Here is a 144179-nt window from a genome sequence, read left to right as displayed (position 1 = left end):
TCTACCAGAGTGCAGCGCTACCAGAGACAGCTCTGCCAGAGCCCGCCTCACCAGAGACAACCTTACCAGAGCCCGCTCTACCAGAGCCAACCCGCAGAGCCAGAGCTGGCCTTGCAAGAGCGCAGAGCTACCGCCTCTGCCAGAACCAGAGCTGGCCTTGCCAGAGCGCAGAGCTACCACCCTGCCAGAACCAGAGCTGGACTTACCAGAGCGCAGAGCTGCCGCTCTGCTAGAACCAGAGCTGGCCTGCCAGAGCGCAGAGCTACCCGCCCTGCCAGAGAGCAGAGCTACCCGCCTCGCCAGAGTGCGGCGTTGCAGAGTCAACCTGTAAATTCTAGAGCTGGCATTGCCAGAGCGCAGAGCTACCCGCCTTGCCAGAGTGGAGAGCTACCAGAGACAACATGCCAGAGCAGAGCTACCCGAGACAACATGCCAGAGCATAGCCAGAGTTCAACCAGAGACAGCTCTGCCGAGAGCCCTGCCAGAGTGAAGCGCTTCTAGAGCCAGTCTTGCCGAGAGCCAGCTTTACCAACAAGTTGGGCTTCATGGGCTTTAGGGTTAGGCCCAATTAGTTATCTATAAATAGAAGGTTTAGCATTAGCATTAGAGAGGGATCAATTCATTCGAGCAACACACTACATAACCTAAAATATGGAATATTATTGAACATAATGCAATATGAAATATAATTTAATAAATAAATTATATAGCAAATCATGTGACAAAACAATATTTTTTTCATAAAAAGAAAGTAAAATTTTACAATATAAACAACTCTAAAATATATTTTACCATATAAAAATTCTGACATGCTGTACATTTAAGATGAGGTTTTTTGGCCAATGAGGCCTAGCTCAAGTCACAAACCTAAGGTATAAGATTCTTCTTTATGAGAGGTCTTCGGTTCAATCGTCCAAGACGGTGATTTCTAATTGAAATAATTACAAAAGTACCTAAACATTTGACCCAAGAACATTTAATGCACGATTAGGGATGTCAATAAAGTTCGAAAACGACGGGTCGACCCGAATAGATTGATAAAAAATGAGGGTTAGGGATGAAATTTTTAGCACAAAATTTTTTTAGCCCGAACTCGATAGGGCTGGCCCAAAAACCGAGCGAATTGTCAGATTAACCGAACTTTTTCTTAATAAATCTATTACTCCCTCCGTCCACGAAATGAGTACCCATATTTCCTTTTTCGTCCGTCCACGAAATGAGTACCCATTTCCCTTTTTGGCAAGTGTACCCCACACATCTCTTTAATTAATACACTCAAAAAGTGGGACCCTTAAACTATTCACACTACACTCCATATATTTCTTAAAACCCGTGTCGTCCACAAATGGGTACTCATTTCGTGGACGGAGGGAGTACTTTTTAATTAGATAAATAAGATTTTGATGCTTATGGAATGTGTTTTGTTTCTCTCTAACGGTTAGGGGCATCCACAATAGAGAGCCAATGTGGGCTCTTAAATGTGGTCCCCACTATTTAAGAGTCCACACTCCACAATGGGAGAGTCACACCCCCAACTCTTAAAATTGATTTTCATTTTGTATTTAATTATAATACTCCCTCCGTCCCTGAAATGGCTTCCCCTTTGGGGACGGCACGGGTTTTAATGAAAAGTTGTAAAGTGTATTGATAGTGAAGAAAAAATGATATAATTATTATTGGAAGTTGTGAAAAGTGTTATAATTAGTATTGGGAATGGTGAAAAGTGAAAAGTAAGAATAAATAAAATATTATTAGTGGTGGGGTAGGTGTTCAAAAATGGAAAGAAAGAAAGAGGAAGTTATTTGAGGGACGTTCCAAAATGGAAAAAGAGGAAGTTATTTTAGGGACGGAGGGAGTATTTATTTTTAATTAATTTAAACACTATATTTAATAATATAAATTTCATTAAAATTAAAAATTAATCCTACATTGATTGAAATTGTAAATTGCATTACAATAAAATAAAGTCCTAAATTACTTCAATTTTAAAAAGCATAAAAAAACTACAATCTATGATAAATTGTTGCATTTCTTAATATCTTCCACCAACTTCAACTGGTGAGCCAACTCGCCGGGTTTCATGCCAGAGGTATCCTTACCCATGATGATGCCGTCAGCGAGGTCGCGTTGGGCTTGGGAGAAGATGCCCATAACATTGACCACGTTCTCCATGGCCTTCTTCTTGCCTTTGTCTTTCTTTGCTGCCTTTTGCCCTTGAGGCCTTGTGGACACACTTTGCTCGTTAGAGGTGGTTGTATATCAACCATCCGAGCTCTTGGAGCGTTTGGAGAAGAGGACATCCTTGTCAATCGTCGCGAATTTTTGACATACGCGAAGCACAAGCCATGTATGTGGGTACTTAAATATAGCACCGTGCTAGGAAGCGTACATTTTTTGAGCTTAAGTAGTAATTTGCTCATCGCTCATGTCGGAGCCCCAATTCTTCCAGCACTTATCGTAGATTGCTTCTCACAACTTGACTTCATTTTGCACGCATTGAAAGTGAGACTTTATTTGTTTCACGTCGCGTACAATTGTGCCTTGGCCCGTTGGTCATTGTACTTCTTGACGATAGAGCCCCAATAGTTGGCTCCCTTTTGCCTTGGGGCCTTGGGACCATTTTTTGCCCAAATTTTAATATATGTATATATATATATATATATATATATATATATATATATATATTTTAATTCAGCGAGTGTTTTTCACGCGCCCCCCATAAATCTTCACTGCACCGGGCTGGGGGGGATGCTGGAGCGGAAAGCTGGGGTGCGACAGGGGGGGGGGTGTGCACCACCTTCCGCACCCCCTCCCCCCCCATTGTGGCTGCCATGTCATAATAATTAAAGAAAGATAGTCATTTATGTTAAATGCATGTCCAATTCTTATCGGTAGTAAATTTTCTTTGAAATAATACTAATTTTTGTATCTAAAATGAAACGAAGTGCCTTGATTAAAAAATACAACATATTTTTTCTTACAGGAATATGTTTATCAATAAAAAAATTATATATATATATATATATATATATATATATATATATATATATATATATAGGGAGAGGTTCAAATAAGAACCACTAAATAAAATTAGAACAGAGAACCATTTTAAACCATTCGATCATCAAGATCTACGGTGGATGCATCATCTTGGTGGATGAATGCAGATCATGGGTTCGAATCCTAAAGGGAGCAAAAAATTTATTATTTTCGGATGCATTAAATTTAATAGCGAATGCATTAATTTATATAGTAGATGCATTGATTTTAATGGTTCTTATGTTCTCACGATAAGTGTGGTTCTCACTATAACCGCACCCTATATATATATATATATATATATATATATATATATATATATATATAAAAGAAATAGTAAATTTACGGGCCCGATGGGCTAGTCGAAATCGAGTTGATTACTCAAATATTTTAGCCCGAAAAATAAAAAAATCGATTAACCCGAACCAGAAATAACCAGAAATCGAATAGGCTGGCTGGAAATCGAGTGGACCAACCCGATTGACATCCCCATGCACGGTCATATACGATCAAATACAGTAAAGATCAAGTATCTATAATACATTATCTCGTATTTTTCGTAAATAAAATTTGAAAAATGCTGATATTTGTTTAATACCAAACCATGCATCTTTGACTCTTCTCTTAATCTATTTATTGGGTCTCAATTCTGATACACAACAGTGAGTTGATTTTGTTCACAAACAAGCATTTAAATGAAGTGTGGGAGAGGGGCCTCACAGTGCCCTAGTTGGTGGTGACAGAATAATATTCACGTGAATCTTTTAACATACCATTGCATAATTTATCGTACAAATCTTCCATCCTCTATTTCTCTCGTCATTCAAACAAATGCACAAGCTGCACATATTTTAGAGTGTTAATTTTGTTTTGAAGGGTTTAAGAATTCAATCGTTATAATTCATTCTGATCCATATTTCAGCATTATATTTTAAAAACATGTTCAAATAAAATCTCATAGAATTCAAGTAAAAAAAATCCCATAGAATTTTGATTTAAACTTTTCGCGAGAAAACCACATTACAGATTTTCCAAAAAACCTCAAAAAATGGTAGCCACACATTCATCGTGTCATACACATTCATACATGCTTATATTATATATATATATACCTATATATGACAAACCAAAACAAAGGCATAGAAACAAATTTGCAGAGCCTCCTCTCCCACACAAATCGTGGTGGAGACCATCTCTCTCTCTCTCTCTCTCTCTCTCTCTCAGTAAACAGAAAAAGGAATTACATCACCAACCAAGAGCAAGGCCAGCACATAATGCACTAGGCTGTCTGCACCCAAACACAGCTTCCACTATTTTTTCGATTTCAGTTTTCATTTCCTAAGAAAAAAAAGTTTGATATTAAAAAGTTAGTGGGGATTAATGCTCGCCGTGTCGCCATTGAGTAGCGTGAAGCATGAGAGGGAAAAAGAAATGCTGCAGGTTTTCTCAATGGAAGAGAGAGAATTTGAAGATGTCGTCGGCGGCGAGAATTTGCTCGGCAGCATTGATTTCGACGACATTCTCGTCGGAATCGGCGACGGAGACGTGCTGCCTGATTTGGAAATTGATCACGAATTCTTCGCCGAATTCTCAGGCTCCGAATCTGATACGAAAATAGAGTGCGACAATAATTCGCGAAACAGCGAAGAAGACGCCGCAGCAGATTCAGTTTCCAACGTCGATTTGGAATCGCCCGACACGATTCAGGAACCCGAAGCCGAAGTGAAGAATCCAGATTTGAAAGAAGCTGACGACAGAAATAAAACATCGTCGGCTGGCTGTAAAAATCCGCCGGGGAAGAAGAAGTCGAAGGTAATTAATGAATCATTTTCGTTGCAGGGATTCTGATTCTCTGTTGCAAATAATAGAATTCTGTTGCGGTAAGTGTTCATTTATTGGGAGCTCTTATCCAGTTAGAATCCTGTCTCTCTGTAGGTGGATTGGACGCCGGAATTGCACCGGCAGTTCGTGCAGGCGGTGGAGCAGCTAGGGATTGATAAGGCAGTGCCATCGAGAATTCTGGAAATTATGGGAATCGATTGCCTCACACGCCATAACGTTGCCAGCCATCTTCAAGTATCATTCATTTCTCTCTCTAATCCTTAGATGTCTGATTACATTTACAATTTTTTTACAGGATTATTACATTTAGGGCGTGTTTGATATTGGCTAATACACTGTAATAGCTAATTTAATACAGATCAGTCTAGTGTTTGGTATTATTTAGTAATAATGCGGATGACCCGATTTAATCCCACGACCCAATATTATTAATCCAGATTTCTTAGGATTAATAACACCACCTCCCCCTAGGATTAACTTAAACTAGGATATTCTGTATTTAGCCATGATAGCAAACACCAACTCAGTATTAATAATCTGTCATTATCCACGCTAAATATCCTGGTTACAAATAATTATCCTGCATAATCTTTTACTGAAAACCATTGATTACTAAAACTCACCAATTACCCGATTTTAATTTTTGATATATTTTACTCCCTTTTTCCCCGGGAATCTTGAGACACTTCCTTTTTGGACGTTCCACTTATCTTGAAATATTTTTCTATGTGATAAATTATTTTATCATTTTTTCAATTACACATAAAATACTACTTTTTAATTTTCGTATCCAAAAAAAGTCTCAAGATAGCAGAGTCGGAAGGAGTATAAATTAAGTATAAATTACTGCAGTAATAATATTATATTTCAATTTGTAAGAAAACAAATATATTGTCCATAAAAAACATTCGGTACAAAAGCTCATGGTTCCCCTTTCTTACGTAAAACAAAAAATACAATAAACATCCTTTCAAAAAAAAAAAAAACATTTTCAATACATTTCGACGATGTCATTTCAATCCTCAGTATTTATATAAAGCTTTTTTGCAAATGTATGTCGCAATTACAAATCAAATTTTCTGACAAAGTCCAGAAATACCACTCTACAGTTTTAGGCCGTTAAAGAGATTTTGAGCATATATGTCTATTTTGCTGGGTCTTATAATTACAGTAATATATAAAATGTCTTATAATTACACACAAAATATTCTCGCGTCCCAAGTGTTATGTAAATTTTTATTTTTTTTCATATTGTTTTAGCTTAAATTTGTGCAATGTTTTAGCTTAATTATTTCTCTAAATATTTTCATAGTAATGGATTTTAACTTGATATATTGATTTTGAAATGGATTTAAATTTGGAAATTTTTGTTTAATTGAATGTTTATGTATTATTGTACCAAAATTAAAAATTCATATAAAATAATTCATGAACTAATTAAAAGCTTATGTATTTATAAGCCAACGTCTCAACATTAAAGGATAGTCTCGTAAGTATGTATGTAAGTTATTAGATGAGGTGGTCATCAAACCTAGCTATTTCAATCGTTGTTTTTGACAGATTCTGTTTTTCTTTTTTGTCATTATCAAATAAAAATGTTTCCGTAACAATAGAAAGTTACAATTTTTGGTGAACTGCAAGAGTAGTCTAAAACCAGCATCAAACTGTGGGCATATACACTATGGGCGCGTCGATTTCATTTCGTATTTTACTTTATCAAGACAAGTTATCGACCAAAAAAAAAAAGACAAGTTATCGACAGAATGGTAATGTCACCTTATAGCAAATTTGATTAGAGTCTTTATTGAAATTATAGTGAAGTTGAAAACAAGGCACACATAAAGTGTCTGGTAGCCCATCGTTTCCTTTTCGTGGTTGATTTGTCTCAATGTGAAAAAGCTATTTGCTGTATGATTATACCTTTTCCAAATGCTACTAATTATTGTTGAGATGGGATAGCACTCTTTGATTCGATAAGTAGATTTCATAATGATTTTGTGAACCCATGTGGTAATTATTACTTCGTCTGTCCCGACGAAACCGAGTCGTATTACTTTTGATTCGTCCTAACGAGACTGAGTCGTTTCTTTTTATAATAATTTAAAATTCTATTATTAAAATTAATTACACTCTTATTTTTCTTAATCACTCTAATTAATACTCATTTCTTATTTTTGAAATTATTTTTGATTTTTTTAAATCTTTAATTACACATATAATTAAATATATTTAATATACTAAACAACAACTTCTTAAATTTGGTGACCAAAAGAACTGTCTAAACTTCTGGAACGGAGGGATATAAAATTTATATGGAAATAATATTTTGTTTCCTAATTTACTATTCATTTTTACAATAATAGAGTAGTAAAATATTGTTGACAAAAATTTGTGTGCACAGTATATTCGTGCTAATAGAATTTAATTAAAATAATTGCTAATCTTAACTAAAATCTATTTTTTTTTTGTGTTACAATTGGGGGAGGGGGAGTAGTGGAGTTTGATTCTTAGACCTTGCTGTTCGCAAATTTAATTAAAATAAATGCATCGGATTATATGAATTTTCTTTACATTTTCGGTGTTGCATTATATTTCACTATTGTTTCTACATGAGGAAAATATTCTCTTACCTACATTTTTTGTGTACCGTGTCGGTAATGTCGTCATTCAATTTATTGTTCACTACTTATTTATCATTAAAATGAAAACATATAAAATAATCTACTGCGATAAAATATTAACTGGGAATTGAGAGTAAAAAATAGTACTATGATTTTATTCATGAAAAAACCAATGTTAATAATTAATTATTAACTAAAAATTAATTGAAATTTTAAAGATAAAATTAATATGCATCCAATTATAGGAAGTGAAATCCCAAATCGACAATAGTAAAACTAATCGAAGCAATATTGATGACACAAATCCAAGCAAAACATTAAAATAAAAAATAAAAAAATGGTAGTAACATAAGTCGTACGCCAAAAATTACCATAGTAAGATCTCATTACATTGCAACATACACAGTCACATATGTGCTTATGAATTGTAACCCAAAAAATATTATTGACAAATTTCAAGTTCATTATTTTGTATAAATGTTACAATTGAGCACACATATATTTCTATCTAGTATGTATATATCCAAACATAAATATTTAATTGATATTGCAGAAATACAGATCTCACCGGAAACATGTGCAAGCGCGGGAAGCTGAGGCGGCGAGCTGGGGCCGGCGGCGGCAGATGTACGGAAAAGCGGCGATTCAGGCAGCGGTGAATCCTTGGATTGCACCAACTATGGGCTTTCCTCCGGCGACACCACCAGTGCCTCATTTTAGACCCTTACATGTATGGGGTCATCCATCCGTCGACCAATCATTGATGTACACGTGGCATAAACACTTGTCTCCGCCGCTGCATGCTTGGCTGCCCCCGCCGTCGGACCCATCCTTTTGGCATCCACATTACCAATATGTAAGCCTTTTGTACAACACCGCCACAATTAATATTCATCTCCCAACTAATAATTAAAACATTGATGTGTTCTGTATCCATAGGTTACGCCGCCGGGCACAATGTATTTTCCGGCGCCGCAATTCCCACCGACGGTGATAACAGAACTCTCTCTACTTCGATTCTTGATATCTAACCAAGTTATTGCTTCCCTGCACTGCTTTTCTTTCATGTTAATAGATTTTAATTTGATTTTTTTTTATGTTTCCCTGCAGAGATTTCCGCCGCCGGCCGCCGCACAGACGGTACCGAAACTGCCTTCCGATATTCATCCGGTGATCTTTCACTATCTTTAGGTTTTTACATAGCATAAGCATGCATGAGTCTAATTATTGGAATCTCCGGTTATCATAAAATCTTGTCGCTCTAGGTTACGAGTCATCTAATTAACAATAATGAAATTATAGATGACATCATCACAGTATCCATGATACAAAAAAATCAATTATCTAACAATTGACATATAAATTAGGCTTAGTTCCTTGTAAAATAATGAACTTTCATCGATTTCTAATTTTTATATTAATTTTAAAATATAGCTTGGTAATTAATTACTAAATTTTTATCAAATTCTAATTTTATATACAAATTTTGAAAAGTAGCATAAAAACTTCAAAAGATAGCGTGACAATTATTGAACTTTCATCAAATTCTAATGTTACATACAAACTTTACAAAATAGCGCGATAATTATCGAATTGTTGATTTAATCTAATTTTACTATCAATTGAGATTCCGACCAAATTTAATATTGACATGATCAGCTGAATAATCTGATTTTGCATAATTTCGAATAGTAGTTGTGATGTGACATCATATATGTCATTTTATTCCCTCCTTGATTACGCCACATCAATTATTCAGCTAGCCATGTCAACATTAAATTTGGCCGAAATCTCGATTGGTAGTGCAAAATCAAATTAAATCAATAGTTCAGTAATTATTATGCTACATTTTAAAGTGTGTATGCAAAATCAGAATATAATGAAAATTCAATAATTATCACGCTATCTTGTAAAGTTTGTATGCAAAACCAAAATTTGATAAAAGTTCAGTATTTTCCACGCTACATTTTAAAGTTTTTGTGCAAAACCAAAATTTGATGAAAGTTCAGTATTTTACAGGCAATTAACCCTATAAATTACATCATCTAGTACACTACAATATTCAACATAAAGTAACACTATATCTCAAATTTAGGTCTACAAAATCAATAATTTGCTCGAGAGAAAACCCTAACTGAAGTCTCATAACAATATCTATTAAGGAGGCGTTTATTTTGCATTATCAAGTATTTTCATCCCCAAGAGTAGGATTTCTTCAATCTCACTACTTCAATGGAATAAGATAATCAAACAAAACTAAATGATAAATAATCAAGGGTCTTGAGATATCCCAAAGTTTCAATCCATCAAAGTAACAAATGATTAGTCTTACTATTTTCATCTATCAAGACTAATCATTCAAAGTACACTCCCCTAAGTGTTCCAATTGATATTAATTTCTTCCCAACTACTCCCTCTCACTTCAAAAATCTCAAAACTATCGGACAATCCTATAATTTTGAGATATTTGAAGTGAGACGGAGAAAGTACATACCAGACAAAATACATTGTTGAAATAAGGAAGCTTATCATCTATGTTTGGAATACATTCCATTTCCAGAGAATTGAAAAAACACTAAATCTCATTGAAGGGTACTTCTAACACATATAAACGGATTCTTAAACAGTCCAAGGAGAGGATAGATGCAACCATTGGAGATGTTCTAAAGAAGCCATCGTTGCCACTGCCGCTCGGACTAAAGCCGCCGTCCATCGACAGCGTGATGGTCGAACTACGACGCCAAGGCGTATCAAAAATACCTCCAACTTAGCCCTTCATAGTCAACCTGCTTCCGGCTCCTCTTTCCAGTACCGACAATAAATTTGTTAGTTGCAAAAGATTTTATTTAAAATTGTTTGACATAATTTGGTTCTAACCAAATTTGTTGTAGTGTGTTTAATTTGATTATTATGTCGTTGGCAGGCTATTACGAGGAAGATTAGGTGTGGTGCATAAAAGGCCTTTGGATTGGAAACGGAACGCCCAGATTGTCACGAAGTTAGCTCGTGTACATTACATGGGGAGATTTATTGTGCTACTTTATTATATTAAGATTCTTCTATTGGTCACTATCACTAGAAGAACTGTGGAATTAATTAATATTAGAAATTTAGTAAACTCTCTCAATATAATGAAATACGAGGCTAACTTGGCACAACTTTATTCTTGTGGACATGATCATCTCCGGCTACTCTGTTTTCACTACATATCTTGTCGCGTGGAGGAATAGATTGTGTGTATTTTTGTATTGTTATTTTTTTTTTTTGCGAGTGTCTATTTTTGTATTGTTGATCGTTTGTTCACCAGCCCGAACATTTTTTTTAATATTGCATAATAATTTGCGAATTTGGATTTTTTTTTGTTTTTATTAATTTTGAAATGTGAATTTATTTCAATTCAAAAATTAAAACGAAATATTCAGATTATAAGATAGCAGACAATTATTTTATAGGGATATTAGCATGTGTTGGGAAATTAATGAAATATCCTAGCTCTAGTTTTGATGATACCAAACTCTTAGTTTTTCTTTGTAATAAACTAGAACTTTTCGAACTCAAGTGTTAGAGTTCATGTTATCTAGTTAGTTTGATGTTCTGATGACTAGAGACCGCTCGACTGAAGACTAGAGACTAAAGACTACTCGACTGAATACAGCATGTGGAAAGACCAAAGTAAAATACTGAAGAATTAAATGGACGAAGATCTCACTAAAGATTCATCTATGACTGAATAACTAATGCTGGCCACGTAGATTTAGCGGACTGATACTTAAGTCAGGTATCAGTTGACATTCTTCCTCGTACTGAAGAATTTAAGTCAAAACGAAGCCAAGTACAGCCGCATTAAATGCAGAGATATTGAAGATCGTCCTTTCCTGAGCAGAGCATTCCTTTTTGGTGCTAACTTTTCAGAGACACCATACTCCTGCAGCTAGAGACGTCGTTCCTCACCAAATCAGGAACCTCGAAGATTGAAGCCTCAGCCAAATTCAAATCTCTTTCACAACGGCCAAATTCTTGAAGACCATCTTACCAATGGATATATTTAAGACTTCGCCTATAAATAGAGCTCGAGGAACATCTGCAATCTTCACCGATTCAAACACTCAAGTTAAACCTCTGCCAAAATTGCAACTCAACATTCTTCACTGCCTTCAAAGTTTGAATCGAATAAGAGAATACTCAAAGCCTAAATCAGTTCACTGATTACATACATTCTCTTATATCCTTAGGCAAATCTATTGTAAAATCTCTAGCCTAAGTCCCTAATTATAGAGAGCCTGTTCTCTGTAGTCTAGTTGGTATTTTGAACCCTTTTCATCTGAGCGAAAAGAGAGTTTGAGAGAAAGAGTTCAAGACCGTGGTCTGAACTCAAGAGTTCTTAGCCTCCACAAGCAAGACAAGTGTAGTCCTTGCAACTACGAGTTAAGAAAGAGACGAGAAGTCCAATCCAGCGTATTAGCATTGAAACTTTGTTTCAGTTGAAGGTAAATTTGCTGTGCACCCGTAAGCACAAGCCCAGAGTGATTGTCAATGTGATCAACTGACCGTGGACGTAGGAACTTGTTCCGAACCACGTAAAACCCTTGTGTTGTTTATCGCTTTAAGCATTTACTTTCCAGTTAACTTTCCCATGGATGTAGGTTCTGCAAAGATCCGAACCTCGTAAACCATTGTGTCCTTGTCTCATTATTCTTGTTTCATTCACATTCATATTGTGTGTTGTTTAAGTTGCTGGAGAGTGATCAGGTGTGAGTTCTTGTGATTAGAGAATTCAACTCAAATCTACATTTTGCGCCGTCTGTGGGATGAGAATTCTTAGGAGACAGCGGTTTCGATATTGATCGGAATATGAAATTCTTAGATCTCGATCGCGATCGGTGGAATCACTTTATCAAATCTACAGTTTTCTGTGGATATGGCGACAACTAGATATGAGACCGAAAAGTTTATTGGGAAGAATAATTTTTCCCTTTGGCAAATCAAAATGCGAGCTCTGTTGGTGGAGCGGGGTCTAGCGAGTTTTCTGGTGGAACCATCTAAGATCGATACAGCAGATGTGAAGAAGGTCAAGCTACAGGAGAAGGCACATAGTGCCATAATCTTGAACCTAAGTGATAAGGTTCTACGTGAAGTCTCAAATGAGAAGAGTGTTGCAGCAGTTTGGAAGAAACTAGAGAGCCTGTACATGGAAAAGTCTCTTGCGAATAGACTATATTCAAAGCAGAGGCTATATTCTTACAGAATCTCAGATGATAAGAGCATTATTGAACAACTTGATGAGTTCAGAAAGCTACTTGATGATCTCGAGAACATTGAAGTGGTCCTTGAGGATGAGGACAAGGCGATCATGCTGCTCATTGCTCTCCCTAAATCATATGAGCACCTCAAAGATGCCATGATGTATGGCAGAGAAAAGACAATCACTTTGGAAGAAGTTGAATCTGCAATCAAATCCAAAGAGTTGCAGAAATCAACTGGAACCAGAGCAGATACTCATGCAGAGGGGTTGAATGTGAAGGCCAAATTCAAGAAAAGCAAGAAGGGCAAGAAAGAGTATGATCCAGGAAAGAAGTCTCAAAAGAAACAAAAGAAAGAAGAAGGAGATAAAAGTAAAAGAAAGTACTTCTATTGCAAGAAGTCTGGACACATACCAAAATATTGTTATTCTTGGAAAAGAAAACAAGGAGAGCAACCAAAAGAGATTGATTATGCAGATGTTGTTGAGGGTTGTGGAGATGCAGAGATACTGAATATTATTGACAACAACATTGGTGATGAATGGATCATGGATAATTGGTGCACTTTCCACATATGTCACATTAAAGCCTGGTTCACTGACATCAAATTCTCAGATCTTGGATCAGTTGTTCTTGGCAACAATGATTCATGCAAAGTGAAGGGAATTGGGAGTGTGAAGATTAAAGCGCATGATGGCAGAGTGAAAATTCTGAAAGAAGTAAGGTACATCCCAAACCTTAAGAGAAACCTTATATCTCTAGGAATGCTGAAAAACAAGGGCTTTAATTTTCTCTCTTGTGAAGGATATCTGCATATTATGAAAGGTGATACTATTGTTCTAAAAGGAATTAGAAGAAATAGCTTATATCACCTTATTGGTTCTACTGTTGTGGGTGAAGTAGAAGTAAACAGTGCTAGTGACTCAGAACTTTGGCATAGAAGACTAGCACATGTTGTTGAAAAAAGGATAAATGAGCTAGCAAAACAAAAGTTGCTCAATCTTTCAACACCTATTAAATTGCAGACTTGTGAAGACTGTATAATGGGCAAAAGCAAGAAGTCTTCTTACCCCGCTGGAAAGAAAATTTCAACAAGACCACTGGAGTATGTGCACAGTGATTTGTGGGGGCTAGCTCAAGTATATACTCTCAATAGGGGCAGATATTACTTTTCATTGGTGGATGACTATAGAAGAAAACTATGGGTGTATATCATAAAGCAGAAGTCAGATACTTCTGCAAAATTTGAAGAATGGTGTGCAGAGGTTGAGAATGAAATTGGGCAAAAGGTGAAGTACCTGATAACAGATAATGGTCTAGAATTCTTGTCAGAGGAGTTTGTTAGGTCCTGAGGGTCTCGAATAGGTGTATGGGGGGGAATACACCTATAGGCTATTTTTAACTAAATCTACTGACCTCAATCAGAGGGATCTCAGTCAGAGATCAAAACGAAACTTTGCACGCAAACAAGGACTCCTATTTTACTGAAATCAGTTTTGACCAACAAGGTTGACGACTGATACTGAAAGCTCTTCAGTAATGAGTTATCTGTTAAGTTGCTGGAACTTAACTGATGCAAGTAAGGGCTTCAGTCGTGTTTGCTAAAATAGAGATGATATCACTCTTCCTGACTATCAGAGGATAGTTCAGTCAGATCGATATCATACGCAGCGGAAATTAAACTTAGTTTCGTAATAGCCTCGGTGGAGCAGGTTGTTGGATTAAGGTTTCTCTTTGCTGTTAGTCAGTGTTCAGTTTTATCAATTGAAATAGCACAAGTAAGAATGTAAAACTAAAAGCTATAAATAACACAGAGACTTTTACGTGGTTCGGAAAAACCCTTTCCTACATCCACGGTTGGTTGATCAGACCAACAATCCACTCCACAAGTGCTTCACTGGTGCACTGCAAATCGTACCTGTGTGCTTGCCTGGTGCACACAACCGTGAACTGAAGAAAATCCTTCTTCAGCACCCACACAACCTCGCGTAGGATTTCCCTGCTAAGCACACCTCGTGCTCAAACTTTTCACTCATAGTTCAGAGTACCTTCCTGAACTCCGAACCACTTAAACACTCTTATGGGGGGGAGGTTTGAACGAGTGCCAACTATACTTACAAAGAACAAGTTCTTTGAAGCAAGTTTGACCTTTGGCTTCTGGGTAAACAGATATGTGCCTAGGGTCTAAGAGAATGTATGTAATCGGCAGTGACTGATTTTGGCTTTGGAATTCTCTTCTTCGATTCAAGCTTTGGGGAGGTTAAGCTTTAGGCTGAGTAGCAATTTTGGCAGAGCTTCAGCTTATGTCGTTGAATCGGTGAAGGTTGAAGTGATCCTCGAGCGCTATTTGTAGGAGAACTCTTGAATAGATCCGTTGGCGTAAATCATCCTCAAGATTTCTTCCGTTGGAGAGCAATTCGAATTTGGGCTGAGGCTTCAATCTCCGAGGTTCCTTGTCTGTGTGGAAACGGCTCTCTTTGATGGACAGGAGATGTGACGTCTCTGAAAAGTTACCACCAGATAGGAATGACCTCTGCAGAGATAAGATATTCTGAGATCTCTGCATTTAATGCGGCTGTATTTGTGCGTACGTGGCTTCCTCTGAACGTTGGAAGATCAGTCCTAGGAGGAATGTTCAACTAATACTTGACTTTAGTATCAGTCCATTGCGCGCATTAAATAATCAGTCTTCAACTGATTCTTCAACTGATACTTCAGTTGGTATCTGCAGTCTTCAGTCTTCAGTCTTCGTTCTTCAGTCTACAGTCTTCAGTCTTCGACACCGCAAGTTAAACTAGAAACGAACTCTAACACTTGAGTTCAAAACGATTCTAGTCTATTACATTTAAGTCCTATGAATTTTGGTATCATCAAAACAAGGGTTAGGATATTCCTCAAGGTTCCCAACAATTTCCCCCTTTTTGATGATGCCAAAACCACACAGCAGTTCTAGACAGCAAAAAGACTGAACTCACAGTACAAGTTCTAAACATGGGGTGAAAACAGTTCCCCTTTAACAATAGAACCTAAAAACTTGTACTTAGAGCAAGAACGAAAACAGTTCTAAAACAGAACATAAAGACAGAAAAATCATAATCAGAGCCTGGACAAAGAGTCATTGTCTTCAGGTTGAGATCAATAAGAAGTTCATTTCATTAATAAGGACCGATAAGCCATCAGTCGAGGTACAGAGCAAGACTTACATTGGAGTAAAAAGAAAAACAAAAACAACATGGGAAACCCATGGACTCCAGCAGTCTGCTTGGCTGCGCCTTGAACTTCTTGATCTTCATCTTCTGTCTTCGTGTCTTCATGTTCCTAAGCTTGTTCCACTCTCACTTGTGTTCCGTTGAATTGAGGTCTTTTCCTCTGGTTAATCTTCCTCATGATCATCCTGATGAAATAGGATGATCATTTTGCTTGATCGTCTTCAGTCTTTTGAGAATAAGTCTCTAAAGAATTTCCCCCTTTTTGGCAACATAAAAAAGGTGGGATTTTGACTGAAGGATGAAGCTAAGACCACTGCGTGGAAACAGAATCGCAGAATGGTCCAGAGAAAGATGCTGAGGGTCAGAGGTAAATGGAGAACGCGGAGGGTTTAGAAAAGAAAAATAAAGAGTGAGTGGAGGAGGGATGAAGGAGACGGAGAACGGGGTGGGATCAGGTTTGCATGGCTCTCGAGACTGGGAAAAAGAGAGCAGCCATCATGCAAACCAAAGGAGGTTGAGGAGAGGGTTGATGGTGAAGAGAAAGAAGCACATGAGGAGAAGTGTGTGGGAATGAAAAATTGAATCAGCGGCTATCGTGAGGATAGTCACTGTCGATATTGCACCGGTTGACAACGAGCTCCTGCTCATTGTTGTTGCTTGGCATCGAGGCTTCACAGTACGCGAGAGGCCTCTTTGAGAAGACGATGAAGTCTGTGTTATTTCAGACAGATACTTCAAGTCGATGCCCCGGGTATGAGGATGGAAGACGCTCGTTTCGCTGGATACAAGTGAGGGTAGAGCAAACTTTGACGCCGGAGAGACGTTGAGGTCCAGTGGAAGGGTCCGGTGAAGACCAGGTGTGTGAGCGTCATTCTTCCACTCCATGACTTTGCAGTCATAGATTTCTCCTTTAGTCGGAACAAATTTTCTCTGCAACTTTAGAAAAGATTGAAAATTTTTCTCACAGTGAAGGCTGTGGAGATTTGTTAGTTGATGCAGAAAAATCGTGAAGACAACATGGTATAAATAGACAAGATTTGAACCATGTAAGAAGATGAAAAGGTTTTTCGAAAACTGTGCCTAAAATGCAATTGAAGAGAAAATTCGCGTCCGCCGTCACTGCGAGGGACTACGTCTTCAAAAAGTTGAAAGGCATCATTGCATTCTGTCATGTCAATGAGCTTTTCAAGAAATTTTATTGCAGAGGCAAAAGGGTTGGAAAGATTTTGGGCAAAAAGATCAGGACAAGTTCAATCAAAACAGATTTTCCCTTTATAAAAATCTTATCCTTCTCGGATATTCCATTTACCAACAATTCCAACAATCAGTTAAAGTTTTTGAAAGAAACTGATCAGTTAGAGAAAAGATTTTGAACTAAAAACTTAAAGCTCTTAACTGAAATAACTGATTTTGAAAGGTAAGCACTTAAAATACTTACTGATCAACTGAACATCGTAGTCAGTTGATACCACTTGATCCTGGTTGTTTCATCAGGATGACTACTTCTTCAGATGAGCATTCGGACTTCATTGCTTTCCACGTCGGCGATCGTAGAATCAGCAGTTGGTTGACCACCAGTCAGCATGACTGTTTGAGAAGATCTTCAAACACAGCATCACTCTTCAGGGTTGATGAGGCCGATCTTTGCACATAGATCATTGAACCTCTCTTCTGGAAGAGCCTTGGTCAGTAGGTCCGCTCTCTGAATAGCAGTGGGAATCCATTCCACAGAGATATCCTTCTTTTCGACATGATCACGAATGAAGTGATGTCGAATAGCAATATGCTTCACTCTGGTGTGATGAACTGGATTCTGGGATATTGCAAAAGTGCTGGAGCTGTCGCAATAGATAGGAACTTCCTTTTCGTCGATCCCATAGTCCTTTAGTTGATGGACTAACCACAGGATTTGTGAGCAGCAGCTTCCGGCAGCAACATATTCAGCTTCAGTTGTAGAGGTGGCGACTGAAGTCTGCTTCTTTGAAAACTAAGAAATGAGCTTGTTGCCTAGGAATTGACATGTTTCGAAGGTTGATTTGTGATCAAGCTTGCATCCACCGAAGTCTGAATCTGAATATCCGGTGAGCTTGATGTCGTCGTCTGCTGGATACCACAATCCTAAATTGGGCGTGCCTTTGAGATATCTCAGAATCCGCTTTGCTGCATCCAAATGAGCTTCCTTAGGATCTGATTGATATCTTGCACATACCCCGACTGCAAATGCGATATCTGGTCTGCTCGCAGTCAAATACAGCAAAGATCCAATGATTTCTCTGTACTTCTTCGAAGAGACAGAGTTTCCTTCTGAACCTGGATCAACTTTCCAGTTTGTGTTCATTGGGATCTTGACTGACTTCATGTGCTGAACACCGAACTTAGCTATCAGTTCCTTGGCATATTTGGACTGACTGATCAGTATTCCTTCGTTGGTCTGCTTGACTTGCAATCCGAGAAAGAAATTCATTTCTCCCATCATGGACATTTGAAACTTGTTGGTCATGATGTCAGCAAACTTCTTGCACATGCGTTCGGATTTGGATCCGAAGATTATGTCATCGACATAAATTTGAACAAGCAAGAGATCTTCTCCTTCTTTGAGAGTGAACAGAGTTCTGTCCATAGATCCCTTTTTGAAGCCTTGTTCAACAAGATACTCCGAGAGAGTATCATACCACGCTCTTGGTGCTTGCTTCAATCCATAGAGCGCTTTCTTCAGCTTGTACACCTTTTCTGGTCTAGCAACCTCAAACGCTGGAGGTTGTTCTACACAGACTTCACCTGTGAGCACTCCATTGAGAAATACACACTTGACATCGATTTGGTGTACCTTGAAACCTTTGTGAGCTGCGAAGGCTAAGAAGAGTCTGACTGCTTCCAATCTGGCAACTGGGGCGAACGTCTCGTCGTAGTCGATTCCTTCTTCTTGACTGTATCCTTTAGCCACTAGCCTTGCTTCGTTTCTCACAACGTTTCCTTCTTTGTCTTCCTTGTTCTTGAAAATCCATTTCAAGCCAATCACCTTTGCATCGTCTGGTCGATCCACAAGCTCCCAAACTGAATTTCGGTTGAATTCATTGAGTTCCTCTAGCATTGCGATGACCCACTGAGTAGACCTCAGAGCTTCTTCAATATCCTTGGGCTCTGTAGATGATAAGAAAGAGGTGAAATTCTTATCTTCGTTGATGCAGTTCTGATTGATGTCGAAGACGAGGTTGCACATAGATCTCCGAGTCTTGACGCCATCTGATGGTTCTCCAATGATGTTCTCCTTCGAGTGGAGTTCAAACAATCTTCGATACTTCCTGATCTTTTCTGGAGATGGTGGGGCTTCTTCGGTCAGAATGGTTCTGAGGTGTTGAGCACCTTCTGGAGCAGGGGAGTGTTGAGCTAGAGCGACTTCTGCGCGTTCAACTCGAACTTCAGCAACCGGAGTTCCCCCTTGACTGATGCCATCTGCATTGGCTCCAGTCTGAACTTCAGACCTTTGGTTGATCTTCTGATACTGAAGCATCTCAGCATCTTCATCTTTGCCAGGTCCCCACACCAAGACAGTAGAGGGCTCAGTGTTGTGGATTTCAGCTTTGGAACCTTCAGCATTCTGAACACACTTTTCAGCTTCATGTTCCCTAAAACCATCTGTAGACTCATCAAAGATCACATGAGGTGTTTCTTCAACACAAAGAGTTTGAGTATTAAACACTCGATAGGCTTTGCTTGAACGATTTGTTCCAGAGTATCCAAGGAAAACTTCTGGATCAGCCTTGCTATCGAAAGTGTTCAACCTCTTCTTATTTGTGTATGAAACACTTAGAACCGAAAGCATGAAAGTAGGCAATCGATGGCTTTCTGTTCTTCCATAACTCGTATGGAGTTCTTCCATGTCTCTGAGTGAGGAAGGAGCGATTCTGCGTGTAGCATGCGTTGTTGACTGCTTCGGCCCAAAACTTCAAGGGAATTTTTGACTCGGCTAGCATCGTCCTTGCTGCTTCCTTTATTGACCGGTTTCTTCTTTCTGCAACTCCGTTCTGCTGAGGAGTTCTTGCTGCAGAAGTTTGATGACTGATTCCTTGTTCATCACAATACTTACGAATGACAGTATTGAGGAACTCAGTCCCACGATCTGATCTGATGCTGATGATGTTGACTTCCTTTTCAACGCTCAGTCTTCTCAGCAGCTTTGGCAGTTCCTCCAGTGTTTCTTTCTTCTTGAAGAGAAAGATAACCCAAGTATATCGTGAATAATCATCCACAACTACTAAGGTGTACTTCCTACCGTTGTAGCTTCTTGGAGTGATCGGGCCAAACAGATCCATGTGAAGTAGATGCAGAATCCTTTCAGAGGAGTGTCCTGACTTTGACTTGAATGACATCCGCGTCTGCTTTCCTCTGAGGCATGCTTCACATTCTTGCTTCTTCTGGAATACAATAGAAGGAAGGCCTTCTACCAGTTGATGTTTAGCAAGTTTGTTGATCGTCTTGAAGTTGAGATGGTTGAGTCTCTTGTGCCATAACCAATTGAGCTCCGAGCTGCTCTTGCTGATGAGGCACGTTTCTGGTGGGCTGTCTTCCCAAGAAACGACGTAGAGACTCCCTTGTCTGAATCCTTTCAGAACCACCTTCTTTTGATTGTTTCTAACAGTGAATTCATCGTTCTTGATCTTCACTGTGAAACCACTGTCACAAAATTAACTCACAGACAACAGATTATGTTTAAGACCAGAAACAAAGCTAACATTACTGATACTGGCGTTACCCATGTTGAGCACACCGTAGCCTTTTGTTTCTCCGATTGAGTTGTCTCCGAATGCAACTTTGGATCCAGCTTTCTCAACATACTGAGATAGATATTCCTTGTAGCCCGTCATGTGCTTTGAACAGCCACTGTCCAGATACCACGTTCTGATTGAAGCTTTGGTCTCTTCCTTCTTTTTGAGTTTCCTGACATTGACCTGCAAGGAAGAGTTGCTTCAGGCACCCAATCAAGCTTTGGGTCCTTCGATGTTAGCTTGAGTTCCTTCAGAATTGGTCTGGCTGATCTCTTGCGCTTTGTTGAATGTCTGATTGACGTCGTTGGCGCTTCCGGTGGCACATGAGCATTCTTCTGTTGAGAAATCCTTTTGAAGGCCTCACTCTTGTAGCAGTTCTGTCTGATGAGTAGTTGAGGTCTTCTTTGCTCAGCAAAGTATCTTCCCTGAGATACTCGAGTCTTTGCAGACTTTTGGAGACTTGGCTGATGTCCAGTAGCTTGTTGTCGTGGATGGCTCTTGGTTCGTCTGGACTCAGCATTTCTTGGTCTCCATGGATGTTGTTCCTTCTGAAACTGAACTGAAGATGTCAGTTTCTGACTGATGTGGCCTTTCTTCCCCCTGGATTGATGAGGAAGATTCTTCTTGACTTCTGATGTTCCTTCCCTGATCTTTGACTGAAATCTGCTTTCCAGCCTTCTCAATAGAATGATCTGGTTGGGGGCCTCCTTAGCTCGTCTGTAGCTTCGTGGAGGTGGAACATTTGATCTAGCCATCAGTCTGCGCTTGCGAACTTCATCCATATCATGATCTCTTGATTCTTCTAAGGTTGTGATTTCAGAAGGATCGTCCTTTGAGATGATCATGATTTACTTTCCTTTGTCAGCTGCAACCTTTCCTCCGATGCTGTTGACCAGACCTTTCGATGGAAAGTTGCTCATCATGGGAGACTGCATCATGCAGTTCTTGACTGTGTCTTCCAGCTTGTGATTGAGCCTCTTGATTTCATGAGATGCTCTTTCACATTCTGAGTTGGAGATTCTGAGCTCTTCTTCCAGTCGGCTGTTCTCCATGATTAGCTGATCAAGACAAGTTTCATCCGGAAAGTAGATGATTGTCTGATTCTTTGCTCGTTCATCATTGATCTTGATGAGCCCATGTTTGTGCTCGTTTTTCTTGTGTATTTTAGGTCTAGATAGAGTCCTTTTTCTTTGCTTTGCTAGAGTTTGTCGCCTGGGAGGGCGTTGTTCCAGGGCAGACCTGTTCTTTGGGCAGAAGGTGCTTTCAAGGCATAATGCTGCTGCATTCCGCGAAAGAGGCATAAGTTTGAAGCAGAGGAATCAAGGTGCCAGGGCAGAGGAGTCGGCCAGGGCAGAGGAGTCTGCCAGGGCAGAGGAGTCAGCTTCGACCAGAGGGATCCTCCGAACAGAGGAGTCATCCGAGCAGCGGAATCAGCTGGGCAGAAGGTACAGACGGGGCAGAGAAGAAGAGTGCAGAGGATGTAGATAAGGAAAGATATCCAAAACCTTATCTCTTGAGGTTTGGATAAGAACAAATCAACCTCCAGATCATGATGCAATCTCGGGCAGAAGGAGCCCTAATTCCAGCCCACTCATTTTGGGCCCAGCCTGTGTAGCCCTAACTCTTGCCTATAAATACCTCATAGTTGTGAATCATTGAAGAACGGATTTTGGAGGCACCAATTCAGAGACCACTGCTGCAGATTTACTTTCCATAGTTAGGTAGGAGTAGTCGCCCCTTATGGGCATAGTAGTTTAATTTTCTGTTCATGTTTTCTGCGGCACTTTTGTCGTAAGTACCCTTCTGCCTTAAGTAAGTTTCTATTTCAGTTTTTATTTTATGTTTTCCTTTATGACTTTTGCCTTTGTTATTTATTTTATGTTTGGCTAAGTTTTATATTCTGATTTGGGCAAGATGATCTAAGCATGAACACTAAACTCGAGAGGTCTAATTTGGGCATAAAAACTGTATAAGCATATTCCCGATACACTAGGTTTGATTCCCATAAGGTTGTAACAACTTGGTTAATTAATTGATCACTAGTTAACTAGGGAGTTCTGGCCACAAGTAATAATTTGGGCATAAGGCGAGTTGCCATCGACCTCCAAAATAGTACAACTGGTGTTGGAGCCGTGACTGCTGTGAAATATCGGCGTAAGAGTCAAGTGGGTCTATCTAGTTCTTAAAGCATTCTGGGCAAAGCACAACTAGCGATAGGCCATCGCAGAGAGCGTGGATGTTGCCCGGGGTAGTTGATTTCCATTAGCTGACCCTTCTAAGGAATCATAAACTGAAAGGATAGATTGGGCGAGGGGTTTTTGCGTGCGTGACTAGTGACAATAGGGGCGCAACAATTCTTATGCCTATAACCACTGGTATGCGAGTATAGTAATTTATCTTTGCACCAATGATCGAGTGTCTAGTTCATGTTTGGTGATTCAAGCCCAAGTCAGGATTGTTTTGTTATTTGATTTATTTACCTTCATTATTTCAGTTTAAGTTGGATACCCATTCTGCCCATAAGCTCGTTGTGGGCAGAACACTGCAGAATACAAACCCTTTTTAGTGACACCCTTGCCGGAGGAGTTACTGCTCAGTTCCCTGTGGATTCGACTCTGGACTTACCACTAGCTAGTCTAGTTGTGGGCACAGGATAAATTTATTTGCGTGAAGCTCAAACGACAGCTCCGTCAAATTGGCGCCGTTGCCGGGGAACTGAGAGCGCTAGTAATTTCTTTTGCCTTTTGAGTTTGTTTAGCTTTTAGTTTGTTTTTGTTGCTTAGTTCAGGCAAGGGGTTTTTCTTGAGCCCTCACCCACGTTTGCCCAAAGCAAATTGTGTGGTGGGGGCTCCCAAAACTTCATCCAGGTCTGTTCAGTTTTTTTTTATCTGTTTTGGTTGACCCCCTCTAAACACCCACTTTGCCCAAAGCAAAGTGTGTGTGTGGGCAGAGTCTCCCTTTTTGTTTTCGTTTGTTGTTGGTATTCCTCCTTCTAACACCCTTTGCCTAAGGCAAAGTGTGTGAGTGGGGAGGAGTACCTGTTTTTTATGTGTTTTGTTTGTGTTTCAGCATGGTTCTCCCGAAGGACGTGCGCATCAAGGGCAAGAGAGTTAGATTCACCACCCCTGAAGAGGTTACGCCCACAAGAAAGCTTTCAGCCATCTGCCCCAGCAAGTAAGAACAAGGAAAAGTCAGAGAGCCCTGCCCCTTTGAGAGCAAGTAATGATGCCCGTATGGGCATGACAGAAGCCATGATGATGGAGATCAGAAAAGTACTCTTTGCCTACTTAGCGAGCACTGGATTCAGGTGCCCACTTAAACTCTGTTCTGGGCATAACCCTCCCTTGGTCTTTGCTTCTTTTTGTTTTCGTTTTGAGTCTGTTTTTTGACCCCCTCTACACACCTACTTTGCTCAAGGCAAAGTGTGTGTGTGGGGTGAGCCGAACGTCGTTTCTTGGTCCTGTGGTTAGCCTTTCGATTTGCAATCAAATATGCATGATTATATTCTGAGTTTGTTGTGCAAGTAGTTTGAGATTTGAATTTCAATGCATGCCGTATGTAGTTGAGGACGATGGATAGGGCTGTGGGCATACCGTGTGAGGTTTTGAGCTTTGATATATGCTGTCTTATGCCCATAACAGCTTTTTCTTTTTTGTGTGAAAATTGACATCTTGACTAGGGTAATGCTAGAACTTGCCTTGATTCTTAGTCGAACCCTGTGTACATAGTGTAGGTGTGTTAAATGATTTAGGCAATTATTTCTTTAGCCCACAAAGCCAAACTGACCAACCCTACATCTATCACTTGTGAACCCTTTTGAGCTTAATAATTCATTTGAATTCACTGATAAAATTTGCCCAAATTTGATCCGTCCTGGTCAAACTGAACTTAAGGGCAAAAGAAGGGAAGATAGTGTAGTGGATGCTATGGGCAGGACTAGTGCAAAAATTGCAAAATGGGACATCTAATCCCAAAGTAAAGAAAAGTCCAGAACAAAAAAAAAAAAGTTAATGTATTGGTCAATATGTGCTTATGCCCGCAAGAATAGGCAAGAATCTTAAAAATCTGGGAAGTCTGTTGCCCATAATGAAGTTCAGAATGACCTTAGCCTCGTACCAAAATTTCCTACCTTATGCCTTAAGCCACATTACAACCCATGAAAGACCTAATGAGATACACCTAGAACTTTGACTAAAGGGGGAGACAATAGAAGATAGGCAAGCCTATGGCAAAACCTAGCATAATGTCACGAGCGTAAACGCGTCCCAAAAACACTTGAGAGAATGAGCGATGGGGAGGAACATCCTTACGCCCACAGACCCCTTCTTGACTCAATTGATGGCATTGCACGATATTTTTTTTTGTCTCTCATTGCTAGCATGTTTTTGCTTAGATATTCTCTTGCATTTTTGTATTGCATTGTGACGAGTCTTGTCCGTTTTGTTTGTGTCTGTCTTTTGGGCATAATTGCATGTGCACGCTTGAGGACAATCGTGTTTAAAGTGTGTGCGTGTGATGAGCCCATGTTTGTGCTCATTTTTCTTGTGTGTTTTAGGTCTAGATAGAGTCCTTTTTCTTAGCTTTGCTAGAGTTTGTCGCCTGGGAGGGCGTTGTTCCAGGGCAGGCCTGTTCTTTGGGCAGAAGGTGCTTTCAAGGCATAATGCTGCTGCATTCCGCGAAAGAGGCATAAGTTTGAAGCAGAGGAATCAAGGTGCCAGGGCAGAGGAGTCGGCCAGGGCAGAGGAGTCGGACAGGGCAGAGGAGTCTGCCAGGGCAGAGGAGTCAGCTTCGACCAGAGGGATCCTCCGAACAGAGGAGTCATCCGAGCAGCGGAATCAGCTGGGCAGAAGGTACAGACGGGGCAGAGAAGAAGAGTGCAGAGGATGTAGATAAGGAAAGATATCCAAAACCTTATCTCTTGAGGTTTGGATAACAACAAATCAACCTCCAGATCAGGATGCAATCTCGGGCAGAAGGAGCCCTAATTCCAGCCCACTCATTTTGGGCCCAGCCTGTGTAGCCCTAACTCTTGCCTATAAATACCACATAGTTGTGAATCATTGAAGAACGAATTTTGGAGGCACCAATTCAGAGACCACTGCTGCAGATTTACTTTCCATAGTTAGGTAGGAGTAGTCGCCCCTTATGGGCATAGCAGTTTAATTTTCTGTTCATGTTTTCTGCGGCACTTTTGGCCGTAAGTACCCTTCTGCCTTAAGTAAGTTTCTATTTCAGTTTTTACTTTATGTTTTCCTTTATGACTTTTGCCTTTGTTATTTATTTTATGTTTTGCTAAGTTTTATATTCTGATTTGGGCAAGATGATCTAAGCATGAACACTAAACTCGAGAGGTCTAATTTGGGCATAAAAACTGTATAAGCATATTCCCGATACACTAGGTTTGATTCCCATAAGGTTGTAACAACTTGGTTAATTAATTGATCACTAGTTAACTAGGGAGTTCTGGCCACAAGTAATAATTTGGGCATAAGGCGAGTTGCCATCAACCTCCAAAGTAGTACAACTGGTGTTGGAGTCGTGACTGCTGTGACATATCGGCGTAAGAGTCAAGTGGGTCTATCTAGTTCTTAAAGCATTCTGGGCAAAGCACAACTAGCGATAGGTCATCGCAGAGAGCGTGGATGTTGCCCGGGGTAGTTGATTTCCATTAGCTGACCCTTCTAAGGAATCATAAACTGAAAGGATAGATTGGGCGAGGGGTTTTTGCGTGCGTGACGAGTGACAATAGGGGCGCAACAATTCTTATGCCTATAACCACTGGTATGCGAGTATAGTAATTTATCTTTGCACCAATGATCGAGTGTCTAGTTCATGTTTGGTGATTCAAGCCCAAGTCCGGATTATTTTGTTATTTGATTTATTTACCTTTATTATTTCAGTTTAAGTTGGATACCCGTTCTGCCCATAAGCTCGTTGTGGGCAGAACACTGCAGAATACAAACCCTTTTTAGTGACACCCTTGCAGGAGGAGTTATTGCTCAGTTCCTTGTGGATTCGACTCTGGACTTACCACTAGCTAGTCTAGTTGTGGGCACAGGATAAATTTATTTGCGCGAAGCTCAAACGACAGCTCCGTCAGATCTCCTTGTCCATTTTTTTATTCTGCTTGAGGAGATCTTCGAACATTTTCCTCAGCTGACAGTGATCAGTCATGAGCTGATCAAACTCGTCAGTTTCATCGGATGAGCTACCTCCAGATTCTGAGTGGTCTCCTGAAAGCATCAGGAAGTTATCATTGTAAGGAGTTTTTGAGTGAGAGTTTACCTCTGAGCCATTCATTCCATTGTCGTAGCTGTTGTCAGCCACGCTTTCTGATTCATTGGCCATCAGGGCTCGGCTCTCATCATCTGAGCTGGAACTGTCAAAGTCGGATGATTCTGATGTATCTTTGGAAGAGTCAGCATCGTCAGCAACCATCGCTTTCTTCTTCGAAAAGCTACGATCTTTCTTAGCTCTCAGTTCTCTGCGCTCAGCTGGAGTCAGATCAGGGCACTCATGTCGAAAGTGCCCTTTCTTTCTACATCCAAAGCATTCCATATCTTTGATGTCGTAAGCGGCTGACTTCCTTTCTCCGCTTCGATCTGTGGAATGTCTGGAGTTGCCTTCTATTTCTTTTCCTTTGTAGTGCTGCTTGTGGAACCTTCTGTACTTCCGGAACTTGGACTCCATCTTCTTGAATCTTTCAGTCAACAAAGCATATTGACTGAAGAAGTCCTCTGGGTTGAGTTCCGTTGGCTCCTTGATCTGCTTCTTGCCTTCTCTGGTTGAGGCCTTCAGTGCAACTCCTCTTGAGGTTGATGGACCATCTTCGTCAAATCCTCCAGCCTTCTTGTTACCAAGATTTCTCAGAAGGTCGAACTCATTTGCTATGAGATCGGAGAAAAGCTTGTTTGTCGGGAGCTGACTGAATCCTGGCTTATGCTGATGAGCGACTGAGTAGATCTGTCATTCTCCACGTGGCAGTGCTCGAAGAATCTTCAGGTTGATTTCTCGTTGAGTGTATTTGTCTTTGGAACTGGATTGAACTTCATTCAAGATAAGATTGAATCTTTGTTCCATTTCCTCGATAGATTCATTCTTGAGCATGAGGAAGAAGTCGAACTTCTGGCAAGCTATTGATAGCTTATTCTCCTTGATTTCCTCGGAACCTACACACATTCTTTCCAGAATGTCCCACATCTCCTTTGCAGTTCCGCACTTGATGATCTTCATGACATGTTTGTCGGGAACGGTACCGGAGATGATGCTTTTGGCGAGGTTGTCTAACTCATCTTGCTTCCTTTCTTCTGTGGTGAAGTCTGCCTTTGACTTGAGTTGGACCTCATCGTAAGGATCCTGATGGAGATCAGCAGGAACCCTTTTGATAACTTCGGTGATGGTTATAGGTCCGCTGGTGATGACTTCCCACATTCGGCAATGTTGGGCGGTGAGGAAGCTTTCAAGCCGAAACTTCCATATGTCGTATTTTTCAATACTAAACATAGGTAGAGAAGATAATCTGCTGTGGTTAGTCTCCATCAAAAAAGAGAGAACAGATAATAGCAGATAGAGTAAATAGCAAGCACAAAAAGAAAGAGTAAAACTTTTTCGAGACCTTTAAGAAAAAGGATCTAGTTCAAATAGAACCTAGTCAGATACAGATAGTTCTTGCGAACAACCTACTCTGATACCAATTGTTAGGTCCTGAGGGTCTCGAATAGGTGTATGGGGGGGAATACACCTATAGGCTATTTTTAACTAAATCTACTGACCTCAGTCAGAGGGATCTCAGTCAGAGATCAAAACGAAACTTTGCACGCAAACAAGGACTCCTGTTTTACTGAAATCAGTTTTGACCAACAGGGTTGACGACTGATACTGAAAGCTCTTCAGTAATGAGTTATCTGTTAAGTTGCTGGAACTTAACTGATGCAAGTAAGGGCTTCAGTCGTGTTTGCTAAAATAGAGATGATATCACTCTTCCTGACTATCAGAGGATAGTTCAGTCAGATCGATATCATACGCAGTGGAAATTAAACTTAGTTTCGTAATAGCCTCGGTGGAGTAGGTTGTTGGATTAAGGTTTCTCTTTGCTGTTAGTCAGTGTTCAGTTTTATCAATTGAAATAGCACAAGTAAGAATGTAAAACTGAAAGCTGTAAATAACACAGAGACTTTTACGTGGTTCGGAAAAACCCTTTCCTACATCCACGGTTGGTTGATCAGACCAACAATCCACTCCGCAAGTGCTTCACTGGTGCACTGCAAACCGTACCCGTGTGCTTGCCTGGTGCACACAACCGTGAACTGAAGAAAACCCTTCTTCAGCACCACACAACCTCGCATAGGATTTCCCTGCTAAGCACACCTCGTGCTCAGACTTTTCACTCAGAGTTCAGAGTACCTTCCTGAACTCCGAACCACTCAAACACTCTTATGGGGGGAGGTTTGAACGAGTGCCAACTATACTTACAAAGAACAAGTTCTTTGAAGCAAGTTTGACCTTTGGCTTCTGGGTAAACAGATATGTGCCTAGGGTCTAAGAGAATGTATGTAATCAGCAGTGACTGATTTTGGCTTTGGAATTCTCTTCTTCGATTCAAGCTTTGGGGAGGTTAAGCTTTAGGCTGAGTAGCAATTTTGGTAGAGCTTCAGCTTATGTCGTTGAATCGGTGAAGGTTGAAGTGATCCTCGAGCGCTATTTGTAGGAGAACTCTTGAATAGATCCGTTGGCGTAAATCGTCCTCAAGATTTCTTCCGTTGGAGAGCAATTCGAATTTGGGCTGAGGCTTCAATCTTCGAGGTTTCTTGTCTGTGTGGAAACGGCTCTCTTTGATGGACAGGAGATGTGACATCTCTGAAAAGTTACCATCAGATAGGAATGACCTCTGCAGAGATAAGATATTCTAAGATCTCTGCATTTAATGCGGCTGTACTTGTGCGTACGTGGCTTCCTCTGAACGTTGGAAGATCAGTCCTTGGAGGAATGTTCAACTGATACTTGACTTTAGTATCAGTCCATTGCGCGCATTAAATAATCAGTCTTCAACTGATTCTTCAACTGATACTTTAGTTGGTATCTGCAGTCTTCAGTCTTCAGTCTTCGTTCTTCAGTCTTCAGTCTTCGACACCGCAAGCTAAACTAGAAACGAACTCTAACACTTGAGTTCAAAATGATTCTAGTCTATTACATTTAAGTCCTATGAATTTTGGTATCATCAAAACAAGGGTTAGGATATTCCTCAAGGTTCTCAACAGAGTTTGACATATTCTGCAAGAAGAAAGGAATTCAGAGATATATATAAGACAGTACCAACTAACTCTCAACAAAATGGGATAGTTGAGAGGATGAACAGAATCATCCTTGAGAGGGCCGATGTATGTTGAATAACTCTGGATTGCCAGCCAAATTCTGGGGTGAAGCCGTCTCAACAGCTTGTCATCTCATTAACAAGTGCCCTTCATCTGCACTGGAGTTTAAGGTACCTGATGAACTATGGACTAGAAGGAGATGTAACTACTCTTATCTGAAGGTTTTCGGGTGCCAGGCCTTTGCACATATAAAGAAAGATAAACTCCAACCAAGATCTCTCAAATGTGTTTTGTTGGGTTACCTTAAAGGTGTGAAAGGGTATAAACTGTGGTGTCTTGAGCCTGGAAATCAGAAATGTATTGTGAGTAGAGATGTCACTTTCATAGAAAGAAAAATACCTTTCTTAGAAATGATAAAATCTACAACTGTTAAGAAACAAGGAGCTCAGTTTGAGGTGGAGCTTCATGAGCAAGATGCCGACACTGAGAACAACCATATAGATGGTGTAGTGGAGTCATCTGATGAAGAGGGTTTTGTGGATGATCTGAATAGCTATCAACTAGCTAGAGACAGACAAATGAGGAGTATAAATCCACCAGAGAGATATGGGCATGCATATATAATATGATATGCTCTAAATGTGGCTGAAGAGATCAATTTTGATGAGCCAAGGACATTTAAAGAAGCTATGAGCTGTAGTGACAGTGATAAATTGTTAGGTCCGGAGGGTCTCAAATAGGTGTATGGGGGGGGAATACACCTATGGGCTATTTTTCTCCTCTACAACAGAGGGATCTCAAGATAGAGATCAAAACGAAACTTTACAAGCAAACTGTGACACCTGTTAACTGAAAAGAGTTTTGACCAGACAGGGTTGACGACTGATACTGAAAACTCTTCAGTAAGGAGTTATCAGTTAAGTTACTGGAACTTAACTGATGCACGTAAGGACTTCAGTCGAGTTTGCTAAAACAGAGATGATAACACTCTTCCTGACTATCAGATGATAGATCAGTCAGACTGATATCAACGCAGCGGAAATAACTTTGTTTCGTAATAGCCTCGGTTGAGCACGTTGTTAGTCTTATGTTTCTCTTTGCAGTTATTCAGTATTCAGTTAATCAAATGAAACAACACAAGTAAGAATGTAAAACTGAAACTGTAAATAACACAGAGATTTTTACGTGGTTCGAAAAACACTTCCTTCATCCACAGTCGGTTGATCAGACCAACAATCCATTCCGCAAGTGCTTAACTGGTGCACTGCAAACCGAACCGTGTGTTTGCCGGGTGCACACAACCGTACCACTGAAGATTCCACTCTTCAGTACCCACACTTCACTCGTGTCGGATTTCTCACTCCTAGCACAACCCGTGCTAAGATCTCTCAGAGTCAGAGTACCTCCCTTAACCCCTAAACACTCAAACACTCTACTCTTTCTCTCGAAAGGAGGTTTGAAAACTTGCCAACTATACTTCAAAGAACAAGTTCTTTGGAGCAAGTTTGACCTAGGCTTCTAGGTAAACAGAGGTTTGCCTAAGGTCTAAGAGAATGTGTGTAATCAGCAGTGACTGATTTTTGGCTTTAGAATTCTCTTCTTCGATTCAATCTTTGGGGAGGTTAAGCTTTTGGCTGAGAAACTATTTTGGCAGAGTTTCAGCTTATGTCGTTGAATCGGTGAAGATTGAAGTGATCCTCGAACGCTATTTATAGGAGAGGTCTTGAATAGATCTGTTGGCAGAGAACGTCTTCAAGATTTCTTCCGTTGGAGAGCATTTCGAATTTGGGCTAAGGCTTCAATCTTCGAGGTTTCTTGTTTGGTGGGAACGGCTATCTTGAAGAGCAGGAGATGTGACATCTCTGATAAAGTAGCCACCAAATAGGAATGACCTCTGCAGAGAGGGATGATCCTGAGATCTCTGCATTTAATGCGGCTGTCCTTTTTGGATTAGGTGACTTCCTTTGAACGTTGGAAGTTCAGTCCGAGGAAGAATATTTAATTGATACTTGACTTTAGTATCAGTCCGCTGAGTCCACGCGGCACGCATTAAGTAATCAGTTCCTAACTGATTCTTCAACTGATACTTCAGTTGGTATCTTCAGTCTTCAATCATTCGTCCTTCAGTCTTCAGTCTTCAGTCTTCAGAACCGCAAGCTAAACTAGAAACGAACTCTAACACTTGAGTTCAAACAGTTCTAGTCTATTACAATTAAGACCTATGGATTTTGGTATCATCAAAACAAGGATTAAGATATTCCACAAAGTTCCCAACATAAATGGTTGCAGGCAATGTGAGAATAGTTGGATTCTTTATTAAGAAATGCAACTTGGATACTGGTGGATAATCCTAAGAAGCAAAAGTGTATTGGTTGTAAGTGGGTATAAAAGAAAAAGGTGGAGCTCATAAATGGCAAAGAGAAGCTCAGATACAAGGCAAGGTTGGTAGCAAAAGGTTATACACAAAGAGAAGGGATAGACTTTAATGAATTCTTTTCTCCAATAGTTAAGCATACTTCCATCAGAATTCTTTTGGCTATAGTTACTCAGTCGGGTCTGAAACTAGCGCAACTTGATGTGAAAACAATTTTTCTAAATGGTGATTTGGAAGAGAGTATCTACGTGGTGCAGCCAGAAGGTTTTGTGAATAAAGGTGATGAAGGAAAAGTATGTTTACTCAAGAAAACTATCTATAGATTGAAGCAAAGCTCAAGACAATGGTACTTAAAATTTGATGAAAAGATGAAAGTTCTGGGCTTCTGCAAATCACCTTATGATTGTTGTGTGTATTACAGAACATCAAATGGAGTGATAACATATTTGTGCTGTATGTGGATGATATGCTTGTTGCTAGCAACAACAAACAAGAAATCACTCAAGTAAAGAAGGATCTTCAGGTATGTTTTGAGATGAATGGCTTAGGACAAGCTAGAAGAATATTGGGCATGGATATTCTAAGGGATAGAGTAAGAGAGAAGTTGTGGTTATTCCAAAGGGATTACATAGTAAAAGTGCTCAAAAGGTTCCAGATGACAGAAGTGAAAGGTTGTACAAGTACCATTGGGACAACATTTTAAACTCTGTAAGGATCAGTGACCAAAGTCAGATTCAGAGAAGAAGTTCATGATGAACATTCCCTACTCAAGTATAGTTGGCAGTATCATGTACTGCATGATTTGTACCGGACCAGATTTGTCACATGCGTTAGTGTGACAAGTAGATATATGAGTGAACCTGGAAAGGGACATTGAGAGGCTTTAAAATGGATCTTGAGGTACATTAAAGGCACTATTGATTATGGAATCTTGTTTGAGAAACAAGAAAGGATTTCAAAATCAAGCTTAATAGGGTATGTGGATTCAGATTATGCAGTTAATATTGGTACTCGAAAATCACAGACATGGTATATTTTTACCTTATTTGGAACAACTATTAGTTGGAGATCAACATTGCAGTCTTTGGTAGCTTTGTTTACCACTAAGGCAGAATACATGGCATTGACAAAGGCCATCAAGGAAGCACTATGGCTAAAATGGATATTATCTTAATTTGGTATAACACAAGAAGACGTTGAGGTGAAATGTGATAGCCATAGTGCTATACATATGGTGAAACACCAAGTGTTTCATGAGTGTAGTAAGCACATAGATGTGAGACACCATTTCATTAGAGATGTTGTCAACAAAGGGGAAGTGAAGGTGGTAAAGGTTGGCATTGAGGATAATGCGTCTGACATGCTCACTAAGGCCTTGCCATCATCAAAGTTTCTACATTGCTTGGGTTTGGTGAGATTGTTGTGCAAGCAGCTGCTGTTTCAATAGTTATCTTTTGAATCCAGGAGGGGAGCCTTGTAGTGGGGCGAACTGGAAGGAAAGCTGGGTCAGTCTATTACACAAATAAAGTGGAGAATGTTAAGTGTGTTTGCATAATAGGATAAGCTCGCACTACTACAAAATTACACATACATAACACTTCATACATAACGGTTTTTTTAGAAAACCGTTATGTATGAGCGCATTTTTTGAAAAGATAACGGTTTTGACAAAAAACCGTTATCTATGTACTGTTGTCCATGGAAATAGATAACGGTTTTAGTGAATCCGTTATGTATGAGCGTTATCTATTAGTTGCATACATAACGGTATTATCAAACCGTTAAGACAACTGTTATCTATTAGCGTATTTTTATAACGATTGTTTTAACCGTTATATATGAGCGCCTCAATACTGTTATGTATTAGTATTTTTTATATTTATTTTTAAATTTAATATTTTATTATAAAATATCAAAACCCTAACAACCCCCATCAAATTTTCCCAAATCGAACTTGGCCTCTTTCTCTCTTCACCATCGTCGCGCCCTGCCACCGCCGTCGCGACTCGCCGCCACGACCAGCGCCGCTGCCACGCCGGCCGTCTGCTTGGCCGGATTCTACCATCATTTCCCCTAAATTGGTTTCCGACCTCAGGGCTAGGGTTCCGCCAAGCAGGATTTTGAACATAGCGTCGGACGACGCGGTCGTCTCCTGCCTGCGGATTGCCACTCCCGTCGACCAGCTGCCCAAAATCGACGCCTAGCTTGCCCAGTCGCAGCAGGTCGTCGCCAAGTATTCCGTCCTCGGCCTCGCCCACCACCCGCATGATAAAGACCTCAACAATTTCATGGTAATTTCACCTATTTTTTACAATCACTTTGGATTTTCTAAGAATGAGTTTGTTGTCTCCCACCCCGTGCAATCGATGGAGGTCTAAGCATCCACCCACGCCGCCGGAAGCCGCCGCCACCAACCCGCTGTTTTTTCCATATATTTCTCTGTATTTATCTCTGTGGTGTTAGTGTGTGTGTCATTTGGAGCATCTGAGGTGGCTGCCAATGATAAAGATTGAATCTTTCTTTAGTTAATCTTTCTTTAGTTTAGCTTTGATTGGTTCAGTTGTTGTTGTATTTCTCGAAATAGTCAGCTGGAAATCTCCATTTTTTTCAAAATTTTCAATTTCTTATTATTTATTTATTTATTTATTTTTATGCTAAGAGATTTTAGCTTGTGGGTGATTTGGATTTTTGTTTCAGACGTTTCTTGATTAGTGCAGATGCATATGTTGTCTACGGAAAAAATTAAGGATTTTAGCTGTCTGCATTTGTATATATGAAGTTGTGAATTAGGCCACTAAATGTTAGATTTTTGGGGATGTTTCTCCTGCAAATTTTTACATATTTCTTTGGTGAATTCAGACATCCGTACAATTTAGGCCACATAACAGAGATCTAGGGATGGTGGTGAGGGAAGTTGATGAAGATCTAGCTATTTTTTTGGGAATGAAGAATGGTGAGAAGGAGAGAATTGTCCTTGCTCATATTGACAATTTTGAGGAGTTTGATGGCTCAACAAGTACTCTTTCTTTCCTACCTATGTTTTATTTGAGATTTTTGCTTTTGTTTCGTATTATGCCTATGTTTGATCTTCTCAGACATTTTCTTGGCATTTTCACTCTAAAATGTGACTAGATTTGTGTGTCTTATGGTGTTTGAGTTTGCATTCATGGTCCGTGGTTTCGTCTCATTTTAGGCGCGGAGCCAATACCCGATAGCTTCTTGATGTTAAATGGATTAGGAGAAGAGGCATTTCAGAGTTTGGCTTATGACAGCTTGCTCAATTTAGAGACTGGCAAGAATGACCATGAATGGTATAGTTTCCCATGTCCACCACATATATAGATAGTGTCGTGGTTGATCTCTCTTTGTTTATTAATTTTTTCATTTATATTCTTACCTTGGTATTAGAGAGTGCCTTTTCTTCTCCAAATATGGTAAAGCTTGATGAGCTTCCTTTTGTTTTTAGATGATCGTATCCCTTGGTGCCGGTCCATGGGATGCTTTATTTGGTGGTGGTAACATACCAGCATTCGTCTTAGCATCACTGAGCGCCTTGGCAGCTGGTGTTATTGCGGTTCACAGTAAGTATTATATATGATAGGTCTGCTTCCGGGGGTGGTAAAAAGCGTAGGTGAGATATAGATTACATGTTACTGTAATTCTTATATGTAAAATCTATTAACATAATCATTGGGATACAATAATAGTGCAATTGCATAGTATTTGGTAGCACAACTTAGTGACATGTCATTTCAGAATCCTCCCCAAAATTGCAACACATAACGAACCGAAACTGTGATTGATACATACAGATGCCTAAACTATGATCTCTTGCGGGGAATAATACAGAGATATACTCATCTTGCTTATATCTGTCATCCTTATAATTGGTGCTTGAACAGGCAACTGGATAGCAGTTTCTGGTCAAATCGCCATCATATACAGGTATCCATATTAGACAGTCTACTATTTGAGGCTGCTGCATTATTGAGCATCTTTCTGTTTTTTATTGAATGTATGTTTATGGCTCTGCTTAATCTTTTATGCTGTGGTCAGAGCATCCAGAATTGAGCTTCATTATTGAGTGTGGGAGAAAATCTTTGGTTCGTCTAGTAGAGGTATACAGACTTCTAATAACTTTTGATGATAGTAAAGGCGCAAGTAAATTGATTCCTGAAAGATATAGCTCATATTTTATTCACCCAATATTTTGTTTATCACTTTGTAACACAAGGCTTGATCTTCATCTAGGATCCAATTCGGTGGAGTCCACATACAGATGTTGTTGAGGGGTGCTCTCCACCGTAGAGGTCTTCAAAATGGTGATACTGTTACTAGTGCCATAAAGCAGGTCCGAATACACCATCCGAAGCCGATGGAGATAATGTGTTCCCTATTTTTTTTATAATTGGCCTTAAAACATTATGTATGAATGTTTTAGATGATAATGTATGAATATTTTGTGATATATATAATATATGTTATTGATGGTTTTATTATTTTGTTATTTAAAGTTTATTTATTCATTTTTTTAGATAATTAACAGGAAAATAGAGAAAAGGTATTTAAAATATGCTAAAAGCTGTAGTTGACATAAATAACGGTATAACAATTCGTCATCTAAAATAGAAAAAATCGTTATCTATAACAACATTACACAACAAAGATAACGGTATAAACCGTTCTAAAAAGTAGAAAAAACCGTTAACTATAATGAAAAAAATTAAAAAAAATTCTAATACATAACGGTAAAATCGTTAATACATAACGTTACGAACTGTTATGTATCACTTGTAAAGATAACGGATATTAACCGTTATGTATGAATGCAAATACCGTTATCTATACGACAATACATAACGGTTTTTTTACCGTTATGTATGACCGTATCATAGATATCACCACTATACTTATCGGTTTTTTGGGGTCATAGATAACGGATTTTATCCGTTATCTATGAGCGTTTTTGTAGTAGTGTCGGGGTGAAATATGGGTGGCCGTCCCATGCATGCAACGACTATGATCATTTCCTTCTTGGATTGGTTATTGTGTATAGTTGGCATGGTGTGTTGTCACATGTTGATTGGTTGTAGAGATAGAGTTGGTTAAAAGTAGAAAGGAGCCACACATGTGAAGTGTGTAGTCTGTGTGTGTGAGAGATTAGATAGGGCTCATCTTCTTCGCTAAAACCCTATTCTCTGTAACTTGTATTCGATTCTCCATTCTTGTGAGTAATAAGATTTCCAGTTAACTTTCCTGTGGATGTAGGTTCTGAAAAGATCCGAACCACGTAAACCATTGTGCCCTTGTCTCATTATTCTTGTTTCATTCGCATTCATATTTTGTGATGTTTAAGTTGTTGGAGAGTGATCAGGTGTGAGTTCTTGTGATTAGAGAATTCAACTCAAATCTACAACTTTAATATTTAAACAAATTTAATTTTTACATTTTAAATCAAATATTTGTATAAAATATCATATTAAAGCTCTTATTGTGATATTTAATTTAATATGCATATTAAATATTTTATAATTAATTGAATTTCATAATTTTGAAAAAAAATGTAAGAACAAATAAAAAGTTAAAGAAAATAAAAATAAAAAGAAAATTATATAGTTTAAACATAGATCTTCAATTTTGTTATAACTACAAAATTGCTACTCAATTTTGATATTGATTTAAAATTAATTTCAAATTGAAAACTCCCTTTTTAATTGAGATTGATTTGAAATTGATTTTAAATTGAAAACTCCCTTTTTAATATAGTATAGATGGTATACTTGGATAAAATCTTCACTTATATACGATGGGTTGTATTACTTCATTCTTATACTATGTCATTCTTTTCTTCTATATATTTGTCAAATAAGGATACAAAAAAAGAGGCTTTCATGCGGATGTATGCAGAATAGGACAATTCACATATTTTAATAAAATATTTTATTAATTTTTTATTAAATATAAACGATCCGCACCATGCGGCTGATAATATAGGAGAATTTGTGTAAAACGGAATCAAAGAAACGGTAAACTAAATTTCGTGCAAACGCAATCAACGCTCGCAGTTAGCGCTGGACATCAAATTAAATTTGATGGTTAGAAATTAGAATCATAACTAACTCAACGACCGACGCTAATGGACTTTTTTTTGCTTTAATTTCATGCTGTCCCATTCCGAGAATTACTCTTTCGACAAGTGTAACTATTTGAAAGAGAATAGACATCTTTTGACTAGATCTTGTTCAACATAATTACTTTTTTTTTTCTTTTTTTTTTTTTTGATCGGGCAAAGTCATGTTAGATGTTAGTAATTAGTTTCCCATCCACTCCAAGAACAACCTTATCTCTCCATTCACCAAGATCCACCTTATATCTCCCATCTCCAATTCGCTCCCAAGAGGGATCGAACCCAGGTCACTTCACTTAAGTGAGGACCCGGTGGCCAGTGGGCTAAGCCCCCTGGTTTGTTCAACATAATTACTACTTTATCATCCTAATTCTTGTTCCTTTTATTTTAAGAGGATGTACGGTGATTGAGTAAACTCCTTACTCAATAGAGTGGGGTATCACTTCACTTATGAGTAAGGAGTTCACTGTAGAATCACTCATTTTTCTTTTTTTCTTTTTTAATTTTGTTTTTTATATTTTTTATTTAATTTTAATTGTACAAATTTAAATAGCACAATTTACTTCAAATTACAATTACATTAATTTTAAAAACCTACAAATTACATAAACCTTAAAAATTGAAAAATATAGCCTAAAATAACTATTCCGGCTCTAGAGGTCTGAACGTGCCAAATCGTGCTCGATCAAATCATATTGGAGTTGGGTATGTATCTGTCTATTTCAGAAAATTGCATCTCTTTGCACGTATTCCTCGAAGCTAGGCGGGATTGCTTGAGCACTCTCCGTCGAGTCACTACTAGACGCCTCGTATCCTGAGTCGTCATCTCTCCAGTGGGTAGCCCTTAATAGTAGTGTAAGTATTTCGTCATCTCTCCAGTGGGTTGCAAAAATAATCAGATTATAAATTTTCTAATTTTCAATTAAAAATAATTTATAATTATTAATTATATAGGTAATAGTTAATCACAAATTCACCAACATACTTGCACTACTAAACACTAATTAACTACTTAAATCTCGTGTCGAAAAGAAATGCATCATCTTCGGAGGAACGGATGGAGTACTTTCTTTATCATATTTTATTATAAACTATTCATTTCTTAACATTCATATTTAGACTTTGTGGTCTACTGAATTGGGACAGATGAAGCACTTTTCTTCTAGATAATTTTTACTCCCTATGTCTCATTATTGTTAGTTTGTTTTTGTCATTGAGTTGTCTCAATAATAATGGATTGTTTCAATTTTGGATAATGATTTTATATTACAAACAATATGATCGCACATCACTACACACTTTTACACTACAATCTTAATTTCCTAAATACCTATGCCCAAAAGAAATAAGCCAACAATAATAAGATCGGGGGAGTATTTTTCTACCCATATACAATACTCCCTCCGTCCCACGAATCTTGACACGTATTCCTTTTTGGACCGTCCCACAAATCTTGATACGTTTCTAAATACAGTACTCCTACTTTATCAATTAGCTAAACAATAAGGGTTCTTAATTACCTTTCTCTCTCCTACTTTATCACTTTATCACATTTTCTTTCCTATTTTATCACTTTTTTTTACATTCTCTCTCCTACTTTATCACATTCACTCTCCTACTTTATCACTTTTATACTTTATTATCTACACGCTTAAAACACTAATCTACAACTCCTTAATTCCCGTGCCGAAACCAAACGTATCAAGATGTATTAATTGCAGGGACCATAAAATTGCATTATTTTAAAGATGTATTAATTAATCGATAAATTAATAATTTATTACTTAAAATATATATTTTATATTCAATGAATTTTATTTTAATTACATAAAATTTGAGCAAACTTAAATTCATTAACATATGAATTCATTAAACAAGTTTAACTCTCTCTCTCTCTCTCTCTCTCTCTCTCTATATATATATATATATATATATATATATATATATATATATAAAATAAAAAATACAAAACAGCAAAAATGTATGAATTTTATGAAGAATATGTATGAATTTGTTGTATAAAGGTATAATTGCCAAAAATAATTTTTTTGCTGTATTCGAACCCGGGACCATGAATTCATCCAACAAGGTGATGAATCAATCGTAGATCTTGATGATCTAATGGCTGAAAATTGTTCCTAGTTTATATTCTAAAATGTGTTTATATATATATATATATATATATATATATATATATATATATATGGCTAATTGCCTGCAAATCCATAACGTTTTTCAGAATTTGGTTATTGTATCAGATTTGAAAAACTGACTTTTAAATCCATAACGTTTCATTTTCGTCTCAAATATATTCGGTATCGGTCAATTTCATACGTGGACATCAGAAATTGACACATAGTAACCGAAATGACATAGTGACGTCGGAAAGAGCACTTGAATTTATTTTTGACATGTGAAAAAAAAATATATATATATATATATATATATATATATATATAAAATTAAAATACCCATCTTCTTCCCCCTTCCCCTCCCCCACCCGCCCGCCGTCGGCGCTTCCATCCACCGCCGGCCCCTGCCCCAAATCCCCACGCACACAGAACACAGAACACATCAGAGGCGATGCAGTGCGGCCTCTTTCCTCAGCCAAATCAATCGCGGCCGCCCTCATCTCTCATCCCCTAATTTCCTATGTTTCTCTGAAATCTGACGACCGCGGGGCAAGGTCGCCACCTCGCTTCTCCCTCAACCCTCTCCCCTCTTTCTTTCAAATTTTAGGGGCTCAAATTCCGCGCTTCTTGAGAAGGGACTCGAATTGTACAGAATTTTTCGCGGCTATTGACGTCGAGCACAACGGCTGCATTGTACAGAATCTGTCGAGCCCACGCTGACATGAATCTGTCGAGAAGGGGCGCGAATTGTACAGAATTGTTGTGTTTGGAGAGAAATTATTCATCTATCTCTTTCTCTCTTTCCCACTGTGTGCGAATAATATGTGGTGGCACCGGTGGTGGCCGGGGCGGTGCTGGCGGGTGGAAGGAGGGGAAATTAGGGTTTTTTTATTTTCTACTTGTAAAAAAATGCCTAAGTGTCAGTTTCGGCTGCTGCCGTGTCATTTTCGGCATCGGCGTAAGAAAAAACCGGTCACGGGACTAAAATCAGATAAAAATAAAAGATTATGGATTTAAAAACCACTTTCTCAAATCCGGTGCAATAACCAAATTCTAAAAAAACGTTATAAATTTACAGGCAATTAGCCCAAAATATGTTCAACAATCTTGTATGAACTTGGATTATAATGTTCAATAAGAGAATGAACAATTGATTCAAACATTGTAATATTCGTTTAAGGGATGAATGAGTTTCGAATGATTTAAATGAAGCACATAGTAAAGACATTTGTAAACTCGACACAATGGTTAATAATCTTGGTAATAAAGATAATTAAAATGGATGTAAATCACCTATTGATTTATTTTGGGGGAAATGAAGCATGTTTAAAATCCTTAAAATAAATTGTTGGTGCAATAATTAAAAATCCAACTGAGCATGATGTTTTTTTGTTGTAGATCGAGAACGTCACACCAAAGCTTGTGAGTGCAAAAAGTTAGAAATTGGAATGAATTTTGATTTAATTTCAATTAAAGCAAATAACAACGAATTCACATTTTATCAAAGTATCTTAGTTATCATAGTAAATTTAGAAGATTACTAATTATAATATTGATGGGACTAAAAATTTATATCAGAGTCTTCTAAAAAATATGTTATCTTATTAATTTATCATAATTATTAATTTACATAATGGGTCCAAATCAAAACTGAAAAAACTATTATTAGAAGTTATTAATTTATTTGGTGAGAATTATCATCTATAGCCCTCTTTCATAAAAACATAAGTCTTATAGCCTTAGTTTATAATAGATAAGGTATATAGTTATTTTAGGCTTAAAAGACTATAACACCCTTTAACTTTTTTTTTATTTTTATTTACTTGATGGTGTACTCGATGGCACCATCGAGTACACCAACAAATAATAAAAAAGAATGAAAATGTTCTATAATACCATCGAGTAATCGAAGTACTCGATGGTGTACATGATGGCACAATCAAGTATACTGGTGTACACGATGGTGCTATCGAATAAATGAAAATACAAAAAAGTCAAAGAGTAATGGTCTTTTAAATTTAAAATGACTCTATAACTTATCTATTATAAACTAGGGCTATAAAATTTATATTTTTATGAAAGATGACTATAATAAGATTTTTTCCTCTTTTATTTGAGTATATGTTAAATTGAGAATGTTCAACTGTAAAAATCTATGTCAATAAAAGTGTATCCAAGCTACCCAAAAACCTTAAAATTTAAATGAAGTACTTGAACATAAGAGAATAAAGACCAAATCAATGTCATTCATTGAATCTCAATCAACGATCCAGATTGCATCCAAATTTAATTTTGCATGTAATTAAAAATAGGTGATTAGCATTTATTTAACAAATCCCATAAATTCCGCTCTTCCCATTCTGGGACCTGATCTATTTCGACGAATGTATCGATGAACATTAGTATGTTCATTTGTTTTTAAACGAACAAATCGACGAAAATTAGTATGTTCATTTGTTTTTATACGAACATTAGTATGATAATTTGTTTTTATACGAACATATCGACGAACATTAGTATGTTCATTTGTTCTATGAATGCGTTATTCACGTAACAAACGGATATTCCATAAATAAAAGATTTTATTAGATATGTTTACTGCAATAATTACATACCTGCCTTTATTAAATAAAATTACTAAAAGTTAATAATGTTAATCAGTTGAATAATCATCATTAGATTAAATAAAATCTGACCCACAAGATTTGGTCTTCATTCTTTATCTAAGGGAGTGATCTCCCTTGAACTCACACATATATATATATATATATATATATATATAGGGAGAGCTTCAAGAAAGAACCATAAATAAAAGAAGACCGGAGAACCATTTTCAGTCATTCGATCATCAAGATCTACGGTGGATGCATCATCTTGTTGGATGAATGCAGATCCTAGGTTCGAATCCTGAAGGGAGCATTTTTTTTTAATTTTTTTAGTGCATTAATTTTAACAGCGAATGCATTAATTTTTACAGTGGATGCATTAAATTTGATGGTTCTCCCGTTCTCACAAATAATGTAGTTCTCTCTAGAATCACATCCTATATATATATATATATATATATTGCGATAATCATGGTATAGTGTGAATTTGGTGCGCACTCCACTAGACAAATTCATTACACTCACATGCTCTCTTTGCTAAATGTCGTAATTTCATACCCCGCACATTTTTAATTTCCTCAATCTCCGCATCACATTTCACCAAACAAACCCAACATTTCAAGATTCATTCGTACTTATTTATCTGTGTATATATGTACATCAATCTTCACATCAACCCAATCAAAAACCACTTCAATTACTTGTTTTTCTCTGTTTCTTTGCACCAATGGCAACACCTGCCAAGCAAATTACTTGCTTCTTTCTCATAATTTTATCTACTTGTTGCCAAACTCAAGCTAGACAGAGCAAATTCTTCTCCAAATATACTCACCTCAGCACAAACAATTATGTCACAGTACCTAGCAGTACTAATCTCAAAATAAATGTGCCCTCATCTCCAACTCCATCCTCAGCTCCCATCACAAGCCAAATCAGTGGGGTCCCGGCATCGGCGCCCGCGGGGGATCCCTCCGGCTCCTCCCCGGCCCCAGCCCCTACAACCCTAGGGGACGAAGAGAGCCCGTCCCCGGCCCCCACAACTCTAGGCTCCGAATACAGCCCCACGCCAGCCCCTGTCACCCTAGGGGCCGGAGAGAACCCTGGCTCCGCCCCCACAACCCTAGGCACCGACCACAGCCCGGCCCCGGCCCCGGCCCCGCCCCCAGCTGAGGATGAAATACCATATTATGGCCTCTATGGCAAGAATACCAATGAGGAAGAAGAGGAGGAATTCTCCGCTGAAGATCCTGAGGAGCTGAACAACAACAGAGAAGCCAACACTTACAGCAACAACAACAACGGCTTCTTGACGTCGAACTACAAGAGCTACTACGACACCAACAATGGCTACGATTTCAACAGCAAGCCACAGGGCATGAGCGATACGAGAATAGAAGACAACAGTAAGTACTACGACACCGAGCACGAAAACTACAGCCCGAGCAGGCCTAGGTATGACAACATACCGCAGGGAATGAGTGATACGAGAATGATAGACAACGCTAAGTACAGCCCGGTCGGGATCGAGAACGACAATGAGGAGGGCTACTATTATGGTGGGAGCTACAAGAAGTCGAAATACGAGTTCGATTCGATGGAAGAGTATGAGAAACAGCAGGGATATGAAGATGTTCAGCAAGAGTTCATCAATCCTTGAACGCTTTGAGGCTGTGTTTTTTGATGATTCTAGAGAGAGAATGAAAGAAAGTAAAGAGAATGTGGTGTGAAAGCAAGCTTTACTTGCAATGGGGTTCTGTTGTAGACTAATACTTCCAACTTCTTTGCCTTTGTTTGCTCTGTTTTTGTCCTTAGCATTGGCAATTGCCAAGTTGATGAATGGAACTTCTTGCATGGATTGCATGCAATTAATCTCTGTTTGTATGTTTTTCTCAGTGTATTTCAATTTAACATATAGTATCATATATGTGAAGTTATTGTGATTAACACGGAGATAATAGAAAATTTGAAGTGCGAGTTATGTAGTTGGTTACTTTAGGAATCATGCTGCCATGCGAGCAATCAAGTAAAGATCATGACTTCGACACGAAGGAAGATAGTAATCATTTCAAAAGTAATATTCATTGGCAAATTCTCCAGTACCTCGGTCTGTATGGTTATGGCACATCAATGTTTATAAATATCAGCAGCCCATCTAGCTCAATTACTTGATCGAGTGGCTTTTAACCACGTGGTCATGGGTTCGATTCCCATACAACATTTTCACCAATTTTCCTCCATCTAATCCTATTTGCCAAGACCCTTTTTTTGTAATTTTTATTTTTATTATTTTCTTAATACCATTTTTTTTTGCCCAAACCATTTTCGGCTCATTTGAAAGTATTATTTGTCTGCATTAAAAGTATCATTTCCATGTATTAAAAGTGTCATTTGTAATATATTATTTATTTTTATACAAAATATCATTTGATTTTATAAAAAATGCCATTTGTAAAATATCATTTGCATACATTAAAACTATCGTTTTCGTACATTAAAACAATCATTTGTAATGTATAATTTACTTAATTTTGTTTTTATTATTGATTTGTTTTAATTTTTTTTTTCAGACCCTTATCAGCCCATTCGAAAGTATTATTTGCATCATTAAAAATGTCATTTGTAATCGGTGGTGGATCCAAAAATTTTAAATTGGGGTACGAAAAAATAATCTCATAAACATAAATGTAAAAGATAATTTTTAATGTTAAAAATAGTACTTCATATGTCCCACTAATATTGGTTTGTTTTTCATTTTGGGGCCTCCCACTAAAATTGGGTCATTTACATAAAAGGCAATATTTAAAACTTCAAAAGTTTTGGGCCCTACCACTTGTATCCAATTTGCACATTCTCCTTAATTTTCGTGCCCAAAAGAATTGAACCAATTTTAATGGAATGGAGGGAGTACATTGATCACTAATTTATTAGCAATAAAATACTAGTACAACTAACACGGTGCAATTATAGCATAAATAAGAATTAAGTATTGTATCCATAAGGACTGATAAGCGAAAATATTCTACGTAATAATATTAATTCTCTAGCAATATTCAAACAAAAACGTAGATAAGAGATAGGAAAATAAAATACTAGACTAAAATAAAATAAATAAATAAACCAAATAAATAAAATACTGATCCTAAATATTGATCCTAGGGATGTAATTTCATTAATCAAAAGGACATTCTAATCAGAATGAAAGCTATGAAATTTTAAATGTAAAGAGGTCTAGAGAAGTGTCTAATAGGTCATGAAAATGACCTATATATATTGGCACAGGGGAAAAATACAGTGTAGAACTCGAAAATATTGATAACTTCCCGAAATTCCAAAAAATCTCAAAAATTCAAAAATTTCCGTTGGCCATTATTCACTGATGCACGCGACTTTTTTTTTCGGCCATATTTCCCTCGTCCAAACTCCGATTTGAGATCCGTTTGCGCTCACGAACTAGTATCGAGATGATCCACAACTTTTATTCGCACCATATCTCCCAATTCAACTCCAATATTTCTGTAAAACTCAACAAAGTACGAGCAAGTATAATATTTCACAAGATAAAACAATTTAAGCACAAAACAATCATCAAACACTCAATTTCCAATAAAATTGACATCACAAGAACATTAAAAATCATGGAAAAATGAGTGTTATCATATATCTTAAATATTGTTCAAAGATACAAAATAAAATTAAATAACTATCTAGTTTATTTTCCGGCGAGTTTTCATGTCTTTAAAGTGTTTGACCCCGTCATCGATCTTTCTCAATGAAAGTGACCACGCAATCTTTTAAAATTTGAACCCCCATGCTATTGCGCAATTTTTTCTTGACATAAGTCATTATAGAAAACACTCTCTTCACATTTGCAGTGGCAACCAGAAGAATCAACACCAACTTCATGAGCAAAAACACTAGAGAATAAGTCATATGTCTCTTTGTTTCAATAACTTCATATTGACCTCATCAAATCAGTTCTCAAGTTTTTAAAGTAGTAAATCAATTACCTATAAACACATCGACCCGAAAATGATGCAGATATGAAACTTGTTGAGCAAACCGCTTTGATCTTCCTTGAGGGATATTACAAGCCCCATATCCCGAACAATAATCTCAATATTATTTCAAAATGAGATTACCTTATTCAAGTGAGTCTCACATCCATCGTCTCTAATTTTCAGTAATATAACTTTGGTCAAAGTGATAACTCTCATAGCACTAACAATGTCTCGATCTCTTCTTTGCAAAGCAAGAAATAAATCATTAGCGTACCCAAAAAAAAGTAGTCATTAAGTGTGCCAAAAATACAAAATTAAATGCTTCTAGTGAGTACAAAATGCCTTGAGTTTTTACCGTATCATCCGAATTAGAGCCATTCTTCTCAATCATTACAAAAATCTTAACAATTGTAGAAAACAAGTTCATGATATTCAAAAGACTTTTTTTAATGAGAACTTCAATGAGTTTCTCCAGGCCTCATCAAACCAAGTTCTTGATTTAATCATGATCCCGCTTCAAGTTCACCAGTTTCCAAAGCTTGAGAAACTTTTTGTGCTTCAAATTCTTGAATTATTTGTCTTCTCATACAAGAAACACCAATCACATTCAACAAGATTGCAAATGTATCAAAACCCAAGCACACTTATTGTTCTTTTTGACAATGTCTACAAGAGTTAGTTGAAGCTGAAGAGAAAAGCAATGGACATAGTAAGGCATTTTAAGTATCTTCTCTAATCAAAGTCTTGAGGCCATTTATCTCTCCCTTCATCCTTCATGTTACTAACCCCATCATATCCTTGCCCTCGAATCTTAGATGGACTCAATGAATGTTCAACAAGTAAGGTCATAATTGCACTTCTAAGAGACAAAGCTGTGGTGTCACCATCATGAACAAGTCTAAGAAATCGATCCACCACCTTTCCAATTTTTCCTTCAACATAACACAAATAAAGAGCTAGTTGTTACTTTTGAGACACATCACTAGACTTATCGACAAATATAGTAAATAAGCCATCATCTAGCTCCTCCACAATTCGTTTAGTTGTTTCTTTAACACAACAATTGATAATATCTTTTTAAATAACTGGACATATCAATTGATAATTGCCGGAAGCATTTTCAAAAGTGACATTTGAAACAACTTCATTATGTGTCTTTAACCATTTCAAAAGTTCACGAAATTTTTCCCTATTAAGGGATTCTTCATTTTCTTTATGCCCACAAAGTACCACTACTTGTCCCAATAGAAAACGTAAACAAGGAATTGAAGCTTTCAAGCGAATTTTATACTCTTTTTGAATCACATCAGTGGCATTATCACAATAAATAAAAACATTGATTTTTCTTCCCATCTCTTTTAAAAGCAATAGAATTTTTTCTTAACTCCAAAACTCTCACACAATATCACACCCTAATTTTTTAAGTTGTTGTGTGAGTGACGATTCTCTATGACTCAATGACTCTGTCTTGTAAATCCAACTATTTGTGTTTGTCATCATTGTAGGAGAAGGTGAATGAAATTGTTGCTTCGCAGAGCCAGCCTGTCGATGATGAGTCTGATCCACCAGAGGCCGATATGACCAAGTTGTATGTAGAGGCTGTAGGCGAGCTCAACAAAAAAATGATGTTTAGAGGTAGTGGACTGGCAGGTAGCTTTAGGAGCGAAGAGTCGAGTAGAACATCTTACTTTCACGGCCCTTCTATCGATCCACATCACTTTGTGGAAAGGCGATGATTACATCAGCTAGCAAATAGCTAATTGACTGACACTAAGTGAATCTGTTCAAACAAGATAATAGATGAGTAATCCTACTAACTGCCTAAGAGCTTATCAGTTGTACTATTAGCAGATGTACTAAATGTGGTGATTTGTAAACTCATTTTTAAGTAAATCTTTTTACTCATTCAGTTCAAGGAGTGAAAAGTCAATCATCAGTGACTTGAGTCATGCTGATAAAACTTTGAAGATTAGTTTTAGGGGTAATTGCCTGTAAATTCCTAACGTTTACACGGAATTGATTTTTGCACCTTTTTTTATTTTTCTTCTTTTAAATAGCTAACCTTTAGTTATTGTCTGAAATTTATCCGATCACCGGTTTTTTCTTACGCCGGTGCCGGAAATGCCACTGTGACAGCCGAAATTCACATTGTGGCAGTCGGAATTCTCCACTTGGCTCATTTGTGACATGTGGCAAAAAAATCTGAAAAAAAATTGAAATAAAAAATACATATGGAAGTCCACCACCCCAAACCCTAACTCTCCCTCCCCCCACCCGGCGCCTCCCCCTGCCACCTCCACCACCGCTGGCGCCGCCACCCACCGCTATCACCACCAAGGCTCCACCACCTGGAGCAGCTGAGGAAGTCGATCGCCGCCGTCCTCCGGAGTAGCAGACCAGCCTCCACTTCGTGGTAATGCATGAGCAAGGTGCGCGACCAAGCGGCGGAGCAGCAGACCAGCCTCCGACTTCCGGCCTCACCCTCCCCAGATCTCGCTGGCCTCTCCCTCCCCAGATCTCGTCAGTCTTCCACTCCCCAGACCACAGCGACCTTCCCCTCCCCCATCCCCAGATCCCGTCGACCTCCGCCGCCCCCTTCCCCTCTCACCTGACTTTCCCCCTCTCCCTTCACATCTCACCAGTTCCAATTTCTCCGAATTGAAGCGGCGAAGCGCGGGGAATTGGTGGTGGCGATGGTGGTGGTGGCGCAGCAGGGGGCGACGCGAATTGGTGGAGAATTGCGGATCTAGGGCACGAATTGTTGCCCTTTGTGCGCTGCCGTCTGTGCTTGCAAATGTCGTGAGAACGGTATAGGGTGGTGCCGGCAATGGTGGCGGCATGGGCGGTGGCGGGTTGGGGATTGGGGAGGGGCAGACGGGATCTGGGGATTTTGGGGAGGGGCCGATAGGTCTGGGGATGGGAGATGGCTAATGGGTCTGGGAATGGGGGAAGGGGTGGCCGGCGCTAGCGTATGGTGGCGGTGGGCGGCGCCGGCAGGTGGCGGGAAGGGGGAAGAGGTGAATTAGGTTGGGGAAGATGATGAGTTGGAAATTTTCTTCTTTTTTTTTTAATTTTTTTGTCACATGTAAAAATTATATTTAGGTGTCAATTCCGGTTGCCATCTCATCTATTCCGGCTGCCGAAGTGGCATTTCCGGCGTCGGCGTAAGAAAAATCCGGTGATCGGATAAATTTCAAACAAAAACTAAAGGTTAGGTATTTAAAAGAAGAAAAATAAAAAAAAGTGCAAAAACCAATTCCGTGTAAACGTTAGGAATTTACAGGCAATTACCCCTTAGTTTTATGCATATGCAATGTATGATGCTTAAGGTCAGCTTGCTGAAAGATTTAGCAGTTAAGGCAAAATAGAACCTAAGTGCATATTCTTAAAACACAATCAATTTTACTTGTTGACCCTTGGTCAGTTTATTAAACATTTAGAAAGCAAGTTAAAGACTTGTTAGGTCCCGGGGGGTCTCGAATAGGTGTATGGGGGAGGGGGAATACACCTATGGACTATTTTCACAAAATCCTCAATCAGAGGGATCTCAAGATAGAGATCTAAACGAAACTTTACACGCAAACAAAGACACCTGTTGACTGAAAACAGTTTTGACCAAACAGGGTTGACGACTGATACTGAACGCTCTTCAGTAAGGAGTTACCAGTAAAGTTACTGGAACTTAACTGATGCACTTATGGGCTTCAGTCGAGTTTGCTAAAACAGAGATGATAACATTCTTCCTGACTATCAAAAGATAGATCAGTCAGACTGATATCATACACAGTAGAAATTAAACTTAGTTTCGCAGTAGCCTCGATAGAGTACGTTGTTGGTCTTAGGTTTCTCTTTGCCGTTAATTTGTATTCAGTTTATCAATTGAAACAACACAAGTAGGAATGTAAAACTGAAAGCAGTAAACAACACAGAGACTTTTACGTGGTTCGGAAAAACCCTTTCCTACATCCATGGTCGGTTGATCAGACCAATAATCCACTCCGCAAGTGCTTAACAGGTGCACTGGAAACCGAACCGTGTGCTTGCCGGGTGCACACAATCGTACCACTGAAGAAAACCCTTCTTCAGTACCCACGCTTCACTCGCGTCGGATTTCTCTTGCTTAGCATAACCCACACTAAGACTCTCAGAGACAGAAAACCCTTCTGACCTCCGAATTACTCAAAACACTCAAATCTTTCTTTTGGAAAGGAGGTTTGAACGAGTGCCAACTATACTGCAAAGAACAAGTTCTTTGTAGCAAGTTTGACCTTGGCTTCTGGGTAAACAGAGGTTTGCCTAAGGTCTAAGAGAATGTATGTAATCAGCAGCGACTGATTTTGGCTTTGGAATTCTCTTCTTCGATTCAAGCTTTGGGGAGGTTAAGCTTTAGGCTGAGTAGCAATTTTGGCAGAGCTTCAGCTTATGTCGTGGAATCGGTGAAGATTGAAGTTGATCCTCGAGCGCTATTTGTAGGAGAACTCTTGAATAGATCTGTTGGCGTAGAACGTCCTCAAGATTTCTTCCATTGGAGAGCAATTCGAATTTAGGCTGAGGCTTCAATCTTCGAGGTTCCTTGTCTGGTGGAAACGGCTCTCTTGAGGGACAGGAGATGTGACGTCTCTAATAAAGTAACCACCAAATAGGAATGACCTCTGTAGAGATAAGATCCTGAGATCTCTGCATTTAATGCGGCTGTACTCTTGTGAGTACGTGGCTTCCTTTAAACGTTGGAAGATCAGTTCGAGGAAGAATGATCTACTGATACTTGACTTTAGTATCAGTCTGTGGCACGCATTAAATAATCAGTTCCAAACTGATTCTTCAACTGATACTTCAGTTGGTATCTTCAGTCTTCAGTCTTCAGTCCTTCGTCCTTCAGTCTTCAGTCTTTAGTCTTCCGAACCGCATACTAAACTAGAAACGAACTCTAACACTTGAGTTTAAAAACTGTTATACTCTATTACAATTAAGACCTATGAATTTTGGTATCATCAAAACAAGGATTAGGATATTCCACAAGATTCCCAACAATTTCCCCCTTTTTGATGATGCCAAAACCATACAGCAGTTCTAGACAACAAAAAGACTGAACTCATAGCACAAGTTCTAAAACTGGGGTGAAGACAGTTCCCCCTTAACAATAGAACCTAAAAACTTGTACTTAGAGTTAAGAACGAAACAGTTCTAAAACATAACAGAAGAAGACATAAAAACATAATCAGAGCCTGGACAAAGAGTCATTGTCTTCAGGTTGAGATCAAAATGAAGTTCTTTTCATTAAAAACAGACTGATAAGCCATCAGTCGAGGTACAGAGCGAGACTTACATAGGAGTAAAAAAAAATAAAAACAAAAACAACATGGGAAACCCATGGACTTCAGCAGTCTGCTTGGCTGCACCTTTGAACTTCTTGATCTTCATCTTCTGTCTTCGTGTCTTCATGTTCCTAAGCTTGTTCCACTCTCACTTGTTTTCCGTTGAGTTGAGGTCTTATCCTTTTGGCTAATCTTCCTCATGATCATCGGATGAATCGGATGATCATTTTGCTTGATCGTCTTCAGTCTTTAGAGAATGAGTCTCTTAAGAACTTTTTCCCCCCTTTTTGGCAACATCAAAAAGGTGGGATTGACTGAAGGATGAAGCTAAGACCACTGCGTAGAAACAGAATCGCAGGATGGTCCAGAGAAAGATGCTGAGGGTAAGAGGTAGACGGAGAATACGGAGGTTTAGAAAAAGAAGAAAGTTGGAGATGAGGAGAGAGAAATGAGGGAGACGGAGAAAGGGGCAAGGGTTGATTTGCATGGCTCTCAGAATGCGAAGAGAAGAGAGTTGCTATCATGCAAACCGAAGAGGGCTGAGGAGAGGTTTTTGGATGAGAAAGAGGCATGTGAGGGGAAGTATGTGGGTAATGAAAATCGAATCAGCGGGTATCGTAAGGATAGACACTGTCGATGTTGCGCCGGTTGACAACGAGCTCCTGCTCATTGCTGTTGCACCATATAGAAGCTTCACGAAAAGGTGAGAAGCTCGCCTGAAGAACAGGTGAAGACCGTCTTCTTGAGACAGGTACTTCAAGCCATATGGTCCGGGCATGAGGATGGAAGACACTCGCTTCGCTGGATACAAGTGAGGGTAGAGAAAACTTTGACATCGGAGAGACGTTGAGATCCAGTGGAAGGGTCCGGTGAAGACCAAGTATGTGAGCGTCATTCTCCCACTCCATGACTTTGCAGTCATAGATTTCTCCTTTAGTCGGAACAAAATTTCTCTGCAACTTTGAAGGTTTGAAAATTTTTCTCACAGTGAAGGCTGTGGAGAGTTGTTAGCTGATGCAGAAAAAGAGTGAAGACAGCATGGTATTAAATAGATAAAATTTGTACCAAGTAAGAAGATGAAAGGTTTTTCGAAGACTGTGCCTAAAAAATGTTTTTGAAGAAATTTTCACGTCCGCCGTCACTGCAGGGGACTGAAACTTCAGAAAGGTGAGAGGCATCATTGCATTCTGTCATGTCAATGAGGTTCTCAAGAAATTTTATCACAGAGGCAAAAGGGTTGGAAAGATTTTTGGCAAAAGATCAGGACAAGTTCAATCAAAACAGATTTGCCCTTTTTAAAATACTCGTCCTTCACAGATATTCCATTTTCCAACAATCAGTTAAAGTTTTTGAAAGAAACTGATCAGTTAGAGAAAGATTTTGAATTTAAAACACAGTGCTCTCAACTGAAATAACTGATTTAAAAGGTAAGCCTTTTAAAAATACTTACTGATCGACTGATCATTGTAGTCAGTCGATACCACTTGATCCTGGTTGAATCATCAGGATGACTTCTTCTTCAGATGAGCGTTCTAACTTCATTGCTTTCCACTTCATCGATCGTAGAACAGCAGTTGGTTGACCACCAGTCAGCATGACTGTTTGAGAAAATCTTCAAACACAGCATCACTCTTCAGGGTTGATGAGGCCGATCCTTCCACACAGATCGTTGAACCTCTCTTCTGGAAGAGCCTTGGTCAGCAGGTCCGCTGTCTGAACAGCAGTGGGAATCCATTCCACAGAGATATTCTTCTTTTCGACATGATCACGGATGAAGTGATGTCGAATAGCAATATGCTTGACTCTGGTGTGATGAACTGGATTCTGGGAGATTGCAATAGCACTGGAGCTGTCGCAATAGATTGGGACTTCCTTTTCGTCTATCCCATAGTCCTTCAACTGTTGGACTAACCACATGAGTTATGAGCAGCAGCTTCCGGCAGCAACATATTCAGCTTCAGTTGTGGAGGTGGCGACTGAAGTTTGCTTCTTTGAAAACCATGAGATGAGCTTGTTGCCTAGGAATTTATAGGTTCCGGAGGTTGATTTGCGATCAATTTTGCATCCAACAAAATCTGAGTCTGAGTATCCGGTGTGCTTGAAGTCGTCGTCTGCTGGGTACCACAATCCTAAGTTGGGTGTGCCTTTAAGATATCGTAGAATTCGCTTCGCTGCATCCAAATGATCTTTCTTTGGATCTGACTGATATCTTGCACATACTCCGACTGCAAAGGCGATGTCTGGTCTGCTCGCAGTCAAATACAGCAATGATCCAATGATTTCTCTGTACTTCGTCGAAGAGACAGATTTTCCTTCTGAGCCTGGATCAACTTTCCAGTTTTTGTTCATTGGGATCTTGACTGATTTCATGTGTTGAATACCGAACTTGGCTATCAGTTCCTTGGCATACTTGGATTGACTGATCAGTATTCCTTCGCTGGTCTGCTTGACTTGCAATCAGAGAAAGAAATTCATTTCTCCCATCATGGACATTTGGAACTTGTTGGTCATGATGTCAGCAAACTTTTTGCACATGCGTTCGGATTTGGATCCGAAGATTATGTCATCGACATAAATCTGAACAAGTAAGAGATCTTCTCCTTCTTTGAGAGTGAACAAAGTTTTGTCCACAGATCCTTTCTTGAAACCTTGTTCAACAAGATACTCCGAGAGAGTATCATACCACGCCCTTGGAGCTTGCTTCAAGCCATAGAGCGCTTTCTTCAGCTTGTACACCTTTTCTGGTCCAGCAACCTCAAAGCCTGGAGGTTGTTCCACATAGACTTCATCGGTGAGTACTCCATTGAGAAATGCACACTTGACATCCATTTGGTGTACCTTGAAACCTTTGTGAGCTGCGAAGGCTAAGAAGAGTCTGACTGCTTTCGATCTGGCAACTGGAGCGAACGTTTCATCGTAGTCGATTCCTTCTTCTTGACTGTATCCTTTTGCGACAAGCCTTGCTTTGTTTCTCACAACGTTTTCTTCTTCGTCTTTCTTGTTTTTGAAAATCCATTTCAAACCAATTACTTTTGCATCGTCTGGTCGATCCACAAGCTCCCAAACTGAATTCCGGTTGAATTCATTGAGTTCTTCTTGCATTGCGATAACCCATTGAGTGGAATTCAGAGCTTCTTCAATATCCTTGGGCTCTGTAGATGATAAGAAACTGCTGAAATTCTTATCTTCATTGATGCAGTTCTGATTGATGTCAAAGACGAGGTTGCACATTGATCTTCGAGTCTCGACGCCATCTGATGGTTCTCCAATGATGTTTTCCTTTGAGTGGAGTTCAAACCATCTTTGATACTTCTTGATTTCTTCTGAAGATGGTGGGGCTTCTTCTGTCAGAATGGTTCTGAAGTGTTGAGCACTGTTGGAAACCTTGTGGAATATCCTAACCCTTGTTTTGATGATACCAAAAATCACAGGACTTAGTTGTAATAGACTAGAATCGTTTTGAACTTAAGTGTTAGAGTTCGTTTCTAGTTTAGTTGCGATGTCGAAGACTGAAGACTGAAGACTGAAGAATGAAGACTGAAGACTGAAGACTGGAGTTACCAACTGAAGTATCAGTTGAAGACTGATTATTTAATGCGCGCAATGGACTGATACTAAAGTCAAGTATCAGTTGAACATTTCTCCTAGGACTGATCTTCCAACGTTCAGAGGAAGCCACGTACGCACAAGTACAGAGATATCACAATATCTTATCTCTGCAGAGGTCATTCCTATCTGGTGGTTACTTTTCAGAGATGTCACTTCTCCTGTCCATCAAAGAGAGCCGTTTCCACACAGACAAGGAACCTCGAAGATTGAAGCCTCAGCCCAAATTCGAATTGCTCTCCAACGGAAGAAATCTTGATGACGATTTACGCCAACGGATCTATTCAAGAGTTCTCCTACAAATAGCGCTCGAGGATCACTTCAATCTTCACCCATTCAACGACATAAGCTGAAGCTCTGCCGAAATTGCTACTCAGCCTAAAGCTTAACCGCCCAAAGCTTGAATCGAAGAAGAGAATTCCAAAGCCAAAATCAGTCTCTACTGATTACATACATTCTCTTAGACCCTGGGCATATATCTGTTTACCCAGAAGCCAAAGGTCAAACTTGCTTCAAAGAACTTGTTCTTTGTAAGTATAGTTGGCACTCGTTTAAACCTCTCATCCATAAGAGTGTTTGAGTGATTCGGAGTTCAGGAAGGTACTCTGAACTCTGAGTGGGAAGTCTGAGCACGAGGTGTGCTTAGCAGGGAAATCCTACGCGAGGTGTGTGGGTGCTGAAGAGAGTTTATCTTCAGTTTACGGTTGTGTGCACCAGGCAAGCACACGGGTACGGTTTGCAGTGCACCAGGCAAGCACTTGCGGAGTGGATTGTTGGTCTGATCAACCAGCCGTGGATGTAGGAAAGGGTTTTTCTGAACCACGTAAAAGTCTCTGTGTTATTTACAGCTTTCAGTTTTACATTCAATACTTGTGTGATTTCAATTGATAAAACTGAACACTGACTAACAGGAAAGAGAAACCTTAATCTAACTATCTGCTCCACCGAGGCTATTCGAAACTAAGTTTAATTTCCGCTGCGTATGATATCAATCTGACTGAACTATCCTCTGATAGTAAGGAAGAGTGATATCATCTCTATCTTTGCAAACACGACTGAAGCCCTTAAGTGGATCAGTTAAGTTCCAGTGACTTAACTGATAACTCTTTACTGAAGAACTTTCAGTATCAGTCGTCAACCCTGTTGGTCAAAACTAATTTCGGTAAAACAGGTGTCTTGTTTGCATGTAAAGTTTCGCTTTAATCTCTGACTGAGATCCCTCTGATTGAGGTCGGTAGATTGTTGTAAAAATAGCCTATAGGTGTATTCCCCCCCCATGCACCTATTCGAGACCCCCCGGACCTAACAATTGGTATCAGAGCAGGTTGTTCGCAAGAACTATCTGTATCTGACTAGGTTCTACTTGAACTAGATCCTTTTTGGGGAAAATTGTTGTTTTTGATCAAAAAAAATCTCTTCTCGAGGTTACCCTTAAGTCTGCTTGGTTTGTGTCCCTTTCCTGCTTCTGTGTGCTTCTACCTGCATTCTCTAACCATGTACAGGAACAAGAAGGATTCCTCCAGTGATTTCGCTCATACATATTTTCGAGGAATCAGCGGATTTGAGTTGGGATCATTGGACTCCGATGAAGAAGAAAGATTCATCTTTCCAGAAGAGAACATGAGTCCAACTCACTCACAACCCGAAGAATCAAGCAGATATGATCAAATGCGACTAGAGTATCAACACCTAAGATCGAGATTTGAAGATCTCCTTAGGGAGCACAAACAGATCATCAAAGAGATTGATCATGTGCAAGATGCTCGAAGGATCATCATGCGCCACTTCGTTTCAGATGAAGACGAAGCAGACAAAAGAGATGTACATGAGCGCAGACTGATCAACAGACTGAAACTATTTCAGTCTCAGAAACAAGAACTTCTACAACGTCTCAAGGAAACAGAGACAGAATTCAAATCGACGTCAGAAGTTTTTGAAAGAGTGATTCATGAGGAATCTCTACTGCACAGAAGAAAGATGGAACGAAAAAGGAGCATGCAACAACAGCCAACGGACTCAAGATCAAAGGAGAATCAGTCATAATACTCAGGGGGAACTTACACTTTATACTAACGGAACTTGTAACTATCTCTGTGTAAGCGTCTCTCAACAATGTCACTTGTATATATAACTGCTTTTCTTTAATAACTTTTGGCTGTATTGTGCTTAATTCTGATGTGTCTAAATGTTTACACTCCTTATTTTTGTTTAATTGACACGTGCACATTTATTTTTAAAACGGTTGTCACACGATCACACGAACCCGCCCTTTTTACTAACAAGCGGAGTGATCCACGTGGCACGACTCCATTTGCACGGATTTCAAACGTTTATTGAAACTGCTTTATGCACGACTTCTCACATCTTCAAAAACGTTTCATCTTCAACTAAAAGATTTACTCAATCTCAGAGAAATCTTTGTGTGCAAAATTTTTGAGTGTGCTTGTTTCTGCAAGACTAACAGTAAGAATCCACAGTTCCATCTCTGTGAGAATCAATCTTCAGACTTTTGCAGAAAACTTCTCAAAATCCAAATGGGAAAATCAGCATCACAACAAGTTGTGTGTTACGAATCTGTTGCAACACTGGAGTCACTCCAACAGTTCGCTGATTTCAATAAAATCAATGAGATCTTAGAACGACATGGATGGATGAAGTTCATCCAATGCTCACCAAGGTTCCTTCTCGACGAATTGATCATCCGAGAATTCTACGACAACATCAAATCAGATGAATCGACTGGTGAACTCAAAACAGAGATTTCTGTTTTCACAAATGAAGGTTTTTCAGAATCAATCAAGTTGTCCATCAACATATCTGAAGCAGTGAAAGATATGTTCAATCTTCCAACTGAGGGACCAGCTCCATTCTTCACCGACGAAGAAGCTACTGAGCACATGAGGAAAACACTGACAAGCAATGCACCTGCCGATCGCATCATCACCAATGTTCTGAGCATTTCAAGAATTCATCCTCATCTCAGACCCATTGCCAAGATGATCAAGAAATGCTGGTTTGGCACCCTTGGATCCCCTGGTCATCTCTCAAGACCACACAAACTTGTGCTAATCGCCCTGATGCAGAAAGGCCCATTCAACTAGGAGAAGGCCTACATTCAGATTCTCGCTGAAGAGAAGAAGGAATCTCACTCCACCAAACATCTGCGTCAAGGAACAAGAGTCTCAGCACTCATTCTTCATAGTGCTAAGGAGACACCTTGCTTCTGGAAGAACACTACTCAAGTGTCTTCCACCATTCATCTGTTTGAAAAACAGAAAAGTTCACTCAGAGGAAATATCAGTATCTCGACTGAAGTTCCTCTCCTCACTTCCGAGCCAAGATACAAGACTCGAGGCTCAACCAAGAGAAAGTTCGACAGCGTGTCGTCTCCAGTCAAGATCTCGCTGGACACCCCTCAAAAATCCCATAATGAGGAACATGAAGAAGATGCTCCAAAATCTTCTGAAGAAGTTCCAATGCCAAACACAGAAACTTCTCAACAACAGGCTCTATATGTCCCTCCAGCAGATGAAGAAAATCAACCAACAGAGGAGACACGAGCAACCTTTGACAGAGAAACGGAATCTGAAGAACTTCCTCTCAGAGGTTTCTTCCATTACTGTCTTGAAGGGTTCAACAAGAAGGCAAAGTTTGACGAAGTCTCTAAGGACAATGCCTCATCCTCAACCTTTGTCAATCAAAAGGCCCTTCTCAAAAGCTTCGTGACACAACTGTCCGAACACTGTGTCACAACCCTTTTTCCTACAGTCTTAGCCTCCCTGAATCCTGAAGAATTCCAAGCTCTTGTCAGCTATTTCTTCTATATCTTCGTCAGAACCCTACCCAAATCCCAATACAAAGAGATTGATGAAGTCCTCACTGATAGTGAGATGGAAGGCTTGGAGAATAGCATCTTTGAGAAGTTCAGAGTCACAAATGTTTGGGATGGCATCCATGACTGGGCACCCAACTTTAGACTGTACCTCACTTCCAGAGGTCTTCTCAAAGAAGATAATGCTGAGAACATGGAAGACCACCATAAAACTCCACCTCATCAGTCGGCCCCAGCCAAAGCAACTGAAGAAGGGACGCCAGCTAAAGAACAAGAGCCTCCTGAAACTTCCACGGATGAGAGAGTCCAGATGTTGGAAGAAAGGATGCTGATTCAAGAAGAAGTTTCATATGAGCTGAGAGTCAAGATTGCAATTCTTGAATCAACTGTCACTCATCTCCAACAGCAACTGGAAATCCAGAACAAATTCAGCGAGGTCCCTGAGTCTGATGACAAGAACAAACGAGAAGATGACAGAAAAGGAAAAGGGAAGCTGACTGAAAAACCCAAAGGAAGTCCTCCAAGGAAGCCAAGCAAACAACTCCACATCGACTAAGGAAGATCAAGGAATGTCATCTAAACAGAGACTCATTATTTTTTATTATGGTGTTCCTAGATTGTTTTAGTTCGTTCTTCCTTGTTATGATTCTTTCATACTTCTGTTTGTTTTCTTTTGATCTTTAGTAAGCTCAAGCAGATTCTTGTTTGTCCTATCTTTGTTCCTTTTGCCTATTTACACTTGATGATTATGAGTTATCTAATTTAGGGGGAACACTGTTTAAATTTTTTTTTTGTTCGTGACTATTGTTTGGGAACTTGTTCGTATCTTTTTCTTGGACTAAATGAAAATAGGGCCTAGGTGTGATTATGCTTAACTGGTGAAATTGTGTTCTACTTCAGTCTTTCAATTTCCGAAATCTCCTTTTTATGCATATATTTTCAAATCACTGTATGCACTACGCCGCCTATTTATGGCAAAAGATTATGACAAATATTCTATAATCAGTTCATATCTCATTTTTCTAGGCATTTATCTGATGGGCATTTATTATGGATGTCAAAATTTATTATATTTGATTTGGCGCGCAGATTTCAAACCGCCCACGTCATTTCAATTGCCCTAGGAAACTGTTCTTCTCCGACGATCACACTTCCTCCATTACTGCCATTCCCCATTCTCCATCACTTCTGCACGATCTCTCTAACATTCAAAATCCACAGCACTCTACTGTGAGATCACTCTCTGCAGAAATCTTTTCACAGGTTTTCAATTCGAGATGGCTAAAACTAACATGAAGAAGACTAACAACGAGAAGGAAGCTTCAATAAAGAAAGAAGTCAGATATGAACAGACGGTGCATGAGGAATCGTTTGAAAAGAAGCCGGAATTTTCGAAGGTCTCAGATATACTTCTCCAGAACGGATGGAAGAAGTTTGTCACAAGCGAACCAAAGTACTTACTCGACGATGCTGTCAGAGAATTTTACAAAAATCTCAGATTCAGCAACTCCGAAGATCTAATCTCAAAGGTCAGCATCATCGACGGAGCAAAATGCATCGAGGAGACTCTCAACGTCTCCAAAATTGTCAGGGAATTGTTCAATCTCCCAAACAACGGATTTCTACTCTCTTCATTGACTGATGATGAAGCAAATGAAACTCTCAAGACTGCACTGAAGGATAAATCTGAATCAACGAAAAGTCAGATCACTCTATCTCATCTTCATCCAGAGTTTGCCATGTTGGGCAAAATTATCCAGAAGTGCTGGATTGGTGCTACAGGGACTCCTGATAAAGCATCTCAACCGCAGAAGATTGTAATGGCTGCTCTTATGAAGAAGGAATGCTTCAACTGGGAAGAAGCTTACCTGAAGCTTCTTTACAACGAAGCCCACAACACACGGCCGACAACGATGGTCCGACAAGGGAACAGGGTATCCCAGATCATCATCGAGGGGACAAAGAAGCACAAGTATGTGCAATGGCCTGAGATGATCAAATTCACAGACAGCCCACGTCTCTTCAAAATTGAAAGAAGAGATCCCAAACCTTCCTCAAAAGAGAAAGTAATCGACATCTCTTCTCCTCCTTCATCTGACTCTGAAGCCCCTGATTCACCTCCTTCAAATCCTCGCACGAATGTGCCACGACGAGTACGTACAATCCGCCCCAAGAAACCATCTATACCAACTGAGATGCCTTGGAAACTCTCTCCGAGCTCCAAAGGCAAAGCAGTTGTAGAAACTGCACCAGAACCAGCCTCCACCTTCATCTTCAAAAGTACACTAGAAGCTGTTGAACTTCAGTCTGAAGCTCAACAAATTGCCACCGACCGTCTCCGACGTATAATTGGTGATGTCGATACGTCTCTAGAAATCTACCGGGATCTTCATAGACTTCTCACGTATACTCTTCTGAAGACAGCGCCATGTCCAAGAATCAACAGTCTTCACAGCCATGCAGCTGAAGACTCGTTTGAGATGGAAGAGGCTACCTTGATCAGCCTCTTTCAAATTGAACATGTTTGGGACGTAATTCATGACTTTGACAGTTTTGCCATGAATTACTTGATTTCATCCAAACAATTCAGACGCCTCCAGTCACTAAACGACGATGCTGGGACATCAAAGGTGTTGGACGAGCTTCTCATCATAGAGAAAGTTATTGCAGCTCACAGCTCGCCTGTTAATGTCGCTCATCAACCAGCGGAAGCTGCTGCTGACCCTGCCATCGATAATCAACCGGAGCTACCATCCTCTCTTCAGACGTCTCATACTGAAGTAGACCAGGCTACTAGCACTGTCGTTGATGCTCCTCTGTCAGTAGAAGAAGAGGAATCAACAAACAATGCTGATCGTTCAAATCCTGAAGAACGAGTTAATGACATCCTCAAGTCTCCTCTGACTTCATCAACACTTTTGAACACTGATGAGCCTATTCCACCTAAAGGCCAGAACATCAGCCATGAGCAAGAATTTCCGAAATCTGTTGAAGAAAGAACAGATCACCCTTCCATTCACGCCGAGGCATCCACATCCAAGACTGATGAAGAGCATCAACAAGAGCAGAAATATCCTGACGAATCAGATGTTCCAATAGAACACGTCGAGCTTCCTCGAGCAGAAGGACCTGTTCTATTTGATTCGGATGCAGAAACTGATGCGTGCCTCACCATCTGGAAACATAATCGGCCGCACAGACATCTATTACGGATCTCTGATGATGAAGAAAGACCAATGGATGTACTGCTGAACCAGCTTGCTGATCAACGGTTTGAAATCGACTCACTTAGGCACGAGCTCGAACGACAACGAATCTATGGTGAAAAGTTCGTAAAGAAGCTCAAAGAAGTCGAGCAACAGGCAACAGCAGACATGGTCCATCATGCCGGCTTGATAAATGGACTCAAACTGCGGATAAAGGCACAGAAAAATGCACTGATAAATTATAAGCTTGAAATGCTTGATACAAAGATTGGTTTCCCCAAAGTTCAGAAGGAGCACGAGGAACTCTACACTCTCTTTCTCGAATCAGAGATTGAAAGGAAGACACACTATGTCAACCTAACTACAAAGCTCGAGAAAATGGAACTTGAGTTCCTAAAAACGTTCATGCCAAGAACCGAGGTCCAGGAACTCATTGCAACGACAGTACAACCTATCATGGAACGATTGGCAAAGGTGGAAAGGGAACTCCAACAAACCAAAGAATCTCCTGACACCGCTCTCGTTCAAAAGATGCTCACTGATCTTCAAGAGCTACAAAGCCGACTTCCTCCAGCTGATGCCAAAAAGGGGGAAGAGGATATACTGAGGCGTATGCAAAGAGAAGCGGAAATGCTCCCCTCTGTCTTCAACAGGGTGGAAAATAGGGCTGAGGAGATCGCTGCAAGGGTTGCCCCCACTTTCGCCTCAGTTGAAGCCAGCAGAAAGAGAGGCAGAGAAAGCTCTTCAAGTGAATCAGAACTGAAGAAGAAGAAAACTGTCGAATTCATCTCAACTCTGAAGGAAAGTCAAAAGCTTGAACTTTATCTCAAGAGTGGACTGATTGTATCTCATCTGGAAAAGTTTGAGCGATCAGATAAATGGATACCGTCAGAGCTGAATGATTGGTGGGAACAACTCAAGGAACGCTACACCAAATGGATGGTGTTTGCAAGTATCCAAGCCGACAAAGAGCGCAGGTATGAAGCCTGGAAGTACTTCCTGATGCATCTCCAAGAACGAGAACCTGTTCGTCAAATGTTGGAAGCTTAGAAGAAAAATGGACAAGGCATACCTGACCCTCAGAAGAAAGTAGTGGCTCCACCAAGGTTTAGGAATGGTGTTGACAGAGAGAAGATCAAGAAAGAAATCAGAACCGTTTGCAGGATTTGGAACTTTCATCCAAACTCCGACAATGGCAGAAAGGTATGGGAAACAGTCTTCAAACTCTACAATCAAGAACCTTGAGTCAGATGGTAGTACTCTGTAATGTTCTTTTTATGCTTTCAAGTTGTAATTTAGACTGATGCTTTATCAGTCTCTCCTTAATGAAAAGAACAACTTCTTTTTGATCTCAACCTGAAGACAATGACTCTTTGTCCAGGCTCTGATTATGGTTTTTCTGTCTTCTTTAAGTTCTGTTTTTAGAACTGTTTTCGTTCTTGCTCTAAGTACAAGTTGTTTAGGTTCTATTGTTAAGGGGGAACTGTTTTCACCTCTTGTTTAGAACTTGTACTATGAGTTCAGTCTTTTTGTTGTCTAGAACTGGTGTGTGGTTTTGGCATCATCAAAAAGGGGGAAATTGTTGGGAACCTTGTGGAATATCCTAACCCTTGTTTAGATGATACCAAAAATCATAGGACTTAGTTGTAATAGACTAGAATCGTTTTGAACTCAAGTGTTAGAGTTCGTTTCTAGTTTAGTTGCGGTGTCGAAGACTGAAGACTGAAGAATGAAGACTGGAGTTACCAACTGAAGTATCAGTTGAAGAATCAGTTGAAGACTGATTATTTAATGCGCGCAATGGACTGATACTAAAGTCAAGTATCAGTTGAACATTCCTCCTAGGACTGATCTTCCAACGTTCAGAGGAAGCCACGTACGCACAAGTACAGCCGCATTAAATGCAGAGATATCACAATATCTTATCTCTGCAGAGGTCATTCCTATCTGGTGGTTACTTTTCAGAGATGTCACTTCTCCTGTCCATCAAAGAGAGCCGTTTCCACACAGACAAGGAACCTCGAAGATTGAAGCCTCAGCCCAAATTCGAATTGCTCTCCAACGGAAGAAATCTTGATGACGATTTACGCCAACGGATCTATTCAAGAGTTCTCCTACAAATAGCGCTCGAGGATCACTTCAATCTTCACCGATTCAACGACATAAGCTGAAGCTCTGCCGAAATTGCTACTCAGCCTAAAGCTTAACCGCCCAAAGCTTGAATCGAAGAAGAGAATTCCAAAGCCAAAATCAGTCTCTACTGATTACATACATTCTCTTAGACCCTAGGCATATATCTGTTTACCCAGAAGCCAAAGGTCAAACTTGCTTCAAAGAACTTGTTCTTTGTAAGTATAGTTGGCACTCGTTTAAACCCCTCCTCCATAAGAGTGTTTGAGTGATTCGGAGTTCAGGAAGGTACTCTGAACTCTGAGTGGGAAGTCTGAGCACGAGGTGTGCTTAGCAGGGAAATCCTACGCGAGGTGTGTGGGTGCTGAAGAGAGTTTATCTTCAGTTTACGGTTGTGTGCACCAGGCAAGTACACGGGTACGGTTTGCAGTACACCAGGCAAGCACTTGCGGAGTGGATTGTTGGTGTAAAAATAGCCTATAGGTGTATTCCCCCCCATACACCTATTCGAGACCCCCCGGACCTAACAAGCACTTTCTGGAGCATGGGTGAGTTGAGCTGGAGCTGCTTCGGCACGTTCAACTCGATCTTCAGTAACTGGAGTTCCCCCTTGACTGATGCCATCTGAATTGGCTCCAGTCTGAAATTCAGACCTTTGACTGATCTTTTGATACTGAAGCCTTTCAGTATCTTCATCTTTTCCTGGTCCCCACACCAAGACAGTAGAGGGCTCGGTGTTGTGGATTTCAGCTTTGGAACCTTCAGTGTTCTGATCACGCCTTTCAGTTTCCTGTTCCCTGAAATCATCTGTAGACTCATCAAAGACCACATGAGGTGTTTCTTCAACACAAAGAGTTTGAAAGTTTAACACTCAATAGGCTTTGCTCGAACGTTTTGTTCCAGAGTATCCAAGAAAGACTCATGGATCAGCCTTGCTATCAAATGTGTTTAACCACTTCTTTTCATTGTTGTGGATGAAACACTTAGAACCGAAAGCATGAAAATAGGCAATTGAGGGCTTTCTATTCTTCCATAACTCGTAAGGAGTTTTTCCATGTCTTTGAGTTAGGAAGGAGCGATTCTGCGTGTAGCATGCGTTGTTGACTGCTTCGGCCCAAAACTTCAAGAGGAGTTTTGATTCGGCTAGCATCGTCCTTGCTGCTTCCTTTAAAGACCGATTTCTTCTTTCTGCAACTCCATTCTGTTGAGGAGTTCTTGCTGCAGAAGTTTGATGACTGATTCCTTGTTCATCGCAATACTCACGAATGACAGTATTGAGGAACTCAGTCCCACGATCTGATCTGATGCTGATGATGTTGACTTTCTTTTCCACGCTTAGTCTCTTCAGCAGCTTTGGCAGTTCCTCCAGTGTCTCTTTCTTCTTGAAGAGAAAGATAACCCAAGTATATCGTGAATAATCATCCACAACTACTAAGGTGTACTTTCTACCGTTGTAGCTTCTTGGAGAGATTGGGCCAAACAGATCCATGTGAAGTAGTTGAAGGATTCTTCCAGAGGACTGTCCTGACTTTGACTTGAATGACATTCGCGTTTGCTTTCCTCTCTGACATGCTTCACATTCTTGCTTCTTCTGGAACACAATAGAAGGCAGACCTTCTACCAGTTGATGTTTAGCAAGCTTGTTGATCATCTTGAAGTTGAGATGGTTGAGTCTCCTGTGCCACAACCAGTTGAGCTCTGAGCTACTTTTGCTGATGAGGCATGTTTCTGGTAGGCTGTCTTCCCATGAAACGACGTAGAGACTTCCTTGTCTGAAACCTTTCAGAACCACCTTCTTTTGATTGTTTCTAACAGTGAATTCATCCTTTTTTATCTTCACTGTGAAACCGCTGTCACAAAATTGACTCACAGACAACAGATTATGTTTAAGACCAGAAACAAAGCTAACATTACTGATACTGGCGTAGTGTTGCCGCCGGTTCAGGAACCGCTGGTTCCGGGCCCGAACCGGCGGTTTAGGGTCGAGAATCCGGCGAACCGGAACCGGCCCGGATGAAATATAAAGGGCCGGTTTTCGGACCCTGAACCGGCGGTTCCGGGCCGGGCCGAAAACCGGCGGTTCAGGGCCGAAAACCGGCGGTTCCCGGTTTTCCACAATTTTTCACTTTTTTATTTAATGAAATTAAATGATTTGTGTTAATTTCAACTAAATGTAGCTTCACTATTTATAGTGTACTACACATGGTAGAGAATCCTACATTTTTCAATGTGGGATAATGTAGCTTCACTATTTATAGTGTACTACACATGGTAGAGAATCCTACATTTTTCAATGTGGGATAATTTTAACTTAATGTAGCTTCACTATATATAGTGTACTACACATTGTAAAGAATACAACATTTTTCAATGTGGGAAATGGTAGAGAATCCTACATTTTTCAATGTGGGATAATGTAGCTTCACTATTTATAGTGTACTACACATGGTAGAGAATCCTACATTTTTCAATGTGGGATAATTTTAACTTAATGTAGCTTCACTATCTATAGTGTACTACACATTGTAAAGAATACAATATTTTTCAATGTGGGATCACTCAACCTAACTTACAAATATATAATTTATATTCATGTAATATATAACTTATAACTTATAAAAATATAACTTGTAACTTATAACTTATATTCATGTAATAGTTTTTACTTTACAAATGTTGAAAAAAATATTAAAATTACTCAACTTATACTATATAGTTTTATAAATTATGATGTTAAAAACTTAAAATGTTAAAATTACTCAACTTAAAGTCTTAAATTACTTAATAACTTATATACTATTGTCATATAAATATATAATTTTTAAATATATGTTTTGTTTTTTAAAGCTTGAAATTACTCAAGTTACCAAGTAAAATAATTTTCAAATTTACTCAACTTAAAAATCTTAATAATATAATAATATTTTTTATGTCATCTTTTTTTTCAAATGACAATTGAATTGAAATAAAGTAAAGGAAAAATAATTAACACATTGAGAACCAAAAATTCAAATGAATTCATAAAAATAGATATCTTTATTGAATTTATTCTATGTACCAAAAAAATATTACAAGGATACAAATTACATAATCTTTAAAATTGAATAAGTAAACTAACCAATTGATCCCTCGACCTTATAAGTTATAAGTTACATATTTATAAGTAATATATTTAGAAGTTATAAGTTATTACATGAATATAAGTTATATATTTATAAGTTAGGTTGAGTGATCCCACATTGAAAAATGTAGGATTCTTTATAATGCGTAGTACATTATAGATAGTGAAGCTACATTATCCCACATTGAAAAATGTAGGATTCTCTACCATGTGTAGTACACTATAAATAGTGAAGCTACATTATCCCACATTGAAAATTGTAGGATTCTCTAACATGTGTAGTACACCATAAATAGTGAAGCTACATTATCCCACATTGAAAAATGTAGGATTCTCTACCATGTGTAGTACACTATAAATAGTGAAACTACATTTAGTTAAAATTATTAGGATTTGAATATAAAATTTAAAAAAAATAAAAAATTGGCCGGGCCCGGCGGTTCAGGGCCGAACCGGCGGGCCGCGGGCCGCTCTCCCCTTGAACCGTAACCGGACCGAGCTCCTTGGCGGGCTGGTCCCGAAACCGGCCCGTGGTCAACGGTCCGGGCCCGGACCGTTGACTTTCGGGCCGGTTCAGGGTTGGCCCGCCGGTCCTGGTTGAACCGTGGCAGCACTATACTGGCGTTACCCATGTTGAGCACACCATAGCCTTTTGTTTCTCCGATTGAGTTGTCTCCGAATGCAACTTTGGATCCAGCTTTCTCAACATACTGAGATAGATATTCTTTGTAGCCCGTCATGTGTGACGAAGCTGTCGTTTGAGCTTTGTGCAAATAAAATATCCTGTGCCCATAACTAGACTAGCTAGTGGTAAGTCCAGAGTCGAATCCACAGGGAACTGAGCAGTAACTCCTCCTGCAAGGGTGTCACTAAAAGGGTTTTATATTCTGCAGTGTTCTGACCACAACGTGCTTATGGGCAGAACGGGGTTTCCAACCTAAACTGAAATAACAAAGGTAGATAAATCAAATAACAAAACAATTCTGACTTGGGTTCGAATCACTAAACATGAACTGGTCACTCGATCATTGGTGCAAAGATAATTGCTATACTCGCATACCAGTGGTTATAGGCATAAGAATTGTTGCGCCCCTATTTTCACTCGTCACGCACGCAAAAACCCCTTGCCCAATCTATCCTTTCAGTTTATGATCCCTTAGAAGGGTCAGCTAATGGAAATCAACTACCCCGGGCAACATCCACCCTCTCTGCGATGGCCTATCGCTAGTTGTGCTTTGCCCAGAATGCTTTAAGATTTAGATAGACCCACTTGACTCTTACGCCGATATTTCACAGCAGTCACGGCTCCAACACTCGTTGTACTATTTTGGAGGTCGATGGTGTCTCGTCTTTTGCCCAAAGTATTACTTATGGCCAGAACTCCCTAGTTAACTAGTGATAAATTAATTAACCAAGTTGTTACAACCTTTTTGGAATCAAACCTAGTGTATCGGGAATATGCTCATACAGTTGTTATGCCCAAATAAGACCTCTCGAGTTAAGTGTTCATGCTTAGATCATCTTGCCCAAATCAGAATATAAAACTTAGCCAAACATAAAATAAATAACAAAGGCAAAAGACATAAAGGAAAACATAAAGTAAAAACTGAAATAGAAACTTACTTAAGGCAAAAGGGTACTTAAGGCCAAAACTGCCGCAGAAAACATGAACAGAAAATTAAACGACTATGCCCATAAGGGGCGACTACTCCTACCTAACTATGGAAAGTAAAACTATAGCAATGGTCTCTCAAAATTCGTGCCTCCCTCTCCTGCTCCACCTTTGAATGGTTCACAGCTATGTGGTATTTATAGGCATGAGTTAGGGCTACTCAGGCTGGGCCCAAAGGAGTGGGCTGGAATTAGGGCTCCTTCTGCCTGAGATTGCATCCAGATCTGGAAGCTGATTCTTTCCTTATCCAAACCTCAAGAGATAAGGTTTTTGGATTTCTTTCCTTATCTACATCTTCTGATCAGATTGTGCCTTTGCCCACAGCACGAATTTATGTACTCCATCTCCTGCACTTTTCTTCTCTGCCCCGTCTGTACCTTCTGCCCACGATCATCTTCTCATGCAACTGGGTCCTGCGCGGTACTTATGGGCAAAGGGTCGGTTTGCCTTGAGCAACTCCAAACTTCATCTAAGCTTTTGTAACATGCTACTTCCATCTCCAATTGGCTCTGTAGCTGTGCCCATACTTCTTCCCCGAACCGAAGTCGCATTATGCCAAGAACCTTCTTCTGATGCAACTGAATCCCGCGCGGTACTTATGGGCAAAGGGATCGGTTTGCCCAACATCCTGCTTCTCGAACTTTTGATCTTCAAAACAAGCTTTTGAGTGTCCCAAACTCCTCTGCTTCAAACTCATGCCTCTTTCGCGGAATGCAGCAGCATTATGCCTTAAAAACACCTTCTGCCCAAAGGACGGTCCTGCCCTGGAACTACGCCCTCCCAGGCGACTGACTCTAGCAAAACAAAGGAAAAAGACTCTATCTAGACCTAAAATAGACACGAAAAATGAGCACAAACACGGGCTCATCAATGTGCTTCGAGCAGCCACTATCCAGATACCATGTTCTTATTGAAGCTTTAACTTCTTCCTTCTTTTTGTGTTTCCTGACATTGACCTGCAAAGAAGAGTTACTTCAGGTACCCAATCAAGATTTGGGTCCTTCGATGTTAGCTCGAGTTCCCTTTGGAACCCATATCTGCTTCAAAATTGGTCTGGCTGATCTCTTGCGCTTTGTTGATCGTCTGACTGACGTTGTTGGCGCTTCAGTTGGCACACGAGCATTCTTCTGTTGAGAATTCCTTTTGAAGGCCTCACTCTGGTAGGAGTACTGTCTGATGAGTGGTTGAGGTCTTCTTTGCTCGGCGAAGTATCTTCCTTGAGATACTCGAGTCCTTCCAGACTGATGAAGACTTGACTGATGTCATGGAACATGAGTCGTTTGATGTCCAGTTGCTTGTCGTCGTGGATGTCGCTTGGCTCGACTGTACTCATCATTGTGTTGTCTCCATGGATGTTGTTCTTTCTGAAACTGAACGAATGTCAGTCTCTGACTGATGTGGCCTTTCTTCTCATGGACTGGTGAGGAAGATTCTTCTTGATTCCTTATGTTCCTTCCCCGATCTTTGACTGAAATCTGCTTTCCAGTCTTCTCAGTAGGGTGATCTTGTTGGGGGCCTCCTTTGCTCGTTTGTAGCTTTGTGGAGGTGGAACATTTGATCTAGCCATCAGTCTGCGTTTGCGAACTTCATCCATATCATGATCTCTTGATTCTTCTGATATTGAGATTTCAGAAGTATCGTCCTTTGTAATGATCATGATATTCTTTCCTTTGTCAGCTGCAACCCTTCCTCCAATGCTTTTAACAAGGCCTTTTGATGGAAAGTTGCTCATCATGGGTGACTGCATCATGCAGTTCTTGACTGTTTCTTCCAACTTGTGATTGAGCCTCTTGCTCTCATGAGATGCTCTATCACGTTCCAAGTTGGAGATTCTGAGCTTTTCTTCCAGTCGACTATTCTCCATGATTAGCTGATCAAGACAAGTTTCATCCGGAAAGTAGATGATTGTCTGATTCCTATCTCGTTCATCATTGATCTCCTTGTCCATTTTCTGATTCTGCTTGAGGAGATCTTCGAACATTTTCCTCAACTGACAGTGATCAGTCATGAGTTGATCAAACTCCTCAGTTTCATCGGATGAGCTTTCTCCTGATTCTGAGGGTCTCCTGAAAGCATCAGGAAGTTATCAGTATAAGGAGTTTTTGAATGAGAGATTACCTCTGAGCCATTCATTCCATTGTCGTAGCTGTTGTCAGCCACGCTTTCAGATTCATTGGCCATCAGGGCTCGGTTCTCATCGTCTGAGCTGGAGCTGTCGAAGTCGGATGATCCTGATGTATCTTTGGAAGAATCAGCATCGTCAGCAACCATCGCTTTCTTCCTTGAGAAGCTGCGATCTTTCTTGGCTTTCAGCTCTTTGCGCTCAGATTGAGTCAGTTCAGGGCATTCATTTTGAAAGTGCCCTTTCTTTCTGCATCCAAAGCATTCCATGTCTTTGATGTCGTAAGCGGCTGACTTCCTTTCTCCGCTTCGATCAGTGGAATGTCTGGAGTTGCTTTCTCTTTCATTTCCTTTGAAGTGCTGCTTGTGGAACCTTCTGTACTTCCGAAACTTGGACTCCATTTTGTTGAATCTTTCAGTCAACAAAGCATATTGACTGAAGAAGTCATCAGGGTTGAGTTCCGCTGGTTCCTTGATTTGCTTCTTGCCTTCTCTTGCTGAAGCTTTCAGTGCTGCTCCTCTTGAGGTTGATGGACCATCTTCGTCTGATCCTCCAGCCTTCTTGATTCCAAGATTTCTCTGAAGGTCGAACTCATTTTCCATGAGGTCAAAGAAAAGCTTGTTTGTCGGGAGCTGACTGAATCCTGGCTTATGTTGATGAGCGACTGAGTAGATCTGCCATTCTCCTCGTGGCAGTGCTCGAAGAATCTTCAGGTTGATTTCTCGTTGAGTGTATTTGTCTTTGGAAATTGATTGAACTTCATTCAAGATTTGATTGAATCTAAGTTCCATTTCTTCGACAGATTCATTCTTGAGCATGAGGCAGGAGTCGAACTTCTGGCAAGCTATGGATAGCTTATTCTCCTTGATTTTCTCGGAACCTACGCACATTCTTTCAAGAATGTCCCACATCTCCTTTGTAGTTCCGCACTTGATGATCTTCATGACATGCTTGTCGGGAACGGTGCCGGAGATGATACTTTTGGTGAGGTTGTCTAGCTCATCTTGCATCTTGCTTCCTTTCTTCGGTGGTGAAGTCTGCCTTTTGCTTTGGCCGGACCTCATCGTAAGGATCCTGATGTGGATCAACAGGAATCTGTTTGACGGTTTCGGTGATGATGATTGGTCCTTTGGTGATGACTTCCCACATTCGGCAATGTTGGGCGGTGAGGAAGCTTTCAAGCCGAAACTTCCATACGTCGTATTTTTCAATACTAAACATAGGTAGAGAAGATAATCTGCTGTGGTTAGTCTCCATCTAAAAAGAGAGAACAGATAACAACAGATAGAACAAACAGCAAGCACAAAAAGGAAGAGAAAACTTTTTCGAGACCCTTGAGAAAAAGGATCTAGTTCAATTAGAACCCAATCAGACACAGAGTGCTCTTGTGAACAACCTGCTCTGATACCAATTGTTAGGTCTCGGGGGGTCTCGAATAGGTGTATGGGGGGGGGGAATACACCTATGGGCTATTTTCACAAAATCCTCAATCAGAGGGATCTCAAGATAGAGATCTAAACGAAACTTTACACGCAAACAAAGACACCTGTTGACTGAAAACAGTTTTGACTAAACAGGGTTGACGACTGATACTGAACGCTCTTCAGTAAGGAGTTGTCAGTTAAGTTACTGGAACTTAACTGATGCACTTATGGGCTTCATTCGAGTTTGCTAAAACAGAGATGATAACACTCTTCCTAACTATCAAAAGATAGATCAGTCAGACTGATATCATACGCAGCGGAAATTAAACTTAGTTTTGCAATAGCCTCGATAGAGTACGTTGTTGGTCTTAGGTTTCTCTTTGCCGTTAATCAGTATTCAGTTTATCAATTGAAACAACACAAGTAGGAATGTAAAACTGAAAGTAGTAAACAACACAGAGACTTTTACGTGGTTCGGAAAAACCCTTTCCTACATCCACGGTCGGTTGATCAGACCAACAATCCACTCCGCAAGTGCTTAACAGGTGCACTACAAACCGAAATGTGTGCTTTCCGGGTGCACACAACCGTACCACTGAAGAAAACCCTTCTTCAGTACCCACGCTTCACTCGCGTTGGATTTCTCTTGCTTAGCACAACCCGCACTAAGACTCTCATAGATAGAAAACCCTTCTGACCTCCGAATCACTCAAAACACTCAAATCTTTCTTTTGGAAAGGAGGTTTGAACGAGTGCCAACTATACTGCAAAGAACAAGTTCTTTGTAGCAAGTTTGACCTTGGCTTCTGGTAAACAGAGGTTTGCCTAAGGTCTAAGAGAATGTATGTAATCAGCAGTGACTGATTTTGGCTTTGGAATTCTCTTCTTCGATTCAAGCTTTGGGGAGGTTAAGCTTCAGGATGAGTAGCAATTTCGGCAGAGCTTCAGCTTATGTCGTTGAATCGGTGAAGATTGAAGTTGATCCTTGATGAACGCGCACGCCCGTCGCCCGGCGCGCGGTATCAAAATAATTTGTGTATGCCCTAGACGGACATTACACGCTCCTATTGCTCGCAACCAAAGAACAGTCTTAGCAGCAAGTATAGGGTCGATCCCACGGAGAGTGAGGAACTACTTTACTCTTCGGGTGCACAAATTGAGTTGTCACGGTCTCAACCTGTTTATCTGCACAAGTAAACTTAAACAAAGATCAAATATAACAAGGGGTAAGGTTTTCGGTTAGGTCATAACTGTTGTCAATATTTATTTCGGTCATAGGCATACTGATGATCTGTCCATGATCCATATAACCTCAAGGCGTGGCCCAAAGACATTGGGGCGTTTCAAGAGATCATACTTCACACTTAGGATGGTTGAGTCCATTGCGATCACTTGGTCCGAAGGTCACACAATCCCCGGTCACAAGGCAGTGCTTCACTCCTCCTTAGGTAGTAGTCATACCCGTTACTCACCAAGTATGACCCTCACCAACCTTCTCTCCCGAGGTCCCCAACTCTGCACTTTGAGTGACACATGCCTCCTGGACACAACCATTTCCGGCTTGTTAGCCGACCAGTCATAGACATGCTACGGCGCAGAAGTTACCTTCCTCGTTTGATAACCATGGCTTGATGCCTCGTCACAGTTGATGGATAGTCTCTAGAGAAGCCCAAGACTGAGGAAGAACAGTGTATCCCATCAATCCTTTCCCCACCTTCCGGATCTACAACACCTTTTATTGACGCTGCTCAACTACTCGGTCTTGGGTATACCGGTTGTCACGCCCTGGTATACCATGGCCTTTGCTTGACACGGACAGCGTTTTACCGAATGGAGATCACCCGTTAGGCCCCTACTGTCCATGGTTTCGAACAGATCATTCCGGAACCACGAGACTCAACCGAAAGAACAAATACCTCACGAATGTTTATATGTTGACAACAATTATTTCCACCCCTAAAACCTCACCGAAGGAACTACTCACACATAGCAGAATTCATAAATGCAAAATAAAATGAACACATGAATGAAATAAAATTTGAAATACTTGATATAAAAATACCTAAGGCAACAATCTTGGCTTTGTTCGTCACAACGAAATTGAAATACGAAAAACAAATAAAGTGTTTGGTGTGAAATATGTAAAATAACAAAGTAAATTATTTTCTTGGTGAACTAACTAAAGTCTAAGTCTAGAAGAGTAATCCTAAACTCTAGAATGTAAATTTGCTCTCAGAAATTCGTAAGACTCCAAAAACTCTCTGTCAAACTGCCCTCTGCCAGCCACACATGCTGAAGTTTATATAGCAATTCGGTAAACCCTAGCCGGCAGACCAAATCGGCAGATTATTTTCTTCCATATTTAGCTTGATCCTTGATTTGATTTGATAGATAATGGATCTCCAGCGGATTTGGGGTTGATTCCACATTATTCCAGATCCTTCCATTGCTAGAATTCGCCAGAATCTTCCGGGCAATCTCCTCCACACGTCTTTCCATATATAGCTCCAGCTGCTGACTGCTGTTGACGGGAATGGTCATACTAGCTTCTTTCTTCGATTGGCCTCATACCAGGTGGTACACTTCGAACGTTCCCGCGCCTCAAATGGTTCTGAGGGGTACTTCGTCGAGCTCTCTTCCTGGTTCACATATAGCCCATCTGTGCTGACTGCGACTGTTGTTATGGCCTTACCAACTGCTTCCTTCGGTTAGCCTCACACTAGGTGGTACACTTCGGAGATTCCCGCGCCTCGAATGGTACACTTCGCCGAGCTCTCTTCCTGGTAAGTTTCACTTCTGGAAGTTTGGATAGTTTTGTTCTGGTAATGCCCATTCTGACCATAATTCGTGCATATGCCCTTTTCCGAGCTTCCTCCTCCTGAATACCTGTTTTCTCCCCAAGACGACTCAAACAAAACAAAATAAAGAGAAAAATAGGGCCAAATGGCCCAAAAGTCGAAGACGCATCAATCCTCGAGCGCTATTTATAGGAGAACTCTTGAATAGATCTGTTGGCGTAGAACGTCCTCAAGATTTCTTCCGTTGGAGAGCAATTCAAATTTGGGCTGAGGCTTCAATCTTCGAGGTTCCTTGTATGGTGGAAACGGCTCTCTTGAGGGACAGGAGATGTGACGTCTTTGATAAAGTAACCACCAAATAGGAATGACCTCTGCAGAGATAAGATCCTGAGATCTCTGCATTTAATGCGGCTGTACTCTTGTGAGTACGTGGCTTCCTTTGAACGTTGGAAAATCAGTCCGAGGAAGAATGATCAACTGATACTTGACTTTAGTATCAGTCTGTGGCACGCATTAGTAATCAGTTCCAAACTGATTCTTCAACTGATACTTCAGTTGGTATCTTCAGTCTTCAGTCTTCAGTCCTCCGTCCTTCAGTCTTCAGTCTTCAGTCTTCCGAACCGCATATAAACTAGAAACGAACTCTAACACTTGAGTTCAAAAACTGTTCTAGTCCATTACAATTAAGACCTATGAATTTTGGTATCATCAAAACAAGGATTAGGATATTCCACAAGATTCCCAACAGGACTGTTTCAATATATAGGTCTAAAGTAAAAACAGAAAGTACAACACACAAGCAATTTTAACGTGGTTTGGAGTAACTTCTTCTACATACATGACCTTGATTACCAGGAGAATCCCTTAACCTAAGATTCCTTGTTTAATAGCCGCAAGTCAGCTAGATCAGTCTGTTCACCTTAGACTGATCGCACGGGTTCCACGGCAAGGACCGTTACTTAGCAATTTTTGAGGTTGCAATACAGTTGCTAGCAATTTACGCGATTGCAATACCGTAGCAACAAGTTACGCAATTTCAATGCCGTAGCAACAAGTTACGCGATTGCAGGCCTATATGTTATTTTCAATAGCAGACGTTGCTTCGTTAACTTTCAGACTTCACACTTGAAGCTTTCTTATCAGGTTTTTAATTTCTTACTTCAACACCTTGCTTTTTCAGAGGGTGAGGGGTTAAGAAAGGGGGTTTCTCCATCTAAGTGAACACACTGTTACAATGAAAAATAATTGAAATGATCAGCGTATTAAATTCTACATTTTGGATGTTTACAATGAAGAACGCCTAGTCTAGGAACTATATTCATAAGTATGAACTTGAAATTCACTATGAAGAACAAGTTCCTAGTTGGATGAGGAGATGTTGTTTTCTAGATTTAACACTTTGAGAGTAAAACAACATTAATGACCATCACGAAGAGTTTTCCCACATGTATCTTAAGCTTCTGTTGTATCTATAGATAGGGCTGTAAATAAACCAAACCGTTTACGAACTATTCGACGCTTGTCTCGAAAAAAGTTCGTTCAAGTTCGTTTAGAGAAGCTCGATAAATAAACAAACCAAACTTGAGCTTGGTAGTATTCGACTCCTTAGCTCGTGAACACATTCGTTATGTGATTCAGGTTGAAAAATATAAATTATTAATAGGTACAACTTATATTTATCTATTAAAATTAATAATAATTATATTGAATGTTTAATTAACTCTGTTTGTTATAAGAAAATAATTAATGTATTTATTATTTTGAATGAAATAATTTATTTTTAAATAAAATAATCAATATTTTGAATATAAATATAAATTTAGAAAATTTGTATAGGTTCGATTAAGTTCGTGAGCCTCAAAATATTCGATAAATAAAGTTCGGGATTCGACTCAATATTAAACAAATCAAACTTGAACACACCACTATTCGGTTCGGCTCGGTTCGATTACAGCCCTATCTATAAACGTGATCTTGAATCGAACCCTTAGAAAGAGCTTTCTTCAAAATTCATTCGTTGATTTTTAAAAACTTCCCGTTGAAGCAAAGAGTATCTTATATGGCCGAATCTGCACTTCCGTACGATGATGTTGACATTCAGCAGACACCATTGTACTTTTCTTCTGAAAAGCCAAATTAACATTTAACGCTTAATTTGAAGCATTTAAATGTTCGGAATAGCTTGATATGCCATTGGTCTGGCTTTTCTTTTAGCTTGTTGACTTTAAGGCTGATGTGGCATGAAAGAGCCTGAACACGGGCCAACTTAAGTCAGGTAGCTTGAGTAAGCTGATGCTTCTAATAGCATGCGTTGTACTTTAGCAAAATCTTCGTATTAGTGGCTTGACACAAACCATGATTAGTTTTTCCATTTGTTGATCCTTCAATTTGAGATTTTCCCATCAGCCTGGATCTTCGGCGAGGATATAACAGCCTTCGACTTTTTTAACAAACTGCATTCAACTTAGACTATTCATTATTCTTAAGTTGTGTTTTGGTCATCATCAGGGTTTCATCATTGGATTTTAGAATTAATCAAAACATAGAATTTCTCCAACAACAATGTTTACCGACGGATTCTTAAGAGATACCGAATGAATATTTCGCTGATGTTGGGCCAGAATGTTGTAGTAAGAACTAATCGTTCATGGTTAAATCGTGTACATAAGAACAATTGTAGTGCTTAGAATATACAATTTGCTCATATAAACATCAAAGAAAGCATAAAAACATAGCTGTGCACAGGAAAAACAATACCGCGCACGGTTAGATTAAAACCGAATTCTAAACCCTAATTTTCAATTCATGCTTTAGTTCACGTACAAAATTAACTATACAATATTTAACAGGATTAAAATGCAACACTTAAAATTAAATATCATCGTTCTTACTGGAGGTGGCGATATTGTTCTTCCTCCTCACTCTCATAGCCTTATTTAGTTTCACTTATCATAGTTCGACCGGTGGAGTAATAATTTTTATTTTTTAGTTTCAACAGTGGGTTTGTGTGAGGTGCATGGTGGTGTGAAAGTGCACGGTGAGTCATTTTTTAATTTGAGAATAAACACGCGATGGATGAAAGTGAAAGAAAGAGATAGATTATACTCCCTCCGTCCCAAACGAAATGTCCTGATTTCCTTTTTGGGCAGTCCCAAACGAAATGTCATGTTTTCTTTTTTGGCAATACACACTCTCTCTATACTTAATATTTAAATAATTTCCACCAACCCACTTTATCTACTTTATATATATTTCTTAATCTCCGTGCCGAAAAGAAATATGACATTTCGTTTGGGACGGAGGGAGTATATGATAAAAAAGAATAATATTGATATTGATGGAAGATTCTGTTTGACCACTTTCTGAAAACTATCAAAATTAAAATATGAAAAAATCATTCTTTTTAAACTCATGCACAATTTTTATGTTATTTTTTTAAATAAATAATAATATTTTAAATAAGTTAAAAAGTGTGCGGGGGGCATTATTAATAGGCAAAAATACCATATTCCTTAAGTTATATGTTAAAAATGCTCTGCTTTATGTACTTAAGCATTTTATGCCCAAATTTAAGTGAAGAACCTATTTTACCCTTTTATGTTGACGGGTTTACTTGGTTTTTTGTGAAAGTCTTACTCATTTGACCGATTTAACAGTTATCAGTCAACGATTTGACAGCTATCAGTCAAGAGTAGATGACCGACTGGTAAAATCATGTGATCGGCCGGCGAAATGATCTGACCGTTCGAGCGGTCAGATGATCTAGCCACCCACCGATCATATGTACTCTTGGCTAATAGCTGTCAAATAGTTGACTTATAGTAGTCAAATCGGTCAAATGTTAAAGACTTTCACAAAAAAACAAGCAAACCCATTAATATCAAAGGTATTTAAAGAATATGGCATAGGAAGCTTATGTTTATAAAATAGGGAATTTTTTTATGTATAACTTAAGGAATAGGACATTTTAAATTTTCACTCCATTAAGAATATCTTGTCAAATTACAACAAAATGACTAGAAAACTTATACTCCCTCCGTCCGCCAAAATTATGTAAAATTACTTGGGCACAACAGTTAATAAAATTGGTGATGATTTTGATGTAGTGGAGAAAGGGTCCCACCACTTTATGAGATATCTGGTTGAGATTGAATTTTGGGTGGGTTTTTTGTAAATAAAGAGTGTTAGTAAGGATAAAATATTAAAGAGGATGATGGGACCATTGCCTTCAAAGAAAAGTGACATAATCTTGACGGACGCCCCGTATAATAATTTTTACATAATCTTGGCGAACGAAGGGAGTAGTTTTATGGAGTGTGATAGAAAATCTATATATTTTATTTATTTGACTATATATGAAGTTCATCTGTTAAAAAATGCCTAATGTATATATATGGAAAATTTTAACTTTTATAAAAACATGTAAAAGTCTTCTAATTAAGAGAAGAGACAAAAAATTAATATGACAAAATTTGTAAGAAAATCAACGATACTCTAACACTAATATTCGAAATGTGTTTTGTCGGTTGATAAATTCATTAATTATCGATTCATAGAATATATTTTGTTGATTGATAAATTCATTGATTATCAATTCATAGAATAATCAGTTAACTCACCACATCCAAATTATGAATTTTTTAAGTATTATAAAATACATAATTTCAGCATATATACATTATAATAAGTGGATAGGTTACCATTAGCGCTACCTTATGTGCTTTTACTATTAAAACTAGTATGTGCTCACTCGTGCCATGCACGACTATCATCAAAATTAAATAATAATTTAAATAAATAAATATAAATATAAATAATATATATATATATATATATATATATAAACATATATGATCTAAATAAAAAATAAATTATCCACAATATAATCTCAATAAAAATATCAATCTGAAATCATTCAAATTTTCAATTTTTGAAATAGGAATTAATTGATTTAATTGATAATGTGTATAAATATATAAATTATGAAATATCAAAAGCAAGTATAGATGATAATGAGTATCATTATGTATCATATAATATTCTAAGATGTACAAAACTATTTATTTACATATAGTATAACTATAGATTAATATAGTTTTCGAATACATATTTAAATCATATTTATGTTTCTCATTTTGTTTATGCTCAAATTTTAAAATAAAGTTCCTATCAACGTATACAATTTTTTATCAATTGGAAAGTGGAAAAATAAAGGGTTTAACATGAGATATATATCGTTCATTTTCAAAAATAAAATGTATACAATTTCAGTAAATTTAAATAAATGTGCTACTACAAAATTAAACTCTTAAATTTACTTTTATTTTTATTTTTAAAGAAAATCGATAATGGTTCTCCAATTAATAATTTTCCAATGAGTCATTTTGTAGCTTAAAAATTCATTGTTTAAGATATATATATATATATATATATATATATATATATATATATATATATATTCCTCGACAACCCTTTCCTCAGATGCTTCGAGAAGAACAAAGAATGAAGCATTATGTCAGCGAAGGACTCTTGGTATCCTACCTGGATAGATTTGATAGACAAGATCAGTGGATATCGACTGACATGAATGAATGGTGGGAAAAGCTGAAAGAATGCTACACCAAGTGGGTTGTCTTCGCCAATCTTAACAGGAATCGGTATTTCCAAAGAGAAGCATGGAAATACTTTCTTGTTAACTGGCATGAAAGAGGAATGGTTGAAAGGATGCAAACTGCTCAAAGAAAAGCAGGAATTCAGACCTCTGATTCCCTGAAGACGACAGTTTGCCCTCCAAGAATCAAAAACGGCGTCAACAGAGAATCCATCAAGAGAGAAGTCAGAACCATCTGCAAAATCTGGAATGTGCCCACAAACTCCAATTCAGATGATTTTGACAATATCAGGAAGACTGTATTCAATCTGTATGGTCAGAAACCATAATCTTTATAACCTGCTCTTCTTTGTTAATTGTTCTACCTTCTTCGTGTAATTTGAACTGATGTCTCATCAGTTTTCTTTTAATGAAAAGAACTTCTCTTTAATCTCAACCTGAAGACAATAACTCTTTGTCAATGCTCTGATTAATGTTTTTCAGTATTGTCTTCGTTCAGTTTCTTTAAACTGTTGTGTTCTTCCTTCAAAGTGCAAGTTCTAGGTTCTATTGTTAAGTGGGAATAGTATTCACCCTGTTTTATAACTTGTACTTTGAGTTCAGCCTTTTTCTTGCTTAGAACTGTTGTGTGGTTTTGGCATCATCAAAAAGGGAGAAATTGTTGGGAACTTAATGAAATATCCTAATCCTAGTTTTGATAATACCAAAATCAATAGGTTTCAATTGTAATAGACTAGAACTGTTCGAACTCAAGTGTTAGAGTTCTTTCTCTAGTTGAGTTGCTGTTCTGAAGACTGAAGATTGAAGAATGAAGGACTGAAGACTGAAGACTAAAGATGCCGACTGAAGTAACGAATAAGGCAAAGTCAAATATTTGTATTTGACTTATCAGTCAAATGATCAGTTTCGACCAATTACTTAATGCATGCCATGTGGATTCAGCGGACTGATACTAAAGTCAAGTATCTGTTAAATATTCTTCCTCAGACTGAACTTCCAACGTTCAAAGGAAGCCACGCACTCCAGAAGTACAGCCGCATTAAATGCAGAGATCTCAGGATCGTCCTTTCTCTGCAGAGGCCATTCCTTTTGGTGATTACCTTTTCTGAGATGTCGCATCTCCTGCTCTTCAAAGTAGCTGTTCTCACCAAACAAGGAGCCTCGAAGATTGAAGCCTCAGCCCAAGTTCAAATTACTCTCTAACGGAAGAAATCTTGAAGACCATCTCCACCAACAGATCTATTCAAGACGTCTCCAATAAATAGCGCTCGAGGATCACTTCAATCTTCACCGATTCAACAACATAAGCTGAAACGCTGACAAATTTGTTACTCAGCTAAACCAAGCATCCCCAAAGTTTGAATCGAAGAAGAGAATCACAAAGCCAAAAATCAGTCACTGCTGATTACTTACATTCTCTTAGACCTTAGGCAAATATTGTATATCCAAAGCCTAGGTAAAATTGACTGCAAAGAACTTGTTCTTTGTGGTTTAGTTGGCAAGTTTTCAAACCTCTCTTCAATCAACCGAATTGAGTGTTTGTGTCGAAAATGAGTTCAGACCGGTGTTCTGTCTCCGTGAGGTCTTAGTGCCCAGTGTGCGCTAGGAGTGAGAAATCCAACTAGGTGTGTTGGTACTGAAGATAGGATCTTCAGTCGTCTCAATTTGTGTGCACCCGCAAGCACACGTTCAGGTTTCCTGTGCACCCGTAAGCACGAGCATCGGTTTGCAATGCACCGTAAGCACTTGCCCAGTGAAGTTGTTGGTCTGATCAACCGACCGTGGATGTAGGAAGTATTTTCCGAACCACGTAAAAATCTATGTGTTATTTACAGCTTTCAGTACTTACATTTCTACTTCTGCTCTTACCTTCATAGACTGAAAAATGATTAATTGCAAAGAGAAACTTAACGACTGACAACGTGTTTAATTACACAGGCAATTTCGAAACAAAGGTTTTCCGCTGCGTGTGTTATCAGTCTAACTGATCTATCTTCTGATAGTCAGTAAGATTCATAACATATCTTTGTTTATCAAACTCGACTGAAGCCTTACGTGTATAAGTTAAAGTCTGTGACTTAACTGATAACTCCTTACTGAAGAGTATTCAGTATCAGTCGTCAACCCTGTTTTGGTCAAAACTCTTTTCAGTAAACAGGTTGAGTCAGTTTGTGTTTGAAGTTTCGTTTTAACTCGGATAAAAATAACCTATAGGTGTATTCTCCTCCCCCCATACACCTATTCGAGACCCTCCGGACCTAACAATATGTATATATATATATATATATATATTAATTATTTATCTACAAATTCATATTAATATAAATTTGACGTTTAAAAATATATTTTTAAGCTAAAGATTTCTAAAATAAACAAATATAAGTTTCATCATTGTAGTTGCATTAAACTGATATAATAAAAATATAAATAGTAAAAACATAAAAAAATAAAATGAAAGAATATGGAAAAAGGAATGAAAGAACCGTAACATTTTAAAAATGAGAAATGAGAGCGGATATGATCAAGGAGAGAACATAGAGGAGAGAGAAAAAATAATTTTATGACTTTAAATTATAATAACATATTGGTTTTAAATTTATTTTTTTTTATAATTTTTACATCAAATTAAAGATATCGTCATTATCTTTAATTTAACATCTATATTCAATATTTTTTTATAAATTAAAGTTGATGATTTTAAAAGAGAATCAAAACTACAAAAAGAAAAATAAAGAGATAAATTTTGGTGGAAAAAAAGTTTACGTTTAACTCCTCTTTTATACTCCCTCCGTCCCATTGGGCTTGTCCCATTTGATTTCGGCACGGTTATTAAAGAGGGTATTAGTAGTGTTAAGTGTGGAGATAAAATAGGAGAGAGAAAGTGATAAAGTGATGAACACTACTAGAAAAACGCTCATAGACAACGGATTTTTTCCGTTGTCTATGATCAAAAAAACCGTTGTGTATAGTGGTGTTGTCTATGATATATGTCATACACAACGGTTGAAAAACTGTTGTCTATGAAGGGAAAAGATAACAGTACAACCGCACATACATAACGGTTATGAAACCGTTATCTATACTGATTATACATAACGGTTTTCCACTGTTATGTATTATAATTTATCCGTTATGTATTCTATAATATATTTTTTTCATATTATAGTTAACAGTTTTTTATACTTTTTATAACGGTTTAAACCGTTATCTTTGTTAGAAAAAGATAACGGTTTACAACTGTTATGTATTAGAATTTATCCGTTATGTATTATATAATTTTTTTTTTCTCATATTATAGTTAACAGTTTTTTATACTTTTTATAACGGTTTAAACCGTTATCTTTGTAGGACATAGATAACGGTTTTATATTGTGATACATAACACTTACATCCGTTATCTATAACTTTCATACATAACGGTTTTTACCGTTATGAAAGACAGTGAAAACCGTTATGATTTAGCATTTCAATTGTTATACATAACGTTATTTTGAAGTTTACATAACGGTTCTTGTTCGTTATCCTTGTTATACATAACAGTTTCTAACCGTTATGTATGATTTTTATTTCGTTGTTTATTTTCCTAATACATAACGGTTTGTCTTCAAATACATAACGGATTATTTTCGTTACTGTTATCTTACATAACGGTTAGTAACCGTTATGTATGACTTTTGTTTTGTTGTCTTTTTCATTATAGATAACAGTTTTGCATGTATTAGATGACAGTTTTCCGCATATTTTTTATTTATTCTCAATTTTGCCTTTAATTTATATATAAAATCAATAGAAAAAAATTCAAATAATAAAATAACATTTAGAATATAATATTAGCATATATAAAGTAGCATCCAACAATTCGAGCTACACTGAAAAACCTGTCAATACATGTTTTACTACATGCACAACAAAACAAAAAATTGATTCCTCAAAACGAAGACTGATCATATGCACCTGCGTATAGAGATTGAAATATAAGAAAAATAAGATAATAAAAAACATTCAAGTGAAAAATTATACATTAACATGTCGCTATCATACCTAAAGTTCAATCAAACACATGCTTTATCACAAATGTTGCCCATTCCTCACGAATATCATCGATTTCAGCTCCGGTGTATGTCTTAACATTCTTAAACTGTAAAAAGAAATAGAAACATAAATATATTTTACGAATAATTACAAAAGTTCTATTAGAAAGTTAAATGATGAAGAGTATAATATATATAGTTACCATCGATGATAGAGACGTGTAGGCATTAAGTTCATAGCGTCCTACGATCTCTTTCATGAACTTCATGACATAAAATCCACATTGAGATGCATCAGGCTGGATAGGACCCTATCAATCAAAATACAAATTTCTTACTGTCATAAGAAAAGTAAACAAATTCTAGTTATCAAGATTCAAGAATCCGAAAAAGAGCAGTCAATAAGTGGCAGTTTACCCCTTGATATGTGATGAGGAGTAATATGTGCAGAGTTGGGAAAGAATACGAATCAGAGGAATCGACCCCATTGGCGGGACGAATATGGCAGAGGAGATACACTCGCTAGAGAAGTCCTTCATACCAGAGAAGTCGTTGCCATCAGAGAAAGTATATCCGTGCCAGAGAAGTCACTACCGCCAGAGGAGACGCCCTTGCCAGAGAAGACGTGTTTACCAGAAGAGTCACCTCCACCAGAGATGTCAACATCACCAGAGAAGACGCCTTCGCCAGAAAAGACATTTCCATCAGAGGAGCCAACAAACGCGCGGAAAGGTCTCTCGCATATTATCGAAATTACCAGCGTACCCTTCCGTCACCCAAGACGCATGCACCGCAGATGTTTTTACTATTTTACCCCTCCGTTTGTAAATCTATAAATAGGGCCCGAGCTCGTGTACTGTTACTTACGCTATCATATATTTTTGAATACAACAGCTAGTTTTTCTCGAGCAAGTTTTCCGATCATTTTTACTTCGCCTTCTCCAGTCAATTGCACTAGGTATAGTTCACGTTTTCTCTTTATAGTTTTAGGTGTTGGTTTCGTAAAACACCAACTGGCGCCGTCTGTGGGAAAGCTACTGAATTAAGACGTGAGATTACGGTCGCCGGCGTACGCAGATCTGTGAATCCAATCGGATTTGCGGGCGTTGGCACCGATTGGTCCGATAATCCGGACACCCAGCTGTGTTTAATCGGTTAATTGCGTTTTCTGGGTTAATATGTTGATAATCTGCTGTGATTTGCGTTGATTTATGTTTTGGGTGCATGGGGAAAGGTGGCGACGGGCACAAATCATGAATCAGGGGAAATTTACGTTTATCTACCGCTTGTTTGGGGTAGTTATCTGCGAATAAGGGGTTCTCTTGTAGAATTGAGATTTTCTTCACCGATCTAATGTTCTGCATGAGGAAATTGTAATTGGGTGCTCTGCTCTGATTGTGTTCGTCGTTTCCTTACGGATCTTCGATATTTTGGGTTTATGTTGCTTGTATGTGGGTGTTTCGCGTGTTAATGCGATAATGGTGGGCGATCTTCGTGTTTTATCTTGTTTTCGGTGAAGCGTGTGGTTATTACTGTTAATTCATAGGTTTGCATCGATAATATGCCGATTAGTACTTTGCTTCTGTTGTGCTCGGGTTCGCGTTGTTAATCCGTGGGTATTCTTTGTTTGCGATTGATAATTACCGTTACTTCCTATGTTTTGGTGACTAATCCTCGCTTTGTATCGTTGAATCGGGGGTGATAATCTGTCTCTGGTATGTTGGTTCTGTGCCGTGAGTTTACAGATGATTTTCGTTTAAGGAAGGGTATTTAGGGGTGTTTCTCATGTTTTTCGTGGCTAATCTTCGATTTCGATGGTTGAGTTGGGAAGTTATGCTCTGTTCCTGATATATTGGGGGTTTTTGCTATGGATATGTGGGTTTTTGTGGCTCATTTTCGATTTCAAGGGTATTTATTGTCGTTGATGCGAGGGCTTTACCTCAATAATATGATAATTAACACTTTGTCTTTGTTATGGTGAGATTCGTATTATTGTTTTGTGGACGATCTTCACTTATGGGAAAAGATTATTCATGTTCTCCATGTTTTCCTTGATTTATCTTCGTATTATGGCAGTATTTGTTTTCTTACATAATTCCTTTTCTTATCATGTTTAATGAATCGTGCTAACATATCTTCTGGTGGTTGCTCTGTTTGTACTAATCTCTGGGTATCTTGCGTCTGTTGGATTTTACTGAGGGCTCTGTTTTCTCAATCTATACTCTGGGTTTATTTCCCCGAGTGTAGAATTACTTGGAAGGGAATTTTTTAACGGTCTCTGTACCGATAGACGGGATTTCTTATTGGATTTCTTATATCGGGACTCCAATCGGTAATAAGGGGTTTATTCTTTCGTCGTTAGAATGGTTTCTCACTTGATTTATGTGTAGGTACCATGGGATCCTCTGATGCACACCGCAACCTAGAAAAGGAGTTCGACTCCGCTGCGCTTACCACTGAGGTGCCTACCTCATTGTTCAACAACTTGCAAGGCAACACAACCTTCACTACGCCACCGGGATTCCCCGCTGTCTCGGTTACTCCTCTGATGGGATTGAATGGTAACTTCCAGAGGACTGCTCTGGTGACGCCAGGATCAGAGGTGCCGAGCTTGGCCCCCACATCTGGTGGGGGATCGATCAACTTTGGGATAGCAGAGCAGATGATGGCCTTGCTCAGTTACGCTAATATGCGCCAAGCAATGGGAACTCCAATGTTGTCTATGGTTCCTACTGTAGCTCCCCTGGTTGGAGCAGCAAACCCGCAGGGCACTGAGGCCCCACCTCCAGCTGCTCAGGAGGTAAACACTTTGGCAATCAACAAACAAGCTGCGATGCCTCTGGAAGTACAAGGGGACCCGGCTGACAGGGAAATGGAAAGAAGACCAGAGGGGAGCCGGGTCAGACTCAACAGTGTTGTGAGAAAGGAGAGGGTTGACGAGTCTGATAGTCAATCCGTTTCCCTGGTGTTCGAGGAGGAGAGACCAAGGGAGAAGGCTCGGTTAAAAAACCAAGTGTCTCAGCTGAAACATCAACTCCAGGATCTGGAGGAATCACTGAGGGAGAAATCCCGAAGGGAGGACAGGGAACAAAGGTCAGGAAAGTCGCACCGGGTAGAGAAATCCCATCGATCGGAAAAATCGCGCTACACAGAGAGGTCAGAGGAATGGGAGCCGGAGTACTCCTATGGCAGACATGAGTATAGAATTCACAAGCGCCACGCTCATGACGTACCCAGGGACAGAAGGGAACAGGGGAGGCATAAGGGGGACAAGAGAGCTAAGACATCGAGGTTCCACCCGATTAACAACCGCAGTCCTTTCTCGGACGATATCTTGGCAGATACCTTACCTAGAAGCTACAAGCCCATCTCACTGGATTACGATGGCACTACCGATCCGGAGGTACACCTCAATCGGTTTGAAGGGTTGGTTACGCTGCACATGTACACGGAGGGCATCAAGTGCCGCATCTTTTCAACTACGCTTACTGGACCGGCTCAGTTGTGGTTTGGGATACTTCCCCCGAACTCTATTCATTCCTTTGAGGATCTACAAACTCGTTTTCTACGTCAGTTCGCGAGTTCGCGGAGGGTAGGGAAATCGGCTCTTTCGTTAATGGATATCAAGCAAGATTAGGGTGAAACGTTGCGGGAATATACAGCAAGATTTAATCTCGCTGCTCTGGAGGTGCCAGAGGCAGAATCGCAAATCAAGAATTGCGCCTATGTCAGAGGACTCAGGCCAGGAATCTTCTTTGACGAATTGCAAATTCGTCCGGCAAGGGATTTTGATGACATTATGGCAAGGTTGCCAGGTTACCTGCAGTTGGAGGATGCCAAGATGGCAAGAAAAGTGGAGAACGATAAGCATAGGGTCAAGAAAGCTGAGGAAGCGCCGGAGAGGCAGAGGCAGCAAGATAGGGTCCCCTTCAGAGGGTTGCCTCCCAGGGTACTCCCACCCCAAGGAGGAATGCCATCTAATCAACAGCGCACAGTGAATGAAGTAACGCGGTTTACCGAATACACGCCCTTGAATAAACCCCAAGAAGAAATTTTTCACTTGATAAAGGATCAGCCGTTCTTTAGGGCACCGGGGACCTACCGGACTGGGCCGCCGTAGGAAGGGCCTAACAATAAGTTGTGCGAATATCACAATTCCTTCGGGCATTACACGAAATATTGTGGACATCTTAAGCACCAATTGGAGTTACTGGTGCGTCAGGGATATCTCGACCATCTCATTGACAGGGGAAATGAAGGTCAGAGGAGGACTGATCAGAGAGATCAGTGAGATCAGAGGGATCAGAGAGATCAGCGAGATCAGAGGGATCAAAGAAATAACCGGGATCAGCGACGAGAACAGGGGAACAACAACCGAGATCGCAGGCTTGATGACAACCAGGATAATCGCAGAGAGGGGGCAGACAGGCAAGCTCTTCCTCCCCCCCCATACAGGAGGGAAGTTCACATGATTTGCGGAGAGAACGGGATGCCCACATCAAATCGGGCTAAAAAACAAGTCGTCAGAGCAGTAAAAACAGGGTACTATCCTAAAAGGGTTATGGAAATTACGAATGCAGCAGAAGAGCCTGCGATCACTTTTGGAGCCGACGATATACACACACTAATGTACCCGCATGATGATGCACTGGTCATCACGGCAGACATTGCCGGCTGCATTATTCAACGTATTTTCGTGGATTCGGGCAGCGCTGTAAACATCTTGTATAAGGAATGTCTCCAAAATATGGGAATTAACGCTCATGTTGAGCCGACAAATGCTCCTCTGTTTGGGTTTGGAGGAGAGATGGTCATGCCTCTGGGGTATGTAGAGCTGCCGTTGATTCTTGGCAATACAGCTGCAGGCAACAAAACAAGGATGGTACGGTTCTTAGTGGTGGATATGCCTAAACCCTCGTACAATGTCATACTCGGCCGGCCCGCCTTGACGGCGTTCAGGGCGGTTATCTCTTTGTTTCACCTAAAAATAAAGTTTCCAATCGAGGGTGGAAGAGTGGGAGAAGTTTGTGGCGATCAAACGACATCAAAAGCATGCCACGTGCAAATGCTCACACAGTCAGCGGGGCAGAAAAGGGAAAGATGGACAGAGGGGTCGAACGCACGGAAGAAGGGGAAAGTGGGCGAGGTGCATGCCCCAGCAGAGGAGCGCCAAGAGTTGGCGGATTTATTAAAAAACAGAGACTCCACAGAGAAAACCGCGCTGGTGTCCACTAGCGATGTTTGCAACATGATCGAGTTATTTCCAGGGAAAGAGGGTTTTCAGACTAAGATTGGATCGGCCATGAGTGATCAGGTCAGAGAAGAGCTCATTGGTTGTCTTCGGCGAAATGCGGATGTGTTCGCTTTCAGCACCGCAGATTTGAAGGGAATCGATAGAGGGTTGGCGGAGCATTGCCTCAACGTGGACCCTAAGGTCAAGCCGGTAAAGCAACGAACAAGGAATTTTGGGGCTGAAAAGGACGCTGCGATCAGAGAGCAGGTCTATCAATTATTGAAAGCCGGGCATATTGTGGAAGTGCAATACCCAGAGTGGATCTCCAACGCGGTGATGGTACCCAAGAAAACGAATACTTGGAGGATGTGCGTGGATTTTAGAGATTTAAACGCTGCTTGTCCGAAGGACCACTATCCTCTGCCGAGGATTGATCAATTGGTGGACTCTACTTCAGGATGTGCCTTATTATCCATGATGGATGCGTACCAAGGGTATCATCAGATAAAGATGAACAGGGGAGACATCGCCAAAACGGCCTTTGCCGTCTGTTGTGGAGTATATGGGTGGAAGAGTATGCCGTTTGGTCTGAAGAACGCGGGAGCCACGTATCAGCGAATGATGGAAAAAATTTTCAAAGAACAGCTTGCTAAGAATATCTCAGTGTACGTGGACGATATGCTCGTACGGAGTAACAGGGCAGAGGACCATGTGTCTGATCTGGAAGAGATCTTCACAGTAGTCAGAGATCACAGACTCATGTTGAACCCAGCCAAGTGCACTTTTGGGGTCACAACAGGGAAATTCTTGGGGTATAAAGTCACACCAGCAGGGATTGAGGTCAACGCCGACAAGGTCAAAGCTATTTTAGAAATGACACCGCCCAGAGGAATCAAGGAGGTGCAGACTCTGAATGGGCGTATCACTGCTTTGAGCAGGTTTATATCACGATCGGCAGAGCGAAGCATGCCGTTTTTCAAAGTGTTGAGGAAGGGAACCAAGTTTCTATGGACAGAGGAATGCCGCGCGGCGTTTGAGGATCTTAAAGTATACCTAGCAAAACTCCCAACTCTGACCAAGCCAGTTCCGGGAGAAACGTTGTATTTATACATAGCTATGGGGGAGGAGTCAATCAGCTCTGTGCTAATCAGAGAGGAGGGAAGTCATCAGAGACCTATCTATTTTGTCAGCAGAATTATTCAGGGCCCTGAGCTCAACTACACAGAGATCGAGAAGGCTGCTCTGGCGGTCATGATCACGGCAAGAAAGCTGAGGCCTTATTTTCTTTCACACCGAGTGGTGGTACGCACGTCTTTACCTTTCAAACAAGTTTTGGGGCGCCCGGATTTGTCGGGAAGAATGGTTAAATGGGCTGTGGAGTTGGGGGAGTATGACGTGGATTATGAACCGAGAACGGCGATCAAGGCGCAAGCGCTGGCAGATTTCCTACAAGAAACAACTCGGCGTCCCGTGCCGGAGTTCTGGGTTGCTTTCGTGGATGGATCAGTAACAAAAGAAGGGTGTGGAATCGGGGATTATATCACTTCGCCAGGCTATGGGACATACCAGTTTGCCATCAAATTCACTTGTCGGTTATCCAACAATGAAGCAGAATATGAGGCCGTGGTCAGAGGGGCTCATATCTTGTCAGAGCTTAAAGCCGAGTGTGTCATCATTAAGACAGACTCCCAGTTGGTTGCACAACAGTTCTCGGGAAGTTATAATATCAAGGATCAGAGGATGAAGGCGTACCATACTAAAATTAGCGAAATGAAAGAAAAGTTCATGGAATTTAAGCTCGAACAGATTTCTCGGGAGGAGAATACGAAGGCCGACCTACTGGCGCGCATGGCTAGCGCAGTAGAACAAACTTGGAGCGACGAGATTATTCTACTCTGTGATACCAGAGAGATGGAAACTTCGCAGGTGTTCTCAGTAGAGATCAGAGATGATTGGCGGGCTCCGATTATACACTTTCTGAAGACAGGGGAGCGGCTGAGCAGAGAATCCAATCAGAGGGCTCGCTATGAGAACTATTGCTTAATCAACGATCAACTCTTCAAACGATCTTTCACTCAACCTTTGCTAAAATGTTTATCTCCAGAGGAAGCTAATTTTGCTTTGCAAGAAATTCATGCAGGTTGCTGTGGTGGGCATACGGGATTTCGGGATCTTGTGCGCAGAATTATCCGGGCCGAGTTCTATTGGCCTCACATCAACAAGGAAGCCAGACAGTTCGTTCGCAAGTGCGAAGCTTGCCAGAGACATGCAGGGCGAATCAATGTACCAGGGGAGCCTATGGGTGTCATGTACGCGGCATGTCCGTTTGACAAATGGGGCATTGATATAGTCGGGAAGTTGCCTACAGCACCGGGAGGGAAATGCTTTCTCATCGTGGCAGTATATTATTTTTCTAAATAGGTCGAGGCCGAGGCAGTGGGCAAAATTGATGAAGTCACAGTGGAGCGCTTTATTTGGAGAAACATCTGTTGCAGATTCGGGGTACCAAGAATCATTGTATCTGATAACGGGACTCAGTTCACGGGGCAAAGGATCGCGGATTTCTGCGACCGAATGGATATCACACAGCGTTTTGTCTCGGTGGCCCACCCACAAGCCAATGGCCAGGTGGAGCTGGCTAACAGAACTATTTGTGAAGGGATCAAGAAGAGACTGAATCAGAGCAGAGGGAAGTGGGTTGAAGAACTAGATACCGTCCTCTGGGCTTATCGCACCAGTCCAAAGACTGCGACAGGGGAGGCTCCTTTCACGCTGGTATATGGATCCAATGCAGTGGTACCAGCAGAAGCCAGATTGGAATCATACCGCATTATCACTTATGATACGGAACACAACGCCGATCTTCGAAGAACTGAGCTCGACCTTGTGGAAGCACAGCGAGAGGAAGCTCAAATCAGAGCAGCAAAATATAAAAGTGTCATCAAAGCAGGGTACGACAAAAGGATCAGAGCAAGAAAACTGGTCAAGGGCGATCTAGTATTGAAAAGAGCAGACGCATTAAAGGCAGTGGGCAAGTTTGAAGAAAATTGGGAAGGACCATTCATCGTAACAGAGGTCTTGGGTGGCGGAGCGTACATATTGTCGGATTCAGACGGCAGAGCTCTCCCCAGACCATGGAATATAAACACACTCAAAAAGTTCTATGTATAACTGCTTCTTAGCAGGAGTAATCACTTGTAGACCGGATACTCTTTTTCCCCACAGGGGTTTTAACGAGGTCCGGGGCCATAATATCAATAAAACAGATATGTGGTTCTAGGGAATTCCCTGGTGTTGTGTTGGTTTATTTCAATTCTTGTTTTCTTACATTACATATGCTACTTAACATGTTCGTGCAGAGCACTGCACATGTCACCAGAGGGGGGAGTAGGGTGTATACCCATAATCCTCAATTTTTAAATTCAAAATGCAAACTGCTTCTTAGCAGGACAAGGGAGAAACAAATACAAAAACTGCTTCTTAGCAGGTCAAAGGGAAAGCAAGCATCAGGGATGGACGTCTCTTCTTCCACGATCCAACACTTCGAGTTCTCTTTCGCTGCCGGGACATGCTCATTTCTCAGATCTACTTCAGCGCCACCACACGCCTGCAGAATATCCAGAAAAATAACAAGTCAAAATGCTACAAAGAATAAATACAGAAAAGGGGCAAACCAATGACTAGATCCGGGGAATCAACGCCCAGATCCGAGGAATCAACGCTCAGATCCGGAGGACCAACGTCTAGATCTGGGAAACCTGGTAATAACGCTCTCAAGCAAGGGAAGTCCGCTCATTACAACCACAAAGTTAGGGATCTGCACCAGAAGCACAGAGGAAAAGGCGGAGCCCTCAGGGATGTGAGTGTTCAGAGGGGAACTTCCCTTACTTGAGTGCTTTACAACCGATCTAGGGAGGCAAAATGTCGGCAGATCTAGGGTTTGAGAGAGCAGAAAGGGCAACGAGAAAATTTTCTTCAGGAATCCTGGAGATAAAACCCTCAGGCGGAGGAGAGTCCTGTTTTCTCAGCCACCAACGGGAGCCGGTGTACTTTCTCAAAAGGACTGACTCCCCCGACTGAGGGCGTTACAACCAGGATGAGGAGGCAGCTGATGCCAAAGGATTAGGAGATCTAGGGTTGGAAAAGAGAGCAGTTTGGGGCGGCGGAAAAGAAATGAGGGAATTGTAACCTAAATCGCGAAGGGTGGAGGATATATATAGAGGCAGTATGGGGCTTAAGAAATGGGCTAAGGGGTAATGGGCCCGCACGAACTTATGGGCCGAAGAAGGGAGTAAAAAATAATTGGGCCAACATGTTCATAACAGAGTATTGCACATGTCACCAGAGGGGGGAGTAGGGTGTATACCCGTAGATCCCAATTTTTAAATTCAAAAATCCCTTCTCAGCAAAGCAGAGGGATCACGCGCCAACAAAGCAGAGGGGTCACGCTCCGACAGAGCAGAGGGATCACACTCCACCAAAGACAGAGGGCAGCGCTCGTAAGCCGCGAAAGTTGGTCGTGCCATCCGGGCCTTCCATGCTCCGCGCAGAGGGAGGGAAGCTATTCAATCGTAAGCCGCGAAAGTTGGTCGTGCCATCCGGGCCTTCCATGCTCCGCGCAGAGATAGCACTTAATCATAAGCCGCGAAAGTTGGTTGCACCCCCCGGGTTTTCCATGCTCCGCGCAGAGGTTGCTTTAACCGTAAGCCACGAAAGTTGGTCACACCCCCCGGGTTTTCCATGCTCCGTGCAGGGTGTTCCTGTCAATCGTAAGCCGCGAAAGTTGGTTGTGCCGCCCGGGCCCTCCATGCTCCGCGCAGAGATAGCACTTAATCATAAGCCGCGAAAGTTGGTTGCACCCCCCGGGTTTTCCATGCTCCGCGCAGAGGTTGCTTTAACCGTAAGCCACGAAAGTTGGTCACACCCCCCGGGTTTTCCATGCTCCGTGCAGGGTGTTCCTGTCAATCGTAAGCCGCGAAAGTTGGTTGTGCCGCCCGGGCCCTCCATGCTCCGCGCAGAGATAGCACTTAATCATAAGCCGCGAAAGTTGGTTGCACCCCCCGGGTTTTCCATGCTCCGCGCAGAGGTTGCTTTAACCGTAAGCCACGAAAGTTGGTCACACCCCCCGGGTTTTCCATGCTCCGTGCAGGGTGTTCCTGTCAATCGTAAGCCGCAAAAGTTGGTTGTGCCGCCCGGGCCCTCCATGCTCCGCGCAGAGATAGCACTTAATCATAAGCCGCGAAAGTTGGTTGCACCCCCCGGGTTTTCCATGCTCCGCGCAGAGGTTGCTTTAACTGTAAGCCACGAAAGCTGGTCGCACCCCCCGGGTTTTCCACGCTCCGTGCAGGGTGTTCTTTCAATCGTAAGCCGCGAAAGTTGGTCGTGCCATCCGGGCCTTCCATGCTCCGCGCAGAGGTGGCACATAATTGTAAGCCGCGAAAGTTGGTTACGCCCCCCGGGTCCTCCATGCTCCGCGCAGAGGTTGTCCTTAACCGTAAGTCACGAAAGCTGGTCGCACCCCCCGGGTTTTCCATGCTCCGTGCAGGGGGTTACTATTTAATCGTAAGCCGTGAAAGTTGGTCGTGCCACCCGGGCCTTCCATGCTCCACGCAGAGGGTTACTATTTAATCGTGAGCCGTGAAAGTTGGTCGTGCCACCCGGGCCTTCCATGCTCCACGCAGAGGGTTACTATTTAATCGTAAGCCGTGAAAGTTGGTCGTGCCACCCGGGCCTTCCATGCTCCACGCAGAGGGTTACTATTTAATCGTAAGCCGTGAAAGTTGGTAGTGCCACCCGGGCCTTCCATGCTCCACGCAGAGGGTTACTATTTAATCGTAAGCCGTGAAAGTTGGTAGTGCCACCCGGGCCTTCCATGCTCCACGCAGAGGGTTACTATTTAATTGTAAGCCGCGAAAGTTGGTTGCACCCCCCGGGTCTTCCATGCTCCGCGCAGAGTGCTCAAGCTTGGATGGGAAGCAGCTTGGATGGGAAGCACGAAATCGCTAACAAAGAAATTAACCAAATCCTCGTCAGAGGAGTCATCACTATCCTCGCCAGAGGAGTCATCACTATCCTCGCCAGAGGAGTCATCACCATCCTCGCCAGAGGAGTCATCACTATCCTCGCCAGAGGAGTCATCACCATCCTCGCCAGAGGAGTCATCACTATCCTCGCCAGAGGAGTCATCACAATCCTCGCCAGAGGAGTCATCACTATCCTCGCCAGAGGAGTCATCACTATCCTCGCCAGAGGAGTCATCACGATCCTCGCCAGAGGAGTCATCACGATCCTCGCCAGAGGAGTCATCACCATCCTCGCCAGAGGAGTCATCACCATCCTCGCCAGAGGAGTCATCACCATCCTCGCCAGAGGAGTCATCACCATCCTCGCCAGAGGAGTCATCACAATCCTCGCCAGAGGAGTCATCACTATCCTCGCCAGAGGAGTCATCACTATCCTCGCCAGAGGAGTCATCACAATCCTCGACAGAGGAGTCATCACTATCCTCGCCAGAGGAGTCAGCAAAATCCTCGCCAGAGGAGTCATCGGGACCCTCGCAAGAGGAGTCATCACAATCCTCGCCAGAGGAGTCATCACAATCCTCTCCAGAAGAGTCAACGGAATCCTTATAGCAGAAATTAAAAGAAATCCCAAGGGAGGGGATCAGAGAAGCATCAACAACAAGCGTAACAAGTCAATTCAAATCAGCAGGGGAAATACGGGAATATAAACTCAAACATCAATGAGCAGTGAGAACAACGTAAAGAACGAAGAGAGAAAAGCGGCACAAGCAAGGAAAAAACTTCACATAAATATGCCAGTGAGGCAGAGCTATACACCCCAAAACGAGAAGTAAGTATCCAATTTATACAAACTAGAAAAATTACAAAATTTGTCATCAAGTTAGGCAGGAGGGACGGAGGCATCTGCAGGGGAGGTAAAGGAAGCAGGGACAGAGGCAGAGGAGACCAAAAGAGGGACACCACTTGCGGAGGTCTGGCTAGCAGAGGCTCCCCTGCAAATACTGGCAGCATGCCAGCTTTCTTCACTTTCGGAAGACGAGCTCCCAGATCCAACAGCTTCGCAGCCTCCTGCACATATAGGTTCTCATCTCGATACAGCTCAAACAGTTGGTCCACCGCAACAGAGGAGGAGGCAGAGTCGGAAAAAGCGGAAGGCGCCAAGGTAGAGGGCAGGGGAGGCTCCATGCTGAACTGAGAAAATCTCCGGGTGCTCTTGCCAGAGGGATCTCGCAGCCGGTTCACAAAGCGCACCAGAGAAGCAGAGAAAGTAGGCATGTACATGGGTGCGGAGGGCAACGAGTCAAATCCAATCCCGAGAGTAAAATAGGGAATGGCTTTCTCCAGCACTGGGTACCACCATTCCGGTTTCCTTGGAGAATTCGCAGGGATCCCCATCAACGCATTTATCTCCTCATCCTTGAGGTTGTCCATCAAGGCGTGCAGGTTCAGGGTAGCAAGTTGCTCTGGGGTGGCTCCCGCCATCTCCAAGGCCTTTGTAGCAGTACGCTCTATCACGTAAGCAAAAAGGGGTCCGAAGTCCTCCAGGTATTCAGGAGTCTTTTTGAAAGCCCCCAGAGTGCCTTCCAACATCACCCCCAGGAAGTGTTGGCCCTGCGGAGACAAGAAATACTCCAGACGTTGATCTCGCGCCCCCAGGACATAGGCACGACTTTGCGCTTCCGCAAGCGTCTTCTTCCAATCACGCCGAGTCGCATTATAGGCTTCTTCGTATCCCGCCTTGAACCTGGCCAGGTTCTCATGACCTTCCTTGGTCGTCCTTGTTAGCTCAGAAACCAGGGAAGATTTCTCCACCTCTACTTGAGCCAGCCGAGCCTTCAACTCAGCAATCTCTGCCTCAGCCTTACTCAGACGCTCCACCACCCCAGCGACATCATCATCACGCTTGGCGATGTCCGCCTGCTCCTTCTCTCTTTCTTTCTCTGCCATGTCGTAGTCGTGGATGCACTTAACAGCTCCCCACATCCGAGCCTCCACCTGCAAGAAAACAAAAGGGGTTCCGACAGAACAATAAAAAGGTTAGTAATTTCATTTTTCGCTCTATGATAAAAGTCTAAGAGAGAAGGTACCTGAAGAGCCAACCGGCACAATTGAGTGGCTAAAGTTCCCCGGGGCAATTGCTCCACTCTCTCCTGGTCCTTGGAGTGGACACGAGCTAGCAGGGCATCAATTAGCCGTTGATCTGACAAACTCGAGATCGGCCCGGGAACAAGATCCTCTGACTCATTAACAGAGGGCACCACAGCCTTGCCCTTACCCTTTCCCCCGGCAGAGGGTTTCCTCGCTGGTCCCTTGCCCTTTTCCGGTGCAGAAGAGAGGACCTTCGAACCACCAGCGGACTTCTTCGCTGGCTCTGGAGATTTGACGGCCTTCTTCAGGCCCTTCTGCTTCTCCTTCTCACCCACAGAGATCAGGGAGCCCCTCTTCCTTTTCTTCGAAAGCTCAGTAAGGGTGGCACCGGGAACCGAATCGGGCGAAGGAACCTCATCAGTAATATCCACGATCGGGATATCTTCTTCACAGGCGCCAGTGGCATCACCAGCGCTGAAACGCCGGCCCTTGTGAACGAGGGCTCCTGCATCAACTTCCTCCGCGTCAAATAGACGCGGGGCTTCCACATTCCCCCCTGGGATCTCAACCACAGGAGGAATGAGGATCAGCTCGGTCCCAATGGGCTGTGCCGAGGGGTTCGCTCTGGAAGCAGAACCGCCCGTGCCGTGTTCATCGCTGCCAGTAGGAGAGGGAATGTCAGGCAAATTGTCTCCACACTTCTTCCTCCAAGACATATCTGCAAATCAAAATTTTACATCGTCAAAATCAGGGTAACAAAAGTTAATGAGTTTTCTAAATTATATTTTTTTTTTACCTATCGATTTCTTGGGATATAGGGGAAATAGGCCATTGTGTGCCAGAGCCGAATTGTTCTCAGCAAGGTATCTACATTCTAAAGGCTTGGCTGCGTTCATGGCATTCAGACGGGCTATAACTCCTAGGTCAAAGTTCGAGGGAGGGTCTAAGGAGGCTGGCTTATAGGAAGTCCGGGAACCATGCCATTCTAGTTCTAAAACTTTGTAATCACGCCAATTGCCGACAAGGGTGCGCACATAGCAGTAATTGTATAGAAAGTCCTTATCAAAGGAATTCAAAGATGAAAGGAAAGTGGTGGGATGCTTCGGATGAGCAGCGAAGCTATACAGGGGACTGCCCTGCATGCGGAGAGTCGGGGTTTGACAAAATAATTTACCGGTATCTCCAACACCGTGGGCGCGGCAAAGGATATGGAACGCGTATAACCGCCGGATGGCGGAAGGAGTAACCTGATAAAATGGGATGCGATAGTGGTTACAAACGCTGGCTAAAAGGGCAGGGGGAGGAAGCCTTAGACCAGCATTTATCTGGGCTTGCCAGATAACTATCACTTTGTGGTGACGAAGGTTCTCGGGGGGCGTTGAATCCTTAGAGAAGGCTTCGAATTTTAAACCTTCGGGGTGTCGGCATTTACTTTTCAGTTTCTCCACCGCTGCGACATCAAGATGGGATTCAGGAACACGCTTGGGAGGCTGGGGTGTCTTTCTGGTTCTCTTTTTAGATGAAGAGGGACTCAGAGTAGCTTGGGAATTGTGAGAGAAAGAGGAGGAAGGAAGGTTTTCGAGTTCCTGGGGTTGGGAAGAAGAAGATAAAGAATTTTGAGGAGAAGGCGAGCGCGAGGGTTGGGGAGCGGAAGTAGAGGCCATTGTCAAAATACCTAAAACCTAGGGTTTCTAAACACGCTCAATCAGAGCACCAACAATCACGCTACTGCGCTACAACTAATTACAAATATGGGAAGAAGAGGGTACGCGAATTACCTAGACCAGAGAAAGATTGATGATAAAACCTAGAGCGGAAGGGTCGCGGGAGAGTACACCGGAACCGGAAGAGAATCGCCGGAACAGGGAGAAAATCGCCGGAACAGGAGGGAGAATCGCTGAAATTCGCAGATGAAGAAGTTTGGGAAAGCCGGAGAAGAAGAATAGTGAAAAATGGGAGTTAGAATCGACTAAGTAAAATTGTACGCGGGCAACCACCAACACACGGGATGAACGACGCGTGGCACACGGGAAATAATCGACGGATGAGGATTTCTACGGAGAGACGAAAGGACGCAAAGGTTAAAAAGTAACCTCGGGGTACGGGAAAAAGCACTGTAGATCGGGCAGGCATTTAATGCAGGTGACGTCATCCATGCGGGCGGATCCTCTGACTAGTTGCACTATTCCAGAAGTGAACTAGCCAGACCAGGGGGGGAGTGACAAAAACACCAGAGAGCAACTTACAGGACTTACCTTTATTTTCGTAAAATATTAGAGTGTTTATATCTTCATGACTTGCAGGGATCAGGGAAAACATCATAGCACCAGCTTTAACAATACTACAATGGTTGAACACGAAGAATACCCGGTTCAACCAGACTAGAGGGGGGAGTGGTTGATGAGGAGTAATATGTGCAGAGTTGGGAAAGAATACGAATCAGAGGAATCGACCCCATTGGCGGGACGAATATGGCAGAGGAGATACACTCGCTAGAGAAGTCCTTCATACCAGAGAAGTCGTTGCCATCAGAGAAAGTATATCCGTGCCAGAGAAGTTCACTACCGCCAGAGGAGACGCCCTTGCCAGAGAAGACGTGTTTACCAGAAGAGTCACCTCCACCAGAGATGTCAACATCACCAGAGAAGACGCCTTCGCCAGAAAAGACATTTCCATCAGAGGAGCCAACAAATGCGCGGAAAGGTCTCTCGCATATTATCGAAATTACCAGCGTACCCTTCCGTCACGCAAGACGCATGCACCGCAGATGTTTTTACTATTTTACCCCTCCGTTTGTAAATCTATAAATAGGGCCCGAGCTCGTGTACTGTTACTTACGCTATCATATATTTTTGAATACAACAGCTAGTTTTTCTCGAGCAAGTTTTCCGATCATTTTTACTTCGCCTTCTCCAGTCAATTGCACTAGGTATAGTTCACGTTTTCTCTTTATAGTTTTAGGTGTTGGTTTCGTAAAACACCAATATGTATGATTTTCAGCCAACAAGAGCAGTCAATAAGTGGCAGTTCACATATTAGCTAGGGAACTTGGCAAATAACAAACATATAATTAAGTTGTAATAGCCATAAATAGCAAATTATGCCTACCTTAACCACATCCCAACTTGCCATTTTCTTGAATTTTTTTCCCTTGCGTGCATTCACAATATTCATCGCACTTGAAATCAAAGGCAATCATAAAGTTCATATTAGCTATAAAAATTGATAATAGAAATGATTAGTTAAAGTGTAAGACTTACGTGTCAACGACGAATTTTCATGGGGTATCTTTATTCCGATGAGAAATTGGATCCATCAAAGAAACACGATCTTTCTCAAGAAATGAAGTACAGACTTTGCGCTTCTCCTCTTTAGTAAGTGTATAACATGCAGGCGGCAAACATGTCTTCTTCCCAACCACAGTTGGTGCTAACTCATTTCTCACACCCATGTGTACCAAATCCATTCTCGCAGCAACTCCATCCTTCGTTTTCCCGGGAATATCCAGCAATGTACCGATTAGACTTTCTAGAACATTTTTTTCAATGTGCATCACATCGAGTATGTGACGAACATGTAAATATTGCCAATACTCTAACTCATAGAAAATTGACTTTTTCTTGAAACATGAGTTGTCTGCGGAAGGCACAACTGACTCTTTTATCTCATTTTGCTCTTTTTTATCTTTCTTCTTTCTCTTCTTAGAATTCACTTCATCTGATATTTTTCTGCCCTTTGTTTTTCCCCACACACAATTGCATGCTTGCATTCTTTCAAAAACTTCTGTGCCACTTAGAGGTTTTGGGGCAGCCCGCAACTCTTGTACGCCGTCAAACGATTTCTTCTGCCTTCGGTATGGATGGGATTCAGGTAAAAATTGTCGGTGTCCTGTTTAAGATACTTTTCTACTGTACGGTAGCCATTTAGAATGAGTTTGATCTGCACAAATCGGGCATGCTTTATACCCTTTAACAGAACATCCAGACAAGTTTCCATAGGCAGGAAAATCATTGATTGTCCATAATAGAACAAATCTAAGTGTGAAGCTTTGAGAACGATATGCATCATATGCTTGGATGCCTATCTCCCATAACTCTTTCAAGTCATCAATTAGGGGTGCCAAGTATACATCAATATCATTCCCAGGTTGCTTGGGACCAGAAATCAATAGAGTTAGCATCATAAATCTTCTTTTCATGCATAACCACAGAGGAAGGTTGTACGTGACAAGTACAACAGGCCAACAACTATAGTTAGAATTCATCATATTGTGTGGATTCATACCATCTGTTGCTAAAGATAATCTAAGATTTCTGGGTTCGTTCCCAAAATCGGGCCATTTGTTGTCTACTAATCTCCAAGCCGGTGCATCAGCTAGATGACGCAACTTACCGTCACGCTTTCTTTCATCCGCATGCCAAACTAGCTCTTTCGCAATTTCCCGAGTACGAAACATTCTTCGGAATCTTGGTATTGGAGGAAAATACCACAGAACTTTTGACGGCACTCCAGGCATAGCCTTACCTTTCTTATTCACCTTCCATCTTGATATCCCACATGTAGGGCAATCACTTGAATCTAAATACTCCTTTCGATATAAAATACAGTCGTTAGGGCAGGCATGAATCTTATCATAATCTAACCCTAGGGTGCTTAAGGTTTTCTTTGCATCGTACAAAGAAAAAGGCATGGAATTGCTTTCAGGGAGCATTTCTTTTACCAATTTCAATAGATCATTGAAACTACTATCACTCCAACCATGTTTCGCCTTCAAATTGTACAATTTAATAGTGGCAGATAGCTTGGTAAATTGACTACAACCAGGATATAGAGGTTTTTCAGCGTCTTCAAGCAACGTCTGAAAATGGGTTGGGTTATTTTCATAGACATCATACGCATCGTAAATCATATCTATCGGTTCCTCAACACTACATCTCGTATCCCCTTGTCCAACCCGATTAGTATCATGTGTCGATAGAGATGATGTCTGCCCTTCACCATGCCATACCCACTTCTTATATGTCATGTCCATACCATTCATTATTATATGACCCTTTACGACAATACGTTTATACTTCCTAGTGTTAGCACACTTTGCACAAGGACAAGAGATTAAGTTAGCATCACAACCACTTTGGACTGCAAAATTCAAAAAAGCTTCAACTCCGTCCTCATACTCTTGTGATAATCTATTCTTTGACATCCATAATTTATTCATTTTTATCAATTTCGTAAGTAACCACGCAATGTACCTAAATCGTTAAAAGAATATCAAATAATTAATTAGTAACCATAGAATAAACCTATACAGTAGTGTATGTAATAATTAGTAACTGTTAAATTATTTTATTTAAGATTCTCCAATTGTACTTCAAATATCATATTTAGTTAATTGGATTTATATTTTATTAGTATTAGATAGTGTAATATTTATGTCTACGCTATTTCAGCAAAAAAAATAGTTTTAAATATTAATAAGATATATAAATTAGATTCCTATGAGATCTTATTGTTCTTACCCGAACCTAGAAGTTACCCAAAAAATAGGTTCTGGTGAACAAGGAACCTAGAATACATTGTGATTATATCCTTAGGGAATACACTAAAGAATGAGTATATTAAAAAGTACAATACCAAGCTGTAATATTAGGTAATAATAAGTTTCCTTATTAGAGTTGGCTGGAAAGTAATTTGGTGAATTAACTGATCACACTTAATTGCACCCCCACCAATAAAAGAAAAAGAATAAGCAAAAATAGAGTGGCGCATGCCAGTAAGTAACTAAGGTTCCTACCTTATTTGATCTAAAATCCTTTTGTTAGTGCAGCTGCAAAACAATGACTGAATGCATCTAGACTTGGTCGTTTCATTTTTAAACTCATTAGATGAGATTCTTTTTAGATTTTTAGAATGAGATTGCTTCGTGTTTCTGAATTCGGCTGATGGTGTAAATTGTTATCTTAGATCATTTTACTAGGCAAAATTTGTGAGGTTCAGTTATTCACTGCTCGGTTTCTCCCCTGCAGATCGGCAGTCATTTTGGAACACTACAAAATGGATTGAAGAAGTAAGAACCGAAGGGGGTGGTGATGTTATTATTGTCCTTGTAGGAAAGAAAACTGATCTTGTTGATAAAAGGTGAGGAAACAACAAAGTTTGAGTTTTTCCCTCTTTATATGTGGCGTCTCAAGTTTCTGATATGCTTATATTCGCCTGTTCTAAGATAAAGTGGTTAATCCAGAGATTTCTTTTGCGTCCATTTACTCTACTTGATACACAGATTTCATTATATTAGTGCTCGTTTGGTTCAAGTAGAGGAATGGAAAGGGAATGGAATCAAATAAAGGAGTGGAATGGTAACAATAACCATTACTTTTATTGAGTGTTTGGTTTAACAATGGAAATGAATCATTAGTAAGGGAATCCCTTTCTTTTGTTTCCCCTCTATTTTGAGGGGTAACAAATTGGGTGATTGGGTTACCCTTAAGTAAGGGTAATGATTATCTCATTACCCAAACCAAACAACAAGTAATGGATTCAATTACTTGATTCCCTTTCCAACCTCTAAAAACACCCAACCAAACGTGGGCTTATTATTAATCCATCGCCTATAAATTGTCTAAGTCCCGACTAAATTTATAAGCAATGTTATTTCTTTTCGTAAAGTGCATTATAAATCTGTCAAGTTGTGGTGGTCGTCGTTTACCACCAAATAATTCCTGCGGAATTACCAAAATAAATTAATACAATGGCAAGCAGGGTCGATCCCACAGAGAGCAGTTAAAATTCATTCAAATCCCTAAATCTATAAAAGAACGGTGATGCCACCACGCCTTAACTTTAAGAGGAGTTAATTAAACTAAGAATGCAGAATTAAATCAAATAAAATAAGCTTGAAGTAAATATATGAAAAAGGGTAATTCGGCTCAAATAAATCCACTCTAATTCAACTCTGATCCTCGACGCAATAATTAATTAATCCCTATCAACCAACCAGTTATAGGATACCGTGAAACGCAACGGACGTACCCCAATTCCTACTTACGGTGTCGATAAACAGCTGGAGACGCCAGACCTGCTTATTTCCCTTATTAAAATATAACCTAGCTGGAGACGCCAGACCTAGATTTAATATTCTAATAGCATTAAAATGAAGGAACCCAGTTTATATCAATTATCCTAGATACGCTAGTAATAATTAATATACCAATTAATTCCTACTACGAACATGGTAGTTGTATCACTAATCAGTCCTATTCCAACAATTACGGATTGGCAGGAACTAATTGACTATAATCCAATTAAACTTAAGTTGATCAGGCTTAAATAAAATCAGAATTATCTTGGAACCCAGGAATTAATCAGAATCAATATGAATCAATTTTAAACCAATTAGGTCTCACAGATTATCAAATTAGAGTTTCATTATTCTCGCCGAATTAAAAAGTTAGCTACTCATACTTAAATTAAAAACAATCAAATAAATAAAAATAAATATAAGAAAAATAACTGAGCAAAAGCAAACAAAATAAATTGCAAGAATTAAAAGTAACCACTTGAACAAGAAGAAAACTCGTCTGGCCCCTTGCTCCAACTCCAATCGCAATTGTCAATTAAAAAGCAAGAATTCAATGTAAAGTAAAACAAGGGAATTCCAATTACTAAAAGAACGTGTGAATCAAATTGCATGCAAATTAAAAGTGCTAAACTAAACATATGCGGCTGTATCAAAAGTTGTGTGTTTTTCTCTAACCTAATCAAAGTCAAAACTAATACTAGTCTAAAGGTGCGGCTATATCTCCTACTTAAACTATAGTCCTCCTTTAATCAAAACTCTACGTAATTAACCCTAAGTGGCGGATCCCCTCATAAAATGGGCCTCTCGGCCCTTATCAAAACAAGGCCCCAAAAATTAATAAAACAAGAGTTTAAGGCTTCATTAAATCTAGAATAATTAATTCTAAGCTCAATCTTTAATTCCTCTTCAAAAACACGCTATCTTCAACAAATACTCGACTTCCACCATCTCTTTGCATCCACGAGCTTCCATCTTCAATCCATCTAATTTCCTGCGCCAAAATATCACAAACCATGTAAAATCATATAAAACCACGGTAAAACGCACACTAAACTAGGTAGCTAAAATACACACATCAAATCCCCTCACACTTAGATCATACTTGTCCTCAAGTATGAAATAAGAGAAGAATTAATGGTGAAATTCAGCCCCTAGAAGCAACTCCCTTCCTTGACACGAAGACTCTAGAAACGAACGAACTGAAAACAGACACAACAACACACGCAAAGAACAGGAAAGTAGAAAGGAAAACGAGACAAGACACGAACAAACCAAACGACTAGCCAAGCAACATCAAAGCATCAGGAACGAAACAGTCTATCAAATCAAATCATGCAATTCACCATCACTTCCCAACTCTTGAACTAAGAACATGAACCTCCAAAGTGTGTTTCCATCATCAATCTAGTCCAAATTAGGCAACAATGAGTGCAACTCTCACGCTCATTCAATCTCTCCATAAGATAAGGTAATTCTCACACAAGAAGAAACTCCAATTAGTCATGATATTTCGCAGTCACATTATGGCTCAAAAAGGTCTTTCTTCTTTGGTTGTAATGGGGCTTAAGGACTATCAATGATGTAGGCAAGATCCTAGGGGTCCTAAGCTCAAACATTGAAGATCAAATATCGTGCATGCTCGAATCAAATCACACCCAAAGAATTCTGAACATATGAAAAGCAACTTCCAACTCAACTATGGGCAACAACCATCAAACAACTCAATGCATATATACTCATTCAACCTTGGTGCAACCTTTATTTTCTCTTCTTTTTTTTTTCTTTTTTTTTCTGTTCCTTTTTTTTTCTTTTTTTTCTTTTTTTTTTCTTTTTAGATTTTTTTTTTCAATTTTTTTCTGCACCACTTCATTAAAACAATACAATCATGCAAAGAGTACATCAAAAACAATCTGCCCAACTGTCAACATCTTCCTCTGTTTGGCCAAACAGAACATCTGTCCTAGATTCAGAATGCAATTTCGGCTCGGTTCTGTTTGGGCAAACAAGCATCCTTATGCACATTCCTCAAAATTCACTTAAGATGTAATTCAATTCTAACATGCACAATGGGACCAAAGAGAAAGTTCACAAAAACCAGGCCTTGGCTATATATATATAGTGACTAATATGAACAATCACGACAAGGCTCAAACATGGCTCACTAGGGGTTAGTGTACGGTAGGAATTTAAAAGCAGGCCAATTGGCTACCCTAGTGCCTCTTATCATTCACCACATATGACACACTTGATATCACGACTTCATGGATCATCAAATCTCTCAAAACAAAAATTAGTAGAGGGTGCTCTACTCTATTAAGCTCAATACCTCACTTATGTGTAGTTTAGATTCACTCATCAACCTTATTTTGTCATTCCAGACATCATGTAATCAAAACACACACTGTCAATCACAAGTTCTCAATTCTTAAGTCGGGAAAGATCAAGTTATCACACATATTCAATCTAACAGTATGCTCCAACACTGAACTTATCAATTACTTTGGCTAGAAGACTCACAAGACTCAACATAAACTGACTTAACAAGCAAAGACTCAACAACGCCCCCCTCACACTTAGATTTTGCTTGCCCTCAAGCAAACAAAATAAAGTATAAGCAAAGGAGCAACAAGACACACAACGAAACACAAAACATAAAAAACAACGCAAGAACAAGCAAAATAAAACAAGACAAGGAAGGAAATCACCGTGTGCGCTAGCCGCCGCAGCTCCTGTCTGATGGTGGCACTCAAGTTCGCAATGCTCTCCTGCAGGGCCGCCACGTTCACGTAATCCACTGCTGCGTCACCTGATTTTTTTTTTTTTTTTTAAGAAACTTTAACAAAAATTAAATCTAAAGAAAGGGAATTAAAATTGAAAGAAAAACTGAACGAAACGGAAATAAAGAAAAAGAAAAACAAAACGTGAGAAACAAAGGGAAAGAAAATCGGGTTGCCTCCCGATAAGCGCCATTATTTAAAGTCTTTGGCTAGACTATTGATGCAATCAGAATCTCGTCTGAGGTGACAATGGAATTTCTTCCACTGTTGTCATATGAGATGCATCGCAATATGGCTCCAACTTGTGATAGTTGACTACAAATGTCTTTGCCGTAGCAAAACTCTTAATCTCCACTGGTCCGTCTGGCCAAACAGGTTGTATCTCAAAAGGACCTATCCCCGGCAACGGCGCCAATTTGGTGGTTCATCCAATTCTTTGCCACTTCTCAAGGTGATCAAGTTCACACTTTCCTAAGGATTCACTTGGACTTGCGATGGCAATTTGCCTTGATGGCCCTTGAGTTGAATCACGGAAGTTGCGAGTTGAGACACTTGACGAGCCAACCCCTCTATCTGCACCTTTTGCTCTGCATGAGACTGTTGAAGCTGCTGCACATTGCCTTGCAAAAATTGTTGGTTGCCAATCAATTTCCGCCATCATCTCCTCAAGAGATTTGCCTTGCTTCTCGGGAGGATGTTGCTGAGTTTGTGGAGCTTGATACCCCGTCCTTTGATGTGGAGGGCGGTAGTTTTGTTGTTGTGGCTGCTGCATCGTTGGTGGCTGCTTCGGTTCAGGATCTCTCCATCGGAAATTAGGATGGTTTCTCCATGGAGCATTGTGATTGTTCGCGTACTGGTCCCGTTTGGGCAAATGGGGCAGTGGCGCGTCACAGCTGTAAAAATTATGGGAAGAATTTGCATGGGCTTGATACTCTTCCTCATCCCTTGTGCATTGCAAGCTCGTGTGGCCTGAATTACCACATGCTCCTACATGGCTTTTCTGGTGGTTGTCCAGCCATTGCGACTTTCTCCACCATAGTGCTCAACATTCTCTCCAATTTCCCCATCCTTGCTTCGAATTTCTCCTCAAAATCTGATGAACTAGCTTGAGCAGCTTTCTTGAGCAGTTGGATGCGCGACTCTTCATACTCTCTTGTTGCTTCCACCAAGTGTTGTATCAACCTTTTGGCTTCACTCACCGTGTTTTGGGAAAATCCCCCTCCACTTGCTGAGTTAACCAAATTCTTAGTGTCAACAGTCATCCCTTGGTAGAAATATTGCAACAAGTCGCCCTCAGAAAACTTGTGGTTTGGGCAACTATCCACCAATCTCCTAAATCTGGTCCAGTAGGCGCTTAACGACTCATATACTCTTGTTTTGCACCACTGATCTCCTTCTTTAACGCGTTCGTCTTGGTGGGAGGGAAAAAATGCTCCAGAAATAGCCTTTTCATCTCCGCCCATGTAGTGATAGAATAAGGTGGGAGACTCGCGAACCAAGAGTTCGCCTCTGCTGTCATGGTGAAGGGAAAGACAGCTAGTCTGAAGTGTTCCTCCGTAACTCCAGTGGGGCGTTTCTGGAGTTTGCAAATTTTGATGAATTCGCTCAAGAAATTGTACGGATCTTCTCCCTTCTTGCCATAGTACTTTGGGAGAACATTAAGCAGTCCAAGCTTAATCTCTATAGCAGTAGCAGCCGCCGGCATCCTGATCGGGGTTGGGGGGTCATCAGCTTCGTGGCTGGAAAGATCACACAGTCTAGGATCATCAGCCATGTCGCTCTCAGTACTTGCGACAAAAATCGAGTCGGTTTCTTCTTCACAGTCTGTGTCTGCCTCTGAATCAGGGTCTGTTTGGGCAAACGGATCCTCTGCAGCAATCTGAACTTCAGGTTCAGACCTGAAAAATGTTTCTATCCGGTCAGACGGAGCAATTTCCGAGCCTTCCAGACCTTGCAGCTTCCTCGCCGTGGCCTCCTTCCTCAATCTCTTCGCGGTTTTCTCGATCTCAAAATCGTAGAGGAGATTCGGCTTAGAAGATCTGCTCATAAACCAAAAAGAAAAATAAAAAAATAGATCAAAAGGGAAAAAATCAATTAACATCGCTCCCCGGCAACGGCGCCAATTTGGTGGTCGTCGTTTACCACCAAATAATTCCTGCGGAATTACCAAAATAAATTAATACAATGGCAAGCAGGGTCGATCCCACAGAGAGCAGTTAAAATTCATTCAAATCCCTAAATCTATAAAAGAACGGTGATGCCACCACGCCTTAACTTTAAGAGGAGTTAATTAAACTAAGAATGCAGAATTAAATCAAATAAAATAAGCTTGAAGTAAATATATGAAAAAGGGTAATTCGGCTCAAATAAATCCACTCTAATTCAACTCTGATCCTCGACGCAATAATTAATTAATCCCTATCAACCAACCAGTTATAGGATACCGTGAAACGCAACGGACGTACCCCAATTCCTACTTACGGTGTCGATAAACAGCTGGAGACGCCAGACCTGCTTATTTCCCTTATTAAAATATAACCTAGCTGGAGACGCCAGACCTAGATTTAATATTCTAATAGCATTAAAATGAAGGAACCCAGTTTATATCAATTATCCTAGATACGCTAGTAATAATTAATATACCAATTAATTCCTACTACGAACATGGTAGTTGTATCACTAATCAGTCCTATTCCAACAATTACGGATTGGCAGGAACTAATTGACTATAATCCAATTAAACTTAAGTTGATCAGGCTTAAATAAAATCAGAATTATCTTGGAACCCAGGAATTAATCAGAATCAATATGAATCAATTTTAAACCAATTAGGTCTCACAGATTATCAAATTAGAGTTTCATTATTCTCGCCGAATTAAAAAGTTAGCTACTCATACTTAAATTAAAAACAATCAAATAAATAAAAATAAATATAAGAAAAATAACCGAGCAAAAGCAAACAAAATAAATTGCAAGAATTAAAAGTAACCACTTGAACAAGAAGAAAACTCGTCTGGCCCCTTGCTCCAACTCCAATCGCAATTGTCAATTAAAAAGCAAGAATTCAATGTAAAGTAAAACAAGGGAATTCCAATTACTAAAAGAACGTGTGAATCAAATTGCATGCAAATTAAAAGTGCTAAACTAAACATATGCGGCTGTATCAAAAGTTGTGTGTTTTTCTCTAACCTAATCAAAGTCAAAACTAATACTAGTCTAAAGGTGCGGCTATATCTCCTACTTAAACTATAGTCCTCCTTTAATCAAAACTCTACGTAATTAACCCTAAGTGGCGGATCCCCTCATAAAATGGGCCTCTCGGCCCTTATCAAAACAAGGCCCCAAAAATTAATAAAACAAGAGTTTAAGGCTTCATTAAATCTAGAATAATTAATTCTAAGCTCAATCTTTAATTCCTCTTCAAAAACACGCTATCTTCAACAAATACTCGACTTCCACCATCTCTTTGCATCCACGAGCTTCCATCTTCAATCCATCTAATTTCCTGCGCCAAAATATCACAAACCATGTAAAATCATATAAAACCACGGTAAAACGCACACTAAACTAGGTAGCTAAAATACACACATCAAGTTGGTAAGGATTTATAAGCATTGTTATTTCTTTTCGTATAAGCATGTTCATGATAAATGTTAAAACCGAACTAAAGTATAAGCATCAAAACACACAACACAAACACACATAGCACATATAATCGGCTCCAAGCCATCGCCACAGCAACAAATAGAATGGAACGAGCCATTCCCCAACCTACTCTCCATATAAACTACCTAGATACATGCTTATCTATGATATTCATGCATAACCATGGCTGCCAGTTGAGCCATGGTGCAAAACTAAGAGCATCTAGATACATGCTTATCTATATAGGGCATTTACATAACCATGACTACCAGTTGAGCCATGGTATAAAACTAAAAGCAAGAGTGGTGTTTAACGTAACCAACACCTAAATCTATAAAGGGAAAACATAAAATTCTACCTAGTCGAGAAGGCTTGGAAAGAGTAAAAAATAGCTGATCGAAAACCTTGCACGAGAAAGAAAACAACTATTGTATTCGAAAATATGAGAGAGCGTAAAATCCCAGTACACGAGCTCGGGCCCTATTTATAGATTTACAAGCGGAGGGGTAAAATAGTAAAAACATCTTCGGTGCATGCGTCTTGCGTGGTGGAAGGGTACGTTGGTAATTTCGATAATACGCGGGAGACCTTCCCGCGCATTTAACAACTCCTCTGATAAAAAATGTCTCCTCTGGCAAAAGCGTCTTCTCTGGTGATGTTGATATCTCTGGCGGAGGTGACTCTTCTGGCAAACACATCTTCTCTGGCAAGTGCGTCTCCTCTGGCGGTAGTGGCTTCTCTGGCACGGATATATTTTCTCTGATGGCAACGACTTCTCTGGTATTGACGATTTTTCTGACGATGACGACTTCTCTGATGGCATTGACTTCTCTGGCGAGTGTGTCTCTTCTGCCATATTTGACCCGCCAGTGGGGTCGATTCCTCTGATTTGTACTCTTCCCCTACTCTGCACATATTACTCCTCATCAACCACTCCCCCCTCTGGTCTGGTTGAACCGGGTATTCTTCGTGTTCAACCAGTGGGGTATTGTGAAAGCCCAAACTATGCTGTTTTCCTTGATCCCTGCAAATCATGAAGACATAAGTACTCTAATTTCATAAGAAAGCAAAGATAAACCCTGTAAATTGCCCTCTGGTATTTTTATTATTCCCACCCTCCATGGTCTGGCTAGTTCACTCTGGAGTATTGCCACTAGCCAGAGGACTCGCCCGCGTGGATGACGTCACCTGCATTAAATGCCTGCCCGATCTACAGTACTTTTCCCGTACCCCGAGGTTACTTTTTAACCTTTGCGTCCTTTCGTCTCTCCGTAGAAATCCTCATCCGTCGATTATTTCCCGTGTGCCACGCGTCGTTCATCCCGTATGCTGGTGGTTACCCGCGTACAATATTACTTAGTCGATTCGAACTCCCACTTTTCACTATTCTTCTTCTCCAAGCTTTCCGAACGATTTTTCTGCATTTTCCGGCGATTCCCTCACTGTTCCGGCATCCTCCCGCGACCCTTCCGCTCCAGGTTTTACCGTCCATCTTTCTCTGGCCTAGGTAACTCGCGCATCCTCTTCACTGCAATTTTGTGTTTAATCGTAGCGTAGTGGTATAACTGTTGGTGCTCTGATTGAGCGTGTTAGAAACCCTAGGATTGGCATTTCCCATCATGGCCTGCACCTCCACCCCTCAACCCTCTCGCTCGCCTTCTCCTTCTGCCCGAGACCCTTCATCTTCCTCCCCCTCGCAGCAAGATCTCGAAAATCATCCTTCCCCTTCTGTTTCTAACGAATCTCAAACTGCGCCCTCTCCCCCTCCACCTAAGAAAAAGGGGAAGAAGACCCCCCAACCCCCCAAAAGTGTTCCTCCATCCCGTCTTAGTGTCGCGGAGGTGGAAAAATTGAGAAGCAAATGTAGGCGTCCTGATGGTTTAAAGTTCGAGGCCTTCTCTAAGGGTTCAACGCCTCCCGAGAACCTTCACCATCCCAAGATGATAGTTGTTTGTAATTATTTTCACATCCCTTTCTTCCAAGTCGCCCCTTCTGCTATCCGAAGGCTATATGCCTTCCATGTTTTGTGCCGGGCTCACGGTGTTGGGGACACCGCAAAACTGTTCTGTCAGACCCAGACCCTTCGCATGCAGGGCAGTCCCCTGTATAGCTTTGCAGCTCATACTACCTTTCGCATGCAGGGCAGTCCCCTGTATAGCTGTGCGCACCCTTTTCGGCACCTGGCGCGATTATCATGCTTTGGAGCTGGAATGGCATAAGCTTCGCACTACTTATAAACCAGCTTCTCCCGAGGTCCCTTCTACCCGTGACCAGAGTATTATAACCCACCTTAACGCTATGAACAAGGCCCAGCCCCTAGACTGTAGGTACCTTGCTGAGAATAATTCATCTCTGGCATACAATGGTCTATTTCCCCTGTACCCAGAGAAATCAATAGGTAAAAAATATACATTAAAAAACATATTAGCTTTTGTTACCCTGATTTTAATGTTGTGAAATTTTGGTTTGCAGATATGTCTTGGAGGCGCAAGTGTGGGGACAACTTGCCCGACATTCCCTCTCTTGCTGGCAGCGGGGAACGTGGCACAGGTGGTTCTGCTTCCGGGACAAATCCCTCGGAGCAGCCTATTCCTCCTGTAGTTGAAATCCCAGAGGGGAATGTGGAAGCCTCGCGTCCATTTGACGCGGAGGAAGTTAATGTGGGAGCCCTTGTTCATAGGGGTAGACGCTCCAGCGCTGGTGATGCCGCTGGCACCTGTGAAGAAGATATCCAAATCGTGGATATTACTGATGAGGTTCCTTCGCCCGATTCAGCTCCCGGTGCCCCCCTTGTTGAGCTTTCGAAGAAAAGGAAGAGGGGCTCCCTAATCTCTGTAGGTGAGAAGGAGAAACAGGAGGGCCTGAAAAAGGCCGGCAAATCTTCAGAGCCAGCGAGGAAGTCTGCTGGTGGTGTAAAGATTCTCCCCTCTGCTGGGGACAAGGGCAAGGGGCCAGCTAAGAAGTCAGCTGGTGGTTCTAAGGTTCTCCCCTCGACCGGTGGAAAGGGTAAGGGCAAAGCTGTGGTGCCCTCGGCTGATGAACCAGAGGATCTTGTTCCTGGACCGATTTCAAGTTTATCGGGGCAGGAATTGATTGATGCCTTGATAGCTCGTGTCCACTCAAAGGACCAAGAGAAAATGGAGAAGCTGTCCCGACCGGCTTTAGCTACTCAGCTCTGCCGGTTGGCTCTTTAGGTATCCTGCATCTTATACTTTTTGTTAAAAATTTTAAATTACTAACCTTTTATTGTTTTGTTGGAACCCATTTTATTTTCTTGCAGGTGGAGTCGGGGATGTGGGGGGCTGTTAAATGCATCCATGACTACGAGGTGGCAGAGAAAGAGAGAGAGAAGGAACAAGCGGACGTTGCCAAGCGTGACGATGCTGTCGCTGGGGTGGTGGAACGCCTGAGTAAAGCTTAAGAGGAGATTACTGATTTGAAGGCCCGGCTAGCTCAAATAGAAGTAGAGAAGTCCTCTCTGGTTTCTGAATTGACCCGAGCAACTAAAGAAAGCCATGCGAGCCTTGCCAGGTTCAAGGCAGAGTATGAGCAGGCCTACAAAGGAGCCCGGCGCGACTGGAAAAAGACATCTACAGAAGCTCAGAATCGCGCTTATATCCTGGGGGTACGAGATCAGCGCCTGGAGTATTTCCTGTCTCCACAAGGTCAACACTTCCTGGGGGTGATGCTGGAGGGCACTCTGGAGGCTTTCAAAAAGACTCCCGAATACCTGGAGGATTTCGGACCCCTTTTTGCTTACGTGATAGAGCGTACTGCTACAAAGGCATTGGAGATGGCGGGAGCTACCCCAGAGCAACTTGCTACCCTGAACCTGCACGCCTTGATGGACAACCTCAATGATGAGGAGATAAATAAGCTGATGGGAATCCCTGCAAATTCTCCAGGGAAGCCAGAGTGGTGGTATCCAGTGCTGGAGAAGGCCATTCCCTATTTTACTCTTGGGATTGGATCTGACTCGTTGCCCTCTGCTCCCATGTATATGCCTGCTTTCTCCGCTTCCCTGGTGCGCTTTGTAAATCGGCTGCGGGATCCCTCTGGCCAGGTCACCCGGACGTTTTCTCAGTTCGGCATGGAGCCTCCCCTACCCTCTGACTTGACATCTTCTGCCTTCACCGACTCCGCCTCTTCCTCTGCTGCGGTGGATCAGCTGTTTGACCTGTACAGAGATGAGAATCTGTATGTGCAGGAGGCTGCGAAGCTGTTGGATCTGGGAGCTCGTCTTCCGAAAGTGAAGAAAGCTGGCATGCTGCCAGTATTTGCAGGGGAAGCCTCTGCTAGCCAGCCCTCCGCAAGTGGTGTCCCTCTTCTGGTCTCCTCTGCCTCTGTCCCTGCTTCCTTTACCTCCCCTGCGGATGCCTCCGTCCCTCCTGCCTAACTTGATGACAAATTTTGTAATTTCTCTAGTTTGTATAAATTGGATACTTACTTCTTGTTTTGGGGTGTATAGCTCTGCCTCACTGGCATATTCAAGTGAAGTTTTTTCCTTGCTTGTGCCGCTTTTCGCCCTTCGTTCTTTACGTTGTTCTCACTGCTCATTGATGTTTGAGTTTATATTCCCGTCTTTCCCCTGCTGATTTGAGTTGACTTGTTATGCTTGTTGTTGATGCTTCTCTAATCCCCTCCCTTGAGATTTCTTTTAATTTCTGCTATAAGGATTCCGTTGACTCCTCTTGGCGAGGATTTGGACGACACCTCTGGCGAGGATTTCGATGACTCCTTTGGCGAGGATTTTGATAACTCCTATGGCGAGGATAGTGATGACTCCTCTGGCGAGGATGGTGATGACTCCTCTGGCGAGGATAGTGATGACTCCTCTGGCGAGGATTTTGATGACTCCTCTGGCGAGGATTTTGATGACTCCTCTGGCGAGGATAGTGATGACTCCTCTGGCGAGGATTTTGATGACTCCTCTGGCGAGGATTGTGATGACTCCTCTGGCGAGGATAGTGATGACTCCTCTGGCGAGGATTTTGATGACTCCTCTGGAAAGGATTTCACCGCCTCCTCTGACGAGGATTTGGTTGATTTCTTTGTTGGCGATTTCGTGCTTCCCATCCAAGCTGCTTCCCATCCGCGCTGCTTCCCATCCAAGCTGCTTCCCATCCAAGCTTGAGCACTCTGCGCGGAGCATGGAAGACCCGGGGGGTGCAACCAACTTTCGCGGCTTACGATTAAATAGTAACCCTCTGCGTGGAGCATGGAAGGCCCAGGTGGCACGACCAACTTTCACGGCTTACGATTAAATAGTAACCCTCTGCGTGGAGCATGGAAGGCCCGGGTGGCACGACCAACTTTCACGGCTTACGATTAAATAGTAACCCTCTGCGTGGAGCATGGAAGGCCCGGGTGGCACGACCAACTTTCACGGCTTACGATTAAATAGTAACCCCCTGCACAGAGCATGGAAAACCCGGGGGGTGTGACCAACTTTCGTGGCTTACGGTTAAAGCAACCTCTGCGCGGAGCATGGAAAACCCGGGGGGTGCAACCAACTTTCGCGGCTTACGATTAAGTGCTATCTCTGCGCGGAGCATGGAAGGCCCGGGCGGCACAACCAACTTTCGCGGCTTACGATTGACAGGAACACCCTGCACGGAGCATGGAAAACCCGGGGGGTGTGACCAACTTTCGTGGCTTACGGTTAAAGCAACCTCTGCGCGGAGCATGGAAAACCCGGGGGGTGCAACCAACTTTCGCGGCTTACGATTAAGTGCTATCTCTGCGCGGAGCATGGAAGGTCCGGGCGGCACAACCAACTTTCGCGGCTTACGATTGACAGGAACACCCTGCACGGAGCATGGAAAACCCGGGGGGTGTGACCAACTTTCGTGGCTTACGGTTAAAGCAACCTCTGCGCGGAGCATGGAAAACCCGGGGGGTGCAACCAACTTTCGCGGCTTACGATTAAGTGCTATCTCTGCGCGGAGCATGGAAGGCCCGAATGGCACGACCAACTTTCGCGGCTTACGATTGTCAGGAACACCCTGCACGGAGCATGGAAAACCCGGGGGGTGTGATCAACTTTCGTGGCTTACGGTTAAAGCAACCTCTGCGCGGAGCATGGAAAACCCGGGGGGTGCAACCAACTTTCGCGGCTTACGATTAAGTGCTATCTCTGCGCGGAGCATGGAAGGCCCGAATGGCACGACCAACTTTCGCGGCTTACGATTGTCAGGAACACCCTGCACGGAGCATGGAAAACCCGGGGGGTGTGACCAACTTTCGTGGCTTACGGTTAAAGCAACCTCTGCGCGGAGCATGGAAAACCCGAGGGGTGCAACCAACTTTCGCGACTTACGATTAAGTGCTATCTCTGCGCGGAGCATGGAAGGCCCGAATGGCACGACCAACTTTCGCGGCTTACGATTGTCAGGAACCTCTGCGCGGAGCATGGAGGGCCCGGATGGCACAACCCAACTTTCGCGGCTTACGATTGTCAGGAACCTCTGCGCGGAGCATGGAGGGCCCGGATGGCACAACCAACTTTCGCGGCTTACGATTGTCAAGGATATTCTCTGTTCTGGTTGGGTGTAACCCCTCTGCTCTGGTGAAGCATGATCCCCCTGTTTTTCCCATGGCTTGCTGAGAAGCAATTTTTGAATTTAAAAATTGGGACCTACGGGTATACACCCTACTCCCCCCTCTGGTGACATGTGCAATACTCCGTTATGAACATGTTGGCCCAAATACTTCTTACTCCCTACTCCAGCCCATGCCTTCGCATAAGCCCATTACCTCTTACCCCCTTTCTCAGGCCCAACACCGTCTCTATATATATCCCTCCATCCTTCATGACCTAGTTCATAGTCCCTTATTTTATTTCCACTGCCCTAAGCTGCTCTCCTCTCAAACCCTAGATCTCCCGTCTTTTTGGCTCAAAATGCCTTCTTATCTTGGTTGTAATGCCCTCAGTCTGGGGAGCGAGTCCTTTTGAGAAAGTACGCCGACGCCCGTTGGTGACTGAAAAAACAGGACTCCCCCCCGCCTGAGGGTTTTATCTCCAAGATTCTTAGAGAAAGCTCCCTCGTTATCCTTTTCCGACCTCCTCTCAAACCCTAGCTCTGTTATTCCTTTTCTCCTACTTCCCTTATTTTTTCCCATCTTGGTTGTAAAGCACTCAGGTAAGGGAAGTTCCCCTCTGAACACTCACATCCCTAAAGGCTCCGCCTTTTACTCTGTATTTCTGGTGCAGATCTCTAACTTTGTGGTTGTGATGAGCGGGCTTCCCTTGCTTGAGAGCGTTATTGCCGTGTTTCCCGGATCTGGCCGTCGTTTCTCCAGATCTGAGCGTTGATTCCCCGGATCTGGACATTGGTTTGTTCCTTTTCTGTATTCCTTCTCTGTAGCATTTTGACTTGTTATTTTTCTGGATATTCTACAGGCATGTGGTGGAGCTGAAGTAGATCTGAGAGATGAGCATGTCCCGGCAGCGAAAGAGAACTCGAAGTGTTGGGTCGTGGAAGAAGAGACGTCCATCCCTGATACTTGCTTTCCCTTTGACCTGCTAAGAAGTAGTTTTTGTATTTGTTTCTCCCTTGTCCTGCTAAGAAGCAGTTTGCATTTTGAATTTAAAAATTGGGGACTACGGGTATACACCCTACTCCCCCCTCTGGTGACATGTGCAGTGCTCTGCACGAACATGTTAAGTAGCATATGTAATGTAAGAAAACAAGAATTGAAATAAACAAACACAACACCAGGGAATTCCCTAGAACCACATATCTGTTTTATTGATATTATGGCCCCGAACCTCGTTAAAACCCCTGTGGGGAAAAAGAGTATCCGGTCTACAAGTGATTACTCCTGCTAAGAAGCAGTTATACATAGAACTTTTTGAGTGTGTTTATATTCCATGGTCTGGGTAGAGCTCTGTCATCTGAATCCGACAATATGTACGCACCGCCTCCCAAGACCTCTGTGACGATGTATGGCCCTTCCCAATTGGCCTCGAACTTGCCCACCGCCTTTAACGCATCAGCTCGCTTGAGAACCAAATCGCCCTTTGACAATTTCCTCACTCTGACCCGTTTGTCATATCCCGCTTTGATGATGCCTTTGTACTTGGCCGCTCTGATGCGGGCTTCCTCCCGCTGTGCTTCCACCAAGTCCAGCTCTGCTCGGCGGAGCTCCTCATTGTGTTTAGTGTTATACGCGGTAATCCGGTATGATTCTAGTCGTGCCTCTGCTGGTATCACCGCGTTAGATCCATACACCAGCGTGAATGGTGCCTCCCCTGTCGCCGTTTTTGGACTGGTTCGGTGAGCCCAGAGAACGGTGTCCAGCTCTTCTACCCACTTCCCTCTGCTCTGAGTTAGCCTCTTCTTGATTCCTTCACATATGGTCCTGTTAGCTAATTCCACTTGTCCATTTGCCTGTGGATGAGCCACTGAGACAAACCGCTGTGTAATATCCATTCGATCACAGAAATCCGTGATCCTCTGCCGTGTAAATTGAGTCCCATTATCAGACACTATGATTCGCGGCACTCCGAATCTGCAACAGATATTCCTCCAAATGAAGCGTTCCACAGTAACTTCATCAATCTTGCTCACAGCCTCAGCTTCGACCCATTTAGAAAAATAATCTACTGCCACAATGAGAAAGCATTTCCCGCCAGGTGCTGTAGGCAACTTCCCAACTATATCAATGCCCCATTTGTCAAACGGACAAGCAGCGTACATTACACCCATGGGCTCCCCTGGTATGTTGATTCTCCCGGCATGCCTCTGACAAGCTTCACACTTGCGGACGAACTCTCTGGCTTCCTGGTTGATATGAGGCCAATAGAACCCGGCCCGGATAATTTTGCGCACAAGATCCCGAAATCCCGTATGCCCACCACAGCAACCTGCATGAATTTCTTGCAAAGCAAAATTAGCTCCCTCTGGAGATAAACATTTTAGCAAAGGTTGAGTGAAAGATCGTTTGAAGAGTTGATCGTTGATTAGACAGTAATTCTCATAACGGGCCCTCTGGTTGGACTCTCTGCTTAGCCGCTCCCCTGTCTTTAGGAAGTGTATGATCGGAGCCCGCCAATCATCCCTGATCTCTACCGAGAACACCTGCGAAGTCTCCATCTCTCTGGTATCACAGAGTAGAATAATCTCATCACTCCAAGTTTGTTCCACCGCGCTAGCCATTCGCGCCAGTAGATCCGATTTTGTATTCTCCTCCCGTGAAATCTGCTCGAGCTTGAATTCCATGAACTTTTCTTTCATTCCGTTAATTTTGGTGTGGTACGCTTTCATCCTCTGATCTTTGATATTGTATCCTCCTGAGGACTGTTGAGCTACCAGTTGAGAATCTGTCCTGATGATGACACACTCGGCCTTAAGCTCTGACAAGATATGTGCCCCTCTGACCACTGCCTCATATTCTGCCTCATTGTTAGATAACCGGCAGGTGAATTTAATAGCGAACTGATATGTTCTGTATCCTGGCGAAGTGATATGTACCCCAATTCCACATCCCTCTTTTGTCACTGACCCATCCACACAAGCCACCCAGAACTCTGGTATGGGACGACGAGTTGTTTCTTGTATGAAGTCTGCCAATGCCTGCGCCTTGATCGTCGTTCGTGGCTCGTACTCTACATCATATTCCCCTAGTTCCACAGCCCATTTAACCATTCTTCCCGACAAATCCGCGCGCCCCAAAACTTGTTTAAAAGGTAAGGACGTGCGTACCACCACTCGATGTGAAAGGAAATAAGGCCTCAGCTTTCTTGCCGTGATCATGACCGCCAGGGCAGCCTTTTCGATCTCTGTGTAGTTGAGCTCAGGGCCCTGAATAATTCTGCTGACAAAATAGATGGGTCTCTGATGACTTCCCTCCTCTCTGATTAGCAGAGAGCTGATTGACTCCTCCCCCATAGCTATGTATAGATACAACGTTTCTCCCGGAACTGGCTTGGTCAGAGTTGGGAGTTTTGCTAGGTATACTTTAAGATCCTCAAACGCCGCTCGGCATTCCTCTGTCCATAGAAACTTGGTTCCCTTCCTCAACACTTTGAAAAACGGCATGCTTCGCTCTGCCGATCGCGATATAAACCTGCTCAAAGCAGTGATTCGCCCATTCAGAGTTTGCACCTCCTTGATTCCTCTGGGCGGTGTCATTTCTAAAATAGCTTTGACCTTGTCGGCGTTGACCTCAATCCCTGCTGGTGTGACTTTATACCCCAAGAATTTCCCTGTTGTGACCCCAAAAGTGCACTTGGCTGGGTTCAACATGAGTCTGTGATCCCTGACTACTGTGAAGATCTCTTCCAGATCAGACACATGGTCCTCTGCCCTGTTACTCCGTACGAGCATATCGTCTACGTACACTGAGATATTCTTAGCAAGCTGCTCTTTGAAAATTTTCTCCATCATCCGCTGATACGTGGCTCCTGCATTCTTCAGACCAAACGGCATACTCTTCCACCCATATACTCCACAACAGACGGCAAAGGCCGTTTTGGCGATGTCTCCCCTGTTCATCTTTACCTGATGATACCCTTGGTACGCATCCATCATGGATAATAAGGCACATCCTGAAGTGGAGTCCACCAATTGGTCAATCCTCGGCAGAGGATAGTGGTCCTTCGGACAAGCAGCGTTTAAATCTCGGAAATCCACACACATCCTCCAGGTGTTTGTTTTCTTGGGTACCATCACCGCGTTTGAGATCCACTCTGGGTATTGCACTTCCACAATATGCCCAGCTTTCAATAGTTCATAGACCTGCTCTCTGATGGCAGCGTCCTTTTCAGCCCCAAAATTCCTTGTCCGTTGCTTTACCGGCTTGATCTTAGGGTCCACGTTGAGGCAATGCTCCGCCAACCCTCTATCGATTCCCTTCAAATCTGCGGTGCTGAAAGCGAACACATCCGCATTTCGCCGAAGACAACCAATGAGCTCTTCTCTGACTTGATCACTCATGGCCGATCCAATCTTGGTCTGGAAACCCTCTTTCCCTGGAAATAACTCTATCATATTGCAAACATCGCTAGTGGACACCAGCGCGGTTTTCTCTGTGGAGTCTCTATCTTTTAATAAATCCGCCAACTCTTGGCGCTCCTCTGCTGGGGCATGCACCTCGCCCACTTTCCCCTTCTTCCGGGCGTTCGACCCCTCTGTCCATCTTTCCCTTTTCTGCCCCGCTGACTGTGTGAGCATTTGCACGTGGCATGCTTTTGATGTCATTTGATCGCCACAAACTTCTCCCACTCTTCCACCCTCGATTGGAAACTTCATTTTTAGGTGAAACAAAGAGATAACCGCCTTGAACGCCGTCAAGGCGGGCCGGCCAAGTATGACATTGTACGAGGGTTTAGGCATATCCACCACTAAGAAACGTACCATCCTTGTTTTGTTGCCCGCAACTGTACTGCCAAGAATCAACGGCAGCTCTACATACCCCAGGGGCATGACCATCTCTCCTCCAAACCCAAACAGAGGAGCATTTGTCGGCTCAACATGAGCGTTAATTCCCATATTTTGGAGACATTCCTTATACAAGATGTTTACAGCGCTGCCCGAATCCACGAAAATACGGTGAATAATGCAGCCGGCAATGTCCGCCGTGATGACCAGCGCATCATCATGCGGATACATTAGTGTGCGTATATCCTCTGCCCCAAAGGTGATTGCCGGCTCCTCTGCCGCGCTGGTGACCTCCATGACCCTTTTAGGATAATATCCTGTTTTAACTGCTCTGACGACTTGCTTTTTAGCCCTATTTGATGTGGGCATCCCGTTCTCCCCACAAATCATGTGAACTTCCCTTCTAAACGGGGGGGGAGGAAGAGCTTGCCTGTCTGCCCCCTCTCTGCGATTATCCTGGTTGTCATCAAGCCTGCGATCTCTGTTGTTGTTCCCCTGTTCTCGCCGCTGATCCCGGTTATTTCTTTGATCCCTCTGATCTCGCTGATCTCTCTGATCCCTCTGATCTCGCTGATCTCTCTGATCAGTCCTCCTCTGACCTTCATTTCCCCTGTCAATGAGATGGTCGAGATATCCCTGACGCACCAGTAACTCCAATTGGTGCTTAAGGTGCCCACAATATTTCGTGTAATTCCCGAAGGAATTGTGATATTCACACAACTTATTGTTGGGCCCTTCCTGCGGCGGCCCAGTCCGGTAGGTCCCCGGTGCCCTAAAGAACGGCTGATCCTTTATCAGATGAAAAATTTCTTCTTGTGGTTTAATCAAAGGCGTGTATTCGGTAAACCGCATTACTTCATTCACTGTGCGCTGTTGATTAGATGGCATTCCTCCCTGGGGTGGGAGTACCCTGGGAGGCAACCCTCTGAATGGGGCCCTATCTTGCTGTCTCTGTCTTTCGGGTGCTTCCTCAGCTTTCTTGACTCTGTGTTTCTCATTTTCCACCTTCCTCGCCATTTTGGCATCCTCCAACTGTAGATAACCCGGCAGCCTTGCCATGATGTCATCAAAATCCCTTGCTGGTTGACAAACATGGTTTTCATACCTCAATTCCACATGTTTTGTTGTCATTTCCCTTCATGTTTTGCTTGTGAATGCTTGTTTGTGCCCGAATATTTAGTTTTATGAAGATTTGATATCTTGGTGTAGTTTTGGAGTAATTTCAGGAAAAATAAAGGATTAATTGGAGCATTTTGAAGATATGAGATTGAAGTACGTCTCGAGAGGAATCCGTGAGCGCAAACGGCGACCAAATCCGAGTCCGGACGAGGGAGAACGGAGCAAAACGAGCGGACTGTGCAAAACGCCCAGTACCCCGCGGTCACCACCCGCGGCCGCGGGGTGGGACCGCGGGTCAGCTGTTCCCAATTCCAGGGGTGTACCGCGGTCACCACCCGCGGCCGTGGGGCGGGACCGCGGGTTCCCTGAGTTTTGCCCACGTTTGAGCACCACGGGCGCGGGCCATGACCGCGGGAAAAGAGCGGAGTCGCGTTTTTCAGCCCTTAAACCCCTTTCTCCCCCTTTTCCTCACATTATTCATCTTCCCCAACCTCATACTCACCCATTTCCATCTTCCCCAATTCATTCACACCAAACCCTAGCCTCCATTACCACATCTTTTTACCAAGATTGAAGGCATTGAAGAGGAGAGAAGATTGAAGAAAGCTCATTAATAGGATTTGTCACTTCTTACTCTCTCTTTCATTTATGTATTTCTTTGATTTTGGTTTGTTGTTTGTGAACATGTTTGGATAAAATCCCCCATTGGTTTGGGGATTAGGCTCATGGATGATGTGATGGATTGATTATTATGCTTAATATATGTATTGATTATTTCCTTGTTATTATCTTTTCAAGCCCTAGCTTTAATTCTTGTATGGATTGTTGGCCACTTTCTATGCATTTCTAATTTGTGATTTGAATCGGGAGAGGATAATCATAATAGATTAGGAGCTTGAAACATATTGACTCAATAAACCGGGAGGTTGAGAGTTGGGTGAGAGTTTACCGATCATTTGTGCTCTTGGGAGTTATAGGTTAGAAGTTGACCGGGGACGGCAATTATGACCCGTAATCTACAGTTTTAGTCGTCCGGGAGGGGGCTAGAACTAGTGGGGAGATCACTCTAGATAAATAGGAATATCAAGACTAATATTGAGCTAATTGAAGTCCATTGCTAATCCATCGTTGCCTAATCCCTAAACCACCTTCATCACTTAATTAATCCACTTTATTTGATTGTTCTTATTTTGTCTTTGAATTTGTTAGTTAATCAAACCACTCACCTCCTTGTTTAGTCTAAATAGCTCTAGCATAATGACTTAAGGTAATCACTAGAATTTGACTACTAATCCTTGTGGAATACGACCTTGCTTCCCTATGTTGCAACTACACCGTATACTTGCGGCGTGGTGAAAATAATAGCGAACACTGGTCGAATTTGTAATTCGTCAAAAAAGATCCCCGGCCTGAGTCCTCTGACATAGGCGCAGTTTTTAATTTGCGATTCTGCCTCTGGCACCTCCAGAGCGGCAAGGTTAAACCTCGCTGTGTACTCCCGTAGCGTTTCTCCCTGCTCCTGCTTAATATCCATCAGCGAAAGGGCTGACTTCCCTACCCTTCGTGAACTCGCGAACTGCCGCAAAAAACGAGTCTGTAATTCTTCGAAAGAGTGAATGGAATTTGGGGGCAGCGTCCCAAACCATAACTGAGCCGGTCCAGTAAGAGTAGTGGAGAAGATTCGGCACTTAATGCCCTCAGTGTACATGTGCAACGTAACCAACCCTTCAAACCGATTGAGGTGTACCTCCGGATCGGTAGTGCCATCGTAATCCAGTGAGATGGGCTTGTAGCTTCTAGGCAAGGTATCTGCCAAGATATCGTCCGAGAAAGGACTGCGGTTGTTGATCGGGTGGAGCCTTGATGTCTTAGCTCTCTTGTCCCCCTTATGCCTCCCCTGCTCCCTTCTGTCTCTGGGCGCATCACGAGCGTGGCGCTTGTGGACTCTATATTCATGTCTGCCAGAGGAATACTCCAGCTCCCTCTCCTCTGACCTCTCTGTATAGCGCGATTTTTCCGATCGATGGGACTTCTCCACCCGATGCGATTTTCCTGACCTTTGTTCCCTATCCTCCCTTCGGGATTTCTCCCTAAGTGATTCCTCCAGATCCTGGAGTTGATGTTTCAGCTGAGACACTTGGTTTTTTAACCGGGCCTTCTCCCTTGGTCTCTCCTCCTCGAACACCAGGGAGACGGATTGACTATCAGACTCGTCAACCCTCTCCTTTCTCACAACACTGTTGAGTCTGACCCGGCTCCCCTCTGGTCTTCTTTCCACTTCCCTGTCAGCCGGGTCCCCTTGCACTTCCAGAGGCATCGCAGCTTGTTTGTTGATTGCTAAAGTGTTTACCTCCTGAGCAGCGGGAGGTGGGGCCTCAGTGCCCTGCAAAGTAGCCGTTCCCACCAGTGGAGCTACAGTGGGAATAGTGGACAACATGGGAGTTCCTAGTGCTTGACGCACAGCGGAGTAGTGAAGCAGTGCCATCATCTGTTCCATTGACCCAAACGTAAGCTGTCCCGCTCCAGGCGCGGGAGTTAAGCTTGGCATATCAGATCCCGGAGTTACCAGAGCAGATCTCTGGAGACTTGCATTCAGCCCTGTCAACGGAGTGGCGGAGATAGCCTGAAACCCTGGTGGTGCAGCGAAGGCAGCATTGCCCTGTAGGCCAGTGAACAAGGAGGCAGGCACCTCAGTGGTGAGAGCAGCGGAGTCGAACTCCTTCTCCAGGTTGCGGTGAGCATCTGACGATCCCATAGTACCTAGACATAAACACAGTGAGAAACCATTCTAACGACGAAAGAATAAACCCCTTATTACCGATGGGAGTCCCGATATAAGAAACCCAATAAAGAATCCCGAGCACCGGTACGAAGACCGTTAAAGAATTCCCTTCCAAGTAATTCTACACTCGGGGAAATAAACCCAGAGTATAGATTGAGAAAACAGAGCCCTCGGTAAAATTAAACAGACGTAAGATACCCAGAGATAAGTACAAACAGAGCAACCACCAGAAAAAATGTTAGCACGATTCATTAAACATGGTAAGAAAAGGAATTATATAAGAAAACAAATACTACCATAATACGAAGGTTAGTCAAGGAAAACATGGAGAACATGAATAATCGTTTCCCATAAGTGAAGATCGTCCACAAAACAATAATACGAATCTCACCACAACAAAGACAAAGTGTTAATTATCATATTATTGAGGTAAAGCCCTCGCATCAGCGATAATAAATACCCTTGAAATCGAAGATGAGCCACAAAAACCCACATATCCATAGCAAGAAACCCCAATATATCAGGAACAGAGCATAACTTCCCAATTCAACCATCGAAATCGAAGATTAGCCACGAAAAACATGAGAAACACCCCTAAATGCCCTTCCTTAAACGAAAATCATCTGTAAACTCACGGCACAGAACCAACATACCAGAAGCAGATTATCACTCCCGATTCAGCGATACAAAGCGAGGATTAGTCACCAAAACATAGGAAGTAACGGTAATTATCAATCGCAAACAAAGAATACTCACGGATTAGCAACGCGAACCCGAGCACAACAGAAGCAAAGTACTAATCGGCGTATTATCGATGCGAACCCATGAATTAACAGTAATAACCACACGCTTCGCCGAAAACAAGATAAAACACGAAGATCGCCCACAATTATCGCATTAACACGCAAAACAACCACATACAAGCAACATAATCCCAAAATATCGGGGATCCATAAGGAAACGACGAACACAATCGGAACAGAGCACCCAATCACAATTTCCTCATGCAAAACATTAGATCGGTGAAGAGAACCTCAATTCTACAAGAGAACCCCTTATTCGCAGATAACTACCCCAAACAAACGGTAAATAAACGTAAATTTCCCCTGATTCATGTTTTACGCCCGTCGCCACCTTTCCCCATGCACCCAAAACACAAATCAACGCAGAGCTCAGCAGATTAACAACACATTAAACCAGAAAATGCAATTAAATGATTAAACACAGCTGGATATCCGGATTATCGGACCAATCGGTGCCAACGCCCGCAAATCCGATTGAATTCACAGATCTGCGTACGTCGGCGACCGTAATCTCACGTCTTAATTCAGTAGCATTCCCACAGACGGCGCCAGTTGGTGTTTAACGTAACCAACACCTAAATCTATAAAGGGAAAACATAAAATTCTACCTAGTCGAGAAGGCTTGGAAAGAGTAAAAAATAGCTGATCGGAAACCTTGCACGAGAAAGAAAACAACTATTGTATTCGAAAATATGAGAGAGCGTAAAATCCCAGTACACGAGCTCGGGCCCTATTTATAGATTTACAAGCGGAGGGGTAAAATAGTAAAAACATCTTCGGTGCATGCGTCTTGCGTGGTGGAAGGGTACGTTGGTAATTTCGATAATACGCGGGAGACCTTCCCGCGCATTTAACAACTCCTCTGATAAAAAATGTCTCCTCTGGCAAAAGCGTCTTCTCTGGTGATGTTGATATCTCTGGCGGAGGTGACTCTTCTGGCAAACACATCTTCTCTGGCAAGTGCGTCTCCTCTGGCGGTAGTGGCTTCTCTGGCACGGATATATTTTCTCTGATGGCAACGACTTCTCTGGTATTGACGATTTTTCTGACGATGACGACTTCTCTGATGGCATTGACTTCTCTGGCGAGTGTGTCTCTTCTGCCATATTTGACCCGCCAGTGGGGTCGATTCCTCTGATTTGTATTCTTCCCCTACTCTGCACATATTACTCCTCATCAAAGAGGATATAAAACTCACCTTGAAGCTTATCTCTTTGTCAATCTCTCTATCACCGTGTACTTTCAAACCTAAAACAACATAAATGTAAAGATTAGGGCACTTAAGCTCCAGAAATTTAAATGAAGGAATGAAACCTTAGATAAGAAGATGAAACAGAATGAGGAATGAGCCATACCATAAAAGTTTGAGAAATATCCTACCTTAACATAGAATCGTATCTAATCAAATTTGAACCAAAATAACCTTAAATTTCTTATAATTTGAGATGACCAAGCAACCTCTACTTACAATCTTAATTAAGATCTTAATATATAATAGCATGTCAAAGTCAAAGAGCCAAATCAAAAGCTGGGTCACGATCGGGGAACCCTCTTGAGGGCTTTTTCCCTATACAAGTGAACTGCAGAAGTTTCAAACACTCTTACTCTAGAAAAACTGAAGATTACTACAGAAATAGTAACAACAGCTCCTTGTTCTATGAGAACCTTTTTGTTCAGTTAATCTTTTCTGGCCAAATTATCATTATGTATCTAATTCAGGTAAAAAGTTTGCCAAACTGAAGCGACACAACATCATGAAGCTCATGGTGACGACTTAAGTAATGTAAAAACAATAAACCAAGAATTAGTTCTGTTAAGTTCATATGGCAAAGCATATGATTTCTAACAGCTTTACTTCAAGACAATTACTGCATATAAGCTGTGAGCCAAATATCAAACTTCCGAAATTTTTACTTCCAAGTTTCCCCATTGAGATAGAAAAAAATATTTGCTTAGATGTCTTTCCTACCTCCAAATGCCACAGAGATAGGATCATTATGTCCTCCAGCAAAAGCTTCAAGGGCGCTTGTTAATTCTTCACTACCACAACAAACATCCAACAGGGTATCTCCTTCATTAACTCTGTTTCACAGATATAATAAACCTTTACTATTAATAATAAATATTGAATCACATTTTAGGTGTCAGATTAGATTGGCGAACATCAAATTCTTCAAAATTATGCCTCAGTAAAAAAAACCAAATTAATGATTTTAGCAACCACAATTTTCAGCCTTGGGTTCATGTTCATACTTACACGTTGAGGAAGTTCGGTGTGGACAGCAAAGCGGCGGAGCAGGACTTCGGCAATCGGAGAAGGTACACTCGCCAGCGACAGGTGGAGGCGAAAGGGCGAGAGGGCGGCAACCGAAGGAGGTACACTCGCCAGCGACAGGTGGAGGCGAAAGGGCGAGAGGGCGGCAGATATAGCCCTAGGCGATTGGCAGAGGAAGGGCGAACGGCCGTCCTCCTTTTGCAGACGTAAAGGCGGTGACCAGATGTTGAAGCAGGTATAGGGCGGCGCCTCGGCGAGCAGGGCTGCAGCGGTGGCGGCGCTTTGGTGAGCAGGGCTGCAGGGGTGGCGGCGCAACAGGCAAAGGAAGGGCGAGCAGGGGAGAAAAGACGCAAATCTATTCCTTTCTTCCTTGTTGGTTTTGGATTCAGCGCGGGATTGGAGGTGTTAGCCGCGAAAATTTTGAAGAGAAATAAGGGCAAAATCTATTCCTTTTGTCTTTTTCTTTTTTTCACTTTTAATATTCAATTTTTGGTATTTAGATTTCTAATTTAGATTTTTAATTTACATTTTATATAAGTGTTGATAAAATAAAAAAATGTTATGAATTTTTTATTTTTCAAAGTCTATATCTAGGAATAAATTCAAATTTTAGGATAAATAATTTATTTGTTATTTTTTAATATAATATAAGAATGTAGAAAATTATTTTTAAAAAAATAATAAAAAAAATTATACATAACAGTTTTTAGAGACGCTCATACATAACGGTTCAAAAACCGTTGTAAATGACTCTTATACATAACGGTTCAAAAACCGTTGTAAATTACTGTTATAAAAGATGGTCATAGATAACGGTGGCACAACGGTTTTGTAATACCGTTATGTATGCAACTAATAGATAACGCAAAAACATAACGCATTTGTTCAAACCGTTATCTATGCATTTAGACAACAGTACATAGATAACGGATTTTTGCAAAACCGTTATCTATTCCTAAAAGTGCGCTCATACATAACGGTTTTTGAAAAAAACCGTTATCTATTCACTTTATGTATGTAAACTTTTGTAGTAGTGGAAGTAGGAGTACTATTTATATAAATGAGACAAGATCAGTGGGACAAACAAAAAAGGAATACGGGACAAGATCAATGGGACGGAGGGAGTATTATATATAGATTAGGGGAGAGCATTCGGATTTTGGATCGAAATTTTGCCTAATCTGATCCGAAAATTCGAAATTTCCCTAAAATTCAATCCGATCCGAACCATATTATCTGTAAATTCGAATCCGAAAATCTAATAAAATTAGGATAAAATCCGATCCGAATCGAAAAATCCAAAATTTTAAAAGAAATTTGAAATGTGAAAAAAGAAAATTAGAAAATCGAATAAATTCGAACAATCCGAAATGCATATCAATCTAACCAATTAGATAATTAAGATCGAATTAAGATCCTAATTAAAAAATCATTAATTATAATCAATCAATATGAGAGTATAGAGTTAGAATTTAGAAATATTTAACTATTTAAGAACTAATAATTATATATATTTATATATAATATTACAAAATTATTTATATTATAAATATAATTCGAATTTTGAATTTTTTCGAATTTTAAAAGTATCAATCCGATCCAAAAATCCGAAATTTGCTTAAAAGTTAATCCAATCCGATTCGAAAATTCAAAAAATTCGAACCCAAACTTTAAATTTCAATTTGGCTCGTATCGGATATTCATATTTCGGATATTTTGCTCACTCCTAATTAAAATGAGTTTAAAATTAAATACTCCCTCCGTCCCAATAATCTTATCACGCTTTCCTTTTTGGTTTGTCACATTTCCTTTTTTGGTAATAATTAGAATATGTTAAGCATTCACTTAATCCACCTAGCTATATGTACCTACTAACCTACTCTCTCTCTCTCTCTCTCTCTATCCTAATTAACGCATTCCCATCCATCTCATCTCTGAGCTCTCTCTCTAAACCCATCTCTCCTACCCTCTGGACTCTCTCTCTCTCTCTCCGCCGGAAATAAGACAGCACAACGCCTCTCCCTCATCCTCACGGCGGAACAGCCGCCGCCTCAACACCACGGCCGATGCCCCTTGTTCTACCTTCTCTATCTCTTTCTTACACACTAATGAGCCCATGTTCGTGCTCTTTTTTTCGTGTCTGTTTTAGGTCTACATTGAGTCTTTTACCCTTTTTTTGTTAGAGTCAGTCGCCTGGGAGGGAGTAGTTCCAAGGCAGCCCGTTCTTTGGGCAGAAGGTGCTTTTAAGGCATGCATGTTACATTCCGCGAAAGAGGCATGGGTTTGAAGCAGAGGAGTTTGGGACACTCAAAAGCTTATTTTGAAGACCAAAAGTTTGAGAAGCAGGAAGTTGGGCAAGCCGACCTTTTCCCCATTGATAAATTCAATAATTACACCCCTTTATTCATGGAGAAAGTGATTCACCTGTAGTATGCAATGAATCAAAAAAATGGTGAAATCGTTAAGATAAGAGAGAAAAAAAGTTTTATTGTATATATATTATGAATAGCGTATGTTACAAGTGTGGCCGCGTCCCCTATTTATAGGCATTTACAATGGGGGTAAGTTGGTAATTTTACATTTGATAATGGCCCTGGTAGTTAGGAAGAATCTTTGGTAAAAGTTGTCAGTAGCCGGCACGCCTTCAGCCCTTCCCAGCGCTGCCCGAGTCCGCCAGCTCTGAAGTTTTCTTCCTAGATACGTCAGCCATGCCCGAGTCCGCAGGTTACTTCTTCGCTGTTTTATTCCAGATCTGTCATTCTTCTTTCTGATCATGTTAGCCCTGGCTCCTTAAGTGGCAGAATTCTCTCGAAATGGCCCTGAAGCTTCTATCCTTCGAGCTTTACGCAAAGGATACTATTCAAGTTCATCTTTCCTCTTTGGGTTGCAGGGCTGTAACCTCATCAGCTCTTCCCAATTTGCCTTACACTTATTTTACTCCTCATCACCCATAAGTACCGCGCGGGATCCAGTTGCACCGAAAGAAGGTCCTGGGCATAATGTGATTTCGGTTCGGGAAAGAAGTATGAGCACAGATATAAAGCCAATTGGAGCTTGAAGCAGCAGATTACAAAAGTTTAAATGAAGTTTGGAATTGCTCAAGTCAACATAGCGCTTTGCCCATAAGCACTGCATGAGATCCAGTTACATCAGAAGATGACGAGGGCATAAGGTACAGACGGGGCAGAGAAGAAGAGTGCAGGATATGAAGTACATAAATTCGTGTTGAGGGTAATAAAGGCAATGCAATCTGATCAGAAGATGTAGATAATGAAAGAAATCCAAAAACCTTATCCTTTGAGGTTTGGATAAGAACAAATCAGCTTGCAGATCTGGAAGCAATTTTTGGCAGAAGAAGCCCTAATTCGAGCCCACTTCTTTTGGGCCGAGCCTTGCGTAGTCCTAACTCATGCCTATAAATACCACATAGATGTGAACCATTCAAGAGTTGAGAGGACACACCAATGAGGCACCAATTTAGAGACCACTATTGTAGTTTTACTTTCCATAGTTAGGGAGGAGCACTCGCCCCTTATGGGTATAGTAGTTTAGTTTTCTGTTCATGTATTCTGCGGCACTTTTGGCCGCAAGTACTCTTTGCCTTTAGTAATTTCAATTCAGTACTTTGTCTTTATGTTTTTCATTATGTCTTTTGCCTTTGTTATTTCTTTTATGTCTAGCTAATTTTATATTCTAATTTGGGCGAGATAAGCTGAACATGAACACTTAACTCGATAGGTCTAATTTGGGCATAGTAACTGCATGAGTATATTCCCGATACACTAGGTTTGATTAAAATACGGTTTGGGCAACTTGGTTAATTAATTGATCACTAGTTAACTAGGGAGTTCTAACCACAAGTAACCTTTGGGCAAAGGCGAGACGCTATCGACCTCCGAAGAGTACAACTGGTGTTGGAGTCGTGACTAGTGGTGAAATATTCCATGTAAGGGTCAAGTTGGGTCTATCTCAATCCGAATGCATCTTGGCCAAATCACTCTTAGCGAGAGGCCAACGTAGAGAGTGGATGTTGTCTGGGGTAGTTAACTTCCATTAGCTGATAACTTCTAGGTGGTTATATACTGAAAGGATAGATTGGGCAGAGGGCTGTTACATGCGTGGCACGTGACAATTGGGGGCATAGTTGTCTTTTGCCTATAACCAACTGGTATGCTAGTGTAGTGAATTATCTTTGCACCAATGACTCAGTGCCTAGTTCATGTTTAATGAATCGAACCCAAGTCAGAATTATTTTGTTATTTGATCAAGTTACTTTTGTTATTTCGGTTTGGTCCAAAACCCTATTCTGCCCATAAGAAAGTTGTGGTAAGAACCATCAGAAACAAAACCCTTTTTAGTGACACCCTTGCAGGAGAGATTACTGCTCAGTTCCCTGTGGATTCGACTCTAGACTTATTGCTAGCTAACCTAGTTGTGGGCATAGGATAAATTTATTTGCGCGAAGCTCAAATGATGGCTTCGTCACACACACACACAAGGACATGGCCTACGCCGCGCCGTCGCACCGTCGTCACCCCTCCTGCTTCATCTTCGGTCAGAGCCACCGCCGCCGCCGCCTGTAGCAGGTAAAACCCTAACTTTATTTACTTTCTTTTCCTTATTCTCGTTTCACTTTTATGTAAAATTAAAAAATGAAAATCCTCTCTCTATTTTGCTCTTTCATTTTCGATAGAACGGAACACGACAACGACGTATCTGCCGCCATCGCGTTGCCGCTGTCCGCCGTGCTTCTCCGCTGTTCGTCTGCCTAGGTAACCTTTGTTTCTTTTTCTATTTCCCCTTTTTTAATTAAAACTGAAATCCCCCCCCTTCCTTTGATTTTTGGCAGACCAGAGACAATGGCAGGTCTACCGCCGTCGCTCCATCGCCGAAGGGGATAGAAATTGGGAATTTGTCTTCTGCCATCATTTCAGTTCGTTGAGTGGGAAGAAATTGGGGATATAAATTAAGGCTTGCACGCAGGTGTGACTCCATCTGCTGTTGTCGTCGACGGAGTTAGAGGGAGGGAAAGTAATTCGGAGGGGAGGTGAGTGGCGAACCGAGAGGATAACAGAGAGGGAGGTCAGAGAGTGATGAAAGAGAGACATGTTTGGTGATGAGGTTCAGCTTGAGGAGGGAAAAACAAGGATAATTAAGTTATATTTAATTTCTTTTTAAATATGCGAGATCTTTTAGTTTATAACACTAATTAATACTCATTCATAATTGTGCCAAAAAAAATGAGATAAGATTATTAGAAGCGAGGAAGTATTTGATGGTAAAAAAATCCGAACTTAACATAGGAATTACCAAGGCGAATAAGAAGGAAGGTCCTCTTGAAATTCCATAGTGATATTCCTAGAATGAGAAACCTTAATAAAGGATGAGAGAGAGAGACGCGTAGAGTGATGGGTAGGGGGCCACGCGTCGTAGAGAAAGTGGATAGCACAAAGAAATGTCGGCCCATCTGAGTACGGATAATCCGAGGCGGCTGAAGGCGGCTTTTTATTACATTAGATTAACACCACAATAACTACATTCCAAAAACCAATATGGGCGGCCTACTACTGCCGCATCTTTGACCCCTCTCTCTCTCTCTCTCTTAATTTGCTTATTCTAGTGCTAGAAATGACGACTCTTTTACTAATTGCCGGCGCATCACCTCTCTTCGGTACCCTTATCTTCCGCCACGTTTATCTTACCTTTTCACCATGCAATAGAGGGCCCCTATAATTATGTTGCAATTTTTTTGACATTAATTTTAATAAAAAAATTATTGAATGCAAAAGAGGGCCCCTATAATTATGTTGGAAAATTTTTGACGTTAATTTTAATCAAAAATTATAGAACAGTTTTAATTTTGGAGAAAAAGTTACATAATGAGCTACTGTTAATTTGATTTTAGGTAATAAACATAAATTATAAAGGTAAAATTATTTAAATTATATGCAAAATAATATCTAAAAATAATATATATATATATATATATATATATAAGTGAGCGCTCCAATGAGACCCTTTATTTTTAGTGAGATCTTAGACACGATCGCGTGCGTTTATTTTATCAATCGTATGATTGATATTGTACGTAGAGGACAAATTTTTTTCTCAGGATTCGAATCTTGGAGGAAGCGAAATATTTTAAATTTCGTTATTCATCAGTATATACTGCATTGTTCATCAGTATATATTATCTTGTTCATCAGTATATATGTCTTATTCATTACTAATTTTTTAAATTTTGTTATTCATCAGTATATACTGCCTTGTTCATCAATATATATATCTTATTCATTGAAAAATAAGGGTTTCAGTGTCTCACGAAAGATAAGGATCTCATTAAAGTGCACCTCTGTATATATGTAAAGAAGAAATACATGTATAATTGTAGGGAATTGAGCAAGTAAGATTTTTATAACTTTTTTCCTTAAAAAAAGATTTTTAGAACTTTACAAACATTTGAAAAATATTTGATAAAATAATTATTTAAAGAGATTATAAATTATAAAAATAAGCTCCAATAATTTATAACCTTCTTAAGAGAACTCGATTCTAACTTATTTTTTGTTATAATTTTACAAAGAACAATTGTTTAACAAAAATAATTATACTATAATTATCTTAATCATATATACTTTGATTTATATACATTTTCAATTTACTCTCTCTAATTCAAAATTGATCTAAATATTTTAAAAATTTATATAATAATTAAACATTTTATAAACTCTTTAAAATAAACTTAGTAAAATACCCTACAGTTTCATAATTTCAAGTTTTATCATCTCAATTTCTAAATTAACTTTTACGAATTAAGCTTTATGCAGTATTATCTTTCTTTAGCAAATTGTTTTGAAGTAAGAGAGATTTTTGTAAGTTTGACACAAAATTACCATAATACTACTGCCTCGTTTGTCTATAGTTGTCAAAACCTATAATATATTAAAAATACAATTTTCTAGTGAATGAGGCTTTGCTCTAGTGGCAAAACTGAAACACCTAAATACTTTCTTTTATGAGAGGTCTTTGGTTCAATCGCACCTGCGTGCGGTGGTGTTTTTCATTATATTCAGATACCTTTTGTAATTTCAGAAAAAAAAAAAAAAAAAAGAAGCTTAAGTGGTATTTTATGGATCATAAAATTGAATGTTTATTTGTATAACTTCTTTTAATTTTCTTTATCTTGTTATTGTTTCATTTTATTTTATTTTTAATTATAAATTTGATTAATTATAAAATATTTGACATGCACAGAATAAGAGCTCTAATTTAATACTGTTTTAAGTAAATACTAGATTTAAAATGTAAAAGTTATATTTAATTAAAGAAAAAATAAAAAAAATAATCTATTTTCTCTCTCTTTTTTTAGATAAGTGTACTTCTATCTTATTAACTTTATTTTCATTATTACTTCATTTTTTCGAATAACTTATTTTCTTTTCTTATTTTTTTATTAAAATAAGTTTGATTTCATTTTATGTAAATATAGAAATATTATTTGAGGATGAATGTTGTACGTCTTGCCAAATAAGATTTTTTATTTTTTATTTTTCTATTAATCACCATCATTATCATTTATCACCTATGAAAATCTAGACTTGATCTGTAGAAGAAGAATTAATACCTAAAGCATAAATCAGTCACACAGACTACACTCAACCACTCGGGCGGCGCCACAATCCGTCCACGTCAAACACCTCGCTGACCGCGCCTCCCCACCACCACCACCCCACCCCCCTCTAACCGCCCCCTTCTCCCTCTCTCTCTCTCTCTATATATATATACTTCTCCCCCTTTCTCCTGCATTCCAATTTTCAAAAGTAGCACTCGAATTTGCCGGCAGCCAAAATACATAGATATTTACAAGGAAAGGCGTCAATGGCGATGAAGGAGAAGCCAAGCGGCGGCGCAAGCGCCAAGGCTCCCGCCGTGAACGAGGTGCACTACAGGGGGGTGAGGAAGCGGCCGTGGGGCCGCTATGCTGCCGAGATCCGCGACCCCAACAAGAAGACACGCGTCTGGCTCGGCACCTTCGACACCGCCGAGGAGGCGGCGCACGCCTACGACGCCGCTGCCCGCGACTTCCGCGGCTCTAAGGCCAAGACCAACTTCCTCCTCCCCTCCGACGCCGCCTGCAGCCCCACCGCCAGCAGCACCGTCGACTCCCACGGCGCCGATCACGCGCCAGTCGAGCTCGACCTCACGCGCCGCTTCGGCAACGCCCTCACCCCCGCCGAGTTTCGGTTTCTCCGGCAACATCCGCCCGTGGCGGTGCTTCCCAACGGACAGCAGCTTTTTTATATCGACCGATACATGCAGCACGCGGTTGTGGCCGGCGCCGCCCCCGCCTTGCAGAGCGACTCGGATTCGGCGTCGGCTGTGGACGAGAATCAAGTAGATAGAGGTGACGTGGCGAGAGAGCTGAATCTTGATCTCAATCTGGCGCCGCCTATGCCAGCTTGAATAATTCTTGGAAATTAACTGATTTTTTTAGTGTAGTTTTATTTAAATTTTTAGGAGGTATTGTAACTTTTGTTCAATCAAGTTTAAGTTTTTGATTGAATCGGTCTAACATTTTGTTATGAATTTGATTTACATCCGAATTTCGTTTTGTATTTTGTTGAAGACTTTGTTTTAGGGAAGGACGTGTAAATTTAATGCTCTCGCGGTTGGTGTATCCGAACAAAAGTTAATGCTACCGTTTGCACCTAATTTTATTCTTTTCTTTGGGGCATATTTAGCAAATAGTACCACTTTGGAATTCGGTCTAATTTTATTTTATCTTTTGAAAACAAAGCATTCGGTCTATTTCGCTCAAAAAATGAAAGCATTCGGTCTATTTTATACTCCTTCAGTCCAGCTTTAAACTACTCTAAATTTTTCGGCACAAAAATTAAGGAATGTGTAATAAAGGTGTAAAGTGGTGGTGGGATCGTTCAAAAAATAATGTTAAATATTTTTAAATTTGGGTTGGATCATTTTAAGTGGGACAACCTAAAATAGAAATAAAGTTATTTAAAACGGGACGGAGGGAGTAATAAAATAACTAGAGCTCGGTATAATTGTTTTTCAATTCCGACTATACTTTTTTATCTTGAATATAGTTTCATATAATTTTTCCATTACAATATGAATAATTTATATTTTTCTCGAAATTCTCTTTTTTTTCTTGACATAAAATGGAGTTAAATTAGTTAATCGTTATACTCCTCCAACCCATTATAAGTGACACAAAATTACCCATTATAAGTGTCACAAAATTTTTTGACACGCAAATTAAGGAGAAGATATAGATTGGTGAATATTTGTAAAGCTTACATTTTGAATCAAAGGTTAATTTTCGCTATTTATGAAACATATCAATTATAACGGAACAGATGAAAATGAAATAAAGACAAGTTTTAGTGAGACAAAGTGAGTACTATATTGCATAAATTTATATCTTGAATGCATATTGTGTAATTAAATTATTGAAATTTGAAATAACTCAGTTATAAATATATCAAATACGTAGTATTATTATTTGATAAGTATTTTGAATAATGAACAATTATAAGGTAACTTATGCCGCACGCACATTAAATTTGGTGCTCCATTAGAATGAAATGATGTGGAATCCAAATTTGATATTTTGATGGAGTTGACATTAAACCTTTATCGGGGGCCCTCGCTTCTTTGTAATACTATTTGGCAAGGAAAATTTTGTCCCACGAATATGATTAAGAAGATGTTGTAAAATTCGAATACACTATTTTTTTTAATGTTTAATTTTACATTCAACAACTTAGATCTCCTTTATGGCAGTTAATTATTCATCTTTAATTTTTACATTAGGTATAGCTTGACAACTTTCCAGTCAACAACTAATTTATTAGCATTGCAGCCTATTCGTATTGTTTTGAATAGTCATTAATTACATTATTTTTCATTTTTATTTTAGTCATTTATGAAATTTTGTTTTGTTCATATATTTTTTTAATGAAATTTAGAAATAAAAATTTACTTATAAATATATATATATATATATATAGATATATAGGAATAGGATCATATAGTATCCAAACTTATGGTAGTACCGTAAGACCAATTCTTGACCACACATTTATGACATGTGGCGCATCAAGATGGTGACACGTGACAAGGCATTCAAAGGCAAAATCTGGAGAGGGGTAAAATTGGAATATAATTTTTGGAATTAAAAATTAAAAAAAATATATTTTTTTGGATTTTCACAAAATAGATATATTTTAGATGCATAAAGTCTAACACGAAAATGCATAAAGTTTTCACATGAAATGCATAACTTTGAACAGAAAAATGCACTTTATTTTTACAGTTTTGGTATTTTCACCATCCCACCCCCAACCCACCCCACACCACCCCCCAACCCTCCCCATTACCACCCCCCAAAATAGGCATGTTTCACATGCATATAAAATCAAACAAAAATGCATAAAGTTTCCACATAAAAATGCATTAAATTATACAAAAAATGCATTTCATTTTAATAAATCTGGTATTTTCGCCACCCCACCCCTGCCCCACCCCCACCCCCACTTTATGCATTTTCATGTAATAATATATGCATTTTATTGTTCTTGATTATGCATTCTTCTTTTTTATATACACACGTTTTATAATATTTTATTTTAAGGTATAGGGTTTAGGGTTTAGTGTTTAGGTTTTTAGTGTTTAGGTTTTAGTGTTTAGGGTTTAGTGTGTAGTGTTTTAGTGTATAGGTTTTAGTGTTTATTATTTATTTTAGGGTTTGGGTTTTAGTATTTAGGGTTTAATGAGGTTTAGATTTTAGTGTTTTAGTGTTTAGGGTTTAGTTTTTAGGTTTTAGATGCCAAGAAAAAGTGAAGAGAAAGAGGAGATGTCAAAGCTGGAGAAAACCATGGAGAAAAGTATGAATGAACTCAAAGATCTTCTATCGGGTCTGACTATACCGAAGAAGGTTCGTCAGTGTGGCCTTTGCGATGCTACAAGACATCAATCTGAAAATTGGCCTAACTTCGGCGAGGACATTGTTGATGTTAATGCTATCGGAGAGCATGACGGGAATCCACGCAAGTATGATCCCTTTTCAAACACTTACAATTCAGGATGAAGGGATCATCCTAATTTTCGGTGGAAGCAAGATGGTCAACCCCAACAGCAAAACAACATGGGAGCACCGATGCAACGACCACAATATAATCAGAACCAACATCAACAACAGTACCAGTTAGGACCACCACCACAACACCACAATCAAAATCAACAACAACCACCACACAGGAGAGCACTGTGGGATGAAGCTATAGAGAACCTGGTCAAAGAGAGCGAGAAATTTCGCAATGAAATTCGTGCTGGTATGAACCAGACCAACCAGTAGATTAGTCATTTGACTAAGACAGTGGCCAAATTGGAGGAGAATGCCGATAAACTCCCAGCCATGGGGATCAACCCCAGAGAACATGCCCAAGTTGTGCTAACTAAGTTTCCAGAAGGAGAGGATAAGGAAGAAGAGTTGTTGGCTGAGGCTGAACTGAACCAAAGAAATCTGAATAAAAATGGTGATAGTCTAACCGCGGAACAAGTTGGAGGTAGCAACCTGACCGACGCACCCTATCCAGGACGCCTGAGACAGAAAGCCAAAGAGAATGAAGCAAGTGAAATGATGAAGATGTTCCAGAAAGTGGAGTTAAGCATACCCTTACTCGATGCTATCAGACAAATCCCAAAGTATGCTAAATTCTTGAAAGATCTTCGTTCAAGAAAAGTGAAGATGGAGGAAGAAGTCCGATATGTGGTGGGAGAAAGTGTCTCGGCGGTGATCCAACGGAAGTTACCCATAAAGCGGAAAGACTCGGGAATATTTACCATTCCATGTAACATTGGTAGAACAAACATGGATAAAGCCATGATGGACCTGGGATCTTCCATAAATGTGACGCCATTGGCCGTTTACAAGAGGTTGAATATTGGGGCGATGAGAAATACTCGTGTGGTCATACAGCTGGCCGACAGATCCAACACCTATCCTGAAGGAGTGGTCGAGGACGTGCTGATTAAAATTGGGGATTTGATCTTCCCAGCTGACTTTTATGTTCTGGACACCGGTCCAGAGACTGGAGAAAATGCTATACTACTGGGAAGGCCATTCATGATGACCGTTGGAACCAAAATTGAAATGAAAACCGGAATCTTAACATGTGAGTTCGATGGAGTCCATGAAGAGTTCAACATCTATGAAACCATGAAGAGGAAGCAAGCAATGGAAATAGTGGACATGATCGATGTGTTTGAGTCCCTAGTGCAAGAACAGGGAATTGGTTTTGGTTCCGGGGATACAACAGAGAAAGTCATTCAGTATGGCCTGACCGATCAAGATACATAGTATATGGAGGACGATGAGATGAAGGAAGCTATCATGGAGCTTTACTTTCTCCGAGAAAGCACCTTGGAAGCTAAGGTGGAAGAAGATCAGAGAATCAAAGAATTAATCCAGGAGGTCTATTGGTTGGAGGGACAGAAATAGGCAAACCAGAGTTAATAGCTCAGTATGGGCAGAACGAGAAGCTTTTACCCTCTATAGTAAAGGCACCCGTACTAGAACTTAAAAAGTTACCCAAGCATTTGCAGTATGCTTATTTGGGTCCTGACGAAACACTCCCAATCATCATCAGTGCGGATCTAACCCTTGTGCAGGAAGAACGTCTAGTCAGAGTCTTATGGGAGAACAGAGAAGCCATTGGTTGGACCTTAGCTGATATCAAGGGCATCAGTCCTACGGAGTGCATGCACCACATCTATCTGGAGGAAGGAACCAAACCTGTCCGAGACTCATAAAGAAA

General features: G+C 40.9%; 4 protein-coding genes across 6 annotated transcripts; 3 read left to right on the top strand and 1 right to left on the bottom strand.

Moving 5' to 3' along the window:
• The first annotated feature begins 4066 nt into the window (after nt 1-4066).
• On the top strand, nt 4067-10660 carry LOC131012314 (transcription activator GLK1-like). Of its 3 annotated transcripts, none has more exons than XR_009097285.1 (7): nt 4067-4851; nt 4975-5115; nt 8056-8358; nt 8442-8492; nt 8613-8672; nt 10130-10327; nt 10426-10660. XR_009097285.1 is itself a non-coding variant. In XM_057940255.1 (6 exons), exons 1-6 carry the CDS (start codon nt 4420-4422, stop codon nt 10271-10273), a joined length of 1131 nt encoding a protein of 376 aa, XP_057796238.1. In that variant the 5' UTR covers nt 4071-4419; the 3' UTR covers nt 10274-10660. The 3 variants fall into 3 exon arrangements, 1 of the variants encoding a protein (XP_057796238.1); XR_009097284.1 differs by having other exon boundaries at nt 4102-4851; nt 8442-8537; XM_057940255.1 differs by having other exon boundaries at nt 4071-4851; nt 10130-10660.
• A 75306-nt stretch (nt 10661-85966) lies between these two features.
• LOC131008412 (uncharacterized) lies at nt 85967-133458 on the bottom strand. Its single transcript, XM_057935293.1, has 7 exons — nt 133347-133458; nt 131323-131635; nt 131035-131147; nt 130264-130313; nt 86337-86444; nt 86144-86240; nt 85967-86056 (listed from the first exon to the last, which is right to left on the bottom strand). The coding sequence occupies exons 1-6, from the start codon at nt 133456-133458 to the stop codon at nt 86151-86153; spliced, it is 786 nt and encodes a 261-aa protein (XP_057791276.1). The 3' UTR covers nt 85967-86056; nt 86144-86150.
• Nucleotides 133459-138920: 5462 nt separating this feature from the next.
• On the top strand, nt 138921-139943 carry LOC131012324 (ethylene-responsive transcription factor 4-like). The gene has a single exon (XM_057940265.1). It carries the CDS (start codon nt 139219-139221, stop codon nt 139801-139803), a length of 585 nt encoding a protein of 194 aa, XP_057796248.1. The 5' UTR covers nt 138921-139218; the 3' UTR covers nt 139804-139943.
• Nucleotides 139944-142777: 2834 nt separating this feature from the next.
• On the top strand, nt 142778-143722 carry LOC131008410 (uncharacterized). Its single transcript, XM_057935292.1, has one exon. It carries the CDS (start codon nt 142778-142780, stop codon nt 143720-143722), a length of 945 nt encoding a protein of 314 aa, XP_057791275.1.
• The last annotated feature ends 457 nt before the right edge of the window (nt 143723-144179 follow it).

This window comes from Salvia miltiorrhiza, chromosome 2 (genome assembly GCF_028751815.1).
Source record: "Salvia miltiorrhiza cultivar Shanhuang (shh) chromosome 2, IMPLAD_Smil_shh, whole genome shotgun sequence".
In the NCBI taxonomy this organism is placed as follows: domain Eukaryota; kingdom Viridiplantae; phylum Streptophyta; class Magnoliopsida; order Lamiales; family Lamiaceae; genus Salvia; species Salvia miltiorrhiza.
This window is presented reverse-complemented; position numbering and strand designations above follow the sequence as displayed.

What these genes read in the sequence shown, in the direction of transcription:
- LOC131008412 (XM_057935293.1), bottom strand. Translation starts at nt 133,458, where the DNA reads ATGGGCTCATTAGTGTGTAAGAAAGAGATAGAGAAGGTAGAACAAGGG. An exon ending in TGAGGGAGAGGCGTTGTGCT is followed by an intron (nt 131,636 to 133,346) that starts GTCTTATTTCCG and finishes CCACCCCTGCAG; the next exon opens with CCCTGCTCACCAAAGCGCCG. An exon ending in TATCTCTGTGGCATTTGGAG is followed by an intron (nt 130,314 to 131,034) that starts GTAGGAAAGACA and finishes ATGTTGTTTTAG; the next exon opens with GTTTGAAAGTACACGGTGAT.
- LOC131012324 (XM_057940265.1), top strand. Translation starts at nt 139,219, where the DNA reads ATGGCGATGAAGGAGAAGCCAAGCGGCGGCGCAAGCGCCAAGGCTCCC.
- LOC131008410 (XM_057935292.1), top strand. Translation starts at nt 142,778, where the DNA reads ATGGGGATCAACCCCAGAGAACATGCCCAAGTTGTGCTAACTAAGTTT.
- LOC131012314 (XM_057940255.1), top strand. Translation starts at nt 4,420, where the DNA reads ATGCTCGCCGTGTCGCCATTGAGTAGCGTGAAGCATGAGAGGGAAAAA. An exon ending in GGCATCCACATTACCAATAT is followed by an intron (nt 8,359 to 8,441) that starts GTAAGCCTTTTG and finishes CTGTATCCATAG; the next exon opens with GTTACGCCGCCGGGCACAAT. An exon ending in CGCCGCAATTCCCACCGACG is followed by an intron (nt 8,493 to 8,612) that starts GTGATAACAGAA and finishes GTTTCCCTGCAG; the next exon opens with AGATTTCCGCCGCCGGCCGC.